At 39.2% G+C, this 138,554-nt stretch overlaps 1 protein-coding gene across 3 annotated transcripts; it reads right to left on the bottom strand.

Moving 5' to 3' along the window:
* Nucleotides 1–19,977: 19,977 nt before the first annotated feature.
* Nucleotides 19,978–61,553, bottom strand: ankrd55.S (ankyrin repeat domain 55 S homeolog). 3 transcript variants are annotated; one of them, XM_018240976.2, is made up of 11 exons: nucleotides 61,065–61,550; nucleotides 48,702–48,821; nucleotides 43,113–43,243; nucleotides 39,703–39,812; nucleotides 34,575–34,635; nucleotides 33,623–33,751; nucleotides 31,214–31,398; nucleotides 29,616–29,783; nucleotides 27,808–28,457; nucleotides 24,889–24,990; nucleotides 19,978–20,534 (listed from the first exon to the last, which is right to left on the bottom strand). In XM_018240976.2, the coding sequence occupies exons 1-11, from the start codon at nucleotides 61,102–61,104 to the stop codon at nucleotides 20,296–20,298; spliced, it is 1,935 nt and encodes a 644-aa protein (XP_018096465.1). In that variant the 5' UTR covers nucleotides 61,105–61,550; the 3' UTR covers nucleotides 19,978–20,295. The 3 variants fall into 3 exon arrangements, with proteins under 3 accessions (XP_018096465.1, XP_018096466.1, XP_041436503.1); XM_018240977.2 differs by having other exon boundaries at nucleotides 27,808–28,454; nucleotides 61,065–61,548; XM_041580569.1 differs by having other exon boundaries at nucleotides 20,340–20,529; nucleotides 61,065–61,553.
* Nucleotides 61,554–138,554: the final 77,001 nt, after the last annotated feature.

Below are 138,554 nucleotides of genomic sequence, written 5' to 3'. Positions count from 1 at the left end.
AGAAACTAAGCTTAGGGGTTGCTGCAAATCCAGCAGAAAATGAGGTTGGTCTGTTATATAAGCTGATGCTACAGGGCTGATTATTAAATTTTGATGCTAATTGCACTGGTTTCTGTGCTGCCATGTATTAATTATCTGTATTAATTACTAATCAGCCTTATATTCTATGTGTACTGTATATTGTGAGTGGGTCCCTAAGCTCCGTAAGTGACAGCAGCACAGAGCATGTGCAGTGAATCAGCAGAAAAGAAGATGGGGAGCTACTGGGGCATCTTTGAAGACATAGAACTTACTGCTAAAGGGCTGTAGTTGTCTTTGGCTGTACAGAAGCACAAAACATTATGTACAACATTTCTAGCAGACTTCTATAGTTAAACTTTAGTTCACCTTTAAAGTAGAAGTAAACCCCCTAGGTACAAAAACCCCCTTCCACTTCCCTCCATCAGCCCCCCTCATCTCTCCCTTCGAGCACAGTCTAGTATGTAAAAGAAATTCCCCTTTTTGAAAACCTGAACTAAAAACGCCATCTTCTGTCCATTACAATACTCTTAGCGGGTTATTTATTAGAGTCCAATTTTCTCCGATCAGTCTTTTAAAGGGTAAATTTTAATAAATAGGCCCCTTATTGTATCTAATACTCCAGCCTGTAGAAGTATCACGCTGCCCCCAGTCCAGCATCACTGGTATAAATGGCTCTGATATGCTGTCACGTCACATCTTGAACAAATGCTGGGCTATGGCATGTGTTGGAATTCTTTTAAAAAATAATGGGGCATTTCTCTTTTATTAGAGATATTGACATAATCCTATCAGTTATATGAACATTTCAGTGTAACTCGTAGTTAAATTACAATAAACAAAATATGTAAAAGAGATGGGGGCAAATGTACTAACCTCCGAAAATTCGCCAGCGACGGCTTCGCTCACAGCGCAACACTTTGCCAGGCGTACAGGACAGGCGGCAGGACATCGCTAATTCACTAAAATCCGAAGTTGTGTCCAGGGTGCCGAATGCTGGCGAAGTTGCACTATCGTTACTGTGCCAATCAAAGTGAAGTTGCGCTAGCGTTGCCTAATTTTGCATACGGAGGGAAGTTAAAGTTCAATGGACGTATATGTTGCAGCAAATACATTACACTACACAAACCCGGGAAACAGTGGCGTAACTCCCGGGGGAGCAGGGGGTGTGATTGGGCCAGGGCCCGCACCCTCTCAGGGCCCCCCGGCAGCTCACGCGCCGCGATTCCCGGGCGGTTCCGGGTGAACGGAGGGGGGCGGGGGGGCCGGCAGCGTGTTCCGCGCCAGGGCCCGTCCCCCTCTAGTTATGTCACTGCCCGGGAAACCTTTATAAAAGTTGTTATATTTCCCTACACATGAGCCCAGTGTATAGTTTATGTGCCATATGTTAGGAAATGTAGGGGGGAAGCCGGGTACCACAAAAAATTTTACGATCTTTTGCACGATTTTCAACTATTTTTCGAGGAACTCCTATCTACTCTATTGCACTTTGCCTGGTCTGAGGTGGCAAAGGCAAGTCGGGCGCAAGAGGTAACGTTCAGTAAAATCTGCATCTTAGTGAATTTGCGTAGTTACATCCATTCACCAGAGCGCAAATTCGCCTGGCGTTAGGGAGCATAGTACCGCTGGAGTCTATCTCCTTTGCTAGTGAACTTACGCCAGCACCCGTTAGTAAATCTGCGAAGTACCAAAGTGACGACACGCTGGCGGATTTTCACCAGCGTTAGTCACTTCGCCCTTTAGTAAATCTGCCCCATGAACTCTGGATGGTAAACCAGACACCTCGTGACAAACACTGGTGCAACCGGCAAATTGTTGCCTTGTGCTAATTAATATTCTTGTGTTCAAGTAGGTGCTAGTGCATTGTATATGTCATGTGACATGTCAACCCAAAAGATAATTTTTTGCCTATTAAAAAAAAACATAATTTTAAGCAACTTTGCATTATACATTCATTACAAATTTTCTATGGTTTTTAAGTTATTTGTATATGTATTTCTATTGAAAGCAGTGTCTGTCCCTTTCTATTCTCTGCCCTGGTGGCTCTGGCTTTTGAAACAATGTAACATAAGACAACGGATTAACAGAACTGTTTTACTGGAGGACACTGGCTTTTGCAATATTGTTTAAAAAGTAACAACCAGGAGTTAAATGGGTCGTTCACCTTCAAACACTTTTTTCAGTTCAGCTGGTTTCAGATTGTTCACCAGAAATAAAGACATTTTCCAAATACTTTCAATTTTCTATTTGTGACCGTTTTTCTAATATTGAAGTGTAAAGTAAAATTTTTCGCCTTCTGACGAAGCTGTGGGAGGGGGGGTCGCTGAGTCTTTACATTTAGTTGATATATTTGTTATATTTGTCCTTGCTGAGCAGAATCACTGAGTGTCATTAAAGGCAGCTGTTAGAATTGATACAATAGTTCCTAATATTCCACCGATACTGCTGAGAAATGTATCAACTAATTGTAGTAACTAAATGTAGCAAATTGTAACAGTTCAGATGTTCCTGGATCACTGATCTGCCAGACTGGAGACACCAGACACACGAACATTAAACTTTAAGCTTACATTTTTTGGAAAACAGTATAAAATAAAAGATGGAAAAAGTCTTTGTTTATGGTGAACAATCTGAAAACAACTCAACTGGAAAAAATGTTTGGAAGATGAACAACCCCTTATAATTGTGTTTTCTTTTAATAGGCAGAATTTTTTTTTTGAGTTGACATGTCCTTTAAATTCATCTTTAAGTTATCTTTTGGGGGCCCATTTACTTAGTTCAAGGGAAGAAATAGAGGGAAAAAAACGTCAAATTTCGAATGTTTTTTTTGGCTACTTCGACCATCGAATGGGCTACTTCGACCTTCAACTACGACTTCGAATCGAACGATTCGAACTAAAAATCGTTCGATAGTCGAAGTACTGTCTCTTTAAGAAAAAACTTCTACCCCCTAGTTTGCCACCTAAAAGCTACCGAGGTCAATGTTAGCCTATGGGGAAGGTCCCCATAGGCTTCCTAAGCATTTTTTGGTCGAACAAAAATCATTCGATCAATGGATTAAAATCGAAGATTTGAAGGATTTAATAGTTCGATTCAACAATTCGATCGTTCAAACGAATAGCACTAAATCCTTCGACTTCAATATTCGAGTCTATTGGCCATAGACATAAAGATCCGCTCGTTTGCTACATTGTTGGCGACATCGCCAAATGAGCCAATCTTTCCCGAATATGCCGCTAATGGGTATGGTTATATCAGGGGTAATCTGAACGTTCGCCCTATGGCGAACGATTAGATTACGATGAGAGCGCAATGGGCTCCGGCGGGATCAGTCGGGACAAAATCAAACCTGTCCGATCGACCAAACGACCGATCTCCGTCAGACTAAAAATGTCGGGACTCTCCACACACGGTCCGAAAATCGTACAAATCCTTGATTCGTATGATAGGATCTTTGCGTCTATGGCCACCTTAAGCAACTTTTTCATTGGTCTTCATCATTTATTTTTTTCATAGTTTTTTTCCATCATTTGCCCTTTTCTTTTGACTCTTTCCAGCTTTCAAACTTTTTTTTTTTAAAGAAAACAAATGCACTGTAAGGCTACAAATTTATTCTTATTACTATTTTTTTTAATTACTCATCTTTCTATTCAGGCCCTCTTCTATTCACATTTCAGTCTCTTACTGAAATCAGTGCATGGTTTCTAGGGTAATTCAGACCATAGCAACCAGATTGTTGAAATTGCAAACTGGAGAGCTGCTGAATAAAAAAGCTAACTCAAAAACCACAAATAATAAAAAATGAAAACCAATTGCAAATTGTCTCAGAATATCACTCTCAGCATTATAAAAACAGTCCCAATGATTCACAAACACATAATTCTGAGTCTTCATAATCACAATATTATAACAATATATAATATTACAAATCTTATTTTGAATGCAACAGATCAAATTATTTTTCAGACTCTGTCTTACACTGAATAGTGGTTTCCTGTTTCACCGAATTTACACTTAGCGCTTGCTTTACTGATATTTTTGTTTTCTAAAAATTATCACACCTATTAGAGGTGAAACACAGGAAAAGCAGCGCACGCTATCTGCTAAGTTAAAATAACTGTGGTATCATATAAGAAAAGCAAGAACAAAGATATTCTAGTAAATATATAATATTCAGTACAGTCTGTAGCAGAAGTTTTCAGTATTACAATGATCACAACTGGATATCTCAGGGAAAGGGCATATTTTAAGCAAATTAATAATCAGCTTTGTATACGTTAATGAATATATTTATTTGAATACTACATCACAATTGCTTAATATGGAAGTAAATCCAAGTGGCCTTAGTAGTAACAGTATCCTTAGTTGTTCATGTTAAACACTATAGCCGACATCATTGCAGTTTCACCAAACACAATGCTGTCAGCTATAGTATTTATGCTCTTTGAATATTGTCCTAGATTCATAAATGATATGTGTAAGATGTGTAATGTGCTATTGCTGATTTTTCTAAACAGCACTGATACTGAAAAAAAAGTGAATCTTTCAGGCAGGAAATGAGTGGAATTCCTAAGAAGGGAGAGAAAATATTAATTTCCTCTGTAAGCTGCTTAGTGAAGTGTTGTGTAGAAGGCATATTTAACAGTACGATTCTCTATTTATTCTGTAAATATATTATCTGTTATTTTGATATATAGGTGGGATCCATTATCCAGAAACCTGTTATCCAGAAAGATCTGAATTACAGAAAGGCCGTCTCCCGTAGACTTCACTATAATCAAATAATCCACATTTTCCAAAAATGATTTCCCTTTTCTGTGTAAATAATATGTAATAATAAAAAAGTACTTTGTACTTGATGCAAACGAAGATATAATTAATCCTTATTGGACTCAAAACCAGTATATCATGTTTATTTAATGATTTCCTAGTAGACTTAGGGGCAAATTTACTTAAGGTCGAATATCGAGGGTTAATTAACTGTCGAAGTTAAATCCTTCGACTTCGAATATCGAAGTCAAAGGATTTAGCATTATTCGTTCGATCGAACGATTAAATCCTTCGAATCGTTCAAATCCATCGATCGAACGATTTATGTTCGACCCAAAAAAGCTAGCAAAGCCTATGGGGACCTTCCCAATAGGCTAACATTGACTTCGGTAGCTTTTAGGTGGCGAACTAGGGGGTCGAAGTTTTTTTTAAAGAGACAGTACTTCGACTATCGAATGGTCGAATAGTCGAACGATTTTTAGTTCGAATCGTTCGATTCGAAGTCAAAGTCGTAAGTCAAAGGTCGAAGTAGCCAATTCGATGGTTGAAGTAGCCAAAAAAAACTTTGAAATTCATAGTATTTTTTATTCTAATCCTTCACTCGAGCTTAGTAAATGTGCCCCCATATGTAAGCTCCTCATTGGTCTTGTAAAACTGATTTCTGACTTGGTCTATGGGTAATGGTTGTATCATCTGTCTTCCTACTTTCGTAGGCTGAATCCTAAAATTGTGGATTTGGTGCACCCCAAATTTGTTTCCCTCATCGGGCTGATAAACTTCTGCTCTTGCACCCAATATTTCCTCCTTTCCTAAACTTAGCCTGAACCATTTTTTTTTTAAAGGAAGCTTTTTATTTGTTTTTATTCGAAATTATACAGTGAATCAGAAAAAAACACCTATGTCATTTCCTCTGTGTAAGGAACTTACCCTGGTGGTCTAGCGGCAGCGGGGTCCACGCCGTGTCCTCGGCGTGGACACCCGCTGTGCTGCATCCTTCCAGTGCCGGCTTCCTTTAGGGCGCGCGCGCAGCGCACGTACATTATTTAAAGGCGCATGCGCGCTGGCGTGTGGCGTCAGCGCGCATTGGCGCGAAATTCAAAAGTATAAAGTGGGGAATTTGGTTTTTAGCAAATTGCCCGTAGTAGGTTCAAATTAGCTTGTTCCTGGGTGCTATTACTTTATTCCTGTTATCTCTGCCGTGTTTGACCCTTGCCTGCCTGATTTACTCGCTGATCTCTCTAATCCTGACCCTGCTTGCCTGTGACTATTCTGACATCTCCAATCCTGACCTCTGCCTGTCCATTGACCATTCTACGTTTTCTCCATCCTGATTTTTGCCTGTCTGTCTTCTCTACTGCTTGGGTTGGCCCGGCCTGCCTGTTCCTGTGGCTTCCTATCTTCCAACATCCTTGTAAGACAGTCGTGCCCCATTGCCTGCCAGAACTTATGCTTTGCACCTTGCTTTGCACCTCTCGTTAAGTCCAGGTGGCATCTGAGTACGCCGAGGGCTCCTCCCGAGGCCAAAGGCAGTCACTTAACTGGTGAAGTCGAGCCGAGACCAGGGTGCTTGGCATCTGTTCTGGTGTAGGGTGCCGACCGTGACAGTACAACGGGCCCATGAGAAAAAAGAAGATGGAAGAAACTCCTGCTATTCCGCAGACTACTGAATTGCTGTACTCAACCCTCCTCCAGCGCCTTGATGAACAAGAGGGAAGACAGAACTTCATTATTCAGGGTCTTCGGTCTCTTTCCGAGAGGTTGGATGCACAGCAATCTGAGACTCCTGAAGGGTCTGTTCCGTCAGCTACTCTGGGTAATAGAGGTTTTTCCCATGACCCAAAAATCCCCTTCCCTGATAAGTTTAGTGGGGATAGAAGTACATTTTTTGTTTTTCAAGAGGCATGTAAGTTATACCTCAGTTTTTTCCCTCACAACTTCCCTACTGGTGAGGATGAAGTAAGGTTCGTTATGACCTTACTACAAGGTGACCCACAAGTCTTGGCACTAAGATTACCTCCCTCTGACCCTGCCCGTCTTTCCCTAAAAGCATTTTTTGCTACCATGGCCATGTTATACGATGACCCGGATCGTGCTAGTTCTGCCGATTCCGCTATTCGTAATCTCCGTCAAGGGAAAAGAGTTATTGAGGAGTATTGTACTGAATTCCGCCGCTGGTCAGTTGAGACGGGGTGGAATGATACAGCTCTTCGTAGTCAATTCCGGGTGGGTCTTTCTAGCTCTGTCAAAAATAGCCTGGTTAATTACCCTCCTTCATCCACTTTGGATGACCTCATGAAGTTAGCCATCCAAATTGATAGGAGGCAAAGGGAGATACGAGCTGAGGGGGTTACTGATTTCCCTACTATATGTAATGACGAGTTACCAACTTCCTCATTTCCTAACCCTCAGGGGGAACCCATGCAATTGGGGGCTACACGCTTGTCTTCTGAGGAAAGGGCCCGTAGGCGATCCCTGGGTCTATGCATGTATTGTGGGGATAAGGGGCATTTCCTTAAAAATTGTCCCAAGAGGCCTGGAAATTCTCAAAACCTTGGTGGAGAAGGGAAGCTCCATTTGGATAGAGAGATTTCCTCTCCCCAATTTGCCTCAAAAAATTTAGTACCTGTTGTTTTATCCTGGCCTGGGGGTTCTGTTACAGTTTCGGCCTTAGTGGATTCAGGGGCTGGGGGAAATTTTTTAGATGCTGCCTTCGCAGAAAGGTATAATATTCCCCTTAATCCCCTCACACCTCCCATGAGGATTTCTGCTATTGATAAAAGCCCACTGGGGTCAGGTTTGGTAACCCAAAAATCCAAAGCATTATCCATGTGTGTGAACAATATGCATTATGAAAAATTAGCTTTTCACATTCTTGACTGTTCCTCGTCCCCGTTAATTTTGGGGTTACCATGGCTACAGGTACACAACCCCCACATTGATTGGGTAACTGGGGAGGTTATTCAGTGGGGTTCCAAGTGCAAAGACTCATGTCTAGCTTCCTCTCTAATGGTTGCGGTTACTTCCCTAGAGGAACTCTCTTCTGTCAAGCATTGTTCTAAGTCTTGTTCTGGGGTACATAATTCCCTATTGGCAGCTGCATCCGCTCAGAAAAGAGCAACCGATAAATCCCATAGGGAAGTATCCAAATTTCAGGTTGGGGACTTGTTTGGGTATCCACAGGGAATATTAAGCTTAAAATTCCAGCTCTTAAGCAGGGGCCCAAAGTTATAGGTCCATACCCTATTGTGGAAATTGTGAACCCAACCTCTGTCCGCCTTGAGTTACCTGAGTTATTTTTATTATCTAAAATTAGTAATGAATGGAGGGCACACCAGAAAAAGTTATTTTTATTATCTAACCTGTTTCATGTTTCTGTGTTAAAATCAGCCATACAGGTCCACCAACAATCAAGTCCTCTTCCAGTGTTGGTGAAAAATCTGGTCAAGTCTGATGCCAGGGTGGACTACCTTAGGAGACATTCCCATCCCAGGTCTCCTGGTAAGGTTGAGGGTCCGGTGGCCCCTCCTAGAGAGGGGGGTACTGTAAGGAACTTACCCTGGTGGTCTAGCGGCAGCGGGGTCCACGCCGCGTCCTCGGCGTGGACACCCGCTGTGCTGCTTTCTTCCTGTGCCGGCTTCCTTTAGGGCACGCGCGCGGCGCGCGTACATTATTTAAAGGCGCATGCGCGCTGGCGTGTGGCGTCAGCGCGCATTGGCGCGAAATTCAAAAGTATAAAGTGGGGAATTTGGATTTTAGCAAATTGCCCTTTGTAGGTTCAAATTAGCTTGTTCCTGGGTGCTATTACTTTATTCCTGATATCTCTGCCGTGTTTGAATCTTGCCTGCCTGATTTACTCGCTGATCTCTCTTATCCTGACCCTGCTAGCCTGTGACTATTCTGACATCTCCAATCCTGACCTCTGCCTGTCCATTGACCATTCTACGTTTTCTCCATCCTGATTTTGGCCTGTCTGTCTTCTCTACTGCTTGGGCTGGCCCGGCCTGCCTGTTCCTGTGGCTTCCTATCTTCCAACATCCTTGTAAAACAGTCGTGCCCCATTGCCTGCCAGAACTTATGCTTTGCACCTCTCGTTAAGTCCAGGTGGCATCTGAGTACGCCGAGGGCTCCTCCCGAGGCCAAAGGCGGTCACTTAACTGGTGAAGTCGAGCCGAGACCAGGGTGCTTGGCATCTGTTCTGGTGTAGGGTGCCGACCGTGACACTCTGGGTGCTCTGTTTTGTGCTTGCTTTCAAATTTTTTTTGGTTTGGCACAGAAAAGAAAGTTATTAATATGTTAAGAGTGCATGTGCTGGTTCTGGGCAAACAGGCGTGAAAAAAGGACAAGAACTCAAATGACATTGGCCATGGCTAAGAAAACCTGCTGTGTTGATGTGGAAAGGCAACATTATTTGAGCTGCACAATGCCGCTTACACATTCTCATCAAATTGCCATTTATTATAATATAAGTATTTTCTCTCTGGTGCACATTGTTCAGATTGCAAAATATTAACCGGAAGTAGGCTTAGCTGATACACTGTGTTAAAATGACCTTTGGTTAAGCAAACAATCCAGACCAAATGAATCCCGTACAGTGGACAGAGATGGCTCCTAGTTAAAAGGACACAGTTATGGAAATTAAATTTTTTTTTCTTTGCATCTTAAAACAAAATGCATTATTTAGTATTGAACAGAAACTTTGCCTACAATGTGTATGCGTTATACTTATGTTTGTGTATAAATTTGTGTTTAAACTAGGCCTCTGAGTCACCGAGCCTCCTTCCTTTCTCTGCTTACCAGAGTTGTAACAGTAAAAAACAGCAGAACCAATGGCTGTAGATATCCTAAATGATAGACAATATCATTATATGTTAGCAAAAACGTGGTTTCATGGAGGGGCATAAAATGTTTTAGTGCAGTGACTTCTAACTATATCATTGTCTGCATTTACATTGTTGAAAACAGTCACAGTAATGGCATGTGGAGCTGTGTTAAGCTGTTTTAAGGTAGCGAAAAAATCCTGATTTAAGGCACCTGACATACTGTGATTGCAATTATTACATCTCTTTTGAGACAATTACATGAAAGGCAACTACTATATATGCTGGCAAGAACTGTTATTTTGCTTGTCAGCAGATTGTTAGTCTATGGGGGATACTGCTTCAGGTGCTGAAAGAGAAGGAAATTACAATCGATGGAAGTGCCAAATGTTAGAGCACCCCCAAGAATTGTAATGGCTTACCTGATACCCCAGGTCTGTGCTCCTGTTAGCAGAAAACTGCACCGGCCTGGGGCACTTGCAAATGAATGATCCTCTCAATCCCTTCTTCTTTCTTCAGAATCCAGCAGCTGAAACATGCGCTGTCGAGCATAAAAGACACTTTTTTTTTGTTAAAGTCCAGCTTTTAATTCTATTGTGCACATGCGCTCGCATGAAGGAATAGGATCACCCGCTCGCTAGTGCCCTGGGCAAGTGCAGTTTTCTTCTAACAGGAGCACCATTCTGAGATATTAGGTAAACCATTATAATCCTTGCCTTTATATTTGCCACCACCCCCATCGATTGGCGCTTTCATTCTCCTTTAAAGTGGCCAAAACAGCCCCATGTTCCGTTACCCTAGGACAGTAATGATAAAACCCTTGTACTATAACCCCAAAGCTCTTATAAAGACAAATCAAATATATATTTTGTACCCTCTTGCTTTCTAGAGGGATCCGACAAGGATGCCCATTATCTCCACTGAATACGTAGGAATCCTTTCTAAAAACATAATTACAATGTTTGTCTATGATACAATACTGTTCTTAGAAACCCCATAGAACTGCCCTAGACCTAATATACCAAAACACTGGCTACTTTGGTCTGGGAATCAATTGGATAAAATCAATAATATTCCCAACTGATACATTTCAGTGTTTTCAGAAGATTATGGTAAAAACAAAACAACCCCACTCTCTCATCTCATTAATATAGCAATGATGAACACAGCACTATATTTTTTCAAGACAACTGCAACTGTGCTGTGAAACAGAGACCTGCAGCAATTCTGAAAGACAGGAAGGGAGTATGCAAAAGTACAAAAAGCAGGTCCCTTTTCACTTTGCACACTGCCCAGGAGGTTGTAAACTACCTTTTGTTTTATTGTTTTTCAAACAGTAAACCATAACTAAGAACTTTTTTTGTTTTTGCTGTTTTGCAAACATTTTAAAAATGTAAGTTTTAAAAAAATGTTTTTGTTTTGTCTCTTGTATGCCTTAGTAAGTCAGAATGATGCATTTGTAACTGACATTTCTCAGCAATATCATTAGACAAATCTGCAGTTTTGTGAGGCATTCATTTGCTAACAGGGATCCCCAACCTTTTGAACCCGTGAGCAACATTCAGAAGTAAAAGGAGTTGGGGAGCAACCCAAGCATAAAAAATGTTCTTGGGGTGCCGAATAAGTGCTGTGATTGGCCATTTAGTAGCCCCTATGTGGATTATCAACCTACACGGAGGCTCTGTTTGGCAGTACATCTGGTTTTTATGCAACCAAAACTTGCCTCTAAGCCTGGAATTCAAAAATAAACACCTGCGTTGAGGCCACTGGGAGCAACATCCAATGAGTTGGAGAGCAATATGTTGCTCAAGAGCTACTGGCTGGGGATCACTGATATGCTAGTACAGGTATGGGACCTATTATGCAGAATGCTCGGGACCTGGGGCTTTCCGGATAATGGGTCTTTCCGTAATTTGGATCTTCATACATTAAGGGGCAGATGCATCAAGGGTCGAATATCGAGGGTTAATTAACCCTCGATATTCGACTGGGAATGAAAATCGAACGATCGAAGGAATAATCGTTTGATCGAACGATTAAATCCTTCGAATCGAACGATTCGAAGGATTTTAATCCAACGATCGAAGGATTATCCTTCGACCAAGAAAACTTAGCCAAGCCTATGGGGACCTTCCCCATAGACTAACATTGGGTTCGGTAGCTTTTAGGTGGCGAACTAGGGGGTCGAAGTTTTTTCTTAAAGAGACAGTACTTCGACTATCGAATGGTCGAATAGTCAAACGATTTTTAGTTTGAATCCTTGATTCGAAGTCGAAGGTCGAAGTAGCCCATTCGTTGGTCGAAGTAGCCCAAAAAACACTTCGAAATTCAAAGTTTTTTTACTTCGAATCCTTCACTCGAAGTTAATGAATTGGCCCCTAAGTCTACTAGAAAATCATGTAAACATTAAATCAACCCAATAGGCTGTGTTTGCTTCCAATAAGGATTAATTATATCTTAGTTGGGATCAAGTACAAGCTACTGTTTTATTATTACAGAGAAAAAGGAAATCATTTTTAAAAATTTGGATTATTTTATTATAACGGATCCCATACCTGTATTATGAATTAAATGCACCTCCTCCAGGGCTTGCTAGATGAACCTGAGTGAATGAATCAGTAACAGGACTGCTCATTCATTTTGTTAAAATGCCTTTGTTTTAATTCAAGACAGTACAGATTGCCAACATGCCACTTGATAAAGAGTACTTGTTGCTGGCATGCACTGCCATGAATTCAAATAAAGGTATTATAAAGCAAGAGTACCATCAACAAATTGAAGTGTTTGTGATTCTCATTCATCCAGGTCACTGGACTTGCTGTGTTTTTTTTCCTGAAGACGTTTCTCCAGTCATACGACTGAATAGTGAATTGTAACCAAGATCTTTCTGGAATAAATACCTGTAATGTTGCTCCTATCAGCATTATCTGTTTATTATAATCAACAAGGATCTCATGAAAGTAAGGTGAAGATTATACAGTATTAGCATGATTGGAGCTATCAGATATTATAAAACTTTCCAGGGAGAGGTGCCAAAACAGCATTGTATGTGGTTTTAAAGAAGCCATATATGTAAAAACGGAAAAAACAAGTTTAAATAGAGGCGGGGTGCTGTTTTGGCACCTCTGCCTGGAAGTTTAATAACTCATTACTCTAATCATGCTCATACAATCAACACCTTATCTTCATGAGATCCTTGCTGATTATGATAAACAGATTATGGTGATTGGAGCAACATTCCAGGTATTTATTCCAGAAAGATCTTTGTTACAAGTCATTCTGAATTGAAAAAACCAGTTGGATGACTGGTGAAACTCCAGTTGATTTGACTAATTACTACAGTATTTTAGAATAATTTAAAATATAATGTACTGTTGCCCTGCACTGGGGAAACTGTGAGTTTGCTCAGAATCCCTACTATAGTTTATATAAATGCTCTGGGGACAGCCATTCAATGGAGAAAAGATTTAAAGCATAATTGTACATATAAACTATATTTACGTCTGATTTAAGCCACCTAGGGTGGTTCCTAATTTTTGCCTCTTGCGTGGTTTCTTCATTCGAATACCTTGGCTTCCTGGCAACAGTTTTTTTCCTTGACAAGTTTAAGATGCCAAACTTCATATTTTTTTGAAAAACCTGCTCAGGGAAAAAAAAACATCAGCAGGAAGCCAAGGTATGCAAGTGAATAAACCACACAGGCCTTTAGGAACTCTTGTGTGGTTTTAAAAGCTGAATGCTCAAGCCAGAAGCGCTGAGCATGCTTAAATCAGCCCCATATCAATGAGTAATTTCTCCATTTGTTTGTATTTCAGGTTCCATAAGCTCTATGGGCCAAATTTACTAAAGGGCGGTGTGGCTAACACTGGAGAAAATTCGCCAGCGTGACGTCATTTCGGCACTTCACCGATTTACTAACGGGTGCTGGCGTAAATTTGAGCTAGAAACAGATAGAGAGGAGATAGACTCTGGCGCAACTTCGCACGATAACGCTAGGTGAATTTTCGCTTTGGCGAAAGAGCGTTACTACGCAAATTGATTTTACTGACCGTTACATCTGTCGCCAGACTTGCCTTCACCACCTCAGACCAGGCGAAGTGCAATAGAGTAGATAGGAGTTCCACAAAAAAAAAGTTTACAATTTTTTTAAGTCCCAAAAAATGCTGGAGTCTTTTCCTTTTTACAGGGTGATAGGCTGAAAAAGATTGAATTTTTTTTTGGGTATCCTCCTTCCCCCCTACATTTGCAAACATATGGCACCTAAACTAAACTGTGGGCACATGTGTAGGGCATTATATCAACTCTATATAATTTTATTAAGGTTCCCTGGCCTTATGTAGTTTAATGTATTTGCTGCAGCATATACGGCCATTGTACTTTAACTGCACGACGGATGCAAATTAGCAGAAGCTAGCGTAACTTCCAACTGCTGAGCGTATTTTCGCTAGCGCGGCTTCGCAAGTGTTCGGTACCCTGTGTGCAGCTTCAGATTTTCGTGAATTAGCGTTGTCCAGGCGAATTTACGCCTGACTAAGTGTTGCGATGTGCGTGAAGCCAGTGATGGCGAATTTTCACCGGTTAGTGAATTTGCCCAAAAGTTTTGTCAAAATGCATGGTTGCTGTGAAGTCTCAGCCAATGCTATGGGCGCATATTCTGGGGCAGTAAGGGGCACAGAATCATGCCATTGGCAGCTACATGCTATGCTCTGTACCTTCCACTGGATTAAAACTTTACAGCTCGCACAGAGCAATGAAGTACTGTACCCCTGCCCTAGTGTGTTGTACCACTAACATTCCCAGCTTTTACATTTGAATTATACACAAACTAGGGGCTCTCTGTTTGTGCCTTCTCTGTGCAGTGGTGCCAAACAAACATTGTGCTGTACCCCCATTTTTCCCTCTTGGCCCATTTTTTTGTCAATGAGTGTTTTATGAGCAATTCTAAACCACACAAATACTGGAAATAGTGGGATAACTGAAATAAATGTCATTATCTGGGAAAGAGTGGTTTTATTAGCACATAATATACCAAAGCTATCTCAAAATCCCCTTTAAATAAAACCCAGCTAATTTTAAATAAAACCCAGCTAATTTTCAGTGGGATAACTGAAATAAATGTCATTATCTGGGAAAGAGTGGTTTTATTAGCACATAATATACCAAAGCTATCTCAAAATCCCCTTTAAATAAAACCCAGCTAATTTTCCAGGAAATCAAATTTCCTGCCTGCATACTGCAAACAAAGTACATGTGACATTTTGACATTGTTATTTCCTGGCATTTAAATGGACGCACATTCATTCTAAAGAAAAATTGTTCCACTGGGAAAAAACTTTATAACAAACTCAAAGTAAAAATGGGACGCAATTTGAAAACTGTTGAGGCCCATGCTGAGCTGGATACAGGTACCTGCATTCTTTACAGGTTTGACTCCACAAATATCACTTTGATAACCTGCAAACCCTGAAGGCACTGGGGAGGATCCACCTATCTGCTCAAACACAGAATCAAAGAATCAGTGCTGGAGTCTAGAAATTACTGTTCAGTAGGGATGTAGCGAACTGCCGATTTGGTGTTCGCGAACGCCGTTCGCGAACACCTGCAAAAAATGCGAACGTTCGCGAACAGTTCGCGAACTTCGAACACCCGCTAAAATCGTTCGATTCGAACGATCGAACGATTTTAATCGTTCGATCGAACGATTTTCATTCGAATCGAACGATCGAAGCATTCGATCGAATGCTTTTCATTCGATCGAATGCTTTTCATTCGATCGAATGCTTACAATCGTTCGAACGAATGGAAATCGTTCGATTTTTAGCGGTCGAAGGAATTCGAATGGTCGAATGGTCGAACGATTTGTATTCGAATTGAACGCGAACTCAAAATGCGAACGTCGCGCGACGTTCGCGAACATTCGGCGGACGCGAACGGTCGAAGTTCGCGGGAACAAGTTCGCCGGCGAACAGTTCGCTACATCCCTACTGTTCAGCAGGGATCAAGTGATAGAAAAAAAAAGAGTACAGAATGTCTTGCCATGAGCCAATTAACAGACAAAGTTCTGTCTTTTGCTTCCACAGTTCTTCCTGTTACAGTTAGAACTGCATCATATCTGGTCAGAATATCCTAAAAGGACAATATTTACTTAAATATATATTCCAGTTTTGTAGGATACTTTAATAGGCCATTTAATGTATTGTAATCCATCTGTTGCTTAAGAGTTTAATTTTGGGGGGTATAGTTGTCCTTTAAGGTAATGTGCATTTAATTTTATTTCATGGCAGAGAATGGGTCGATGGAATAGTTTGCTCAGGACACTCACACTAATCAAACAAAAAATGTGATACAATTATCGCTGGTTTCCTTTCACCAAAAGGCTCAACCAAACAGGTGGTTTAATAAACAATTGCTTCATATTAAATCCATTAATATCCCTGCTGTTATGTACAACCTTTACTGCCTCCAGTAAACACCAGGCACACAATTCCCTATTTCCCAGCAACTGACATATCTGGATATCTGGCAATCTTACTTTCTATGTTGTATCTCATCTGTAATACATTTATCCAACTACAACCTACTCGATAAAGTCTATATTCATAATAATGTTGCAGCAAGAATTATTTAGTGCCAGAAAAACGCTGGACCACTCTCACTTTTCATTTCAGGCAGTTGGTATCAATAATTATATACTGCTCCCTCAGTTCCCAGTTTTCATACAAATTTCCCAGAGAATCCAAAGCTTAAAGGGGAACTATCTCGAAAATGAAAGTTTAATATAAGCTTTGACATACTGAAATAAGAAACTTTCTAAATACAATCAATTAAATATTCTGCATCATTTCTGAAATAATCAAGTTTATATTCACTCTCCCTCTCTCAGCATCTGTTTCTCTTCATTCTGTCTTCATGCAGCAGTTGGGTGTCAGATAGTCATTGACAGTTAGATCCAATATATCTTATAGGGGGCTTCCTTTCCTAGCTGATGTATTAGAGCTCACTCAAATAACTGATTCCAGTACAAACAAGCAAAATAACTGCCTTTTGCACAAATCCTGCATGTAGAGAGACAGGAGAGCTCTAATACATCTTCTTGGCAAAAGAACCCCCTATAAGATATATTGGATCTAACTGTCAGTGACACCCAACTGCTGCATGAAGAGAGAATGAACAGAAACAGATGCTGAGCGAGGGAGAGTGAATATAAACTTGATTATTTCAGAAATGATGCTGAATATTTAATTGACTGTATTTAGAAAGTTTCTTATTTCAGTATGACAATCTGACACCCAACTGCTGCATGAAGACAGAATGACAGAATTTTAACTGATTTTATTTAGACAACTTCTTATTTCAGTATGCTGACGCTAATATAAAATTTTCATTTTCGCGATAGTTCCCCTTTAATATTCATATTAGGATCCCACTGGTAGGCCTCACAGCCACAACGCCAACAAATTTGTGCCGGTACTATCCTCACCCCACTTAAAGGGTCATAGAATGACTGAAATATATCAGATCACAAGTCACATGACTGATGGAACCTGGGAAATTAAGAACATGTCTAGCTCCATGTTGGATTTAAAAATTACATTTAAAAAATCTGTATGCTCTTTTGAAAAAAATGACTTCCAACAGTAAACATTAAGCATAAATAATTATTTATGCTTGCATGACTCTTTGTGATAATAAGACAACGCCTTGTAGCTGTTTTTTAATCATCATATCTTTACCAAGGTTCTTTAATACATAAGTTTTTTTTTTTACTGTGTCTAACATTTTTACATTTCTAAATTATATAAAACCCCAGATTTTAGAAATGATATACATTAAACAACATTGTTCAGTGGAGTAGGCCTGGTTTTTTTGCCATCGCACTTCTGTTCTGGTTTATGCAAAAGAGTGCAATTTTTTGTTACAGGAAAACACATCCAAATGACTTCCTTATTCTATTACAATTGGTTTTATAAGTAAGACGGCAGACACAAAATGTATGTTCTCTGCACCATTCTGTTTGGTCCTTATGTTACAACAAGTCTGCACAGAGGGTTTTGTTCATTGTTTTAGATCTCCCTCTTTATATCCTCTTTCTCTGAAGTTAGTTATCATTTCCAGCATTCTAGTTCTACCTAATGGGCTTTGTTTATTAACTGCTGTCTCTTACATGCCCTTCATTTATCACTTTTCAAACCTGTATTTAAAGTGAATATGCAATATCAACTATGAAGGGGCGATAGCACAAATCCAAAATAAAGTACAGGTATGGGACCTGTTATCCAGAATGCTCGGGACATGGGGTTTTCTGGATAAGGGATATTTCCGTAATTTGGGTCTTCATGCCTTATGTGTACTAGAAATTAGGGATGCACCGAATCCAGGATTTGGTTCGGCATTAGGCCAGGATTCAGCCTTTTTCAGCAGGATTCGGCCGAATCCTTCTGCCTGGCCGAACCGAACCGGGTAGGGAAATCACATGACTTTTTGTCACAAAACAAGGAAGTAAAGAATGTTTTCACCTTTCCACCCCTAATTTGCATATGCTAATTCGGATTCGGATTCGGTATTCGGACGAATCTTTTGCGAAGGATTCGGGGGTTCAGCCAAATCCAAAATAGTGGGATCAAGTACAGGCTACTGTTTTATCATTACAGAGAAAAAGGAAATCATTTTAAAAAATTTGGATTATTTGGATAAAATGGAGTCCATGGGAGACATTACGTAATTCAGAGCTTTCTGGATATCTGGTTTCCGGATAAGGGATCCTATATCTCTATAAGCCCCCAGAGTCTCATACCCTCATGACCTGACTTCTTTTCTATAGACCACCTTATAAGGATTGCCTCATATGTATACAGTATCTAGATGATACCCTACAATTACAATTAGCTGTAGATCCTGTATTTTGAGTGTGTTATAGGTATTACCAGAATGGACACTGTATAATGAAGCTGTATTGTAGTTGATACAGAAACGTTTCTCCTGTACTGTAAATTTTTACTCAGTTTGTTTTATAATTTTTCTTTTTTATAGCTTTCTTTTTTTTGCTTTTTGCTTGTTATTTTCTTTTCTGCTTTGATTTGCTTTCCTTGATTGTATTACATAAACTTATGTTCAATAAAGTTTGTTACAAAAAAAAATTACGCTGATGTATTACAGGTTTATATAAGAATAAGGGGCAGATTTATTAAGGTTCAAATGGTAATTTCGAATTCTTGAGTTGGATTATTGGTTAAAACTCGCAAATTCGAGTTGAAAACAATTCAAACTTGAGATTTATCATACCTCGACCCTGGGAACAAATTGAATTTGACAGTGCGCCACCTAAAACCTGCAGAGTTCATGTAGAAGTCAATAGCAAATATCCAGTGACCCATTTGAAGATGTTAATAGCCTTCCTGACATTAGAGGTTTTTTTGAGAAAAAAAAATCGAATCGAGTTCTGAATTCAATTCAAGTTTTACAGTCGGTAACATTCGTTTGAGTTTTACACGTTTGATTTTTTTATTAAATAAGATGCCATTCGAGTTTCGAGGTAATTCGAGTTCATTCAAAGTAAAAAAAAACTATCACTTGACCTTTGATAAATAGACCCCTAAGGGTCCTAAATCTGCATTGGTCAATATGCATCAGGAACCAGAAGCACTATGAGGGTCGGACTGGTGCATTTCGGGCTCACTGGATTCCGTAACCTGGGGGGTCCTGTGCGAATGTATAAAAACTGGCACATGCACAAGAAATGGAGTGTCTAGCGAAAAATAAATTTAATAGGGGAGTGGGTCTTGGCTGGCGGGGGCCCACCAGGTTTTTTTCCCAGTGTCCCGCCGGCCCAGTCCGACCCTGAGCACTATTATGCCGGCGCAGACATTTGGCTCTGTGGAATCTTTTTGACAAAATCTGCCTACTCCTTTGAGAAGAGTTCTTACATCAAAAATAAGTATTCTGTACCCAGGATCATATTTAAGAACCCAAGAGACCTGGCCCACAGACCCAAAAAGATGTTCAGTATAATATAGATGTACCAATGGTGCACACCTTGCCACTCATCCTTACCCTACAGTCCTATCTTTTTCTCTGTTGTTCCACATAGGCTTTGTTCCTTCCCCCTACCTCCTCCATATGGAACCTTCTCTTCCATCCACTGTTTTTCTCTTATGGGCTTTACTCTTCCAAGTTCCATTCTCGCTCTCAGATTTTATCCATCCATTATGCCCCGATTTATCCTTTCATCCCATAACCCCTCGCTACTGCTCTCACCCATTCTATTTCTGTACCATCATCTTCCTTGTGAATGTGAATTGAAAAAAACAGTTACCAGAGTTTTCCTGTTGATTTTGCAATCTGTAATCTTTTGTTACATTAAATTAGACATAGAAACAGTCTTATAAACGTACTTTTATTTTCAATTGCTATTCTTACGGAAGGTCAAAGTAAAATATTGAATTAAAAAAATTAAAAATCTGATTAGCATTTTATTTTCTTTCCCTGTAAAAGTTTCTTCTGTAATAGAATCCACATATTTTTGGCATGGAAGGTCACAAAATACTAACTTATAAAAATGATAATCTTTAATAGAAAAATCAAAATGATGCTTTCTCTTTCTTGTTCCTGATAGTGAACTGACATATATATTTTTTTATTTCATACAGAAAATAATCTGTCTGGAAAAGCATGTATAGGCAGAAACAGTTAATTAGCCATTAGAATCGGTGGTGTTTTCGGTCGTACTTTGTCCTTTCTGGCTAGGAATAGCAGGGAGCACTCGCGTCGTCCTTAGAGGCTCTCTTCGTAAAACAGGTAGAAATGAATAGGAGTGACTCTGAGTTTTCGAAATAATTAATGGGGATAAATTATTTCCAGTTCTTAATGAGTTTAAAGGCAGAGACATTGACTTCTTCACACCCTGACAGACTTGACCAGGAGGCAACTGGACTAAAAAAAAATATAAAGGTAAAAAAGAAAAAGAGTTACAGCACTTGAATATTGTCATTCTTGTGACATAAAAGAACAAGAATCTAGGACATACAGTAAATAAATACATAACGTGGTATATCATTGACAGTAATTATTATATTCTTTTAGGAATTAAGAGACACTGTGCAATTAACTTCTGACTCTAGTCTCCGGAAAGCTCAGTAGAGACTTCAATTGTCTTTGGAGCTATGAACCTTTGTTAAAGGAGAAGGAAAGGTTAAAACTAAGTAAGCCTTATCAGAAAGGTCCACCTAAATATACCAGTAAACCCTCAAAGTAATGCTGCTCTGAGTCCTCTGTCAAAAGAAACACAGAATTTCTTTCCTTCTATTGTGTACTCATGGGCTTCTGTATCAGACTTCCTGTTTTCACCATAAACCTCCAGGGCACAGGCTTGAGCATGCTCAGTTTGCTCCCCTCCATCCTCCCCTCCCTGCTGTAATCTGATCTCAGAGCTATGAGTGAGCAGGGAGATACTCAAGCAGGAAGGGATGTTACACCAAGCTAATATGGCAGCTGCTATCCTAAACAAACAGAAAGAGCTTTTAGAGCTTTTTACTTAAGTATAGTAAAACATTCTACAGAATAAACTAACACTATTGCAGCTAATCTATTTGCAATGCCTCCGTAGCTTTCCTTCTTCTTTCCTTTCTACTGAGAGTACAGAAATGTTGATATATCACAGAGTACAGAGAATTGTTGGGAATCCTTGCAAATTCCTCAGTTCTATCAATAACAACTCTTACATTGAGGTGGTTATTTACTAAACTTCGAAAGCAAAAATCCTGAAAAATAAGTGATTTTATTTTATAAATAATTTTTAAAAAAAATCACGAATTCTTCTAAATGTTTTAAACCCCGAGGATGGAAAAGTCCTAATCAGAAAATTGGCCATCTCAGACCTGTCGAGGTTGCATATCAGTCAACTGGAGAAGTCCCACTGATTTTTTTGATGTGCATTGGGTTTCGTGCAATACCTCGAAGTTTTCGGGCAAAAAAGCATAAGAAATCTTAGTTTTCGGGTGAAAAACCCCGCAAAGCAAATTTTCGGGAAAATTTAATAATAAATAAGCGTAAAAAACCAGAGCGGATTTGATTGGAGTTTGTAGCAGAAAATGTTGCGATGAAATCGGACTTTGATAAATAACCCCCTGAATGTCCTAAAAAAAACCAAAACACTTTTCCTGAAACCAAAGATAATACCCCAGGAAATGGAATTTTCTGCTCACAAACTGCCAACAAAATACAACTGACTTTCTGACATTGTTATTTCCTACCATTTACCATATAGGAAAAGGCACTCATTCTAGAGCTAAATTGTTCTGCTGGGAAACACATAATGATCTCTTGGCTGATTTGTATTTCACTGAGAAATGTGATGCATGGAATTATTCAGATTTCCAAAAAAAGGAAGATCATTCCCCAAGAGGTTTTTTTTTTCAGAAGGCACAAAACATAAATCTGAATGTTGTTTTTGGGAACTACTTTTTTCCTCATGTTACTACAGTAATAGAAACTGAAAAAGATAAGGAAAGGTAAAGCACATGTGGTAGTGAGTGAGCAGTGTCGGACTGGGATGCCAGGGGACCACCAGAAAACCTTAGACTGAGGGGCCACTTTCTAAAACTAGTACATCTCCTCTCCTCACTCAACCTCTATATTCTCCTAGACTCTTTTTTTCTACATAATATTCTTCCATTTGTTCCCATAATAAATAGGGAATGACCATGAAATAGGCCAAATGGTTAGAAGCAAGAGGCCCACTGAAACCTGGGCCCACCGGGAGTTTTCCTGGTATCCCGGTGGGCCAGTCCAACACTGGTAGTGAGACAAGACACTCATATTGCATTAGGCTTTTTTGGTGCTTTTGAAGTAAAGACATGAAGAGGCGTTGTTTTTTTTAACCTGAACCCTAAAATTTAAAGGGGTTGTTCATCTTTGAATTAACTGTTAATATGGTGTAGAGAGTGATGTCCTGAGACAATTTGTATTTGGTTTTCATTTTTTATTATTGTGTTTATGGAGGTATTTAGCTTGCACTGATATAAACAAGAGACTGGAATATGAATAGGAGAGGGCTGAATAAAAAGATAAGTAATAAATAAGTAGCATTAACAATAAATCTGTAGCTTTTGTTTACTAGATGGGGCCCGTGTCCATGGAAATAGTCAGAAGAAGGTAAACTATAAAAATAAATAATGAAGACCAACTGAAAAGTTGTTTAGAAAAAGCCATTCTATGACATACTAAAACTTAAAGGTGAACCACCCCTTTAAAGTAGAACTAAAGCGTAACTAAAGAAGTAGCTAGAAATGTTGTACATTATGTTTTGGGTTTCTGTACCAGCCCAAGGCAACCACAGCCCTTTAGCAGTAAAGATCTGTGTCTCCAAAGATGCCCCAGTAGCTCCCCATCTTCTTTTCTGCTGATTCACTGCACATGCTCTGTGCTGCTGTCACTTACTGAGCTTAGGGACCCACTCACAATATACAGTACACATAGAATAGAAATGTCACAATATAAGGCTGATTAGTAATTAATACAGATAATTACTACATGACAGCACAGAAACCAGTGCAATTAGCATCAGAATTTAATAACCAGCCCTGTAGCATCAGCTTATATTACAGACCAGCCTCATTTTCTGCTGGATAATTAGTGACGACCCCTAAGCTTAGCTTCTCAACAGCTGCTCAGAGCCCACTGAGCATGTGAGTGTCACAGACACTTTCCAAGATGGTGACCCCCTGTGACAAGTTTGAAGTCCTGGATCATTGCTGCTATTGACAAGATGAAACTTTAGGCTGGTACAATACGTTCAGTAAATAAAATATGTAATTTTTAGCTATATTCATTCATTATACATTCATTATATATTTTAGTGTTTAATTCTCCTTTAACAATAGGGATGGCTTTCTGGTGCCAAGGTATCTATGATTGAGCAGTCACAGATGCAGAATGAATATTAGGAACCCAGAGGAATTGGTGGCACATCATTCATATAAATAGACAATACTATACATTAGCCTCAGTATACCCTGTGTATATTTTGTATTGTTCTAGATTCCAGCCAGTGCCACTTACTACATTTGTTTAATTAAAGTATACCAATTGTTCAACATGAGTGCAATGAGCGTGTCCCCAGTGCTTTTCAGCAAGTGGCAATGCCGCCCCTAATAACCTTCCTCCCTAGGCCCGGGCCTTTGTGGCCTCTCCACAAATCTGGGCCTGCTCACTGCCCATGGTTTCTTAACTTCATTCCGACACAATTTCATAGATACCTTGGCACAAGTGCAGTCCCAGCTGTAAGATTAGGCTTAAAGGAATAGTTCAGTGTGAAAATAAAAACTGTGTAAATAAATAGGCTGTGCAAAATAAAAAATGTTTCTAATATAGTTAGTTAGCCAAAAATGTAATGTATAAAGGCTGGAGTGACTGGATGTATAACTTGTCAGTCAGAATCCAACTTCCTGCTTTTCAGCTCTCTTGGTTTACACTGACTGGTTACCCTGGCTACCAGGCAATAACCAATCGGAGACTTGAGGGGGGGGGCCACATGGATCATTTCTGTTGCTTTTGAATCTGAGCTGAATGCTGAGGATCAATTACAAACTCACTGAACAGAAATGTACCATGTGGCCCCCCTTCAAGTCGCTGACTAACTCAGAGTTATAGAGCTGAAAAGCAGGAAGTTGGATTCTGGCTGTTTTATTAGACATCTGTTCACTCCAGCCTTTATACATTACATTTTTGGCTAACTAACTATATTAGAAACATTTTTTATTTTGCACAGTCTATTTATTTACACAGTTTTTATTTTCACACTGAACTATTCCTTTAAGGTAAAAAAGCTAACATGCATGATTAAAACAATCGGGTTAGAAGTCCTATTCACTGAATTCATGTTAAACAAATGACACTTATTTGTTATGATCATTTTTTCTTCTGCAATTCGACTAAAGGGAACTGCTATAAGAGACAAAGGCTCAATCAGATGTATATAGTATTTCAGTAAATTCTACCTGCTGATTGGTAGCTATAAGTTACTGCACCTGAGCCGACTTAGTACCTTTTATTACATACCCCCCTAGCCTCCATACTGCCCCACTATGGAGGGGACCTACTACTGATTAATACAAATTGGAAATTGCTATTTGATTATTTGAGGGATATTCATACAGTATCCCCTCATATCTTACGGGGATTTTCCAGTCTTGTGTGTCTACGAAGTAGATCAAGTGTGGTCTTCGCGAAGCAATATCTGACTTGTCGTTTTGGAACTGTGAAGAATAACATCATAAACATGACTTACTTTTTTTAACACAGTGATCCGGTATTGGAGCTAAACTATTTCTTGTTAGGCAAAATTCCTTTATTCTTGGCTTTTCCTGGGACATTTGTTTAGAATGATGACCTAACAAAGACACAAACAGACAGAAACATTTAAGTCATAGAGCTGTAGTGTTGCAAAATGTTAAAGCTGTGCTAAGAAATGGCACACCATATGACCTAACCCTCCTATCATTCTTCTGCAGATAAAACGAACATTGTTTTTGTTGTGTTTAGAGTTTCAAAATCATTTTTCCAGTTCTCCCATCATTTCCCATTCTGGCTTAGCTGGACATGTATAAACCAAAGTTTCAGTAGAATGTTTTTACTGCTTTATCCTGGAATTCTGCTCTGACTTTTTTTTTTCTCAGTAGATCTGGTTGTATTGTTTATTTCAATGAAGTAGAAGTGAATAATGGTGTTGACACACGTAGACTTTATCAATTCAGATAATCATGTACCTGGCTTCCTATATTAATGACAACATTTAATTTGATACAATCAGATGAACAAAGAGTCTGTGCACAAGCAGATCTGGTAAGATATGCATCATTTTGATTAATTGAAAACCTGGCTGCATCTCTAGACGGTATATGGTACAATGTTTTCAATCTGGCCCAGAATTTACCTGACTTTAACACATCTGTCTTCAAGAGCAATATCACACGATGAAAAAAAAACTGGCTCCTTGCTTCAAAACTATTTAAGCTTCAATGTAAAAAACATGGCTGACAGACACCGATTACAGTCAAAAGCAAATGCATGGCCTTTGTTGCAAGAAGTAGATGTGTACACAACTTTGCTATGAACCAAGGCAAACTTTTATTGCACAGTATGCTGTTAGCTTTTCCAGGGACGTTCCTCCTTTACCCTCTGAACCTCATACAGTGCACACGCTTCTCCCGGCTTTCTTACTACATACTGTAGGTAAGAAGAAAGATGTCTTCAAGGAGAAGAAACTGCTAAAATTAAGTAAGCTTTATCAGAAAGGTCTATATAAATACACTAGTAAAACCTCAAAGTAATGCTGCTCTGAGTCCTCTGTCAAAAGGACTCAGGACTTCTTTCTTTCTTTCTTTCTTTCTCTCTCTCCCTCCCTCCCTCCTCCTCTCCCTGCTGCAATCTGAACCCAGAGCTATGAGTGAGTAGGGAGAGACTCAAGCAGGAAGTGATGTCACACCAAGCTAATATGGCAGCTGCTATCCTAAACAAACAGAGAGCTTCTAGAGCTGTTTACTCAAGTATGGTAAAGCATTCTGCAGAATAAATATAGTCTTATAGCTTGCCCTATTGCAACTAATCTATTGGTAATAAACTGCTTCGGTAGCTTTCCTTCTCTGGTACATTCTGGGCCAGATTGAAAACGCCTGAATTCCCTAACTGATGCCCAGAGGCTCTACACCAAATACTCACTCTTCCTCAGGACAACAGACTGTACTTGATGACTAACCTCTCTATTGCTCACTCCTAGAGCACATTCACAACCCATTACAATCCACTTACTAGTCCTAAGGATATAGCCCCTCACCTGGTCTGGCCTGGTCTTCAATCATACCTGTTCACCATTCCGAGGAACAGGAGGAGGTGGCAGCTGCTGTGGGCTTCCCTGCAGGGAGTGCGGCGGGCACCCCACCCCACCAATGGACCACCAAGGACCCTTACAATCTCATTATATACAATATATCCTCCATGCTAATATTCCACATACAGTCAAATGTAAAGGTAAAATGGGGGTATGTGAAATCAGGGGTTCCCTGTAAAAATGGTGAAAATGTGGGATAAATAACACTCATTGGAGATAAACAGGTGTTTTTAAGCAAAATGGCCCAAAATCATGATGTCAAATATTGGGGCTTAAAATTCGGGAAATGTTCCCATCACAATGCATTAGATGACAAAGGGACCATTAAAAAATGTAAAATCCCGGAAAAAAACCCGTAAAATAAGGGGATGTAAAATCAAGGTTTGACTGTGCGTCATTACAATTATATAGGGAAAACATGTGAACATTTACAGCGGCACAATTTTGACATTACTGTGTAAATAAATTATGCAACATTGTCGTGAAAATATGCCTGACACAATGAGGAGAATTTTGACACATTTAGATTAGGCGAAAGTTCACACAATGCTCTTGGAAAATTGTAATTCATGTGATTAAGTTTCACAACTGAAACATTTCAGAATGTTCGCGATGAAGTAAATTCACAAAAACTTATCAGGTTCTCCTAGTAGATTGCAGATGTCTTGGCGAATTTACATTTTTGGGAAGTATATTCCAAATTCCAACTGTTGCGTGTATATAAAAGTCCTAGGGGCAAATTTACTAACGTCCGAAAATTCGCCAGCGATGGTTTCGCTCACACCACAACACTTTGCCAGACGTAGGAGAAAACGTTCAGTAAAATCCGCATCTTAGTGAATTCGCAAATTCACCAGGCATGAGGGAGAGAGGTATCTCCTTCGCTAGCGAAATTACGCCGGCAACCGTTAGTAAATCGGCAAAGTACTGAAATGATGTCACGCTGGTGAATTTTCGCCCGCGTTAGTCACTCTGCCCTTAAGTAAATTTGCCCCCTAGTTACCTGTCACTCTCTGCATCAGGCTCATTTATAAACACTGAGCAAATTCGCACTTGAGCAGTAATCCATAGCAACCAATCAGTGATTAGCTTTTTTCAGATAGCTGCAGGTTAAGCACTGAAAGAAATCATCTGATTGGTTGCCATTGGTTACAGCCCAGGAGCAAACTTGCCCACTGTTTATTAATGACCCCCGTTGTCTGATACTAAAATAGTATAATAAACCAATTTTGAGACTATTTTGAAAAATTTACTGTATTTGCTGCAATAAACCAAAGTTAATTTTAAGCACTTTTGCGATCTCTGTTTTTCTTACATTACCTGAAAATGTGTTCTCCATTGAAGGAACTTGGGGGGGCAGCAGTCTTTCCATACGGGTTGGATTCTTGGATAAAACATGATCCATGCGATTGTCCGGACGAGGGGATGTCCATGCTTTATGAGATAATTTTTGGTTAGCAGCTATATTCCAAGGATTGTCTTTGAGGGTTTTGCAACTGTTGTCAAATAAATCATGTTCACTTTTACTTTTCTGAGATCTATGCGCGAAATGAAAAGCATTGTTCTGGGGGTCTTTGGACATCACACTGTTGGTTGTCAAGAAGTTGTGCCCAAGGGTGATGGGCGGGAGGCTCTGCGCTCTTATAGGAGGAAGAACTTTGCAGTTCTCCTTGCTGTCCGGTAATAAGTACTTTTGGGATTCCATTGCTCTTTTTTTGCTATTTAATGAATTTAACCTTTCATCTGGGGGTTCTTTACAATTGGTGTCCAGAATGCAATCAAATGTGGTGATAATGTCATCGACCTCCGAGGTCTCCTCCCTGTGATACCTGAGTTTGTCTTTCTGATGTGCTTTCTGATCTACCTTCTTCTTCTTGCAAGAAAATATTTGATTCAACACAGTGAGGCGTCCTTCCTTTCTCATGGCTTTAGTGCCCGGTGATGCAAATGGCTGAAATGGGTCTGATCTGCTGACAGTGAAAGAGACATTTACTTATTTCCAGTGTGACAATTATCAGTGGAAAAAAGGTCTCGGGTGAAAAAAAAAACAAACAAAAAAAACCCAAGAGTTGAACTTAATACTTCTGATGGCTAACAATATTGAACTAATACAATCAAGCTTCTGGACATCAATGTCACTTCTTTGGCCTGACAAGGATCCAGTTGCCAATATGAGGCCAAATGAGAGCTTATTGGGCCACTACCCTGGTTGATCCAGTAGAACATGGATTTCACAAGTTTCTGGTCATTTATATTTAATTAAATTTTATATTGTGTTATTTCACTAGCTAGACCCCATTGGCACGTGGGTTACAATTAAATGCTGATACATGCCACACTTACTTTCAAGAATAGTGCATTTATCTGCAGGCCGAGAATCTGCCCCGATGCTCCTAAAAATGTTTTGATGCTGATTTCCTAAATCCACTAGGGGGCAGATTTATCAAGGGTTGAATTTCGAAGTGAAAAATACTTCTAAATTCGACCATCGAATTTGAATTAGAATTCGTACGATTTTTAGCATCGTACAATTGTATTCCGATCGTACTTCGAATCGTACGATTCAAACTACATTATCGTACGATCGTATGATTTTCCTTCAAATGCCAAAGGTCCCCATAGGCTAAGATAGTACTTCGGCAGATTTAAGTTGGCGAAGTATTGAAGTCGAAGTTTTTTTTAAAGAGACAGAACTTCGACTATCGAATGGTAGAATATTCAAATGATTTTTACTTCGAATCGAAGTCGAAGTAAATTCGAAGTCGTAGTATCCTATTCAATGGTCGAAGTATCCAAAAAATTACTTCGAAATTCAAATTATATTTACTTTGAAAATTCCCTTTGAACTTAGTAAATCTGCCCCTAGGTGTAGCATTAGCCTTAATCATCACTATGCACTCTTTGCTGCATTGTAGCATTCATCCACCTATCTCTACTTCTTTTCTCGTTCTTCCCCATCACAACTCCCACATCCTCAATTTGTGCTTTTTATATAAATACTACTGTGGAATGTGCAGTTTCATCAATAAATACCCAAGAACAACTCGTAAAGTGCAGGTAAATACTGTGTCAGCAAGAGGATAACTGATTTTCATAGATACGGGAGGGTTATTGTTATTGTGATTCACCTGTTTTCCTGGGAAAGCAGTTTGATGCATGCTGTGTGGCCACAGTACATAGCGTAGGTTAATGGAGTGTTCTCGTTGATGTCGCGGGGGTTAATATCTACACCTAGCTTCAGAAGGGTTTGGACACATTCAGGTTTTCCTGCTGCTGCTGCCCAGTGCAATGGAGTCCTAGGAAATAAGTACAGGCATTAAAGAGAGTTGTGCAAAGGGTAACTAAGAGTTTCTGGGCCCTACAGCAAAACCCTCACTGCCTACTTTTGCCAAAATGTATTTTGCATACTGTGCTTCAGTCAAGTCAATCGCTGGGATTGATGTCTGCATTGTTTCAACTCTAGTTTTTAAAATAGAAAAAGGTTGAAGTAAAATAAAATAGAATTCCAAAGCCATACAGTATACAAAGACTCATTTTCAGTTCTCTGTTTGTTATGGGTACCCTACACCAAAACTGACCCAGCTTAGCTATTAGTCCTCTGTCCTGTAATCATCTTGTAAATCCATCATCTGTTTGTCCTCCTGTGAGCAAGAATGACAGAGAACTGTCAGATGGTGTTTCTGGTATAATAAGTATAGTTTTACATGTTGGTGACTCACTAGAATGAGTGGTGCTGCCAAAGTCCAATTGGTCAATAATGAGTGGAACTGAGAATACCAAAGGTGCCATTATATACCCTATAAATTCCTCCATTCCCTGACCCTCTTCGCTGACAGATATCCCCTTAGAGCAGAGACACATGGTCAGATTCGGGGAGATTAGTTGCCTGGCGACAAATCTTCTCTTCTTCGGGTCGACTAATCTCCCCGAACTGCCTTCCCCTGCTTTCCCGCTGGAGATTTACATTACATACATGACATTTACATGGCAATCGGAGCGCTTTGTTTTCCAGAGTCCCAAACTGCCTTCCCACCGGCTAGAATGTAAATCGTCGACGGGAAGGCAGGGGAAGGCAGTTTGGGGAGATTAGAAGAGGAGATTTGTCCCCGGACGACTAATCTCTTTGAATCTGACCGTGTGTCTCTGCCCTTATAAGGAAAGGCCATCTATGCCCTGCCCATTTCCCACCCAGTACTCCCATTAACACGCCTAGTCCTCCAAATTTACCATGTGATGTCTTTGCCTCACCCTATGTGACATCATGCCGATTCCCTGATCCAAAGGTCAGTATTATTCAACCTAAAAAGGTTGCAACCCTGAATGTCAGATGACAAACAACTTCAACCCCAATAATTTAGGGATGCACCGAATTCCTGTTTCTCGTCAGAATTCAGGAAAATCAAACCCCTTTTTGCAGGATTTAGATTTGGCCAAATCTGTTTGCCTGGCTGAACCAAATTCAAACTTCAGCCTAAAATATTTTTTTTTGATGATGGTTTCCCCATATTTTCTGTAATTTGCATATGCAGTCTTGGATTCGGATTTAACAAATGGTGGATTCAGTTCTGACAAATCTTAATATTGTGCATATGATAAGTATATCTAAAATAATAAGAGCAGGGCTGAGATTGTGAGTCTATGGTTTACAGAAGAGGTCAAGAAGGTAAATAAGATATTTTCCCTGATTGAAGAGCAAGGGTGCCGAAGGTTCAACATAAATTCTTACCGATCATCAACATCAAGAGCTTGCAAATTGCATTCTGGGACACGGGCAAGTTCACAGATAATATCACTGTAGCCGGCAGCAGCTGCTATGTGCATACATGTCTTCCCATTTTCATCATCATAGTTGATTGTTGACTGGCCTTGCTGGTTGTCCAGGATGATAGAACAAAGGATCCTATTTCCACTCTGAAATTATATCAACACAAGGCAGGGGTTGACCAGGGTGCGATTGCATACAAGGAGGAAATCAGGAAACACATACAAAAACATTTCTGGTGACCAACAAAATAATTGTATGGATATTTACCAAACAATAGAAATGCACATTATTTTGCATCCATCATGGGAAAACATGTTTTTTTTCCAAAATGCGTTAGTTAGTAGTGCTGCTTCAGCAGTATTCTGCACTAAATCCGTTTCTCAAAAGAGCGATTGGATTTTTTAATATTCAGTTTTGCAATCTGACATGGGGCTAGACATATTGTCAGTTTCCCAGGTGCCCCCAGTCATGTGACTTGTGCTCTGATAAACTCCAGTCACTCCTTACTGCTGTACTGCAAGTTGGAGTGATATCACCCCCTCCCTCCCCCTCAGCAGCCAAACAACAGAACAGTGGGAAGGTAACCAGATAGCAGCTCCCTAACACAATATAACAGCTGCCTGGTAGATATAAGAACAGCTCTCATTGGTAAAATCCAGGTCCCGCTGAGACACATTCAATTGAATTAAACAGGAGAAACAACAGCCTGCCAGAAAGCAGTTCCATCCTAAAGTGCTGGCTCTTTCTGAAAGCACATGACCAGGCAATTTGACCTGAGATGCACCTACACACCAATATTACAACTAAAAAAATATATACTTCTTGATTGAGGAATAACATTTTACATGGTAGAGTGAATTATTAGCAGTTTAAACGGTGGTGTTTAAAAATAAAAACCATGACAGAATCCCTTTAACTATAAGTCACAGGGTTCTAAGTTAACTAGTCACCGGCAGAGTGCCGCTAACTGAGTGGGTCTGCTTTAGGATATAATAAGATTTTGTCTGTTAATTTCTCTGTAGTATTAACAGACTTTGTAAAATGTTGATATTTCCGGGCCAACATGGGTCGTGTATGGCATAAATATGAACAAAGATGCCACTGAAATCTATTGCAACATTTCTAGCAAATTTGTTGCAAATTTTAAAACCACTTCCCTTAATGCTCTTAGATCTATCAGGAGTTTTTTTTTACTTTGTTGACGAACAAATCCTCCTCAAGTCTTTACAGTCTCTTGGCCTTTGTGACACACTTATGTCATGGGTTTCCTGTAACTTTCAGATCTCTCTTTTATTGTCTCCTGAAATGGAAATTATTCTTCTCCATTACCTCTTTTTTTTTAGTTTCTTTTAAAGCTCTAGGTCCCTTTTATTCTCTTTGCATAATTTCTCTCTTGGCCAACTAATCGATTCACACGGTTTCCATTTCCACCTCTACATAAGTAGTATATGTAGTATATTCTTATTTATATAGTGCTACTTATGTATGCAGCGCTGTACAGCGGAGAAATACATCCATAGAACAAAGAATCAAAGAAAGGAGATCTCTGCCCCCTAGAGCTTACAATCTAAGTGGGTGGGTTATTTATAGACACAAATAATATATAATGTGCTGAAGGTTACAGTGGTTGACACTACATTATAAGTGGCAGAACAAGGCCCGGGTCTGTGTTCAGGCCAAAAAGTCCCAAGTTTAGGGCAGCAGAAGGCTGGGGTGGCAATGCCACAGCTGCACTGGGGACTGGGTGGAATTTTTTGACAGGTATTAAATTCTACAACCCAGTCTACTCACCCAGTCCCCAGTGAAGAAGATCTCAGTGAAGTGGTTGGAGAGGGCTCCAGCATTGATGAATGGGCGTCATGTTGTGGTGTTTGGAAAGTTGTGCAAGCAGCTGAGAGTAAGTGCTGGCTGGGGGGCAGGTAGGGTTCAGGGGGTGACCTAAGGATGCACAGTTATTAAATCTGGCCCAGGGCAGGACTGGGTCACATGCTCTAAGAAGTAGTCTCTGAAGAGATTAATAGATGATTTTTTCCAGAGAAATTCAGGGATGGTATTCCAAATGAAAGTAGCAACAAAACAGAAAGGTTTAAGGTGGAAAACATTCGTAGTAGTGGGGGTGCAACCAAGTGGTTGCTCTGTGGAGAGGACGAGTTGGCCAGAAGGGCTTTGCAGGTTATGAGAATAAGTTATTCTTTATTATATAGGAAGCCATGATAATAATTTAAGCCTGTGCCCTCTTGGTTGAGAGAAGGAGAATTCTTTCAACAGAATTTAACATAGACAATAGTGGGGAGAGATTGGCGTTAGGGAGGCCAGTTAGAAGGTTAGTCTAGAGTAGACAATATAGGATGAGAGCATGTGACAATGTACCTGGACAGCCCAATGGAGAGGCGTTTTGAAATCTTTGTCAACCAGAGTGGGATCGGCTCCTTTTTGCAGTAGAGCTTGCGCATGCTGAGGTCGGTTATGGAACGCGGCCCAGTGAAGCGATGTCATTCCCTGAAATGTGATAAATAATTTACACTTCAACACAATGAAGAATTGTGGCAATGTAATGTACAATGCAAAGATTGCTATAGGTCTAGTCACCTGTAACAGGTAGCATTTACTGTTTACCTGTTTGAAAACATCTGATCGATTGTTATGGGTTGGGCAAACAGTGCATCTTTTATTCCAATACCCCTGAACACACAGGGGCATATTTACTAAGCTCGAGTGAAGGATTCGAATATAAAATACTTCGAATTTCGAAGTATTTTTTTGGGTACTTCGACCATCGAATAGGCTACTTCGACCTTTGACTACGACTTCGAATCGAACGATTCGAACTAAAAATTGTTCGACTATTCGACCATTCGATAATCGAAGTACTGTCTCTTTAAAAAAAACTTTGACTACCTACTTCGCCACTTTAAACCTACCGAGCACCAATGTTAGCCTATGGGGAAGGTCCCCATAAGATTTTTAAGCTTTTTTTGATCAAAGGAAAATCCTTCGATAGATGGATTAAAATCCTTCGAATGCGGTAAATTTTACTTCGATGGTCGAATATCGAGGGTTAATTAGATAGTCGACCCTTAGTAAATGTGCCCCACAATAAGTATACAGAACAGCTGTGGAGTTCACTATTACTACTATTATTATTAACTGTTTAACTGTTAACTGTTATTATTACTGTTTATAGTTGCATCGCTGGGTTGCAAAAACAATTTTAATCTAATCACTTGATTCCCATGTTTAAACAAGCCAAGTATCATTCTAACATGAAAATTGAACCAATTTTTTCACTTTTTATTTTCTTATTTATTAAAGACATACCCACCTCATTGTCCTGATGGTTTATCTCACTCAGAGTCGACTGCTGCAACAAGACCGCTAGGAGTCTGTAAAATGAGACAGGACCTGTTTGCAAGCAAATCTATGCATATAAATGCAATAAAAAACAAACAAACCCAACAGTTTTATAACTGCATAAAATATACATAAAACATCAGTGTTTTTATCATTTAATTATTGTTTTTTATTGAGACGTTGCCCCATCTAGTGGAGATAATAACTCGATACAGGGCGAATCAACTTTCCCTTGCTAATTTATTAGGTATGGCAGGGACTGGGAGTTGAACAGATGGTACAATAGACATGCTACAAAGAATTCTATAACTAATTTACACAATATGGTCCACAAAGCAGTAAGTGTTCTTTATTTATTTTTATCTATCTATCTTACACATGGCAGCACTATATTCACTTACAAATAGCGACGCACTGAATCCAGGATTTGGTACGCGTTTCGGGGAAGGATTCAGCCGAATCCTTCCCGGCCTAACCAAATTTGCATTTGCAAATTAGGGGCGGGAGGGAAATCTCGTGACTTTTTGCCACAAAACAAGGAAGGTATAAAAGTGTTCCCCTTCCCACCCCTAATTTGCATATGCAAATTTGGATTTGGTTCGGTATTTGGCCGAATCTTTCGCGAAGGATACAGGGGTTTCAGCAAAAATCCAAAATATTGGATTCGGTGAAATGTAATTACATTTGCCACACATTTGCACACAAAAAGGAATAAAAATGTGCAAAAGTCACAATGTAATATTGTTCATTAGACTTTATTGCATTGCAAATCTTAATTGTACATTTAAGGTGGCATAAATTTTTGGTGGTGTAATGTTTTGGAGCAAACGTAACAACTTTTTCATTAAGACGTTTTATTACAGACACTGAGCACAATCTATAAAATCCGCAATTTCTTTACTATTTATTTGCATTGCGAGCAATTTTTGCGGTAAAGACCAAAATTACATTGCCCCAATAGAAGGATGAACTTGATGGACATGTGCCTTTTTTTTTAAACCTAACTCACTATATAACTATGTAATGTATTGGATTGTTTTATTGGCAGTATTTATAACATGGTCATTTATTTGCTTGTCGTAGATCAAATATGGATCTTTAATGCGATTGTTATTGGCTGTCTGTCCCCAGAACACTGTACTAAACAGTCACTTTTGTGAACAATTGCTTCAAATTAAATCAAGAACAAGTCCCTGCTGTCATGTACTCCCACACTGCCACCAGTAAACACAAGGCACGCGATTCCATGCCTAACACCTACCTCTCTCCCAGCAACTGACATATCTGGCAATTTACTTTCCACGCTGTGTCTCATCTGTCATACAATTTAGTCTAGCTCTGTTGACTCAGAACGTGCTGAACTGCAGATCTAGCTAAACAGGCATATACACATTTTTTCCAAATTTCAAATGCTCTATAAGAAATAACCCATGCACAGGGTTGCTCTGTTTCCTATGAAATAAAAATAAATTATTTAACAGCCTTTAAATGGTTTATAATGAAAAGGTGTTGTGTGAGTTTTTGCTCAATCCCATTTTGGCACTAGTAGCTGATCACTTGCCCTTGTTGTCAATAGAGGGTTATATGGATGGGGAAGCAGCACCCCTAAAAAACAAGAAGTTGGTTCGAAGTTTGGCACAAAAGATACTAGCCTCTTGTCTTTTATAAAATTTCTCTTTGGATAACATCATTTTTTTTACCAGTGGCCACTACGATACAGGTACAGGACCTAATATTCCGAAAATTCCAAATTATGGGAAGGCTGTCTCCCAGAAAACTCCATTTTATCAAAATAATAATTTTTTTTAACTATAATAATAAAACAGTACCTTGTTCTTGATCCAAACCAAGATATCATCGTATTGGAGACAAACCAGCCTATTGGGTTTATTTAATGCATAAAGGAGAAAGGAAAATGATCTTGCATTTGGGGGTGCCAAATGTTAGGCACCCCCAAGTGATTGTATTTACTTACCTGAAACCCGGGCCGGTGCTCCTATCAGCAGAAAACTACACCTGCCCGGGGTTATACCAGTGAGCACCACGGAGAGATCCTCTTCCGTATTCCTCTTTCTTTGCGTGGCTGCACATGCGCAGTAGAGCGAAAAGCCAAACTTTAACTAAAAAGTCAGCTATTTTGTTCAACTGTGCATGCGTCTTCTTTGAAGAAAGAAGAAGCCGGAAGAGGATCGTTCCGTGGTGCTCACAGGAATTACCCCGGGTTGGTGCAGTTTTCTGCTGATAGGAGCACCGGCCCGGGGGTTATACAGTAGGTAAGTAAATACCTTTACTTTGGGGTGCCTAACATTTGGCACCCCAAGTGCAAGATGATTTTCCTTCTCCTTTAGATAACTTTCTAGTAGACTTAAGGTATAAAGATCCAAACTATGGAACAATCCATCATCCTGAAAAACCCAGGTCCCTAACATTCTGGATAACAGGTCCTGTACCTGTACAGGACATGTGGCAAGTCTAGAATCCCTTAGTTAGGGGAAGGTCTGCTTAGTTAGAATTCAACCAGTGTATTACTAGGACCCCTACTCTTGGGGATTAGTAGGTAAACACAAGTTATTTTATTTCCTTTTCCCTAAAGCAGACACCAGTGGATTGGTCATTGCATGTATTTGAAAACATGATGTTTATATTAAGGGTCCAATCGACCGTTTAAGTTAGGTTGCCTTTATTTCAGTGGGAAAGGGTGCCCTTACAGTACAATATATTCTGGGAATTGTAGACCGTCACAACACAGTTTAGTTCTGTTAGAACAAGCATCAAGTCCAGGCAGCACAGTGAGCCTTCTCCCTTCACTTTATGCTCATTTTTGGGCACATGAACATTCGGGTTGGATCATAATGGGGGCCTAGGGAGACATGCCAAAAGAATAGCACCTTAAAGCACCTACAGCTAATACATTTAAACCACAGTGAACGTGAAATAAAAGCCTTCCAGAATTCTCAGATTCCAAAAACATAATAATCCAGTGGGAGGAGGTAATTAACATGTTTTTTACTTGGGTTTGTTGTGTGTGAATGTTTCATGCAATTAATGAATAATGTGAGTGGTAGTGTTATTCTAAAATGACATTGAATATATCAAGTATTCAAACAGATTTTTACAAGCCAAACAACCTCTATTATGTAGTACACGTTCTTTAAGGAACTGTTCAGTATAAAAATAAAAACTGGGTATATAGATAGTCTGTGCAATAAAAATAAAAAATGTTTCTAATATAGTTAGTTAGCCAAAAATGTAATGTATAAAGGCTGGAGTGACTGGATGTGTAACATAATAGTCAGAACACTACTTCCTGCTTTTCAGGTTTCCACTGGTTTCCACTGATTGGTTACCAGGCAGTAACCAATTAGTGACTTGATGGGGGGACACATGGGTCATAACTGTTTGCTTTTGAAGGATCAATTGCCAACTCACCAAACAGTTATGTCTCATGTGACTCCCCTTAAAGTCGCTGACTAACTCAGAGTTAGAGAGCTGAAAAGCAAGAAGTTTGGTTTTGTTCTGTTATGTTAGACATTCAGTCACTCCAGCCTTTATACGTTACATTTTTGGCTAACTAACTATATTAGAAACATTTTTTATTTTACACAGTCTGCATATTTACCCATTTTTTATTTTTACACTGAACTGTCCCTTTAAAGGGAAACTACTGTATGTATAGGCTCTATATTGTTTTTATATATGTTATGTAAAACACTTCGGCACAGGGAGCATTATTTAGCTGTGTATTTATGTTTATTCATAGATTATTATATTCTGGCGAATAAATTCACCCATCACTAGTGGTGCGCTAACATTAGCCAAGGGTTAGTGCTGAACTGCCTGCTAGCCATAGAATTGTATTATCTGACAATTCATATCTGACAATTCATCTCTTTTTATTGGTAGTGAAAATACAATCTTTCTTGCGACCAATGGTCACAGGAAAGATTGCAATTGTTATGTATATGGCCACTTTAAAGAAATAAGAAACATTCCATATGTGCTTATTTATATTGCTTATTTATATACAGATGGGATTATCCAGAAACCCATTATCTAGAGCAGGGGTAGGGAACCTGCGGCTCTAGAGCCGCATGTGGCTCTTCATCCTGCTTGCTGCGGCTCAGTCTTGCGGCTTTGCCTGTCAGGTCGTATTTACAGCCCTAGCACCTGCTGGTGGCTTCTTGAGTGTGCGACCGCAGTAAGCACACTCAAGAAGCCGCCAGCAGGTGCGAGGGCTGTATAGACGTCCCAGGAGCCACAGCAAGATGATTTCATCATGGTCCTTACTGCGGTCACACACTCAAGACAAGAGAGAGACGATCATCATGGAGATTCAGAAACAGAAGTCACATTAAACAGATGAGAACACTAGCATTTAATAGGGCTATTCAGTGTTTAATTTATTTCAAAGTAGCCCTGCATATACACAATGCACTTCTGTTTGTTGTATTTTGTTGTTGTAACAGTTAAAATTAAAAAAAGGTTAAAAAAGTTTATAAGCTGCGTTATGTTTTGCGGCTCCAGACTATTTTTCTTTAGTGGGAGAGGGGCAAAATGGCTCTTTTGATAGTAAAGGTTGCTGACCCCTGATCTAGAGAGTTATAAAGTAGGGAAATTGTCATCTATTAAACATGAAATTCTTTGTTCTAGGGTCCAAAGCATAACAGATAATAGATCCCATATCTGTATACATAATATGTAATATTGCTTGTCAATCAAGATTAACAAAAAAAACAAAACAATTTTCCTAGTCAAAAGTTATGCCCATTTTAAGGACACGGTTTGCTCTTAGTATTGCAGTGTATGCAGAATGTTTCTCTGTAGTTAAGCATTAAACCTAGTTGCACCCAAATGTTCTCCAGTCCTTCTGAAACTGCAATTTGGGACTGCCCAACCTAGACAATGACAAGTAGAAAGTGCCAACATTTACTGAGATATGAGTTAAAAGATAAGATTTGCACTCCGTCTTCTTGTATATTTTATATAACGGCATTTAGCTTATTTGGGTCAAGGTTGTTCTTGACACCAGCAAAGAAGGCCCAGACATTTTTTCTTTCATGACAAGTTATCAATTCACCAATTTGTAGCAGAGCATATACCTGGCATCAGGCTCGGCAGTGGCTGCATGCAATGGAAGTCGACCATTTTTATCTGGAATATTCTGCTTGGCTCCATTCCTGAGTAGACTTATGCAGCCTTCTAGCCATCCCTGTAAAATATAACATATGACATGAGTCTGCATACTAATAAGCAGAACAAAGCATTTATCCCTTACTGCAACCTTCTGCATGGAGGGGGCCCACCATGTCCCATTGTCCCCATGTGCATGCCACCCCCGGGAACCCCAGCCCGGCCTCTTGCTGAATGCCAGCGATAGAGACAAAATTCTTGCCATGGCCGTCAAAGGCCACCAAAAGCTACATTTTGACATTATGAATATTGCACTGTACCCTGATTACTCACTAGAGGTGCAATAGCCACTCTCTAAATTCAACGAGATTAAAAAGAGGAAAACATAGTATCACCCCTTTTGCTGCTGATGGGAGATGGCTAATATTGTGCAGACAGAGCTACAACACATTGGGAAATTTTACAGCTCCAGGGCTACCAGAGCAACTGTACTTAGACTGTTTACCACTGATCCTCACCCTACATAGGCCAAAAGGTCTTGTTGAATTGGCCCAGATAGGTTTCCCATCAAACTTTATAAAAGGTTTAAAGAAATCATAGACCCATATCTCCTTCAAATGCTGTAAAGTGTCACAGGGGAAGAATGCCTCCCAACTTCCTTATACAAAGCTTCCATAGTGTTACTGCATAAGCCAGGTAAAGATCCCACACATATGGATGCCTCCCTGCTGTCATCTGATATTAAAATATTAGCAAAAATGTTATCATGTAGAATAAACAAGGTCATCCCCACAGTAATATCAGATGATTAAACTGGCTTTATGCCAGGCAAAGCAACTGCCCTTAACATCAGGAGGCTCTACTTGAACCTAGCCACTGAACATGACAGTCTCTGTCAAAGGGTAGTAGCTGCCTAAAATAAAACTAAAGCATTTGATAGGGTTGAATGGCCATATCTGTGGTCAGTCTTAGAAGGCTTTAACTTTGCCCCCCCCTATTGTAAATGGATATGCTAACAAATGGCTCTGGCTCCAAACAGTTCCCACTCAGAAGAGGCACGAGACAGGGCTGCCCCATGTCCCCACTCCTCATAACCCTAATTATGGAGCCATTCCCCCAGCAATCTTCCAACACCCCAACCTCATGGGTAGCGGCTGGGGGTAGAGAGGAACAAATACAGTTGTATGCAGACAACACCCTAGTATATCTGGGAGATCAAGGGCCTTCCTTACAGAGTTTTGACTCCAGATTTGCACACCTCTTGGGACTGGTCACTAGTGCTTTCAAATCTGCACTCTTTAAGGTGGATAAACCACTGACACAGGTGGAATTACCAAACTTACCATTTCCTGTGGTAACCCAGTCCCACCTGGGAGTAGTGGTAAAGCTGCCCATTTTTTAATTATACAGTGTAAATGTGCAGCTAATGATGGCCATAATAGTGACCAAAATTAGAGTGTGGGAATCTCTATTACTAAGCCCTATGGGCAATTATAAAAATGATACTCCTCCCTAAATTGCTTTATGTTCATCTTCAGTCCCCTATACTAATTAAAAAGTCCTTTTTTACTAAGGTAGATGCAGGTGGTCTGGACTGGGTCTCGCCCCCTGTCTGAGTTTAAATACATTAACCAGAGACAAATTTCAGGGGGGGTAGTTGACCTCCACAAACATTTTCCTGTACTACATAGTAGCGCCACCTGGGTTTTTTGGTTGAAGAAGAGACACATCAGCCTCTATACCAGGGATCCCCAACCTTTAGAACCCGTGAGCAACATTCAGAAGTAAAAGGAGTTGGGGAGCAACACTAGCATGAAAAATGTTCTTGGGGTGCCAAATAAATGCTGTGATTGGTCATTTAGTAGCCCCTATGTGGATTGTCAACCAACATTGAGGCTCTGTTTGGCAGTACAACTGGTTTTTATGCAACTAAAACTTGCCTCCAAGCCTGAAATTCAAAAATAAGCTCCTGCTTTGAGGCCACTGGGAGCAACATCCAAGGGGTTGGAGAGCAACATGTTGCTCACGAGCTACTGGTTGGGGATCACTGCTCTATACCAACTACATAGACTACTAGGTGTCACGTCCACCCCCTTCAAATGGTTACTCATTAGGAAACCACAAGGGGCTGTTCCTTATGAGGAAACTTCAGGCGACTTTGGGAAACGAAGTGCTCCGCGTGCCATCCCACTGGCGATTTAGATTCTAGCCGACGGGGAAGGCTTTTCGGAGAGATTAGTCGCCTTAAAAAGAAGCGATTAGATTCTCCCTGAATCTTCACGTGTGTCTCTGCCCTAAGTGTTGGCAGTGGTAGATGTGAATCTGCTTTCTCTTTATCAAAATGGCTGACATGCTGCATTCCTGGATCACACTAGGCTCTTGAAAACAACTTCCTCCAGGGAACAGTAGGAAACAACTCTAAGCATGTTGCACACTGTGTTTTCCCCTTGTATGTTAATTGGACTGTCCCCCTGATGATTGGCTTGAGAATCCCTTCCTTCCTGCTGGTTAAAGCATTAACTAAATCCTTTTTACTGTAATGGAAGTCACAGGGACTACATCACCCAGCAGTCTTATAGATACACACATTAAGGAGGTTACTTATTAAAGTCCAAATGCTAAAAACTTTTTAGTTTTATTTTACTATAAAATCTAAATTTTTAGTGGAAAAACACCAAGGCTGCAAAAAGTCTGAAAATTTTTTGAAAACCTTATGAAAAATCCAGAAAAACCATGAAAATCTGATTTTTTTCCCCACAAAGCAAATTTTTAAGAAAATGTAATAATAAATAAGTGCAAAAAACCGAGCGGATTTGATTGGAGTGTGTAGTAGAAAATATTGAGAAAAATTTGGACTTAACCCTCTAAATCGTGCTTTTGTAATAATAAATACGGTCAAATTGTGGATTCCAGTTTGGTCAGACTTTTTTCTTTTAAACAATCAATTAATCTCGGAGTTCGAGAGGCTCACTTCAGACAGAGGCACTACCCAAGCTCAGTCAAGCCATTCCCTGTACCATCTTGGAACACCAAAGATCACCTTGAAGCAACAGGGGAGAGCTCTACTGTGTGTTTCATTTTCACCAAACAGTCACTATGGGGGGTCAACTATGTTTTATTGGCCTGAACTGATGAAGTGATGATTTAGTAAAAAGCTGATGTATGGTTATATAGGGCTTTAAAAGATACTACTTGATTTTCCAGCAAATGAGAACATATTTTTGTGCACTGAAGACACAAGGGCTAAAAATGATTTTTTTAAACAACAACTCCAAGTCGAAGATGTCGGATATTGTTGTTTATGATTTCTGGATAAACCTCCTTGATGAAGGTGCTGTGAATACCATGTCCATTTGATATATCATAAAACCAACCCTACCAGATACGTTGCTACAGACAGGCTTGTTCTCCCACAGGCATCTTGAGTGTTAATATTTGCTCCCATTTTCAATAATAATTTGACGGTATCAACTTGGCGTCCCGACACTGCATGCATCAAGGGGGTGCAACCTTCAAAAATGGAAATAAGAAAATAATTACAAAGAAGATTTAAGGTAACATTTTTATATAGATATTCAGAAACATCAGTGTTTACATTATATCCGTTTCCTTAGGCTTGTGCCACATTGGGCTGTTCTTTTATGCAGGTAGAAAATCAGATGATTCACTGGAATACTCTCTCGACTATGTCTGAACCTAGAGACACTGCATTGGCCTGGGTGCAGACACACATATGCATTTTGGTTCTGATATTTGCTGCGTATGTCTGCTCCCAGGCCGATGCAGTCTCTGGATCCAGACACAGGACAGGATCCCCACATGGCTCAAAGTATCCCCTTTTTTATGCACATTATGAACATGGCTTGAGCAACAGTAACTTATTCTATATGTTTTCTACACTTATTTTAACAACGATTTTAAAGCCTATTTTCAGCAAGCACCTCCTACTCTGATAACTAGTCTTAAAATATATATGTACCAGAAGTGTAAAAAGAAGTTACATGGCCCTGCAGCAAATACATTTCTTGTGTGCCAAGAAACACTTGAAAGATAAACATTTCTAGCAAACATACACTGGAACTAAACATCAGCCTCCACATCCCAGGGTCCCACCAGCAATCCAAAGATCTTCCTTATTTTTAAACCAATGTCTTAAACTGTGTTTTTTGCAAAAAAATTAAAAAGTGCAATATATAGGCAAAATACATACTAATAATATTACTAATATACAATGTTAGGAGAAATGTATAGACATGTGCTGCAATCATTGGCACAGACTGCCCTTCTCTTTGAGATCACAGGGATATATTCTTGTTTATGGAGAACCTAACAACATTATAATTGCCCTTATTCTTATGTTTATTTATTAATCAAACACAGTTAGCCTAACACGTTAACTCATTTATAACTGAAAGTGACAAAATCCCACAACAGAAAGGCGATGAATAGATATTTTCATAAACTTCTACTTCAAGAAATGTCAATCAGATAATTTGCAGTTTTGAATTTTGTATTTTCTTTTTGCTTTTTCTGTTATTACATCTCAGTTTTACATTATAAAAATGTACATTATAAAACTTACATATATAGTATAATTATATACTGTATATTATACTGATGTTTGTGCTATCAGGGTATGTTTGAAGGGGCAAAGCAATGACATGTTCAGCATATTCTTAGAAGAAAAGATTAATTTGTTAAGTAAATGGTGCAGAGAGGTGTAAAGGATTTTAAACTTGGTCCTATCTCACCAGCTATCCAAAGCATGTGCAAGAAAAGGGGAAAATATACTGAAACAGATTCTCCTTTTCAGTTAATACTAGGGTCATACTAAATCCACTACTTTAGGATTTGGCCGAATACCAAACCGAATCTGAATCCTAATTTGCATATTCAAATTAGGGGAATGAGGGAGGAAAGAGAAGTGTCGCACAGCATGTGTTCAAAACTCATGTGATTTTTAGGATTCAGTTCTGCCAGGCACTTGGCTGAATCCGAATCCTGCTGGAAAAGGCTGAATCCTATCCGAATCCCGAACCAAACCCCTTCCTAACTACAAGTCCAAGATACAACAAGCCATGAAAGACAATGTGAGGCTCATTATACAGAGCTTATCAGTTCTCTTAGACCCTTTAAGAGCCAACTTTTTTTAATTTAGTATAGATAGCAAGTTGCCAGGCATTGCATAGAGTGTAGGGATGCACCGAATCCAGGATTTGGTTCGGGATTCGGCCAGGATTGCGCCAAATCCTTCTGCCCGGGCTGAACTTAATCCAAATTTGCATATGCAAATTAGGGGCGGGAGGGAAATCACTTTTTTGTCATAAAGCAAGGAAGTAAAAAAAGTTTTCCCCTTCCCACCCCTAATTTGCATATACAAATTAAGATTCAGATTTGGTATTCAGCCGAATCTTTCGCGAAGGGTTCGGGGGTTCGGCCGGATTCCGTGTATCCCTAATAGAGTGTAACCCTGTACCGTGGCACTGGTACTTTGTGTTTTACCAAAAATTCTGAATTAATATACGTAGTTAATTTAGCCTAAAAACCCCCCACAGGTTTCTATTAATGTCACTGGCAAATTCATGACACTCCTTTTAAAGTGTTCCACTGAATCATATAATGCTGGTTTGTGTCCTCTATGCAGTGGCTTCAGAAAACAAACCACAGGCACCACTAAAGTGTTTTGCTTTGGGAACGTCTTCAAACACAATAAAAATGAAATGCAGTATAATATGCTTTCCAGCCTGACCTTATACCCCCTATTCCCACTGGTTGCCTCTTTCTTCAGAAATGATCACCAACCCCCTTCTGCCTCTCATATAAAAAGAATATAAAACAGTGGGATGAGATTCTGTATTTCAATTTCTGGTTGTTCCTTCTATATTTCATATTCCTTAATTTTTGCAAGGACTGAAAATGCTTCTAAATATAATGAATATGTTCTTTTTCTCAATTATAGCCTTAGCCTTCTTATTATGCCCTCTGTGCTGGCTTATTCTAAATGAGGCTCTGACACTTTTCCCTATGTATAAATGATTGAAAATGCATTTGATAACATATTCTAGCTATGTGATTGACAGCTGCAATCATCTCTTATTTTTATTTTTTTTCTCAACCACTATCTTATCTTTAAACTTCCACATAAATTCACAATTCACAGACTTCATATGCTTATACAACCCCTCAGGATTTGTCTGTATTTCTTAACCAAGTAAGATATACCAATTCATTTCTCACCCTTCTTGTTTGTCTTCTAAGAATAGTATTAACTCTTTATAATTCTGAAGCATTTACAATTCTTCCTAATTAATTTAGCCTTTTAACCACTTTCATTTCTGTACTCTTATATTATACAAACTATTCTATGAGAACCTTGCTCTTTTTGGCTATAGCTAATGCCTTATATGTTGATTGTCACAAATTTTAAAGGGATACTGTCATGGGATAAAACATTTTTTTCAAAATGAATCAGTTAATAGTGCTGCTCCAGCAGAATTCTGCACTGAAATCCATTTCTCAAAAGAGCAAACAGATTTTTTTATATTCAGATTTAAAATCTGACATGGGGCTAGACATATTGTCAATTTCCCAGCTGCCCCAAGTCATGTGACTTGTGCTCTGATAAACTCCAATCACTCTTTACTGCTGTACTGCAAGTTGGAGTGATATCACCCCACCTTCCCCCCCCCAGCAGCCAAACAAAAGAACAATGGGAAGGTAACCAGATAGCAGCTCCCTAACACAAGAAAACAGCTGCCTGGTAGATCTAAGAACAACACTCAATAGTAAAAACCCATGTCCCACTGAGACACATTCAGTTACATTGAGAAGGAAAAACAGCAGCCTGCCAGAAAGCATTTCTCTCCTAAAGTGCAGGCACAAGTCACATGACCAGGGGCAGCTGGGAAATTGACAATATGTCTAGCCCCATGTCAGATTTCAAAATTGAATATAAAAAAATCTGTTTGCTCTTTTGAGAAATGGATTTCAGTGCAGAATTCTGCTGGAGTAGCACTATTAACTGATGCGTTTTGAAAAAAAACATGTTTTCCGATGACAGGATCCCTTTAAGGGAATGTAAACCTAAAAAATACATTTTAATTAATTATAGAAAATGTCATTCTAAGCAACTTTCCAACTAACTTCAATTGTCTCTTAAAACAGTGTAGCAACAACCAGACTTGCATGCTTCTTCACAGGTCTCATTAGGAAGAAGTGCTACAGAATTCACAGCAAGTTCATTTTTAGGGGAAAAAAAACCCAAGAATTGAATATAGAAAAATATGAATTCAAACAAACAACTGTTTGTCCTTCTACCAGGTTTAGGGAATACGAAAGTATTAACTATAAAACCGTTTATAAGTGTGCGAAGTGTGTGAATTGCGAGTATGTGTATAAGGTTAAAAATGAGATTACAAGAAAGATAACAACTCTATAAAAATAGACAATAATTACAGCTGTCAGTCATCCTAGGTAGTATAGGCTACCAAATGCAACTGTAATCTTGTATTCATAGGAAAAACTGACAGAGCCCTCACTTACAATAGGAGATGACAGAGGGCATATTAAGATGGCTAAGGTTATAATGGAGAAAAAGAAAACAATTCCATATATTTATAAGCTTTTTTAAAGGCACATAATGAGAGTTTTGAAGCAAGCATTAAGCCTTTGAAGGCATGAATGAATGTAAAAAAAAAAAAAAGAGTAAAAATGTGAGTAGTTTATTATAATTAAAATCATTATGTAAAAAATCACAAATTATCATTTATTTTGATATTGTGGTTTTGTTATCTGGACGAGAAAAAAAAAAACTTTTCTCACCCACCTACATTTTATCCTTAATAAAGAAAGGGTTGGTAATGGTAATCCCTTCTGGGGAAAGAGGTAAACAGTTGTGAGGGTGTACACTTTGTACTCAACATTTAGGGGAAGATTTATCAAGGGTCGATTTGAAAGTTAGAATTGGAATTTTCAGATTTTTGGTCAAAACGTCAGATTCGACTAGGGAGTTATCCAAACTCTATTCAATTTTTTTTAAAACATTTTGAATTTGATTTTCAAGATTTATCAAAAAATTTGATTTTATGAATACATTTCGACTAGTCGAATTTTGAGTTTTAAAAAAACTCGACACTTCATAAATGTGCCTCCCCCTGTAACTGAGGGAGCCAATGGGGGTAAAATGTGTGGTGCTTAAGGAGTCATAAAATGTTCTGTTTTTATGATATTTATAATTATATTGGGCTGAAGGCTTTACCTCTCTTTAGCAAAATGTCTTGTAAACGTTGTGCCAGTGTGAGAAACAACTATAGATACTAAGGCAGCTATAACAGATTTTTTTAGGTGACAGTGACTATAAAATATACTAATGTCAAATGTTACACTGGCGCATGAGACAGGAATCCAGAATGAATAGCCATCTTGAGCTCCAATGAAAATGCCATAGCCTAGAACCTTTCTATGAGTCACTCAGGGGCACTGATGTCATGACTCGCTGCTGCAGCTCGTAAGTTACCAAGGGCAGAAAAAAAATCAATTGCGCTCTCTGCACTAGCGATGTGATATCAGAAAGGCTGCCTCAGGCAACAAGGACCCCTGAAAGGCCGCAGGAGTCACTTGGCTATTGCTAATGCTAGGAGGAGTCATTGCCCTTGCTGTGCTGGCACTCCAGTATTGACTTTGCCTACAGCTGGCACAAAAATATAGACTCTACCTTTGTGCTGCTTGTAGCCTTGCTGCTTGTACTGACTGAGATATGGTCACAACTGCATTACTGTTACAAACCTGGAAATGTGTCCTCCTTTTGCTCTTCAAACTTTGCTCTGATTGTTGTGCTCCTTTATTGGACAGACAGTTGGACATCCCAGCTTATGTCATTTCTTTCCTTTTAACTTGAGCCTTGTCCCTTTGACAGGCAGGGCCATTTCTGGAAAATGTATATTCTAAGAAGGTTTCTTTGCGTTCTTACCTTCATTGTCACAGTATTCTAATATTGATGGATCTTCCCGGATGATTGCTGTCAATGTGTTGACATCTCCATTAGCCGCTGCTTGGTAAACCACTGTTAAGTCAATCTCTTCTGAATCACCTTGAAGCACAAAGAACTAAATATATAACAAAACTATAATACAACATAGAGAATTTAAACTGCAGTCTTGACACATTTTTTTTTTATCCATTACACATTGGAAAATAAAAAGATCTGTACAGAATGAGGCGCCAGTTTATGGAAAGTGATAGTAGAAAAGTAGAGAGATTGCTTGGCAGCTAAATTAGGTTAAATATCAAAACGTTTAGCTCAAAACAATTGTATCAAAATATGGGGGTGCTGCCACTGGAAAACATAATGATTAATTTATTCTTAAAAGAAGTAAACAAATATGTTAAAAGGTATTTGCAAAGAAATTCTATGGAGATTTTTTTCAGTCTTCATTTGGATCCCGCACTTTTGTAAATGGAGGTTGTGTGCAAGTAAACAATAAAATGATGCAATATTTGTTGGGTTATGTCTTTGGAAGTGGTTGGAAATGGGGCCAATTTATTAAACCTCGACCTTTAGGGTTAGGCTTTTTGAAGCCAAAATCCTGGAAAAATAGCCTGAGTGGAATCTATTATGTGCCAAATTGTGACAATTCTGAATAATAAAAAATACTCCAGGTAAAACCCTGTCAAAATCATGTAGAAGTCAAAGGCAGATGTCTCTTTTACAATTGGAATATCTTTCTTTTGCAGTTTTATAGGTTTTCAGTAGTGATGGGCGAATTTATTTGCGGCAAATTTGGGCGTATTCGCTTCTGGCGAATCGCTCTTTGCCATAGCGCAACTTCGCCTGGTGTAAGGGTGCGAAGTAGCGCTAGAGTAGGTCCAGTTCGCTAGTGAATTTACGCTAGCGTTAGGCGCTTCATGCTTTAGTGAATTTGCCCCTTAAGTTTCTTACAAATGGTTGGTAGCATAGCAATAAATACTGTGCTAATTTGAAGTTTCAAGTCTGGAAAGGACTAATGTAACAGCAACAAAAACAAAGAGTGTCATGTAGTGTAGGTCACGTTCTCCTCCTCCTGTCACCTGAGTTGGATCCAGGGTTGCCAGCTCACTCTTTTAATTACTGACATTTATAAGATCTGACATTTATGAGACCTATCTGGGATCATTTTGTCACAACTAATTTTTGTATTAGATGTATTAATTAGTGATGGGCGAATTTGCGCCGTTTCGCCAAAAAATTTGTGAAATTTGCGAAATGGCAAAAAATTTGCAAAACTTAGCCGGCGTCTCGTTTTTGATTTTCCTGTGCCATTCATGAAATAATCAAGTTACTCTTCACTCTCCCCCTCTAAACAACCTGTCTCTCTTCATGCAGTAGGTGGAGTCAGTTGCACCCTTAACCCAGGTGCTCACTCTTTAAAAATAACCGGCACTGATGGAAATCCTGTTTCTCAGTGTGCAGGGTGTTTGCCAGAGTTTGGACCAAGGAGGAAGCTCTAGATAACAAAGTCCAGTTCATGGTAACCAAAGGGGTCGAGAATAGACGTAGTCAGGAATTCAGGTAGATGTTCAGAAGGCAGGCAGCTAGGGTCGTTGTCAGGCACAAAGCAGAGGATCAGAAGTCCAGTATTCAGCAATTTAGGAATTATAGTGCACCCAGGAACACTAGCAAGAGTGACCTATAATCAGGCATTGAACCCGTAACCTCGATGTCTATTTATTTTGAATTTTTGCTCCAGACGCAGCGCAATGACATCACGAGTCTGCATGCTGACGCCACAACCCACGTGGCGGCCATGGGCACTGCCATCTTGGATCTGCCACCGAAGTGGGCAGGAGCGCCATCGGGCGCTCCTGACATTGTTATTATGTTACCTTTTGTTTGTGCTGGAGTTGGTTATTTGAGTTAATCTGCTAAGAAAGGGAGCCCCCCTAAAAGATGTATTAGATCTACCTGTCAATCAAAATCTGACCCAGACCTCAGCATGGAGAGTGAGATACTGAAGAGTAACTTGATTATTTTTTTTAATTGATTGTATTTAGAAAGTGTCTTATTTCAGTGGGATGAAGTTAATATAAAATTTTCATTTTCACGATAGATCCCCTTTAATGATCTGAACACACTTGGACACTGGTGGGATGCAATTTATCTATCGTTATCTCTGTCTGTAATTCAATCTAGCTGCCCACATGCACAGGATATAAATTATGCGTTATCTCTGAGCAGAAATTGTGCAACTTTATAGTGAATACTGCCCCCCAAGCATGTGCGTGCTGATTCTGGACTGAATCATAATGGTGCAATCTTGCACATATATTAAAAGAGTGAATTAGATAACATTTGCTAATTACAATAATTCAATAGCAAGCAAAAATAACAAATATAAATTACCCAAAGCCAAGGTTAATTGCACTAGGAGCCTATTAAAGCATAATCATCCTTCCAAGAACAACAAGAGCACAAACAGGTTTAATTAGTGTAGCACGTAGTCCATCATATTAATTATGTCTCTGTTAACAAGATACCTTTGCCCATTAGCACTAAAGGGATTAAAAAATTAAACTCTTTGCATCTAAACCAGGATATAAATAGCTTATATATGTAGTCTCTCGATGCTTTCTAAATATAGATCTGCTTGAGGAAGAGAACGGTACTTTGCTTTATGTCCGAAACTAGGTCAGTTACATGTCGCCAACATCATACATAAAATATCTGTCAGATCTAGTCTGTAAGACAAGGGGCTTAGCAAGAAAATGGCATTGCCTTGAGTACTGCGCAAGGAACACATTTCGAGAGGATCTTTAATAAGTTGACTTAATTATCAAACCTTTATGCCTGAAACTAGACCGATTTTAGAGGCAATTTAGGATCATATTAATGTTCTAGTCTAGAAACAAAAGTCATTTAAAAGGATTATCATTATTTCTAGAAAAACCTGTATAAAAATGTTTTTGTTCTGAAAACACTGAAGATACTCATTTAAATGCTAAAATATGTAGATATGTTTGCGTTTATGTATAAGGTCACATACTTTTCTCCTGTTTCTAGACCATCTTGTAATCATAACACATTGCTTGGAACTTCTGATAATTGATAATAATATCGTTGTCTTGCATTTGCTCATACATTGACCATCTCCTTGTATTTCTGTATACCTTAGCACACTACATTAAGAACAAATTCTGTGCTTTGAAGATGACGAATATTGAAGGCAAAAGGAGCTGCACTCCCAGGGGGTTAAAGGGGTTGTTCACATTTGAGATAACTGTTAGTATGATGTAGAGAGAGTGATATTCTGAGACAATTTGCAATTGGTTTTCATTTTTTATTATTTAAGATTTTTGAGTTATTTAGCTTTTTATGCAGCAGCTCTCTAGTTTGCAGTTTCAGCTATCTGGTTACTAGGGTCCAAATTACCCTAGCAACCATGCATTGATTTGAATAAGAGACTGCAATATGAATAGGAGAGGCCTGAATAGAAAGATGAGTAATAAAAAGTAACGGTAACAATACATTTGTAGTCTTACAGAGCATTTGTTTTTCAGATGGGGTCAGCGATGCCCATTTGAAAGCTGCAAAGAGTCAGAAGAAAAAGGCAAATAACAATAAAACTATAAAAAATAAATAATGAAAGCCAATTGAAAATTTGCTTAGAATTGGCCATTCTATAACATACTTAGGGGCAGATTTATCAAGGGTTGAATTTCGAATTTGAAAAACTTTGAAATTCGAATTTGAAAAACTTCAAAATTCGAATTCAAAAAGACCAACCAAAATTAAATCAAAGGTTTTTTTTTTGGCGGAATAGGTCAGTTTTCGATCGAATAGGTGTGTTTTCAATCGAATTTGAATTGTACGAATCAAAGTTTTTCCCAAAGTCCACCAATTGACTCCAAATAGGTTCTAGGAGGTCCCCCATAGGCTAAAACAGCAATTTGGCAGGTTTAAGATGGTGAATGGTCAAAGTTGAAATTTTAAAGAGACAGTACATGATATTCGAATCAAATTTGTACTATTCCCTAGTCGAAATACACAAAAATTAGCTTGAAATTCTAATTTTTAATTCTAATTTTCACTTCGACCTTTGATAAATCTGCCCCTAAAAGTTACCTTAAAGGTGAACCACCCCTTTAAGCAATTAACAATGTTTATTAAAGTGAGACTGATGTTGATGTTTCGTTGCTCCCACAGCCGTTTTCAAAGCAACAAAGTCAAACACACAGATAAACGCTCCGTAGCGGGAAAAACAGACATGATGTCACTGTGAATGATATGACCACCCCTATATCCATCAAAATCCATATTGCACAAAACTAAAACAAAACAAGAATAAAAATTTAAAAAAAATTAAAAAAAGGGCAGCAGTGTGATCAGTAAGTATCTATCAGAATCTAGAAAAGGTGAAATAAAAAATATTAAAGTAATAATAGAAACAGGAACACATAGAAAAGAGTACAAGGGACACGCTGAACTGCAACTCACATCTCAAATATTGGGTCAAGTGCACAGAGTAGCGTAGAACTAATGCAGTTATTCAAAATCATATATTTGAGACAAACAAAGCCACGTAGGTAGTATGTTAAGGGCATTGAGCCATAGCGAGTGGGCCGCATAATATATTGTTAAACCGTCCAACTGAGATAATAGCTATACAAGTGGTATCCAGAGTACTGTCGTTTCCAGTAGTGATGGGCGCCTGCGTCAATTCAGACGATAAAGTCAATAGGCGTCTGAATAATGTTGACGCGCAACAGTTTGACGTGACTGTTTCGTGAATTTTTACTGAGGTGGCGAAACGCAGGAAATTTGCCTTGCATTCACGCCTGCCGAATTTATTCGCCCATCACTAGTCACAAGTGCTTGTAATATTTATATTGCACATGGTGTTATTACGTATGTAGTATATGTCGTTAACAAATACGGGCTGGTTCACTATCAAGAAGAACACGGTATAAGTGTCATAAAGGTCAGCCTAGCGTTCCAAATATGTGCCCATATTAAGTATAAAATGTTAGTGCACCTTATATAAATCAGTATATGTGACTCTCAATGTGGGCTCCTGTGCTGAGCCAAAACGTTGGATCACCAATAAATCTCCACTTTCATTTGAATTATTGACTTGATGTATTTCCTTGGAGTGCTGTCAATCCCTGCATTTTGTCTACATACTTCTCAGACTAGCACCCAGCTTTCTGCATACTAATGGTTGTGCATTCCATTCTGTTTGATTATATATATATATATATATATATATATATATATATATATATATATATATATATATATATAGTATAAATAGAGTCCCTGAGTGCCTGCACTCAATCCAAAGGATGAAGCCATTCCCCATGTGGGACCGAAACGTCGGATAAGATGTGATTTTTGATTAATAAATCAACACAATTTCACCAAACTACAGAGAGTGCTGATCTTCTTTTCACATATATATATATATATATATATATATATATATATATATATATATATATATATATATATATATATATATATATATATATATATATATATATACACACATACAGGTGAAAACCATGTCCTCAAAGAAAGTAAAAAAGATACAAATTGTTAGTCACTGCTGCGGGGCTTAAAATGTGCCACCATTCCAAAGAGACGTAATCATTTGTTTGAACATTGATTAATGTGCCACAGTATAAAGAAAGAATATATATTATTGTGTGTGGCTATTGCCACGATCGACAATTAAAATACGGAGGAAGGCTTTCCTATACAGATTCGAATACGTATTCAGTTCACAGTTCACAACAAAGCTCTCCCCCTCTAATAATCACCCTCCAATATCAATACCTGCAGTGAATGAGATAATTAGATAAAACTACTGTTTTAGTAAATATAAGGCGATTGAATCAGCTCCCTAATACCTGTATCCATAAAACAGATAATTAGTCCATTACGCTGAAAAGCGGAGGGGAAATGAATTTAGCTTCCAAATTGCCCTGCTAATTAGTCTTCAATGCGCAGCATATACTTGCTTATAATGACTTTCCCTAAATATACTTTTATCAAGGACTGAATGTTTACATGCCACCTGATTATACATTATCCCTGCATCAGCAATTCCCTCAGCATTAAACCCACAACTCTATTTTATTCTTTGATTTTCAGTCTCATTAGAATTACTTTCAACAACAATTCTTTATGAATGTTTTCTCTTTATATAAACAAACGGCAGAATTTCCACTCAGGTGACTTGTCAGGGAACTAGGCTTAATCTTCCGCTCTATTCCATCCATACAAAAAGAACTGTAGCGAATACATCAGGCTGCTTTTTTTTTTTCAACCTTTGTTTTCGATAAACACAGAGAGCAGTTGCTATGTACGTCTGATATCAGATTTATACTGATTTATCTCTTTTTTTCTGGCAGAAAAGCTATTTGCCTAACAGACGCTAAGTGGCAGATTTATCAAGGGTCAAAGTGAATTTGAGGGAATTTTCGAAGTAAAAAAATTCGAAATTCAATGTAATTTTTTGTATACTTCGATCATCGAATAGGATACTACGACTTCGACTTCAAATTCGATTCGAAGTAAAGTAGTTCGAATATTCAACCATTCGATAATCGAAGTACTGTCTCTTTAAAAAACCTTCGACTTCAATACTTCGCCAAATTAAACCTGCCGAAGTGCTATGTTAGCCTATGGGGACCTGCTAGAGCATTTTTTAACGTTTTTCGAAGTCAAAGAAAAAGCATTCAATCGATCGCTGAATTGAACGATTTTAATTCGACAGCAAGATACCCAAATTCGCTGAAAAAAACTTCGACTTCGATATTCGAAGTTGAAGTATTTAAATTCGATGGTTGAATTTTGAAGTATTTTTGACTTCAAAATTCGACCCTTGATAAATCTGCCCCTAAATGTGAACACTTTCCTGATTTGGAAATAGGATAGGATAATTTTTTCATGAAAAATGTACAACACCATAGCCTGGATTATTGTTTATTATTACCTAAGTTATTTTCTAAAGTTCTAAAACCATTGATAGTACTTTTAAATTTCATTTTAAGAGTTTCTTTAAAACCATTTTAAATATCAACCCTTGAAAGGCGTTCTATGTCTGTCCCGGCTTGTTTCTATTAATCTATTCTGTGTCAACAGCTAGGGAAGTGGTCTTAGGGCTGGAAAAAGTCCTACATCTCAAAATAAAAGGTTTAAAATGTGGCATAGGATAAAAGTCCTATTTATAAAGTTGTTCTCCTTACTTCTGATTTTACACTTATCATTTCTTAATTCAGCGGGCAAAATCCATTACAAAGTTTAAAGAGAACGAATGCCTAAAAATGAATATGATTAGAAATTCTGTATTGTTTTACTGAACTCATTGCACCAGCAGGAAAGTTTACAGCCCTTAAAAGTTGTCCACAGTAGCTCTCCATCTTGGATCTTGTTAGGCCATCTTTTGAGTGTCAATGGCACTGCACATGCTCAGTGTGCCTAAATTGATGCTTCAGGGCTGATTATAAAAGAATATACTTGTTCCTGATCTGCTATGTAATGTGAATCTGAATAAATAATTACTCAGCAGCCCAGATCATGTGCAGTGAATCAGCAGAAAAGAAGATGGGAACTAGTGGGGTCATGTTCACCAGGGACACAACTAGGGGTAGGTAGGATAGGCAGATACCTAAAGCACAGTTGTGGAGGTTGGGGGTGTGTGCAAAAAAAAAAAAGATTAAACTATAGTACACTCAACTCCTGTCCACGCAGACTTGCTTTAAGTTCCAGAAAAGGTGATGGGAGTGATCCATGGTAGTGAGAAAGTGAGGCAGGGTTTGGGGTAGGGGGGTGCAGTTGCAGTTTGCTGGTGAGGGTCAAGTCTCAGCCGGGACAATACATAATTGTCTTGGCCGAAAGTATCTATTGGCCTGGCACTGATGTTCACAGGCACAGATCTTCACATCTAAAGAGCTCTAGTTCCTGACTTCCTGACCAACAGACCTCAGTCAGTCAGGATTGGAAACATCATCTCTAGAACCACCACACTGAGCACCGGAGCCCCTCAAGGCTGTGTGCTTAATCCTCTACTGTTCACTCTGCTGACGCATGACTGTGCAGCCACGCACCGCACGAATCACATCATAAAGTTCGCTGATGACACGACCGTGGTGGGTCTCATCAGTAACAATGAAAAGTCACCATACAGAGAGGAGGTGCAGCGGTTAACAGACTGGTGCAGAGCCAAAAACCTGTCTCTCAATGTAGACAAAACAAAGGAGATGGTTGTTGACTTGTATGAAGACTAGTAGTGACCACCTGCCACTGTGGAGATCGTCAAAAGCACCAAATTCCTTGGTGTCCATCTGGCGGAGAACCTCACCTGGTCCCACAGCTACTTAGCCAAGAAAGCCCAACAGCGCCTCTACTTGCGCAAGCTGAGGAAATCCCATCCCCCACCATCCTGGGAACTGCACTGTCATGGAGCGCAAGACCCTACAGAGGATAGTGAAGACAGGAGAGAAGATCATAGGTGTCTCTCTTCCTTCCATCACGGACATTTACACCCCCGCTGCATCTGTAAAGCCACCAGCATTGTGGCTGATCCAACACACCCCTCACACTCACTGCCATCTGGAAAAAGGTACCGAAGCATTAGGGTCCTCACTACCAGACTGTGTAACAGTTTCTTCCCCCAAGCCATAAGGCTCCTGAATACTCAGGGACCGGACAGATCTCTCTCACACACACTCCATCTGACCTTATTGTATAAATAAATAGCCATTGGGTACAATTGTTCTTTATAAGCACATCTGCACTTTATCATGTTCTTTATCATGTTCTTACTACTATCATGTCACAATGATACACCCATCATGTCTGACGTTTAGCATTATTTACTTAACATATTACATGTGCTGAGTGTGCACTGTCTTGTCCTGTCCCTGCACTGTGCTGTCCTGTCTTGCACGAGTTGCATATTTTTGCACTTGTACTTTTTGTCTGTTGTCCGGTACATCTATGTTGTGTTGTGTAGCACCTTGGTCCTAGAGGAACATTGTTTAGTTTCACTGTGTACTGTACAAACGTATATGAATGAAATGACAATAAACTCACTCTTGACTCTTGACTAGTTGCCCATGACACATAAGAAGACCAATTATCCCTTCAAATTATCCTCTTCACATTTACTGCACTGCTGCCTGTGGGGAGGTCTTTGTCTTATCCAACAAACACTTTATACTGTTAAAGTACATAAACATTTAAAATCTAAGCATCTAATGTGGCAGAAAATGTAAAGCTTGAGTAAACACTGTAAAGCTTGAGTAAGAAATAAGATTTTATGATGAACTGCCATCTTGCTTTTCATAATCTACACAGTAGTTAATAATGACATGATGATCAGTTTTGGGAAAGAAGAAAATATATACTTTATATAAAAATGTGTCCTATTAATGTAGACAAACTAAATGACTGAGACCCCTGTTCTGTCAATGTGTGTAAAGTGGGATAGATTTAAAACAATATGTAATATCAACGAGATACGACACATTTCATAAACAAACCTTCAAGGGTATAATATTTCAAACATCATTGCACTGCAAAGTTTATTATAAAGATTTAAGCTCGTTATATTACTAAAATGCATCCGAGGAAGCAGACCAGGGGACAGACTTAGCAAATTCAATAGAACTGAAATACACACTCCATGCAAGCCAAATACCTACTAAAATGTAATATATCACGTCACATGGTTACCCATCAGCCGAATCCACTTTATGCATATATATATATATATATCCCCTCCTATATGCTTTTACTGCAATCTACAATGAGGAAGGTGCTGATTTCCCCGCTATCAATCTGTATTGTCTGTATTTTTGATGAATATCATCACCATTATTTATATACATAGCACCAGCAGGTTGGGAGTTCTACAAAATCATTCAACGGAGTAGAATAGGGCCCTGCGCGCACTCCAGAATGCTTGGAATTCGGGGGTTTTCAGATAAGGTATCTTTCTGTAACTTGGATCTCCATACCTTAAGGCTAATATATAAAAATAATTTATACATAAAATAAACCCAATAGGCTGTTTTTGCTTTCAATAAGGATTAATTATATCTTAGTTGGGAACAAGTGCAAAGTACTGTTTTATTATTCCAGAGACAAAGGAGGTCATTTTTAAAAGTCGGAATTATTTTATTAAAATGGAATATACAGTATGGGAGACAGCCGCCTTCCCATAAATTGGAACTTTCTGGATAATGGGTTTATGAATTGACAGGAAGTTCTTGCTTTTGTAGTTCTACAGTATATTGAACCGGCCTCCCATACATTATAATCTGCACCCACAGTGATAGTGGCATAGTCATCTTAAAAGAACAGTAACATCAACAAATTAAAGTGTTTTAAAGGAAAACAATATAATGTACTGCTGCCCTGCACTGGTAAAACTGGCATGTTTGCTTCAGAAACAACCATAGTTTATATAAACAAGCTTCTGTGTAGCCATGGGGGCAGCCATTCAAGAACAGGATACACAGTAGATTACAGATACATTCTGAAGAATTCCATTGTATTCTACAGAGTTTATCTGTTATTTGCTGCTTATCCTGTGTCTTTTCTCCCTTTTCAGCTTTGAATGGCTGCCCCCATGGCTACACAGCAGCTTGTATATATAAACTATAGAAGAGTTTTAGACGCAAACACACCAGTGTTACCAGTGCAGCACAACAGTACATTATATTTCCATTACTTTAGGATATTTTAATTTTTTCGGTGTTACTGTTCCTTTAATGATTGGGATATTAAGTATCATAGAAACATCTAACACTTCTCCTGGTTAGGAGAAATTGATTCAGTGGGTATTATATTATATATATATATATATATATATATATATATATATATATATATATATATATATATATATATATATATATATATATATATATATATATATATATATATATATATTTGGCCTTTAGACCACAGCAGCCACTCATGTTTTTAACAAACAAATTAAGGATTGCTTTGAACTTTGGAGAATGAGTGCAGCCTTTTCCCTGGATCGGCATGCACACGATTCTTATGATTCTTTCCCCGGTACAACAAAGGTGGGAGTCAATGCAGGTATCTTTTCTCTATCTTGTATATTATATTAAATTGCATTACAAAGCGAAATGTTTTCATCTGAACTCATAAAATCATTGACAAATTCTTGTATATTTTGCTGAGTATAATTGATAAAAAAGAATTCTCCGGGGCCACAAACATATAGCATGTAGGCATTTTGGCTTCTATACCTAAAACAGAGGCAGTATATATATAAGTTTGTTAGTAGGAGTCCATCCCACACCCTGGAGGGGGTTCACCGAATCTCCAATATTGACGGCCAACTGCACAAACTTGATGGAGCCTATGATTAAGTGTCAGACAGACACGAAACGCGTAAGGCTTGTGATGACCATTCAATAACGTATTTTTCATTAACTTTTGGTCTGACCTGGTGTGTTTTCCAGTGTGCCCTACACCCTTCTTTTTTGGTGCTATATGCACCAACTTGATTCCCTGTTTCAGTACATTGCTGCAAAGCATCCAGAGAAGCATTGCACGGCACAAGGCAGCTTTGTTCCGTCTGGATTTCCATAGCAACGGCTACATGTCAGCTTGGTTGCTGTAGTGTTTATTCGGCTAGAAACCACTATGAGCACACAATTTTATCCCCCCACGCGATACAAAACAGGGATAGAAATGATGATACAGTAATACATGTTTCATATCTAAGTAACATATCACCGTGGGGCCATACAGAGTTTGTACACATGAATAGAATTTATATTTGCCTTTAAAAAGAGGGATCCACTGCCTGACGCTATGTTGCTGCTGCTAATTGCCATTGTTTATGATTAAGGAACAAAGGACTTCAGCCATAGTTAATGTAAAATGAGTATCAACCCTCGCAGACCTCAGCAGACAATCCACGACGTGGCACTGGATGGTATTGTGCTCCATTATCACAATATAATGATTAGAGCAGCAGCCTGGCTTAACCTATGCAGCATGTAATACACAGCCAACTGTACAACAATATCCAGCACAAGACATGACATTATTGGTGATAAGGAGAAAATTCATTTATTAAACCAGATTACGGCTAATGTTATTCTAACCCAACCACACGTGCTTGTCATTACTCCAATTATATTAGCTGTCTGCCAGGTGCTAGGTCAAAATACAAGTCAGTCTAGGAATATTCATCATTTTATGGAGGTAAATGAGATAGTAATATAGTGAAAGAATAAGTGGCTTATTGGAAAGACAATAGATCAGAAAACGGTCCATGCACCATGCAGTCCTTGGATGGCTTACCTTTATGCTGATCAAACACAGACGAGTTGCTGAAATCCATGGTAGTCTATCTCATTATTTACAGAAAGACCAGGTAAATGGCATCTGTCTGGCTTCCAGAGAAAGGAGCCGGATATCCTACAGCAAATAATGCCTGTGCCTAGAGCAGTCGCTCAGCTTTTTTTACATGAGGATTCAATATTGGCTAATGGACAGCAGGGATAAATAGGGGCATGGATATTCCCCCAGGTAGGATGCATGGAGAAGGAGGATTCGCCTGCATTTAGTAAGTCCCAGGGATCATTTGTGGATGTCAACCGGAGGCAGAAGCCATTCTGCTGCTGAGTGAATCATTGGCTTTGTCAGAGCTGCAAATAAAGACTGGGCAGCCCTCTCCTACACTAGAAGCAGCAATGCTGCTTTAAGCAAATAGAGATCTCAATGGATGAATGATTATGGGACTCACGGAGCATGTGCAAAGCAGCCTATGCAGTTCTGATACTAATGCACTCAATACAGATATCAAACGCAGTACTACAGGCAGAGATTGAATCAAAGCTGCTATATTTATACCCTGCAATAAACTCCTCCTGTGAAGAATGCCAGCGCATCTACTACACAGCATTTTATTTATTTATTTATTTTTACATTTTCTTAAGGTAATAAGGATGCTTAAAGGAAAACTATACTCCCAAAATGAATACTTAAGCAACAGATAGTTTATATCAAATTGAATGACATATTAAAGAATCTTACCAAACTGGAATATATATTTACATAAATATTGCCCTTTTACATCTCTTGCCTTGAACCACCATTTGTGACTCTATCTGTGCTGCCTCAGAGATCACCTGACCAGAAATACTACAACACTAACTGTAACAGGAAGAAGTGAGGAAGCAAAAGGCAGAACTCTGTCTGTTAATTGGCTCATGTGACCTTACATGTGGTTTGTATGTGTGCACAGTGAATCGTACGATCTCAGGGGGCGGCCCTTATTTTTTAAAATGGCAATTTTCTAGTTATGATTACCCAATGGCACATACTACTAAAAAAGTATATTATTATGACAATGGTTAATTTACATGAAGCAGGGTTTTACACATGAGCTGTTTTACTCAGTATCTTTTAATAGAGACCTACACTGTTTGGGGGGTATAGTTTTCCTTTAAAAACAGATTAAATGCCATCTAAAAATATGTGCAAAGTTTACATACTGTAGGAGCAGATTTACTGAAACTCAAATAGGGGAAATCCTGAAGGATTCCCCACAGTTCAAAACCCTTTTTTTTTTTTTTTAATTGATGTTATTGACTTTCAGTGTTTAACGAGTTGGCACATTTATCAAAGCAGGTGAATGTGATCTAACAGCTCCCTGAGTAATCCCTTCTGCATATTAATGGGGGATATCAATTTGCAGAAGAGGAGTCAGTGGTGGATAAATGGTCGGGTTATATACAAACAGAAATCTCGTCAAACCAACTTTCTCAATCTATTCGTAAGTATAATTTGAACTTTACATCTAAAAATTGGAGAGTTCAACGTTTTAAAATGGTCCATTTGGGCTATGGGACAATGTTCAAAAAGTTTTCAGGTTCAAGCTCTCAATCCGTTTGTCCTAAATGTACTCAATTAAATGTTGACTTGTTTCATTACTCGTGGAGCTGCCCTGAAATCCATAAAGTCTGGCTCGCCCTGGAAAAGTTTCTGAATCACAAACTTAACTTCCACATCAAACTAAACCCAGTTTGGGAATTACTACACCTGAATTACCCTGATTCATCGTTGAAGCCACAACCAAAATCTTTATTCAATAATCTTAACAACGTTATTACATTGTTGACAGCAGCTACAAAGGAATTGTTATTCTTAAACTGGATATCTTTATCTACACCTTCAATAAAGGATATCTTGTCCCTCTTAAATCACTTATGCTGGGAAGAAGTGATAAGGATTAAGACTGCTGATCCTCACCTTAAACAAGATTTCATTAACAAGTGGTCATTATATTGAGACTTTTTTGACTCTACTAACAAACTCCGTTCACTTGTAGTGACGGGCTAATTTGTCCCATTTCGCTTCGCCACAAATTTTTGCGAATTTCCCATGAAATTTGGGAAACTGGTGAAAAATTTGCGAAGCGGCTCTTGCGACAATTCGCTGGCATCACAATTGGTGACTGCGTCGGAACCGTCGCCGGGTCGGAAAAACTTTGATGTCGGCATAGCATTTTCGCCAGCGAATTTTTGCGCCAAATTTGTGAATTTATTCACCGATGGTGAAATGTGCAAATTTGTGCTTGGTGAATAAATTGGCCTATCACTATTCACTTGGACTGCTACATTTATAATTGTAGTTTGTAACTCATTTCAAAATGTTTATTTACATTTGTGATGTGTTTGTAGTCACTTACATGTTCCGGCATATCCTTAATAATATCTTTCTTGTTCAACTTTCAAGATTAGCTGAGCATTGTTAGGTTAATATGTCTTTTTTTTACTTTAGTTTTCTTACTTAGCTCTAATAACAGCTTAGGTGTATTCTCCATCTTCAAATGGATAATTATCATTCTTCTAGGACACTCTCTAAGCTGTATACGTTTGTGTCATAGTCCTTCAATGGACCAATGTTATATCTTGCTTGTTTTTGTAAAACCCAATAAAAGGTTTAAAACAAGAGGAGTCATTTATCATTTATGGTACAGGATACAAAGTGCAAACAACAGGTGCAACCCGCCAAGGACGGAGGGTAAATTTTGTGTTTGAGGAGGCTACTTAACCCATTAATTACCAAGACACTTTGATCTGCTTATGTCCCATATACCCAAGGGTATATCATAGAAGAAAAAGCAATTACTGTGCTGGCTGTTACAGTTAAGCCCATAAATCTTTGGACAGAGACAACTTTTTTTCTAATTCTGGTTCTGTACATTACACAATGAATTTTAAATGAAACAATTCAGATGCAATTGAACTGCAGACTTTCAGCTTTAATTCAGTGGGTTGAACAAAAAGATTGCATAAAAATGTGAGGAACTAAAGCCTTTTCTTAACACAATCACTTCATTTCAGAGGCTCAAAAGTAATTGGACTATTGACTCAAAGGCTACTTCATGGGCAGGTGTGGGCAATTCCTTTGTTATGTCATTATCTAAGAAGCAGATAAAAGCCCTGGAGATGATTTGGGGTGGGGGTTATAAGTGGAAGATTTGCTGTGAACAGACAATATGCAATCAAAGGAGCTCTTCATGCAGGTGAAACAAGCCATCCTTAAACTGCAAAAACAGAAAAAACTCATCTGAGAAATTGCTACAGTAATAGGAGTAGCAAAATCTACAGTTTGGTACATCCTGAGAAAGAAAGAAATCACTGGTGAACTCAGCAACACAAAAGGACCTGAACGTTTTCTGCGGGTAAGGGGTAAAGGCATAGCATCCCCACCAGGTAATAATGTGGCATCAGTGAGTATATAGTACATTATACAACAAAAAGCACTGGATAGAGGTACCACAAGCACAGAGTGGATATAGTGAGAGACATTGTATGAGGCACCACAGACACAACATAAGCAGTGAAAAGTCATGGGTACTGACACTCCAGGGGCATTATACACAATAAAATAGTGTTTAGTGTATAGGGGAGGCGGATTTAAAAAAAACCTAAAAAAAAACCAGAATCACTAGTTAAATTATATGAAAGTTATAGGCAGTGGTAACTGTAATTGTTGCATTTCTTGCACATAGTGGCACCATGTTTTGCTTCAGGGAAAACATACACACTGCAGATAAACAGCAACAGCTACAACACAGACACTTGTTTTTCATGATGGATCCCTTATTCTACTCTCCCATGTTACTCTCCTGTTTCTTTCCTCTCTCACTCATTTATATCCTGCCTCTACTCCTCTTTTTAGTTGAAATTTATTTTCGTTTCTTTTTTTTTGCTTTTCACCATCACCATACATTCCGTTTTTTTATTTACCAGCCCCTTACAACCCCCTACTCAACACGTATGACAGTAAGTATTGGACTGTCTTGCACTCACCAGTGTTGTATGCTGCATTTTGCATCAGATTTTTGATTCATTGCAAGGTTTGCAAAGCAACAGTACCCTAGACAAGTAAATGGCACAAAAGGGCATTATATTAAAGGGATCCTGTCATGGGAAAACATGCTTTTTTCAAAACGCATCAGTTAATAGTGCTACTCCAGCAGAATTCTGCACTGAAATCCATTTCTCAAAAGAGCAAATATTCAATTTTGAAATCTGACATAGGGCTAGACATTTTGTTAATTTCCCAGCTGCCCCCAGTCTTGTGACTTGTGCCTGCACTTTAGGAGAGAAATGCTTTCTGGCAGGCTGCTGTTTTTCCTTCTCAATGTAACTCAATGTGTCTCAGTGGGACATGGGTTTTTACTATTGAGTGTTGTTCTTAGATTTACCAGGCAGCTGTTATCTTGTGTTAGGGAGCTGATATCTGGTTACCTTCCCTTTGTTCTTTTGTTTGGCTGCTGGGGGGGGGGAAGGGAGGGGGTGATATCACTCCAACTTGAAGTACAGCAGTAAAGAGTGATTGAAGTTTATCAGAGCACAAGTCACATGACTTGGGGCAGCTGGGAAATTGACAATATGTCTAGCCCCATGTCAGATTTCAAAATTGAATATAAAAAAATCTGTTTGCTCTTTTGAGAAATGGATTTCAGTGCAGAATTCTGCTGGAGCAGCACTATTAAATGATTCATTTTGGAATTTTTTTTTCCCCATGACAGTATCCCTTTAAGTTCTCTAGCACTTGTGTTTGTGTTATTTGTAAATGGGTCATCACGTGTCTCATAAGAGCCAATGGTTTAATGCACCCTAGGCAGAACCTGTTCTTCACTCCTTCTCTGCAGATCGTCACCAACCACCACCAATCCCTTGTGTACAACCCATCCTCCTGTGTGTTGGCAAATGTCCCCACTTACTGCTAATGCCCCAATCACAACAGGGCTGGAATTTTGGTTAGGCAGGCAGAAGAGGTAAGTGCCTGGCCCAGCAGGGAATTATCTATTAAAATGCAGGTACTTCAGTCGTAGCTGCATTGTACCTTTGAGACTTGAGCTTGAAATGGACAAATGGGCTGAGAAATGTAATAAAACATGAAAACCCTGAAATATTTATTTCAGGGTTATCTTTTGTTGCTTTTATTTTTTTTTTATTAAAAAACACCTAGGGGGTTATTTTTCAAAGACTGGATTTATATACATTTTTTCTGAATTTATTAATACACTTTTTGGAAAAATATGTTTGCGGGAAAAAAAATAGTGAAAAAAAAAGAATCGTACAAATTTTTCGGATTTTCCACCCGATTTTTACAGATTTTTTCCCAAAAAATAACAAAATCTTCAGATTCTTGCATGATACCCAGCGCAGATCAAAAAATCTTTGAAACCTCTCCCATTGAACTATATACAGATCTGGAGAGATCTGGAAACAGTTCAGAGTTGGTTTACTTTTTATCTGGACCTGAAGCAGGTTGTAAAATAAGAGTGGTCCAAACTGTGAGTAGAGAGATGCAATCCATGACAATCGGTAGCAGTTCCATTGGGTTATTTCCAAATGGTGTGCTACCAAAGATGGGAAGGCAAGTTTTTATTTACCATGATTGTTTTGAAATTCTTAAAAATATTTGAGCTAGAATTTCTGGTAAATTTGCCAAAATCATTTTTTAAAGTCTTACAGGATATGTGACGATCTGAATGCAAATGCAAATCACTTTTATTTTAATTGTCACTGTGGAAACCTTTTTTTTTTTACTACAAACTTATTTTCTTACAGACCCTTACTTTAGAAAAATGTTGTTTCCTGGTCTTTAACAGTACTTTATCCATATGCAAATTCTGTGGTTCCATCTTTTGCTGAAATATGGCCACATTCAGTAGTGTATATGGGTATGGTTACATAGTTACATAGTTGCGGTGATCCTCTTTATGGGTAAAAAGCTCCCCTTCTATTTGTCTATAATGTCCTCTAATGTCCCCGCGCAAGCGCCCTTTTTCCAGATAAAACAACCCCAACCGTGACAGTCTATCCTCCTAATTTAAGTCTTCCATCCCTCTAACCAATTTAGTTGCACTTAGTCTCTGCACTCTCTCCAGCTCATTTATATCCCTCTTAAGGACTGGAGTCCAAAACTGCACTGCATACTCCAGATGAGGCCTTACCAGGGACCTATAAAGAGGCATAATTATGTTTTCATCCCTTGAGTTAATGCCCTTTTTTATGCAAGACAGAACTTTATTTGCTTTAGTAGCCACAGAATGACACTGCCCAGAATTAGACAACTTGAAACCCCAAGATCCTTCTCATTTAAGGAAACTCCCAACACACTGCCATTTAGTGTATAATTTGCTTTTATATTATTTTGCCAAAGTGCATAACCTGCATTTATCAACATTGAACCTCATTTTCCAGTTTGCTGCCCAGTTTCCCAGCTGCAGAGTGGCAGCATCCTGCATGGAACCTATAGTTTTGCACAATTTTGTATCATCTTCAAAAATAGAAACAGTACTTTCAATGCCCACCTCCAAACTTCAAACAAGTTGAAAAGCAAGGGACCTAGAATAGAGCCCTGCGATACTCCACTAACAACACTGGTCCAATTAGAAAATGTTCCATTTACCACCACTCTTTGTAGTCTATCTTTTAGCCAGTTCTCTATCCAGGTACAAATACTATGAACGGGATCCTTTTTTGAATAGAGTCACCACATTAGCAATTCGGCAGTCTCTCTGAACCATGCCAGACCTCAATGAATCCTGAAAAATTAAGTAAAGAGGTGTGGCAATCACAGAGCTAAGCTCGCTAAGTACCCTGAGATGAATACCATCTGGCCCCGGACCTTCCATTTTTTTCTGACAGCTGTAAATCCAACAGTAACATTTACAGCAATCTATACCGCCGGCATAAATTGAAAATACAGTGAGTTAATTGTATTGGGCTTTAAGGTTTGCCCTTGCTGAAAAGACAAATACAATTTTCAGTTCATAGATGAAATATGCTCAGCTCACGCTTGATTTCAAGATGTGCAACACTCCCCCCCCACGTCTGAGAGATATATTTGCATTCATTTCAGCGGGGACATGAGAAATTGTGAGAACATGCTTTGCAAGATCAATATTTCTAATCGACAACGAAAATGAGAATTAAAAAGAACATGTGAACCTTTTTACAGTTTTTTGTTAATACTTTGTTGCCCATTTGTCTTTGAATAAAGAATACTGACTTTGCTTCACAAACTGTTATTCTGTTTTCTTACTAGAACTCCGCAGGTTTTCCCAGAAATCCAGTTCAACATCCTCAAACATCATCAGACCCTAGCAACCATATTATTGAAATTGCAAACTAGAGAGCTGCTGAATAAAAAGATAACTCAAAAACACACATGATAAAAATGTAAACCAACTGCAGAATAACACTCTCTACATCACACTGTAGAGTTAACTTAAATAAAAACAACCCTGTTACCATTTCCCACAGACTCCATTTTATCTAAATAATTTTCTTTATAATAATAATAATAATAAAACAGTACCTTGTACTTGATCATAACTAAGATGTAGTTAATCCTTATTGTAGACAAATCAAGCGGCAGAAGCTAAGACTAACCCCAAAAAGTTTTTTAAGTATATTAACAGTAAAAAGATGCGGGTTGAGAGTGTTGCCCCTGGTACCAGTATGGTGGTAACAGATACAGAAAAGGCAAATGTGCTAAACCAGTTCTTTTTTCGGTGTATACAATAGAAGAGTCAGAGTTCCCAGATCCTCCTCATAGCTGCACTGTTGGCTCAGCTCAGTCTAGCCAGTGGCTGACTCAGGATAGGGTTCATAAAGCTTTGCTAAAAATTAATGGGAATAAGGCACCTGGGCCAGATGGAATACACCCACGGCTTAGTTCAGTTTAGGACTGGTCTCTATTTCTGATTTACTCAGACTCTCTTTGATCTGGTTTAGTACTTATGGATTGGAGGAAAACTGATGTCATTACTATTCCAATATTTAAAAAGGTATAACGATCTCAGCCTGGCAATTATAGGCCAGTAAGTTTGACATCGGTGGTGGGCAAATTATTTGAAGGCTTGTTAAGGGATCACATTCAAAATTTTCTCCTAGTGAATGGCATTATGAGCAGCAATCAGCATGGCTTTATGAAGGATAGGTCATGTCAGACAAATTTGATTGCTTTTTATGATGAGGTAAGTAAGATGCTGGACAGTGGGGGGCAGTAGATGTGATCTATTTGGATTTTGCCAAAACGTTTGATACTGTGCCCCACAAACGACTGCTTTCTAAACTAAGGTCTGTTGGGCTTAATGAAGTCGTTTGCACGTGGATAGGAAACTGGCTACAGGATCGGGTACAGAGGGTGGTTGTTAATGGGACATTCTCTACTTTTAGTAAGGTTCTTAGTGGGGTCCCTCAGGGCTCGGTATTGGGTCCACTTTTATTTAACTTGTTCATTAATGACTTAGAGGAGCGTGTTGTAAGTAATGTATCAGTGTTTGCCGATGACACAAAATTATCCAGCCCAATTAATTCCATCCAGGATGTGGCATCCTTGCAACAGAATCTTGACAAACTGGTACTTTGGCCCAAGTCATGCACCTGGGATGTAAAAATATGCAGCCCCCTTATACCCTTAATGGGACTGCACTAGGCAAATCCATTATGGAAAAGGACCTTGGAGTCCTTGTAGATGATAAACTTGGCTGTAGCAAGCAATGCCAGTCAGCAGCTTCAAAGGCAAATAAGACCTTGAGCTGTATTAAAAGGGGCATTGATTTGAGGGAGGAGGGGGTCATTCTTCCACTGTATAGAGCACTTGTAAGGCCCCATCTAGAATATGCCAAACAGTTTTGGTCTCCATCACTCAAACAGGACATTATTGTTTTAGAGAGGGTACAGAGAAGGGCAACTAAGCTGGTAAAAGGTATGGAAAATCTTAACTATGAGGAAAGACTGGCCAAATTGGAGATGTTCAATCTGGAGAAGAGGCGCTTAAGGGGTGATATGATAACTATGTATAAATATATAAGGGGATCATATAATAATCTCTCTAATGATTTATTTACCAGTAGGTCTTTCCAGCTGACACAAGGTCACCCATTCCGATTAGAAGAAAAGAGTTTCCGCCTAAATATTCGGAAGGGGTTTTTTACAGTGAGAGCTGTGAAGATGTGGAATTCTCTCCCTGAATCAGTGGTACAGGCTGATACATTAGATAGCTTTAAGAAGGGGTTGGATGGCTTTTTAGCAAGTGAAGAAATACAGGGTTATGGGAGATAGCTCATAGTCCAAGTTGATACAGGGACTTATCCGATTGGCATCTTGGAGTCAGGAAGGAATTTTTTGCCTTCCTCTGGATTAACTAGCATTTAGTCAGGTTATATATAGACTTAAGGTTGGACTTTTTTAGTACACTTAAGGTATGGTGATCCTAATTACAGAAAGCTGAATTATCTGAACCCCCCCCCCAGGTCCCGAGCGTTCTGGATAACAGATCTCATACCTGTACTTTATTACTAACAAGTCTAAATGTTTTGTTTCAATCATTCATTTATTGTCGTTAGCTATAAAACTTTAGTAGTTAGACATGCTGCTTTAGGGTAAGGACACACTGTGAGATTCAGGGAGATTTAGTCGCCGGGCAACTAAATCTCCCCGAATCTCCAGGTGTTTCATTACCCATAAGGTTTTATATGAAGTGTCTATTGTTTTTGGTGTTACCAGGCACAGGATATTTGTATTTCATGGCTATAGGCAAAGAGCCCAGAACAGCCACAGCAGCAGCATTTATTTATATAGCGCCAGCATATTTTGCAGCGCTGTATGCCACACATTCTCCTAAACTAAACAGAAGATGCTATCACAGCCTTTCTTTGCTGGAGGTAAATCTATTTATTGCATCTCGAGCAATTACCATATGTCAACTGAGCAGCTGCCTCTATGAACCAATCCCCTAGTGTAGCATTGTTCTGAAAATTGGCACAGAATCAGCTTAATCTTATATAAACTCCAATTTGGCTAAATTGAATTTTAAGGATATCTCATTAATTTGTGTTGCGAAATTTTATAGTTTTTAATTCAATATTAAATGAATGCCATATTTCTCTTCTATGCGTGCGCCGATTGCTATTGTGCATTTCCTTACATTATATATACAGTCTCATATAATAGTATAAACTATAACATGATTTATGTTGTTTGATTACCTTTATTTAGTTTGGGGCCCTCTCATATTTATATTATTGATATTTTATTACTTTCATTATTCCAACTGGTGTCCAAAAAATGTTATATGGAATTTATATTAATGTTTAAAAAGCTTTTTATAAAAGAGAATTGCAGATTAATTATATTGCATGATGTGATGGGCGAATTTATTCGGCAGGCGCGAATTCGCGGCAAAAATTCGCCGGCGTCAAAATTTTTTTTTTGAAAAAATGGACGGCGGCGTCAAAAACGGGTGCAGGCGTCAAAAACTGCGCAGTTTCGCGAATTTTTCACCGTTTCGCGAATTTTGCGCAAATTTCGCAAATTTTTCGGTGAAGTGAAACGGTGCAAATTCGCCCATCACTATGCATGATTCAAAGATGTTATTTTCTCTATGCATCTCTCTTTATTCTGCACTCAACAATAAGGCGCATGTACAGCTGCAAATGCAGTTGCGGTCCCTGCAATTTCCCCGCAGTCAGTTGTGTGTAAATCCACTTTTTATTGAGGGCAATTGCGTAAAAATGTCCATCGTCTGTATAGTTATAGAATATAGATTCTTTACATGCAAGTTAGCTGTACCTATTAACTCTGAGTGCAATGGGAACCCTGAAGTTACTGCCTCGTCAGCAGGTGGAGGTAGCTCTTGGTTTCCCCGGCATCAATAAGTAGTGATAAACGAATTTATCCACCAGGCATGGATTTGCTGCGAACTTCCATACTTCGCCACCTGCACATTTTTTAGCGACTGCGGCAAAAACATGCTGCGACAAAAACGTTGCACGTGTAAAAATTGGCGGGTGTAAAAAATAATGTTTATGCCCATTTGACTTTAATTCATTTGGGCAAAAAAGTCGAAGAGACAAAATTGTCGCAGAGACAAAATAAGTCACCATAAGAAAAAACGCCTATTGACTTTAATGAATTTGGAGTGAGAAAAAATTGTCACATGAGTAAAAAGTGTTGCACTTAAAAAAATTTTTCATGCCAATTGTCTTCAATGTGTTTCGCAAATTTTTTGAAGTTCAACAAGTTTTTATGATGACAGATTTGCTCATTCACTATCGATTCAGCATTGCTCAACCAAATGGAAGTCAGAAAGCACTGAACGGTGCCAAGCTCAATGATACAGACGTGCAAAGAATGCGTTTTGATGCAAGTGTCTTTACCGAATGGGGTTTAACGTGCAGGAGCACAACTGGGTCCTTAATGGCCCCTAAAGTCTATAGAATCATGTGAAAAAGTAATTGTTTTATTTAGAAAGAAATATTCTAGGGATAAATATATTGTTCTTTATTCTAAAAACAATATAAGGAAACTGGAATCCAATTAATATTTATTCCAGTTAAAAAGTGTACTGATCTTTATTGTAAAAGCAATGCAAGAAGAATTACAAATCCAGACACATACAGTATGTCCCAGGTAAAATAAGAATTTCTATGATCCCTAGCATGAGATATTGAGGCTGGAGATAGGAAAATATTACAATTGCACCTCAACATTTACTAACCTTTACTAAGTGCAAAGCACAAAAATGCATGTAAATTGCCATGTGTTTTAAAGGGGAACTCCGGCTTCCAAACCAAAATTTAATAAAGAGGCCCACATAACACAGAAACCCATCACAGTTACCTGTTTCTTCAAAAAGTATGAATAAATGCCATTTTCTATGCTGAAATCCAACTGTTTAACAGTTCTTCTCTTTCTGCATCATTTGAAATCCTGGCAGGGAAGGAGGGACTAAAACACTGATGTTACAAATTGTAACAACTTCTCCACAGCTTACAGACAACATGCAGGAACTACATAACCCACAATGCATTGCACTATGATGTTCTGTTCCTTATTGTAATCACATGTGTAGGGGAATTGTGGGGTTTGGAGGATGCAGGCTGAGGACAGATGGCTGTTGATACAAAGTAACAGTAGTAAGCCAGCTCAGCAAAGTAGTCAGACAGATCAGCAGGAGAGCAGGGGGCTAAGTTTAGGGAGCTGTTCCAAACCATTAAAAATCATGAAAAGAATGCAGATTTGTTAACTGATGTATATTTCAAAGTTGCTTGAAATGAGGTATACTTTTCAAAAAGCTTAAGTTATGTATGTTTGTGTGGAGTTCCCCTTTAAGCAGCACTCATATTCTCCATTAGTTGGTGACATTTTCTACCAGGGTTTGGCTGGAGCCTTGGAAGCCCCACAGGGCTGCAATCGAAGGGCCCTCCTGACAGTCCCCAGGAGCCCCCTCCCGACCTCAAGTTCCTGGGCTTGGCACATGCGTGTGAGAGCTCTGCAGCGCAGGTTCAGCTCTTTATGGGCCACCCAGGGGGAGCAGGTTTGGGCCCACGGGGGCCAGAGCCAACCGGGCTGGGCCAAGGGGTAGGCAGGGTAGGCAACTGCCTAGGGTGCAATCACTGGGGGGGGGCACTTTTCATGGGGAAAATTTTTTGTGTTTATTTCTTCATTTTTACAGTTCAGTTCACTTGGCCTTTATAAGAGCATTATAATTTTAAAAAAAATCGCATGTCCCAACCCCCTGTTTTAGCACTTCCCCCCACAATGTAGCATGACTACTAGTTGGTGCCTTCCATTTTGATGCGCTGGTGCGCTGATTTCGCTTCCGCAGTGGGCTGTGGCACAAGAGGTCATTCATTACAAAGGATCGGTTGGGGTTGGGCAGAGGGAGCAGTAACTTGGTGCTGACGAGACCTGTCTGTCCTGATTCCTGCTGGCTGGAGCCCCATGGGGTTTGGGCAGCTGCCTTTTACTATTTTCCTAATCCATCCGTTCCTTACAGTTTGACGCTTGCTATTGCTGGCACAGGTACAGTCTGTACAGGCGTGGGCTGGGCACACAGGTACAGATGGGGGTGTGAGCTGGGCTTGGGGCCTGCTGCAGTACAGTATTAATAAATATGGCTGGGCCTGGGCTCATTGTTGGCTGCTCGCACAGGGACAGATGGGGTGGGGGGTCGCTGATTGGAACCCTTGCCTAGGGTGCCAAACCACCTTGGCCCGGCCCTGCCTCCGGGTTTTTTCCCTGTGTCCCGCCGGCCCAGTCAGACCCTGTTTTCTACTTTTGAGTGTTTAGGGGTGTGAATAGGTTCATTATCAGCGTGCCCGTGTGTGCCAAGTCACTCATGTGGGTAGGCTCAAAACGCAAAGGAAGTCCTTGATGTATTATCTCCTTAAAGCAGTTTTTAATATTGTTCCCTTATATCAGTTTGTTACATACTTGGTACCGTGTGCACCACTACAATAAATTCATGTAAGAAGGCTGAACTGGGGAACTCACCTGGGCTCTCATCAAAATCCCATTTTGTCTTCAAGGCCTAGTACACATGTGAACTTTGGAGAACCTCTCCATGATATTACAAGAGTTTCGGAGCTCAAATAAGGGGCACTAAAAATTATGGAGCATACCTCCCAACATTTTGGAAGTAAAAAGAGGGACAAAAATTTTTTTCGCATGTAGCGCAGTGATTTTTTGACCACGCCCCTTTCTGTGGCCACATCTCCTAATTACCATGTTAATTTTACGAAATTTGCCAGGTTATGAAAGTTTGAAAATATTTCTCCTTATCTAAACTGTTTTTTTGTCTCAAAATTGTTACAAAGTATCTTATCTGCACCTGTTAGCTGTTCTGTGCTCTCTGCTAAAATCCAATTAAGTTAGAAACTTTGTTTCTTTTTCTGGCTGTTCAGTGCAGAGAAAATAAGAACAAATGAGGGACTGCAGGTTGAGCTGTCAAAAGAGGGACTGTCCCTCTCAAAAAGGGACAGTTGGGAGGTATGATGGAGCATCAGATAACAGCAGGCCCTCTCCTTGGCAACAGTGCTAGTCGGAGTATTGACGCTATGTGCAAAACGTATATACAGGCACAAGTACCTCTTTTAATAGTTTAGGCTGTTTTGTACTTTCCATTTGCATTTGTGATTGAGCCCAAAGCTGTAGTATAGAAAAATATCACATGATGGCAGTCTACACTCACTTACATGTTTATTTTATATCATTTAGTATCATTTTAAGAAATGAATATATGAAATAACTTGTGTACAAATCAAACAATCTCATATGTGCAAATTTAGTATGAATTTGCATTGTTTGCCAACCTATTAAGCTATGTAAAGCTTCTTAAATGCAAGTGAATGGAAAGCATACACGCGCAAACCAACTCCAAGCGCGAGGTTTGCGCGTGAGAGCACTAACCCTCCGCCCAGCTGAAAAGATCCACTCTGGTCATGTGGGCTGAAGCAAGCAAGAGGAATTAAAGGCGCATCCACTGGCTCAATGGTAGCCATCCAGTGCCCCGCTCATCCATTTTTGAATTTTTTCATGCTTTTAAATTACACAATAAACGTGGTTTTTACTTCTATACTGGTGCTTATCTACCCTACCATTGAGCCAGTGGATGCACCTTTAATTCCTCTTGCTTAAATGCAATTGAATAATTTACTGCTTTCAAATGGGGGTCACTGACCCCATCTAAAAAAAAAAATGCTCTGTAAGGCTACAAAAGTATTGTCATTGCTACTTTGTATTACTGATCCTTCTATTCAGCCCCTATCCTATTCATATTCCAGTCTCTTATTAAAATCAAAGCATGCTAGGGGAATTTGGAATTTGGATTGCTGAAATTGCAAACTGGAGAGCAGCTGGATAAGAAGCTAAAATCCATAAACCATAAATAATAAAAAAGGAAAACCAATTGCAAATTGTCTCAGAATTTAACTCTCTGCATCATACTAAAAGTTGATTTAAAGGTGAACAACCCCTTTAAGTGCACTGTGACACTTTTAATCAATTAAATTGAATCTCTATGAATTGATCTCTCTCTATGAAAGTCCCTTTTTATATCTATGCATTATATTCTCCCCTGGAAGTTGCCATTCTATGCTGTCATTTTCATTTAAAAATGATACGATCCCATGATACGGTCAGTGTAGATTATAGCAGCCTGATTGAAACATAAAAACATGGCAGTTGTTTGAAACTTCTTTCAGCCGTTCTTCAAAAACTGGAGGAGCATCACATGAGCTTTTTTTTTTTGACCGTCATATCCATGTTGATGCAGTTTTTATGCAATTTGATATGATTAGACATATGAAATATATTCTCTCCTAAACCAAACTTTCCCATAGACAGCTGTCATTGTCACATCAGTGTTTTAATAGACTGTCAAAATGACAGTAATAATACATCACCTACTATTTTGTACAATGAAAATGCTCTGGCCAAGAGCTTCACCCTATAACCTGCGCATGACCATAAGCTTTGAGCGCAATTAAACACATTCGTCAGCAGGTGTCGCCTTTTGTTAACATTTCTCACAGATACAGGGGAAGGTCTTTTTGGAAGTGTTTAGAGATCACAGACCATTATCCAGGCCCGGGCTGGCAATCTGTGGGTTCTGGCAAATGGCAGAGGGGCTGCTATAAGGTCCCATATAAAGTCAGTATTTAATGGGCTCGTGGGGGCTGTTTGGGCCTCTATGTGGGCTGTTTGGGCCACTGTGTACCTGAAATGCCAGGGCCTGTTTTAATTTTCAGTACGGACCTGCCATTATCCATACAATGTAAAAATGGCCAAGCTATTTGTGTACTGTTTTGAGTTCTTATTATTAATATTAAAAATAATGAGAGAAAATGAGACTCAGAGCTTAAAGAGCAATGTCACCTTCGTTATAAAAAACCTTTATAACACGTAAAACATGGCCCTAAAACTCCCAGAAATGTGTTCAAACTTTCATAATCTGCCACATTTGGTAGAATGGATATAGTCATTAGGGGGTGTGGCCATAAAACAGACATGGTCAAAATGTTTTTGCGCTGCTAATGTTTTTGTCCATCTTTGCATTTTTCAAACGTTGGGAGGTATGCTTTTGTGGTGTGACTTTCCATCAAAATAGATTTGAGGCTGCAATGTAAAAATGGAATTTTGGGAGAGGTATTTTTAGAAAAACAATCTGTATTCCTCAGGATTATCTATCTTTTCCTCTGGTTATTCTGTATTTTATCCCTACCACTTTGTCTTGCCCTGCTCCCTATTCAGGCACAGTTTGTTATTTTGTCCTCGATAGCTTTGGTATTACTGCACATATTAGCAATATATATTGCACAGCACTGTGTTACTGGTGTCTGTTTAAAGTACAGTTTGCTCCATAAAATGATTATGTAAGGTCACAGATTAATCATTAATTATAAGAAGTTTGTAGTGTTATGTAATTACCAAGAAACATCAAAGGAGGTTGGCACAAGCCTGGTCCCACAAAGAAGTAGAGCCGAAGTCAGATCATAAAAGGTTTAAGATAATCAGAAAATGGATAGCATACCCAATTAAAGAAAAATACATTTATAACAAAAAAACTTACATTTTATTTACCAGATTTTCAAAAACTAAGAACCAAGGCCTGTCTCGTTTTGTGTCTACCAAGGACAATTAGTCACTTGAGCCTATGACTAAGTGTCCTTGGTAGACAGGCCTTGGTTCTTAATTTTGGAAAATTTGGAAAATAAAATGTAAGTTTTTAACCATTTACCTATAAAATAGAGAAAGGAGGCGCACACCCTCTAAATAAAATACAGGGTGCTGATCCATAGGAGGCTCCCCATAAGGGTCTCCAAAAATAACTAAAGATAATCTGAAAATGGATAGCACACCCAATTAAATAAAAATGAATTTATTACTTAAAAAGACAAAATATTACAAAAAATTCACAAAATAATACTTAGTGAGCCCAGCGCGTTTCAACCTTTTTTGATTTCTTTATCATTTGTGCCCCTAAAGAAGACCCTTAAGGTCGAAACGCATTGGTCTCACTAAGTATTATTTTGTGATATTTTTGTTATATTTTCTCTTTTTTTGTAATAAATTTATTTTTCTTTAATTGGGTGTTCTATCCATTTTCTGATTATCTTTAACCATTTACCATCTGACTTAGACTCTACTGTTTTGTGGGACCAGGCTTGTGCCAGCCTCCTTTGATATTTCTTGGTGTTTGCTCCCTCTGCTGAAGGTCTGGGGCATGTGCATCTTGACCTGGTAAATACCAACTGGCTTTATTCCATCATTTTCTATTATCAGCATCAGTGATCCTGTCATGCTTTGCCATTTTTGATATCAGATGTGGGGCAGTTTGATGATTTTTAAAAATATAGCAGTTTCCCCTTATTGCTTCTGAGCACTAAAAGGAATGTAACACCCTTAACTTTTTAATACAAACATCTTGTAGCCAGTGCCATGATGTCGCTAAGATCTGAAGGCTTGTAATCCTTTTTCAGGCACCAGCTGGGCCCAATGGGGTGAGCCAAGGACAGGAATTTTTAGTGGCTGATCCTTGATAATAACCTGTGGAAACTAGACTGACGGACAGGGGAGAGTTTTATATTTAAAACAAGCCTATTTGATATACCCCCTATTAATAAACCCTAGCTATATTAGTTTTTTTTCCTGTTGAAACACTTTCATTGGCAGGCATGGCCTCCTTATGAAATGTACAGTAAGTATTTATATCCCCGCTGCAGCTCCGTGCCAGATAGTGGTCTCTTGTAAATATAAAAGGAATACTTCTCGGCTCTTGGTTATAGTATAAACCAATGTTGTGAAATACACGGGATGGCACTCGGAGCACTTCATTTTCCAAAGTCGCCGGCTAGAATGTAAATCGCCAGTGGGAAGGCAGTTCGGGAAGATTAGTCGTCCCGAAGAAGCGGAGATTTGTGCCCGGCAACTAATCTCCCGAATCTAAGCGTGTGTCTCTGCCCTAAGAAGTAATTAAGAGAGTGAAACTATCTCCTCACTTGATTTATATAGCCATATCAGATGTCCTGCTGTCAGGGCCTATAGGTCCAATTAGTGGAGAAGTTTGGACCAAGGAGGAAGCACTAGGTACAAAGTACAAATATATGTCCCAAAACCAATCATTCTTTTTATTCCATTTTACATCATATCAGATTAAAATTAGTACATACTGACCCCATATGACCCTCCTTACGCGTTTCATACCCTCCGGTACTTAAACATAGGTGTTTGTGCCAGTAGCTCATTAAAGGACCAGTAACATCAAAATTTTTTTTTAAAAAATTCGTTAGTATACAACGAAAAAAACACACCAAGACGAATTAAACTTTAAATAGCAAAGCCTTTATTAAGAAATAACTTACTGAAATTCCACTTCCGCTCCTCTTCAGAAACGGCGACACGGCGACCATCCATTCTACGGCGTTTGATTTCTCCTCCCTTGCTGTTTCTCCTCCATGACAGCTGTTCTCTGACCCGATCTCCTTCTCTTCTTCATCCTCCGTCCTCCCAGGTGTCCAACAGCAGCAGTAGGAAGGCGATGTGGGTAGCCTCCCCAATGTCTCTACAAAAGGTGCAGTAGGGTAGAGGAGTGCAGACACGAGCGTGCAGCCTGCGGGGGAGCCGAGCTGAACCGGTACTTATACATCCGCTGAGTCCTGCGCCATGGAAACGCTGTGTATCTAGAGCCCAGCAGCAGCGGTATGGGGGTCGCCTTCCTAGGATCTCCATGGACGTGCAGCTTGTGGGGAAGCCGAGGCAGAACCCCTGCCTATACTTCCTGCGCTGCCAACTCCGGCCGGGCAAAAGGGCCAATGCAACTTTAGGAGTCCGACCACAGCTCCTATCTCCGCTTACCGACACCTCCGTTCACGCCCACGGCCGCTTTGAAATTAAATGAGCGACGGCTTCATTATTTGTGACCTCTTCCCCTGACCCGTGTTTGTCCATTTGTGTGTCACGACCCCGTTTTGTTTCACTGATCGCTCTGCCATTCATTCGGGTTGCGGATCTGTAAGGAATAAATGAGCCCAGCCGACCCCAGCGAGTGGTTTATGTGCAGGGGGTCGGGTTAAACAGTCCCCGCTTACAATAACCTTTTTTTAATGATCAATAAACAATTCGTACGATTGTTAAACGGGCAGCAGCTGTCCATGAATGGGATCCGATGGGCGAGATGAATGGCAGAGCGATCAGTGAAACAAAACGGGGTCGTGACACACAAATGGACAAACACGGGTCAGGGGAAGAGGTCACAAATAATGAAGCCATCGCTCATTTAATTTCAAGGAGAAGGAGATCGGGTCAGAGAACAGCTGTCATGGAGGAGAAACAGCAAGGGAGGAGAAATCAAATGCCGTAGAATGGATGGTCGCCGTGTCGCCGTTTCTGAAGAGGAGCGGAAGTGGAATTTCAGTAAGTTATTTCTTAATAAAGGCTTTGCTATTTAAAGTTTAATTCGTCTTGGTGTGTTTTTTTCGTTGTATACTAACGAATTTTTAAAAAATTTTTTTTGATGTTACTGGTCCTTTAATCGCAAAATTTAAAACCAGGGTAGTCCCACCTAATTTTGCTTAAAATCAATCAATTCAAATATCCCTCTTCTTTTAGATCATACTTTACCGGGGTACTATTACTACTCCCTATAAGCTGTATAAAACATAATGGCTTCTATAAAGTTGTTCTTATAGTATCATGTAAAGATTAACCACTCATAATGTTCCACATTTGGGGGCACATTTACTATGAGTCGAATATCAAGGGTTAAAGGACAAGGAAAGTCTAAAATAGAATAAGGCTAGAAATGCTGTATTTTGTATACTAAACATAAACATGAACTTACTGCACCACAAAGCCTAATCAAACAAATGATTTATGCTTTCAAAGTTGGCTACAGGGGGCTGTCATCTTGTAACTTTGTTAAACATCTTTGCCTGACCCTGACCCTGCACATGCTCAGTGTGGTCTGGGCTGCTTAGGGATCATCATAAACAGAGCTGCTTGAATTCTGCATGGCTGGTAAGTAAGGCGGGGGCTCCCCCTGCTGTTCATAAGTATGATTGTTTCCCTGCTCAGCAGTTAGGCACCGTCTGACAATTCCTATCCACAGCAGTAAATGAAGGGAGAATTTCACCCCTACAGTCAGGTTTCTTATAAAAACGGTACACATTTTTTAATTAAAGTATATTGGAGATAGGTTTCTTTTTCATTGAAGAAAGTAAAAATGGGATTTTAATTTTTTGCCTTTCCTTGTCCTTTAATTGACCCTCGATATTCCACCGTCGATATCAAAGTCGAAGGATTTACCGCATTTCCTTTGATCGAACTATCGAAGGAAAAATCGTTCGATGAAACAATAAAATCCTTCAAATCGAATTTTTCGAAGGATTTTAATCCATCGATCAAACGAAATTCCTTCGATCAAAAAAACCTTGGAAAGCCTATGGGGACCTTCCCCATAGGCTAACATTGATGCTCGGTAGGTTTTAGGTGGCGAAGTAGGGGGTCCAAGTTTTTTTTAAAGAGACAGTACTTCGACTATCGAATGGTCAAATAGTCGAACGATTTTTAGTTCGAATAGTTCGATTCGAAGTCGTAGTCGAAGGTCGAAATAGCCAATTCAATAGTCGAAGTAGCCAAAAAAAAACTTTGAAATTCAAAGTTTTTGTCATTCAAATCCTTCATTTGAGCTAAGTAAATGTGCCCCTAAGACTCAATCAATATAGTTCAGTCAAAGAATAGTCAAAATCGTTAAAACCTCAATAGTAATCTTTATAAAATCACTTTCATTCCAAAAGAATCAATGATCCCATATGTAAGTACCATAAATATAAGTATAAATATATGAGTATAAATATTCAGATAATCATATCATAGATAACGATAACCCTATGAAAACTGCACCTCTTAGTGTTTAAATGTAGCATGTAACATCAAACTCATAATTTAAACCTAGCGGTAACCGTGTTTGTAAATAAAAGATCCAGAATACCTCAAAAGGCTCAAAAGGTCACCTCCTCTAACTCCTAACCTCACTCTTTCTTTTCTCCTGGATAGTGGTGAAGATTCAGGCAGAAGGTTCAAGGTCAGGCAGCAATAGGTCATGGTCAGGTACAAGGCAGAAGGTCAAAAGTCCAAGAATCACTAAATGAATAATTATCAAGCACCCAGGAACACCAAGAAGTACAATCTAATTTCGGGCATTGAAGCTGCGTCTTGTTGTTGAATTTTCGCACCGTTCCAGGTGGATCCATCTTGGATACAAAGTGAAGTGCTCCACAATGAAGCACTCCTGGCATCTGCCTTATCTAATTCCTAATACGGGACATACAGTACATGACCTGGGGAATCTACTCATAGAAGATGCACAATTTGAAGACAAGTTCTTCTTGCAATATTTCTCTACCTCCTTGGGCAGCGGAGGACTCCATGAAATTGACAGTTTTTGCTGCTGATATGATCATTATTTTACCCTACTTTTTAACACTGCTACATACAGACATCTAACATGATGATACTGAAGTTTCTAAAAATAAAACAACACACACTTTTATTTACTGCACTTCAAAGTGTTTCCTTCAAAAGATGATATATGAAGAGTAAAAAAAAATGAAAAAGAGAACCAATCCATGAACACTTAGAAAATAAATGGACAGGTATTTTAAATACAGGTAGTGGATTCGTTATCTGGAATCCTGTTATCCAGAAAGCTCCAAATTACAGAATGCCGTCTCCCATAAACTCCATTTTATCCAAATAATCCACATTTTTCAAAATGATTTCCTTTTTCTCTTTAATAATAAAACAGTAGCTTGTACTTAATCCTAACAAAGGTATTATTAATCCTTATTGGAAGCAAAACCAGCCTGTTTGCTTCACTAGGGGGGTGGGGGTATTTATTAAAGTCAGCTTTTTCTGGTCTGACTTTTCAAGGGAAAAAACTAAATGTTTTTGTAAAAAAAAAAAATCAAATTTTTTCAAAGATTTACTAAACCCTGATGGTGTTAAAAGTCCAAATAAAAAAGTACTCCAACTCAGACCTGCCGAGTTCATGTAGATGTAAATGGCAGATGTCCCGTTGACATTTTGAAGATATCCTGATCTGCTCTGGGATTCGTTCAATAATCCGATGATTTTGTGGTTTCGGACGTTAAATCTGAAAAAGTCACAGTTTTAGGAGACAAATAGTGATGGGCAAATTTATTCGTCAGGTGGGAATCCGCGGCGAATAAATTCGCGAAACTGAGATGCCGGCTCCGTTTCGCAAATATTTAGCTGTTTTGCAAATTTCGCCCATCACTAGAGACAAATCTGAAAAATTTGTACAATTTTATTGTCTTTTCCTGTACAAGAAATTTTCATAAAAATGTATTGGTTATTAGGGGAAAAGGTTAGTGTGAATTTGGTTGGAGTGGTTTTCAGAAAATAGTCAGAACATTTTGGATTTTAATAAACAACCCCCTTAATGTTTACATAATTTTCTTTTAGCAAACTTAGGGTATTAAGATCCAAATTACTCTTATCCGGAAAACCCCAGGTCCCAAGCATTCTGGATAACAGGTCCCATATCTGTATTAGTAAACCAAAAAGAGACACAAGTACTAAAACAAATGGGATTAGTCTTTGCTTGTGAAGAAATTGGTTCCTTATTTCTGTTTTTTACTTTTTTTAAATGCTGCAGTGTGTGTTATGCCTGTAGATACTATTATGGTCACAATTATCTTTTAACTGAACAAGGGTAAATTGTAGATTTTTTTTCCACATTTCTGTAAGACCCTGGATCTTATACTTGGGCCCCCAGGTGTTGCTGGATGACAAATGCATTTCTTAATATATAATCAAGGGTTAAAGCAGTCTGGTTGTGATCTAAGTTGTAACATAGAAACATCTGGAGACCCAAGGTTAAACAACAGGTAGAACTATTGAAATATATGGCAGATACTAACCTTTCAGGAATGCTGTGTGTTAGTTTTCATTCATGTTGCCGTATGTCTTTTGACCACAATGAGCATCTGTTGACCTCACAATAAAAAAATGTCTTATGACACCTACAAACTACAGAGACGATATATAATGAGGGATTTACTAGTTCAGACAAAACCATCTACATCATTTCAGCCTTTTAACAAAAAAAAAAGTAGACAGAACGCTGGGTCTTGTAACACATCCCCTGAGGGTGCAGTGCAAAAGCAAAACTGTCAGATGACCACAAAATAACAAAAGTAGAAAGATCAAAGTACAAAAAGGCCGCTGCTCAGAATGGAAACAAAAATCATTGTTATTCTCATGAGAATTCTCATTTCAAACCATGAGAATCTTATTTCACTGATTTATCCATTGTAGAAATTTTGTGTTGCCAAGTCAATGGTGGAATTTACTAAAGGGTGATGTTTCACCTCGGAAGGCTCGGCCACACTTCACGCAACTTCATCAGACATTAATTTGCAGCCCATACACATACATCAAAATGCAAAGTTATGTCTCGGCTAGGGTTGACACCTTTTGCAAAAAAATTTTACGGCTGGTGGGGGGCGGGTACAAAAAGGGGCGTGGTGTGCTGTCAAAGGGGGCGGGATTGTGACATAAAGGGGCGGGGCCATGGCACGGCCAGGACAAAAACCGAAGGACAAGGTAAGTTTACAGGGGATTGGGGGCAGGTCGAGGGGTCTTTTTAAGGGTATTACAAATTTACCGGCAGCTACATTGCCGGTGAATTTGTAATACCGGCCCCGGCCTTGGCAGGTGTTTCACCGGCTAGGCCGGTAAAATACCGGCCGGGTGGCAACCCTAGTCTCGGCAAATGAATGCTGGTGAAGTGTTGCCAGCGAAAATATGTCAGTGCAAGTATTTGTAGACAAACTTTTGCTAGCGTTACTTTCTTCCTAGCAAAGCTTTGTTAACACACTTGTGGACAAATTTACCAAGGGGTGAAGTGACTAACTCGGGTGAAGATTCGCCACTGTGATGTAATTTCAGTACTTTGTCGCTTTACTAGCGGGCGCTGGCATAACTTTGCTAGCGAAGAAGATAGACTCTAGTGGTACTTCGCTCCCTAACGCCTGGCAAAGTTGTGCTCTGGCGAATGGATGTAACTACGCAAATTCACTAAGATGCGGATTTTACTGAACGTTACCTCTTGCACCAGACTAGCCTTCGCCACCTCAGACCAAGCGAAGTGCAATAGAGTAGATAGGAGTTCCTCAAAAAATAGTTGAAAAAAGTTCCAAAAAACTGCTGGCGACTTTTCTTTCTTCAAGGTGATAGGCTGCAAAAGAGCGTACATTTTTTTGGGGGTAACCGGCTTCTCCCCTACATTTCCTAACATATGGCACATAAACTATACAGTGGACTCATGTGTAGGGCAATATAACAACTCTATTTTATTTTATTAAGGTTCCCTGGGCTTGTGTAATGTAATGTATTTGCTGCAACATATACGTCAATTCAACTTTAACTTCCAGCCATATGCAAATTAGCCAACGCTAGTGCAACTTCGCTTCGCTTGGCACAGTAACGCTAGTGCAACTTTGCCAGTGTTCGGCGCCCTTGACGCAACTTTGGATTATAGTGAATTAGCGTTGACCTGGCGAATCTACGCCTGGCAAAGTGTTGCGCTGTGAGCGAAGCCGTCACTGGCGAATTTTCGGAGGTAAGTGAATTTGTCCCTAAAGGTGGCCATAGATGTAACAATTTTGATCTTTCTTGGAAAAGATCTTTCCAAGAAATATCATTTGTTTCAATACACACGTGTAGAGCTGAATCGTCAGATATACAGGTAGATATACGGGAAGAAACAATAGAATTTTACCTGTATCTGACGATTCAACGGTACCCGATAAAAATTTTCTGTCGCGCCCTATTGACGAGCCGACAGGTATCCAAGTCTTCTGCCGATATCGTTAGGCTCTTTTTCCACTATACACGCAACGAATATTATACAAATATCGAATACGTACGCAAATTTGAAAATAGGGTGGGTACATATAGGTCATATATCTTTATTAGTGATGAACATAGTGGAAAATTTGCACTTAAATGAATTTGCGGATTAACAATCATTTGCCTGGTGAAAGGGTTGAGAAACTTCGTTAGCGATGAGCTCATTTGCTAGCGAATTGTCTTCTACATCTCTTAGTAAATTGGCGATGTCCCTGCGAAGTTCCTTTTGTATATGTGTGGCACCGAGCAGCAGTTGTATGTAGGAAGAGTGGCTGTGTTGGCTAATTCAGCTCCTCTTGAATCTCAAATTCCCTTTCACTTTAACAGCAACAGGTGGAGATTATTATTTGGATAGGGCTAATGGATATATATAATGGGGCTCCGCCAAACAGTCTTTCAGATTCAAAGCAAAGTAACATAGTTTGGTTGAAAAAAGACACACATCAATCAACATTTTGACTATATGAAACCTGTCTAACTGCTAGTTGATCCAGAAGAAGCTTACAACCCTCATCTGAAGCTCGACAAGGAATTGTGGACTTCCGGTGATGGCGCCTGAGAGAGCGGGAGGGCAGGAGTGAAGCTCTGCGCTTTATCACTTTTAACAGCTATTAAAAATCGGCATTGGACTTCAAATACTTACCAGAAAAGGTTGGACTGTCCTTGTCATCTGTGGTGAGTCTTCCGAAGGATTTTTGCTGTGGTCTGGTGCGGCTGAGGAGAGTTGCAGTTGCGACTTGCGACCAGTCAGTGATTCGGATGGCGCTTGCAGCACAGTTTCGGAGATGGAGGCCTGAAAACCTGCAAGATTAAAGAGCACTGGATTTTGACAAAAATTTACGTAAATATAAGTTTATACTCATCGCTTTAATAAGAATTGTATAGCCCTATTGAAGACAAAATGGCGGACAGTTCTTTTGAGTGAGCATTTACCTCAGGATAAATTTGTTTGCCAAGCTTCGTGTTTTGCTTGGTTAGGAAAAGCTTGGAAACTTGTGTTATACCATATAACTAAAGAAGTAATACTGCAAAGTAAGTGACATTTTGTGAAACTGATAACATCTGTTGTGGAGACACGGCTATTGGATTAACGCTCGAATACTTTTCTAACAAGGAAATAGTTGGAGATTTACACTGTATAAGAGTCTAACCTCAAGTAATATTTTATTCACATGTGGATTTGGACTTTTCTCGGAACTTGGAGAGGCATTTCAGTTCGGTTCAGTCATTGTTAAATACTTTGCGACGGAGTGTTGGTGGCACAAGATGGCTGACAAGGATGTATAAGATGCATTTACCTCACGATGTCTGTGCTCTATAAACCTCACAATTCTAAGCGGGACTTATAGTTCATGTACTGCTAAAGTTACAAAACCCAGACTGCAGGTTGCTTGAGAATTCATTTGGAGAGAATATTTGTTTACCAGACAACTTTATGACGCAGTTGTTGGTGACACAAGATGGATGATAAGGATTTATAAGATGCATTTACCTCACGATTTCTGTGCTCAATTAACCCTGCAAGTCTGAGCATAACTTATAGTGTTTGCATTGTAGACACTACAAAACTTAAGTTATAAGCGAGCTGTAAATTTATTCTGAGAGACTTTTTGACCTTTGCCCTATAAGTTTGCTGATACTTCTACCTAGCCTGAGAGGTTTCTCTGCCATACATATAAATATCTCGCTCTGAGGTTTCTATACTTTGTTCTATAAGAAACTTACCGAATATTTCAATGAGGAAACATTGAATAGGAGAGTATATAAAAAAAAAAAAAAAAATTAAAAATTAAAAAAAAAAAAATATATAAATAAAAAAAAAAAAAAAAAATGGATACTTCTCCTGCTGCCTCTCTTTTCTCTACAAAAAGTAATGGGAAAACATATGAGCGAAATAAACCGAAATTTCCAAAAAATTCGGAAAATGACAATGGCACTAATAGAAATGTACAACAAAAATCTACTGAACATGCTACTCTAGCAGCTGAGGTTGCAAAACTACTTAATCCGACGATTGAAAATGCTATTCAATCTGCTATTGGCAAAGCACTTGAACTTTTACAGGGGACCGTTCACAATTTATCTGAGGGTCTTACCTCCCAAACTCGTCAGATACAGGAACTACAACATTTGGTCTCGGATATTCATGATGATACGATTTCTACTTCGACAAGATTGGATGACCTTGAGAAGAAAACAAGGGATATGCAATTGAAGATAGATGACCTTGAAAACAGAACAAGAAGAAATAATTTAAGATTTATAGGATTCCCGGAATCTTACAAGATAAATGACATAATTTCATTTATTACTGTAACAATCCCAAAAAAACTAGGGATTGACCAATCTTTACCGAATATAAAATTGGAAAGAGTTCATCGTATTGGCCCATTGAGAGAACAGGTGCCTCTTAGACCAAGAGCAGTTATTGCGAAGTTTTTGGACTATTCTGAAAAAGCCCTATTGCTTCAAGCCTATAAAAAAAATCATACTTTGGAGTTTGATGGTTTTCGAGTGCTTATTTTTCAAGACTACTCAGTTTTGTTATCTCAAAAGCGGAAAGAGTTCAGCACAATCTGCCAGTCTTTATTTAAGATGAACATTAAATTTGCACTTACATATCCAGCCGTATTAAAGATCTTTTTGGCTTCAGAAACTCACACTTTTGAAAATCCTAAAGATGCTTCAAACTTCATATTTCAACTCGAGAAACAACATTTACCTACTTTTAAGGATAAGCCGAAGGATTCAAGCTTTAGTCTTTCGGCTAAAGAAAGAAGACAAGAATTGAAAACTTATTCACGCCAGTCTCAGAAACTTCAAGACAAGACTTCAACTACTAACTTGAGATCTAGATCCAGATCTCCTATTTCGCAGGAACAATTGATTTCTGAATCTGCAATGACTTAAGCTGGCTTGATTTAATTATTTGAAGGTACTATTCTTTATAAGTGAAAAGTGATGCAGACTTTACCCTGTCACTTTTCTTGATAAGAGAGTTTACACTTTCTCTCTCTTTAGGAAAAAAGTGAAGTCACTTAACCTAATGCTTTTACTTTTGGTGCTTTATTTTATTATTTTAGGTTGGTTGTTAGTAACTGATGTAAAGGCACTGAGTTTTGAAAAATTTTCTGTCTTAAGAAATGTTCATATTCAAATTATTACTCTTATTACTATAAGGTATCTGTTTATAAGCCATTTATTCGTAAGTTATAGGTGGTTTGTTAAATTTTTTATCAGGATATTTTATGTTTTTTCTCTACTTTTTTGCCATGTTTTTTTGAGAACATTGACCTGTACTGATTTTTTAATTATTTTTTTAGACCTGACACTTTTACTATTTTATTTTAAGTATTTTGGAACCTTTATTTTACTTCTTAGGATATGTTGCAATGCTTAACATAGTCACATGGAATGTAAATGGGCTCAATTCGTTCATTAAAAGAAAGAGAATTCTAGCTGAGCTAAAAAAAATTAAATCTGATGTGGTCATGCTTCAGGAGACTCATCTTTCAGAGGAAGAATCTCAAAAATTAAAAAAAGGATGGGTGGGCCAAATAGTATACTCTCCTGCAATTAAAAAAAAAGGAGGTGTAGCAATTTTGTTTCATAAATCCTTAAATTTACAAATATTGAATTCAGAAAGTGACACTGACGGTAGATTTGTAATAGCTGAAATACTGTTGCAAAATAAGAATTGGTATATGGGCTCATTGTATGCTCCTAATTCAAGTAAGGAAGAATTTTATTCTCAGATTGCGCAAAAAATAGGATCCTATCCGCAGAATAGGTTTATAATTGGTGGAGATTTCAATGAATCTTATTTATGGCCTCTAGATAAAAGTGGTCCAACCCAAAAACAGCCTTTTAGAAAGTCCAAATTATTGTCCAATTTCGAAAATCAGACGAAGTTAGTAGATCTTTGGCGAATGTTAAACCCAACAGAAAGAGATTTTACTTTTTTCTCTCATCCTCATGGAATAGGGACTCGAATTGACTATTTGTTTTCCTCAATTGATGTACTTAATAAAACTAGATCAGCTCAGATTGGGAATATTAATTTGTCAGATCACGCCCCGGTCTTAATTGAGATTGAATTAGGCCCTTTACCGAAATCTTACATTCCCTGGTCATATCCTATCTTTCTTAAAGACAAGCAAGAGTTTAATGTAAAGTTGAAAGAGAGATGGAATTTATTCCTTCGAGAAAATATGCAATATCAGGATGAGAAAGCTAATTTACCATTATTATGGGATACATGGAAAGCTGTAATCCGGGGTGAGATCACTTCTTATAAAATTCATTTTATGAGAAAAATTAATAAAGAATTCATATTCCATTCTAAAGCTCAGAAAAAGGCTTATTTAAATTTTATTATGCATCCATCTAGACAACATAGTGAGGAGTATAAAGAATCTTTGGATAAACTTAAATATTGGACTAACCTGAGAGATCAATCTTCATTGGCTTATTACAAAGCTAAATTTAGTAATTTGCATAATAAGTCTAACAGATTCTTAGCTAATATGTTTAAAAATAGTAAGAGTTCTCATAAACCAATGTTGATTAGAAACCATTTAGGTCATTTAACTAATCTTCCGAAAGATGTGGTTAATATCTTTAAATGTTATTTTGAATCTATTTATTCCCCTTCACAAACAAATGACATTGAAAGCTTAACTTTTCTTTCGAAGGTCGATTTTCCAAAACTCTCTGAAGAACAGTTAGCTTCGCTTAATCAACCAATTACTACTCAAGAAGTATTATTAACCATTAATTCACTTAAAGATTTTAAAGCAGGAGGGCCTGATGGATTCACTTCTCCCTTTTATAAAAATATGAAAATGGAATTTGCCCCCTTTTTAACTGATTTATATAACGAAATTTATTGTCATGGGAAAATTTTAGATTCTAGTTTGGTCTCCCATATTAAGTTAATTCCAAAAGAAGGTAAAGACCTTTCTCAACCTGCTTCTTTCAGACCTATTTCCTTAATAAATATTGACTTTAAGATATTAACGAAAATAATAGCTGATAGATTTTCTTTATTACTGCCTACTATTATTTCTTCTCAACAAAATGGTTTTGTGAAAAATAGGACTGGGGTTAAAAATATACGTACTTTATTAAATGTCATTTATAAAGCCAAGAAATCTAGGGTTCCATGTTCAATTTTGAGCCTTGATGCCGAAAAGGCCTTTGATAATGTTTCCTGGAAATATCTTTCTGAATGCTGTGACAGATTTGGCTTTAGAGGTCAATTTATTGGACTGCTTCATTCCATATATTCAAATCCTAAAGCGAGAATTGCTGTAGTTGGTGAACTTTCTGAAACATTTGGTTTGTATAGAGGAACTCGCCAGGGTTGCCCTTTGTCCCCACTTTTGTTCAATATTTCTATAACTTTTTCGGGGTACTTTATAAACTCTAGCAAAACAAATATTTTAAACATTGGTAATGTCATTCCAAGACAATTACTTGTTGACCTTCACATTAAATCTCCTTCTGGTACATTGAAATATTTAGGATTGCTGGTCTCTTCTGATCTCTCTAAGTTATATTCATTAAATTATAACCCATTAATTCAAATAATGAATACTCTTTGTAAAAAATGGATGGATAGCCCATTAAATTTAATGGGAAGAATAGCATTATTTAAGATGTTGATCTTTCCAAAAATTGCATTTCCTATATTAAATCTCCCACTATTGTTAAAGCACTCAGATGTGCAGAAGATGGATCGAATTTTAAGTAATTTTATCTGGCATAACAAAAAAGCAAAAATTTCTTTATCTAAACTTAGGAAACCTAAATGCTTAGGGCAGGGATCCCCAACCTTTTGAACCCATGAGCAACATTCAGAAGTAAAAGGAGTTGGGGAGCAACACTAGCATGAAAAATGTTCTTGGGGTGCCAAACAAGGGCTGTGATTGGCCATTTGGTAGCCCCTATGTGGATTGTCAACCTACATTGAGGCTCTATTTGGCAGTACACCTGGTTTTTATACAACCAAAACTTGCTTCCAACCCAGGAATTCAAAAATAAGCAGCTGCTTTGAGGCCACTGGGAGCAACATCCAAGGGGTTGGAGAGCAACATGTTGCTCACGAGCTACTGGTTGGGGATCACTGGCTTAGGGGGACTTAATGTTCCAGATTTTAGAAAGTTTAATGTTGCTGCAAATACTAGATATATTGTTGAATGGTTGTCTGGTAGAGAGAAATTCACAAATCTAGATTTGGAACAATTTTTAGACTCAAAAGAGCATATTATTTCTTCTCTACATAGAGGTTGGTCAGAGCAAAATATTGATATTAAAAGAAACCCAATATATAGAGATACATTCAGCACTTGGAAAATTTTGTGTAAACAGAATAATTTAAATTTTAATGTTTCACCTTTCTTATCTCCTTTTTTTTTGGGAGGTTTTCCTAAAAAGGGAAGAAATATTGTCTCTCATAGGTGGAGAAGATTTGGTATTTTTCAAATTAGTCATATTATTGATCCAGTTTCAGGAGATCCTCTTTCTTGGAACAAAATTAAAGAACAATATGGTCTTTCTGAGAAAGAGAGGTTAAGTTATTTGCAAATTAGACAAGGTTTTCAACTAATTGATCACAAAACAAAGTCACAACTAAATCATCATCAGTTTTATGATTCCGTAGTGCTATTAACTGAAGATCTCAAACTAAATAATATTTCATGGATCTCATCACATCTTCTAAACCCAATTTCTAATGATTTTGATCCACTTGATAATTCCAGTAAAAAATGGTCCGTGTTTTTAGGGATAAACATTTCTTCCAAAGACCTTTTGAGATCGTTTCAAAATTTTAGAAAGAATGTACTTTCTGAGAGCTGGAGAGATCAGCAATTTAGATTCATTTATCTGGGTTATGGACAATTGTTTCAAGAAAATAAAAATTCTCAGAAGGTTTCTTATTGTCCGAAATGCAAAGAGCAAAATGTTGACTTTTATCATTATATGTGGGTATGTCCACTTATCACAACTTTATGGGAGAAAATTTCACGTTATATAAAAGGAGTGGTCACGTTAGATATATTGTTGAAACCCCAATATGCACTGTTAGATCTTAAAGATTCGTTTCAGTTATCACAGAGTGATTCTTCTGGGAAGATTACAGATGAAATACTGTCTTTCTGTTGGCTGGTTATGGCTGCTACTCGAAAGTCTATTTTTCTGTTTTGGATTAAAGATAAACCCCCTTCTTTGAAAGATGTAATTTCATATTTACATAAGCTATGTATGCAAGAAGCTGTTAGATTTAGGATGGATGATTCTATTCAAAGAAATAAAGTTAAAAACAGATGGTCCCTGTATTTTTCATCTTTAGATGTTTCTAAAAAAGATTTTATCCTTAAACTGATGGGACAAGATGATCGCTAATGAATGAATTTGGTAATAGTGTGTTAAAACTATTTGTACTGACTTCCCATGTCTTAATTATCTTTTTAAAAAAAGTACGGGTCTTTTTGTTTTTGTTTTTGTTTTGATTTGTTTCTGGTTATTTCATGGTTCAGATACATGAAAACATCTCTTGAATTTTACTCATATGAATTGTTCTTTTATTCCATAATATGATTGTTCATATATTTAATTCATTGTATTTTCATGAAAATTCAATAAAAAGAATTTTAAAAGAAAAAGAAAGACAAGGAATTGTATCATATATTTATATATAAATACAAATGTATTTAAATTTTTTTAATGGAGCAGCACACTCAACTTGCATGTTTTTTTTTTACTATCGATATACTTTATTATCCTTTATATAGTGTGGACACATCTTTGCAATGCATTGCAGAGATTATACATCATTCCCTACAGCAGTGGTGTTTGCGATCTAAAGTCCCTATTCACAAACACATACACACTATGGTCAATTATTTAAGGAGCCAATTAACCTGCCTATATATTTTTGGTGTGTTTGAGGAAACCCACACAGACACAGAGAGAAAATACAAACAGCTTGCAGCGCTAAAATCAAACCAAGAACTGCAAAGTATAAGTGCTACCCAATAAGCCACTAAATAGTAGTATTAGGGGCTGATTCACTAAGGGTCGAATATTGAGGGTTAATTAACCCTCGATATTCGACTAGGAACTAAAATCCTTCGACTTCGAATATTGAAGTCGAAGGATTTAGCGCAGATAGTACGATCGAACGATCAAAGGATTATTCCTTTGATCGAACGATTAAATCCTTCGAATCAAACGATTCGAAGGATTTAAATCCAACGATTGAAGGAATATCCTTCGATCAAAAAAAGTTAGCCAAGCCTATGGGGACCTTCCCCATAGGCTAACATTGACTTCGGTAGTTTTTAGATGGCGAACTAGGGGGTCGAAGTTTTTTTTAAAGAGACAGTACTTCGACTATCGAATGGTCGAATAGTCGAACGATTTTTACTTCGAATCCTTCGATTTCGAAGTCGTAATCGTAGTCGAAGGTCGAAGTAGCCCATTCGATGGTCGAAGTAGCCCAAAAAATACTTAGAAATTCAAAGTTTTTTTACTTCGAATCCTTCACTCCAGTTAGTGAATCGGCCCCTTAGTCTTTGCTTGTGAAGCGATTTGTTCCTCATTTTCTGTTTTTGTCTTTTTGATTGCTCCCATAATGTATAAATATTCTTTAAAAGAAGAATCTGCCCCTGCAAGCCACCACATTATGCTGACCATGGTTGTGGTGGGTTTTAGGACGTTATGCTGCAGTAATCTGCTTGTATTAAGTATGAGCTGAAAGCAGCCACTATTGGTTTTCTATAATTATAGCTGCAGCAGGAACATTAGTTTGCTAATTATCACAGGCAGATACCATTCAGCGGTGCTAGCACAGGTATTTCCTAGTAGTATACACTATAATGGAACATGATATGATCCAAAAGGTGCTAGAATTTATGGCATCCTCTTTCCGTCTGACAAGACTTTTACCTTTTTAACACTCACCAAACAGTTCTGCAGGTGCCCCAAGTATCCATTTCACTTTACATGACACACAATAGAGAACACATTTCTATTTTTCACTTTCCTATAAAAAAGAATACATATTACTTTAAAATCCATGAGCATCATAACAAGATCCTTGTATAATTAATCATTACACTATTTTCAGACTTGGTGTTTTGCTGCAGTTTACAAACGACCCTCTCCTTCATTAAAAGACTGCTACAGTTAGCTGTTTACTCGAAAATAGATTTATGTCTGTTACCCCTCCTGTTTTCTCAGAGATGGGCTTTTTTGCCTTTCGGGAATGAGTCATAGAAGTGCTGAGCCATTTGCAATAGCTACAAGATAAAAGACCTGAAACATCAAACTTTGAAAGGAAACAGCTGTTTCCCCCCCAGCAAAAGGTCTGCTTTTTGAAGGTATCTACACAGAATAAAGATAAGCCGAGCGATAGCAGAATTCATGTAAAAGAAATGGTAAATGTCAAGTATTTGCTTTGTATGTTCAGTCATTTTCGAGAGAGAAAGAACATGAATACTGGACACAATAATGAATTGCTTTCTTAGTAATGGAATGTCAAATACACGATCAGAACGGTACCTGTAATTTACTGCTGAAACAGTGTGAAGTGTTTATCATATAGAGCTTTTTCCCAGCCTGGAATTGAGGATCTCTGGCTGTGACAAGAGTACAGCAGAGGGTTATTGAAATTGAGAAATTAAGGGTTGGGGCAGACGAGCAGATTCGGGGAGATTTAGTCGCCTGGCGACTAATCGCATCTTCTGCATGGCGACAATCTCCCCGAACTGCCTTCCGTCTACTTGAATGAAGAATCGCCTGCGCTAATACATCGCTTCTATCTTTCTATCTATCTATCTATCATCTATCTATCTATCTATCTATCTATCTATCTTTCTATCCCTATCTTTCTATCCATCAATCATCTGTCCTGTATAAATATGAAAACAACATTATCTACAGCCCAATAGTGTTAACAAGAAATGCTCTATCGTGCTGCCCTTAATAATTAAGTCATACAAGTAATATTATTTACTTTGTTTTAATACTTTTTAAAATCATTAAAATAAATATCTGAGCTCACCTATATTAATAGATGGGAGATTCATAGGCGTGTTTGTGTTGTTCTAGAAAGCCCCTGGGATTTGTTGCTACAGCAAGCCTTGTTTGAGAACCAGCAGGATGATGCATCAGAAAAAGCAGGGAATATACCATCATCGGACAGGACTCCTCACTTCTGAGCAGGTGGCAGAATGAATTCCTCTGTGAGATTATGTCATCTCACTGGGACCCATCTTGGCTCTGATATATTTCATTAGGGAGTAGGGTCTTGGGGTGGCTTTCAGCTTCTGTTAGAAATAAATACATTGTCATAGAGACTGATGTAATGCATATAGTGCAGGTCTTGCCATGCCTTCATGTCATGTGTTTGTTTGAATGGGAATCCTGTAAGAGGTTAACTGTTTCCTATAATACAAAAATGCAGATGAATATAGGAAAGAGCCAACACTTAACTGATGCTGGTGTTTCAATTGCCGTCACTCAGATAAACGGTGAAACATTTTCAAGAAAAACTATAAATGTCCGTTTGTCTTTCACTTAGTTCTGCTAGATACTGCATATAATGACCTGGATACATGTGAATCTTCATAGAAATATTGCTGTTGCTAAGCGTTCCATAGTTATTATTGGCAATTAAGTATCACTTTAAAATGTAAAACAACATTGCCAAAACAGATATTATGTTCTCAGCTCGACAGTAGGGCTGCCCTGCTTGCATGGGACAATGGCTTAGTATAAGGGATTCAAGAGAGTGGAGCTATGGGGAGCTCACTAATTACCTACCTTGCTGCCACCCATTGCAGGGCCCATATGACACCAGCATCAAGCAGTCCCAACACAACTTTACTTTTGTTTATGTTTACTGTATACCGAGGATTCCAGTTACATGGCCAATACTATACACTGAAGGCTTTTCGCTTGCAAATACAATGTAGTACCATACTACTTGACCCAAAAAGCCAATTTTGTTCAAAGAGCCACTAAACTGTCCTCGTCTTTGAACAAAACAGAGATTGGTTGTCCCCGTGCAATGTAGTGGGATAAGGATTGGCTAATCTCAAATAAGAGCTGTGCTAAGGGTAAGAGTAAGAGAAAAAGGAGGACAGAAGTGTGCACTGTCTTGTCCTGTCCCTGCACTGTGCTGACCTGTATTGCAGGAGTTGCATAATTTTGCACTTGCACTTTTTGTCTGTTGTCCGGTACATCTTTGTTGTGTTGTGTAGCACCATGGTCCTAGAGGAACGTTGTTTTCCTGGTCCTTCACATGGCAGTGGCCACTAATGGGTTAACCCCCCCTCGTCATGAGCGGACAGGAAATTACATCAAAATAAAAGACCTCCCTTACCCCTGACTCGTCCTCCTATTTTTTCCTGTCCCTCGTCAGGAAACTCACCCAATCCGGTGGATACTGGGCTCTGTCCACTGATGCTGGGGGACCTGCGTAATGCCTTGTGTGTCCCTGCAGGGCCTGCTCCGGGCCATGGCCTTTTGTTGCCTAACCAGCGCAGTAAGTCGCAATGCTCCGGTTGCCTGGGGAGCGCATGCGCAGTAAGTCGCGGTTCATCCTGAACCGCATAGACGGACCGCATGGGCGGAAGTGACGTCACTATCACGGGAGATTTGAAATCGGCGCATAGGAAGCGGTTCTCTTTGGATTTTCCCCGCTACTCTTTCAGAGAAATAACAGGAGAACAGCTAAAGCCTCCAGTTTGGGACTAAGTCACTGCAGTAAGTGCATCCCTAGGGAATTAATGCTGCTGACACCAGCTAAACAGGTATGAGAATCTAACTTGTTACTCTGTTCCCTAACAGCTATGAGCTCTGGGAGGCGATCTCATTCTACGTCAAGGGGGTGAGTGGACAGTGAAAGCTGAGCCTTGGATGTGTTTCTCCTTTGCTATCATCATACTAATGTTATTGTTGCAGGAGCTCCCCTGGTAAAAGGAGAGAGGAAGAGTTCAGAAGTAAATCCTCTAGGAAGGAATGCCTTTCCTGCAACAATCCTGCTTTGATAAATAAAAAGTTATGTCAGGAATGTCTGGACCAATTAGCAGGACCTTTCACCTCACAAAGATGGAATGGATGAAATCATCTTTTGATCAAACTGTGAATGATATGGTTGAGAAAGTAACTGAAAATGTTATGTCCAAAGTGGTTGCTCTTAAGTGTGACAGGAGACCAACCGCAACCAGTCACAGTGTATCTCTATCAGAATCTCCCATTTCGAGTAATTCAGATTTTTCTCAGGATGAGCAAACAGATGACAGAGAAGAAGTTTCTTTCAATGTGGATTTGGTGGAACCCCTCATTACAGCCATGAGGGAAACCTTAAAGATTGGTTCAGCGAAAACTTCGGAAGCAGAAGATTTGATGTTCAGAACCTCCGCCAGGAAAAATGAAGTTTTTCCTGTGCATCAAGTGATCAAAGATATGATTAAGGAAGAATGGAGTTCACCAGATAAGAAATTCTTTCTAAATAGAAGAATAAAGAAGATGTACCCATTTAAAGATGAGGAAGTAAAAGATTGGGACTCTGCTCCGAAAGTGGATGCTTCCATTACTAGGATAGCTAGGAAGACCACGCTGCCAGTTGATGAAGGGGTGTCACTTCGTGATGCAATGGAAAGAAGGCAGGATACTATTCTGAAGAAGGCCTACTTAGTGGCTGGGGCTTCTTGCAAACCAGCAATAGCCATTACATCTTTGGCTAGAGCTAACAAAATCTGGATCCAAGAACTAGAAGAAGCTCTGAAAGTAAAGACCAGCAGAGATGACATGTTAAAGATGTTAGAAAAAGTTAAAGCAGTAAATGATTTTGTATCTGAAGCCTCTCTTGATGGAGTTATGTTCGCAGCTAAAGGGATGAGTTTAGCGGTTGCTTCCAGACGTTCTCTTTGGCTAAGGCACTGGATGGCTGATACACCTTCAAAACATAATCTTTGTTCTCTTCCTTTTGAAGGTAACCTGCTGTTTGGACAGAGGTTAGATAGTATAATTTCCAAAGCTTCCGCAGGTAAATCTTCCTTTTTACCACAGGACAAAAGAGAGAAGAAACAAACAGGAGGTTTTGGCAATAGAACTCCAAGAGGGTCCTTTAGAGAAGCTAAATCCTACAGACCAGGCAAAGGGTTTTCAAGACAGAATTATTGGAAAGGAAAAAGTCAGTATTTTCAAAGAAACCAAAAAGATGGAAAACCTGATAAGACCAAAAACTTATGAAGGTGCGCGAGTCCAGCAGCACAAGGTTGGGGGAAGACTACTCGACTTTCAAGCTGTTTGGGCTCAAACTATTTCAGACGATTGGGTGATTCAAATTGTGTCTCAAGGCTATTGTCTAGAACTCAAGAGCTTGCCTCCGCCAAATTTTGTATCTTCAAGAAAACCAAAGAATCAGGAAGCAGAAAGGGCTCTGGAATCAATCATCTTCCAATTATTAGAAGGGAAAGTAATTGTACCAGTTCCTCCAAGCGAGATAAGACAAGTGGTTTACTCCCCTTTATTCCTTAGGAAGAAATCTTCAGGCGAATTCAGAGCTATCCTGAATCTGAAAAGGTTAAACAGATATTTACAGATAAGAAAATTTTGTTCAATATCCCAGATGATAAGATCGAACGATCGGATGGTAAAAATAGATCTAAAGGACGCCTATTTACATGTGCCAGTATACCCAGCTCATCAGAGATTCCTCCGATTTTACATCCTGGGAAGACATTACCAGTATGCAGCTCTACCTTTTGGTTTAGCCACTTCGCCAAGAACTTTTACGAAGGTTCTAGCTCCTATACTGGCTCTGATCAGGTCCCTGGGCATCGAAATCTTTGCCTATTTGGACAACATAATGATAAAAGCATTGTGTCTTCAAACCCTAATTCGTCAATCATTGATAGTACAAAATGTTCTACAACAACACGGATGGATTTTGAACCTAGAAAAATCTTCTCTCATTCCTACCCAAAGGCTAAATTATTTGGGTTTAATTCTGGATACAGTAAGCTTCAGAATTTTCCTTACTCCGGAGAAAGCTGTCGAAATCCAAAAATTTGTGACCAGTTTCTCCAAGTTTCCAGCCTCGACAGCACTGACATGCCAACAACTCTTGGGAAAATTAGTGGCAACAAAAGATGCAGTCGATTGAGCCTTACACCATATAAGACCCCTTCAGTCGGAATTTCTGAGACAATGGAACAGAAAACACGAATTCCAAGTCATAGAGATCAGTCAAGAGGTAAGGCAAAACCTTTTGTGGTGGAAGAATCTTCAGAATATTCTGAAGGGAAAGTCTCTGAAGACCCCGGAATGGCTACATCTAACAACAGATGCGAGCAAGATAGGATGGGGAGCCCATACAGGACAGAATTCAGTTTGGGGCAGATGGAAATCCTATCAGATGAGGTATTCATCGAATTGGAAAGAGCTTATGGCAGTCCGTCTAGCTCTTCTGAAATTCAAGAAAGTGATCAGAGGGAAAGCTGTCATGGTCAACTCAGACAATATGACTACGGTGAGATACCTGATGAAACAGGGTGGCACGAGAAGCAGATCCCTAATGCAGAGTGCGCAACTGATTTTCCAGTGGGCAGAAGTTCACCTTACAGATCTGGCAGCTCTTCATGTTCCTGGGAAAATGAATGTCTGGGCAGACTGGCTCAGTCGGAATCCTCACCCAGGAGAATGGGAATTGGATCAGAACACTTTCAATCTTATAGTGGCGGTTCTGGGCCAACCAGTGATCGATCTGATGGCGACTTCAAGAAACAAGAAAGTAACAGTATTCTGTTCCAGATTCAAGAACAAAGGGGCCTTGGTTCAAGACTGTTTCAGAGTCCAGTGGAACTTCAATCTGGCCTATGCATTTCCACCCATTCCTTTGATTCCCAAACTCCTCAGGAAGATCAGGGAGGACAAAGCAGAGGTGATTGATGTTTTACCATGGTGGCCCAGGAGGAATTGGTTTCCTCAGTTATTCAACATGAAGCAAGCTCCTCCATTCAAAATCCCTGCACATTCGAGGATGTTACGGCAGGGTCCACTGTTTCACCTAGCACCAGAAAGTTGGAAGTTGACGGCCTGGCGACTGAAAGGCTGAATATGAGATGTCTAGGTCTTTCAGAAAAGGCGATAGATACATTGCTGGCAGCCAGGAAACCATCAACATCACAAAAATATTACAGAATCTGGGAGACCTATCTCAATTGGTGCACAAAGACCACCTCTCCAGAGAATATTGTTGAATTTCTCCAAGAAGGTTTGGAAAGAGAATTGAGTGTGTCTACACTCAAAGGGCAAGTGTCAGCTCTGTCTGCCCTTTATGGAGAGGCATGGACTTCTAAGCCTTTGATTGTTCGATTTTTTCAGGCTCTGAGACGAATTAGACCAAAACAAAAAGAAAGAATTCCTCCTTGGGATCTGTCTTTGGTCCTTCAGGCCCTAACAAAGGAGCCTTTTGAGCCATTGGAAACGGCCCCTCTAAAATTCGTTACATGGAAAATGGCTTTTTTATTAGCCATAACTTCCGCCAGGAGAGTCGGAGAAATTCAAGCACTTCTGGCCCTAGATAGTCACCTGATTTTCAAAGAGGATTGTGTAATTCTGAGAACTCCTCAAAGCTTTCTAACCAAAGTGGTATCCGAATTCCATATGAATCAGGACATAATACTACTAGCGTTTTTTCCATCTCCAAAAACAGAGGAAGAAGCGGTGTGGCACAAATTAGATGTCATCAGGTGCCTGAAAGTCTACCTGTATAGGGTGAAGGAAGTAAGGAAAGATAAGAATATCTTACTCATTCCATCAGGTATGAAGGCTGGTTGTAAAGCTTCAAAATCTACTGTGGCAAGATGGATTAAAGCCTGTATCTCAGAGGCTTATAAGTCAAGTGCAGTGCAAGTCCCGCCTAACATTAAGGCTCACTCCACTAGAGCTGTCTCAGCGTCTTGGGCCTTCCAAGCCCAAGTTTCAGCAGAAGATTTATGCAAAGCCGCTGTATGGTCTAATTTAAACACGTTCATAAAATTCTACAAATTGGACGTTTGGTCTTCAAGCCAGACAAATTTTGGAAGATCAGTTCTTCAAGCTGTTACTTATAAATAAAATTCTTAGTAGCATTATCCCACCCTCTTAGTGTCTTTACTGCTTGGTAAGATCCCATTAGTGCCCACTGCCATGTGAAGGACCAGGAATGAGGAAAATCTTATCATACTTACCGTGATTTTCTTTTCCTGGACTGTAACATGGCAGTGGGCAAGACTTCCCAACCCTTGAGGGGAGTTTATCTGTACAGTCAAAAATAGGAGGACGAGTCAGGGGTAAGGGAGGTCTTTTATTTTGATGTAATTTCCTGTCCGCTCATGACGAGGGGGGGTTAACCCATTAGTGCCCACTGCCATGTTACAGTCCAGGAAAAGAAAATCACGGTAAGTATGATAAGATTTTCTTCATCGTTTCACTGTGTACTGTACAAACGTATATTGATGAAATGTCAATAAATTTGACTCTTGACTTGACTTGACTCTTGAGAAATGTTCTACAAATGTAGTTATATTACAAAACTCATACTCACTATTATACACCAACACATCCAAAACAACCCATTGCTCGCCCATGTGCCAATAGCTATTTCAACAATTTGGGCAAAATTATTGGTGGGAAGTACAATACCAAAGGCTTCCAAAAAGGAAAGTTCTTCAACGCGCCCTAGGAAATAATGGGTTTTTGTGAGATCTGAGCTGGAGAATCAGTTTCATTCATTAATTTTCTTGAAAAGGATGTGTGTGATTTTTATAAATGTGTGGTTACACCAGGCAGGGTAATTGCAGGTAAAGTTGTTGTACCGTGTTAGCCAGTAAAAATGTTACAGAGTAAACCTTCTGAAATAAAAAATAACAAAGTGGTATAAAGGTGATACCTTTATTGACTAACCAAGATAATCATAGCAAGCTTTCAGAACATTTTAGTTCCTTTTTCCAGCTGATCACAATGAAGCAGTGGTGTTCTCTGGTATGTATACAACAGTCAGCTCATAGGTCAAATGACCAACAAAAAGGAACATCAATCTGTGTGTAAGGTGTCAAAGTCATTTACGAGGGGATCTGCAAGAGACAAGCAGATAAGCTACAAGATAATGTGAGTCAAAGAGGCTGAATATAAATTAGGGCTGAAAAAAAGGAGTATGGAATAAAAGGAATTCCATTAGATCTCTTAGTCCAGATCCACATATGTTTGTATTTCTGACCTGGTGCAGGCCTTTCTTAGTCCAAGTAATTAGCCATAAATCCAAGGCCCAGGTTTAATCCCTTCTCCAAAGAATTGAAAGTTTCCATTAGTTTGTACTCCCACATTTTTCTTTCATTATCTGTTTTAAAATTGCCCTTAAGAACCAAAATTCTTAAATACTTTATGATGAGGGCCATTTAATTGATTTCCTATTGGTGCGTCCAGTCTTTTATTGGTTACAGTGAATCGGTGGTGTGTATTTCTGTTTCTCAGGCTTTGCCTAGTCTCTCCTATATACAGTCCCCCTGTCATGCATTTAGTGCATTGTAGTGATGGGCGAATTCGCTAGCGAAAATTCACCGGCGTCAAAAAAATTTCGGAAAATTACGAACGCCGGGGTCGAAAAAACGGGCACCGGCGTCAAAAAACGGTTGCCGCGTAGAGCGAGACGCCGGCACCATTTCGCTAATTTTTCGAGCAAATTCGCCCATCACTAATTAAGTACACAACATTGGAAGAAGAACAGTTGTAGTGGCCATGGATGCTGTATTCCTCTATGTGTCTGGAATTGGTATTTTGTCTGAAGTCAGGATGTGTGGTCAGGTTTTGCATTGTTTTGTGCCACAGGGGTATGTTCCATTTTTGGTGGGGTGCAATAAGGCACTTCTTGTTATTAGTGTTTTTAAGTTAGGAGGCTGTCTGAATGCTAGGAGTGGTGGGGCTGGGAATATGCTCCTCTCGTCCTTATGAAGTGTACCTTGTAGATCTCTGGCTATTGTTCTGAGGGTCCTTAGTTGTGTATTGTGACCACTAGGGGAACTCGATTTATTTCAGGCTTTTTTTTATACTGTATGAGTTGACTTCTGGGAATCCTGGTGGTTGCATTTATGTACTGATCTCCAATCATGGGATTGTAGCCCCTGTTGACGAAGTCTGCTTAGAGTGTTTTGAGGTGGTGATTCCTTTCAGTTCCTACCCCTGTGGCAAAAACAATGTAAAACCTGCCCACACATCCTGATTTCAGACAAAATACCAATTATGGACACATTAGAGGAGTACAGGATCCATGGATAATGAAAGAAAAGTGTGGGAGTACAAACCAATGGAAACTTTCAATTCTTTGGAGAAGGGACTAAACTTGGGCCTTGGATTTATGGCTAATTATGTGGACTAAGAAAGGCCTGCACCAGGTCAGAAATACAAACATATGTGGATCTGGAATAAGAGATAATATGGAATGCCTTTTATTCCACATTCCATTAATTCAGCCTTAATTTATATTCAGCCTCTTTGACCCACATTATCTTGTACCTTATCTGCTTGTCTCTTGCAGATCCCCTCGTAAATGACTTTAACACCTTACACATAGATTGATATTCCTTTTTGTTGGTCATTTGACCTTTGAGCTGAATGTTGTATATGCAGTATATACTAGAGCTCCACAGCTTCATTGTATTAGCAGGTAAAGTTGCTGTACCGTGTTAGCAGGGGCGCTCCGCCAATGAGGCGAGCTGAGCCGCTCGCCTCAGGCGGCAGCGCCAGACAGGATTCCAGGGGCGGCAAAAAGCCGCTCCTGCACCTTTAAGAGCCGAATTTCCGGTTTTTAAACCGGAAATTCGGCTGCGCTATTGCGAGAGAGCGCAATTTCGCTCTCCGCAATCGTGTTCCTGCCTCCCCTCGCCGACAGGTAAGTCGGTGCGGGGGGCGGCATTGCAGGAGCCGCCTCAGGCGGCTCCTTCCCCAGAAACGGCGCTGCGTGTTAGCTAGTAAAAATGTTACAGGGCAGCCCTTTTGAAATAAAAAAATAACAAAAGTGGTATAAAGGTGATACCTTTATTGGCTAACTAATATAATCATAGCAAGCTTTCAGAACATTTTAGTTCTTTTGTGAGGCAAGTTCAGAAAACGAAGAGCTCCGAGCAGTGTTGGACTGGCCCACAGGGATACCAGGAAAAGTCCCGGTGGGCCAAGGTGTCAATGGGCCCTCATTTGGCCTATTTCATGGCCATTCCCTATTTCTATGAGAACAAAGTGGCTAAATAGATGGAATAATATATTATAGTATGTAAAGAAAAGGAGAATAGATGAGTGAGGAAAGGAAGAATAATAATGCTAAGAGTGGGCCCCTGGTCTAAGATTAATTGGTGGGCCCCTAGTCAAAAGTTTTTTAGTGGACCCCTGGTGTCCCAGTCCGACACTGGCTCTGAGTGCCATTCCGCCTGTGATTTAGATTCTAGCCGACGGGAAGGCTTTTCGAGGAGATCAGTCGCCCGAAGAAGAGGCAACTTGTCGCTCGGCAACGCCCTGAATCTTATTGTGTGCCCTTACCCTTAGGTTGGTCAGAAACGAAGGACACAAAATTAAAGAAAATGCCAACTTAACCACATTCTGAACTCCCCAACATTAGCTCAACAATAACAGCTTCAGATGCTCTATACCATCTTGAGCATTATGGTTCTTTGTCCCAGTGAATCCCTTTTACACCTGCACTTGTTGCATATTTGTGGCACCTGACACCCCCTTGGTAGGTCATATTTGGGAAGGGCAGGATCAGTGTCTCCTGGTGTACAGATTTGGCACACTAATAAACTAACTACAAAGCATGAATCATTCTTTGCATTATGCAGTCTGAATACATGATACAGTATCTCACAGTGGCCTGCAGTGCTTGGAACTCACTCCAGATGGTTTTATTCCCAAATATTTTGTAAAGCAGGATGTGGCTGTTCAATTAAACTTTTATCAAAGGAAAACTAAACCCTAAAAACGAATGAGTCTAAAAATTCCTTATGTTATATATTGAATTTACAGCACCAGCTTGTCAATAGTAGCAATGATCCAGGACTTCAAACTTGTCACAACATCACCAAACTTGTCCACCATCTTGGAAAGTGTCTGCGACACTCAAATTCTCATTGGGCTCTGAGCAGCTGTTGAGAAGCTAAGCTTTGTGGTCGTCGCAAATTATCAGGCAGAAAATGAGGTTGGCCTGTAATATAAGCTGATGCTACAGGGCTGATTATTACATTCTGATGCTAGTTGCACTGGTTTCTGAGCTGCCATGTAGTAACATACATAGTAATTTAGATTGAAAAAAGACACACGTCTATTAAGTTCAACCTTTTAACTCTATTTTAAGCTGCCTAACTGCTAGTTGATCCAACTTGGCCAGTCTTTCCTCATAGATAAGATTGTCCATACTTTTTACTAGCTTAGTTGCACTTCTCCATACCCAAGCATTACTTGGAGTACCAAGTATCTCGAAACCAAGATTCAGGAGAAATTTACTCCAAGTAATGCTATTAAGCAGAGAGGTAAAAGACCTTTTATACTATGACCAAGTTAGGGACCACCGTGTGGGGTTTACCTTGACGTGGTATGGTGGCTTATTCATTTTATGATCATAACTTTGTAACAAAAAAACCCCTGTTTTTTAAAATACATGCACTTGCATACTTAATGAATTACTTAGACAGGGGACCAGGGAATGTGCATTGATTAACTGGCCAGGTCAGTAGCACTTCCATTGTACTTAAACTTATTATAATTTAGCCTTAGGAGTGCACCCACAACCCCCCTTTTTGCCACTGACTCGATTGAGCTCAGCCATCAGTGCAGCTATGAAGTGAGTCTGGGAACTCGGGCTCCTCTATTGTATACACTAAAGAAAATAACTGATTTAGCACATTTGCCTTTTCTGTATCTGTTACAACCATACGGGTACCATTATTTAAAGGAGCAACACACTCAACCCGCATCTTTTCACTATTAATATACTTTTTGGGGTTAGTCTTAGCCTCAGCCGCAATGCGCTGCTCATTTCCTTCCGGAATTGCAGTTTTACAACTTTTACTATAGTGTTTATATTCATTAAATGCAGCTTCTGTCCACACAGACTTGTAGTTTTAAATGCTTTTCTCATCTTTCCTATTAACTTTTTTACTTCTACAATATATATTGCCACATAGGGCGATCCTTAGTGCGTCTACTTTTAGTCCTTAAGGGAATAAATTGAGAACAGTAATAATTTAATATAATTTTAAATGACAACTATTTCTGAAAACATAATACCCCAATCAATGCTCTGATGGGCAGCCCTCAAGGCACTAAACGGGTTTTTGTTGCCCCAGTCTATATTTGTTTTTTGCACCAGACATTAAATGATATAACATTATGGTCACTATTACCGAGGGGTTCAATGACTTTATTATTATTATTATTGTTATTATTATTATTATTATTAACATGTATTTATATAGCACCAACATATTGCATAGCACTGTAAAGTAAATGTGATTATACAACTACATCACATGAATTACATACATAGAATATATGGAGTAACAAACATCACAATCAATACAGGTACAAAAAGTTGAGGAAGGCCCTATGCATAGGCATACAGTCTAAAGGGAAGGGAGTGATACACAAGGTGTGGGAGTGGGCAAGATCGAATTAAGTGGGTGAGAAATGTGGTATTGTATGTGGTGTTGCGTTTGGTAGTTAAGCAGAGTGAGGGTAGGCTTCTCGAAAGAAGTGCATTTTCAGAGATTTCTTGAAAGCAGAAAGGTTGGGAGAAAGTCGGACAGACCGTGGGAGAGCATTCCAGAGGAGGGGTGCAGCCCTTGCAAAGTCTTGAATGCGAGCATGTGAGGAGGTTATGAGAGAAGAGTTGAGTAGTAGGTCAGTAGAGGAGAGTAGTAAGCGATTGGGTGAGTATATAGAGATGAGTTCAGAGATGTAGGGTGGGGCAGAGTTATGAGTTATGAAAGTCAGTGTCATTAATTTGAATTTGATTCTGAAAGGTAATAGAAGCCAGTGCAGGGATTGACAGAATGGCGAGGCAGAGGAGGAGCGGTTGCTGAGGTGTATGAGCCTCGCAGCAGTGTTCATTATGGACTGGACATAGAGGTGACAGTCTCTGGAGGGGGAGGCCAATTAAAAGAGAGTTACAGTAGTCTAGACGCGATATGATGAGAGAGTGAATAAGAATTTTGGCAGCGTCTTGGGTGATAAATGATCGTATTTTGGATATGTTCCTTAGGTGGAAGTGACATGATTTAACAAGTGACTGGATATGAGGAGTGAATGACAGGGCAGAATCTAGAATAACCCCAAGGCACCGGGCCTGGGGAGAGGGGGTGATAGTGGAATTGTTAACTATGATGGATACTTTGGGGATGCTACTGGTGTTAGTTGGAGGAAAGAGAACCATTTCAGTTTTAGAGAGGGTTTGATTTAAGGTAGCATTGCGACATCCAGGTAGAGATAGCGGACAGGCAGGAGGAGACGCGAGTTAGGAGTTCTGGGTTGAGATCAGGAGATGAGAGATAGATCTGAGTATCGTCAGCATAGAGGTAGTAGTGGAAACCATACGAATTTATTAATTTGCCAAGGGAGGAAGTATAGAGGGAGAATAGTAATGGTCCCAGGACAGAGTCTTGAGGAACTCCAACAGAAAGAGGTAGGGGAGAAGATGATACTCCATTGTAGGAGACACTGAAGGAACGATTGGTGATGTAAGAAGAGAACCAGGACAGGGCTGTGTCACGAAGGCCAAGTGACTGGATGGACTGGAGGAGGAGAGGGTGATCTACAGTGTCAAATGCGGCTGAGAGATCAAGCAGTATTAGTAGTGAGAAATGATTGTTGGCTTTAGCGGTTAAAAGGTCATTAGTTAGTCGAGTCAGGGCAGTTTCCGTGTTGTGGCTTAAAACCAGATTGTAGGGGGTCCAGCAGGTTATTGTCAGAGAGGAATGAGGTTAGTCGGTTGTAGACTAGGCGCTCAAGTAGTATAGAGATGAAAGGTAGCAGAGAGATAGGTCGGAGGTTGTCAAGATTGGAGGGATCAAGAGAGGGTTTTTTCAGAATGGGGGTGACAAGAGCATGTTTTAGTTGAGAAGGAAACAGTCCAGTTGAGAGCGAAAGATTAAATAGATGAGTTAAGGCTTTGATTAGACAAGGATTGGTGTTGTGGAGAAGTTTTGAGGGAATTGGATCAAGCGGGAAGGTGGTAAGGTGAGAAGAGGCCAGAAGCTTTGAGACTTCCTCATCAGTGACAGGGGTGAAGGAGCACAGGAGAGACTGGGGAGTGTGGAGGGAGGGTGGTGGAAGTCTAGGGGGGTTGAGTAGTGTAATGTCCCTTCTGATAGTGTCAATTTTGTTTTTGAAGTGCTCAGCAATATCTTGAGCAGAGACAGATGTGCATGGAGGGGGTGGAGAAGGGGAAAGGAGAGTGTTAAAGGTGGAGAAAAGTTGTGCTGGTTTTTTAGAAAGGGAGTTAATGAGTGAAGTAAAGTATGTTTGTTTGGCTTGGAAGAGGCTGGTGTTAAAGGAGCGCAGGGCAGATTTGTAGCTCCAAAAGTCTGATTCTGAACGGGATTTGCGCCAGCGACGCTCAAGTGCACGTGAATGTCTTTGGAGTGCTTTTGTATGAGCAGTATGCCAAGGTTGAAGTGGTTTGGGTCTAGAACGTTTAGTTTTTATAGGAGCAAGCTCATTTAGGGCAGTGGTGAGAGTACTATAGTAGACAGAGGTAGCCACATTAGGACATGAGATGGCTGAGATATTAGAGTGAAGAGAGTCAAAGGAAGAAGAGAGATGTGACACGTCTACAGCTTGCAAGTCACGGTAAGTACGTGTTTGGGGAATAGCAGGGGGTGAGGAGGGAGTTAGTGAGAGTTAAAATGTGAGCATATTGTGATCAGAGAGGGGAAATGGTGAGTTAGTAAAATTGGTGGTTGAACAGAGTCTGGTAAATATGAGATCCAGAGCATTACCATTGGAGTGAGAGGGGGAGTCTGAGCACAAAGATAAGCCTAGGGAGGAGGTTAGTGAAAGAAGTTTAGAGACAGAAGAGTTGTTGATGTTGTTAACGGGTATATTAAAGTCACCTAATATGATGGATGGGATGTTAGATGAAAGAAAGTAAGGAAGCCAGGCAGCAAAGTTGTCCAGAAATTGTGCAGTTGGTCCTTGTGGTCGATATATAACAGCAATGCAGAGTGAAACAGGAGAAAAGAGCCTAATGCAGTGAGCCTCAAACGAGGAGAATGATAAAGAGGGAACAGGTGGAAGAACTTTAAAAGTACATTTGCTATAAGTTCTGGGTTATTAGAGATCACTAGATCCAGAATAGCATTTTTTCTGGTAGGCTCCTCAACAACCTCATTCAACCACGTTTCAGCCACACCAATCACATCATATTTTCCCTCCAGCACCTCCAGCTCTCCCGTTTTACCAGTCAGACTCCTTGCATTTGCAAACATACATACAGTACATACTGATGGGGAGCTACTGGCAGATATCGGGCAGATATCAATCGGGCATGTTTGTTTTGTTTTTTTTGATCCAGGGCTGCATCGGCTCTTGACATACTTGATAAAGGCCCCAATGAGGGCCGAAACGTTGGATACACGAGTGACAACTCAATAAATTGATTGAAAAATAATTGGAGGCAACTTCAAGTGCGACTTCAGAAAACGAAGAGCTCCGAGTGCCATCCCGCCATCGATTTAGATTCTAGCCGGCATGAAGGCATTGTGGGGAGATTAGTCGTCCGTAGAGGTGATTCGTTGCCGGGCGACTGAATCTCCCTGAATCTCCACGTGTGTCTCTGCCCTTACTGTTCTAAAACACATGCATAATAGATGCAGCAGTATCTGCAAGTTAATCATAAATTTGGAGGCCCCACGTTGTATCACATCATTGTAATCCTGGGTCCAACCTGCATAATGGTATAATTTAGGGTGTGGAACATTGGATTCATTTAATTCAAGTACCAAAAAATGAAGTGCTAGTATTTTAATATATATGTTTTAACAAACTTCACTTGAATTGCATAGGGCAACACCTCCCACACCATCGCTTTTCAGATTGAAAATTCCTAGACACAAAAGGCTCAGCCCACGGGACTTCTGCAGACAAACAATCAGCCTGCAGTGCTCCACTGGGCACAAACCCCTTGGCAAGAAGCCCTTCAATATCATTAAAGTGTTTATAAAAAAATGTTAATTTTTGGCCAACTTTTTTTTTTTCAAGGCCAGGCATCCACCCCCATGTCTACAATGGAATGTGTTAATAATTTGCTTTGTGAAGATGAAAGGCTCTTTGATAGGAGAAGCATAAACAGATTTACTCTGCTCAGAAGTTTGGGTCTCACAATAGAAGCATAGTTTCTGTGTGATTCTGTACAGTAACAGGGATAACGGAAATCACCATACTGTACATGTGAAGATCTAGTTCCTCCCAAACCAGCAGTAAGTTAGAGGTCACATATGGGACTTTAATTAATTAAAGTCAATGGATGTCCGAATAATTTTTATGTGTGACAAGAATTTATTCGCCCATCACTAATTACTAGCAAAAAAAAATCTGAAAACCTTTAAAAGTCTGAATGGCTAAAAAAAAGGTCCTATAGGATCAGTGCAGCAAATGTCTAAGACCTCAACTGGTTTTAATTGGCAAAGTTTTGTACTAGAGTTTTTCTTGGTTTTAACACTTAATAAATCACAAATGTGTAGAGTTTTAGAGGAAGTAAAAAAAAACTAGTTTTAAAAAAATCCAAATCGGAATTTTAGTGAATTGGCCCCTAATGATGAGCAGAAGAAATAGAGGGAAAATATGGTGTTTATATTTTATCTCCAATATGTTTAGAAGGCATGTCTTATTATTTGTCCAGAACATTCCATAGCTACATTTTCATATTAGCACATGTGGTATGATTGGGGGAGACCATATACCATAGCCATTATGTTGACAACTAGTAGGGGTAATTTAAATAATGTTACCTATTCTAGCAACTCACTGCAACCACTAAGCAGGTAGCATTTTGAAATCTTTTTGGTTACATAGTTACATAGTTACATACATCGGGTTGAAAAAAGACAAAGTCCCCCTACGTTGCTTCAAATGAAAGTTCTTTTCTTCTAGTCTAAAGGGGAGGCCTCTGGTACAGTGATCCACTTTATGGGTAAAAAGGTCCCCTGCTATTTGTCTATAATGTCCTCTAATGTACTTGTAAAGTGTAATCATGTCCCTTTGCAAGCGCCTTTTTTCCAGAGAAAACAACCCCAACCTTGACAGTCTACCCTCATAATTTAAGTCTTCCGTCCCTCTAACCAATTTAGTTGCACTTAGTCTCTGCACTCTCTCCAGCTCATTTATATCCCTCTTAAGGACTAGAGTCCAAAACTGCACTGCATACTCCAGATCAGGGGTGCTTCACCAATGAGGCAAGTTGAGGCTGTCGCTTCAGGCGGCAGTGCCCCACTAGGCGGCGGAGGGGCCAGGATCGCCCCTGCTCCAGATGAGGCCTCACCAGGGACCTATAAAGAGGCATAATTATGTTTTCATCCCTTGAGTTAATGCCCTTTTTTATGCAAGACAGAACTTTATTTGCTTTAGTAGCCACAGAATGACACTGCCCAGAATTAGACTCATTATCTACAAAAACCCCTAGATCCTTCTCATTTAAGGAAACTCCCACACTGCCCTTTAGTGTATAACTTGCATTTATATTATTTTTGCCAAAGTGCATAACCTGCATTTATCAACATTGAACCTCATTTTCCAATTTGCTGCCAGTTTCCCACATTAGACAAATCACTCTGCAAAGTGGCAGCATCCTGCATGGAACCTATAGTTCTGCACAATTTAGTATCATCTGCAAAAATAGAAACAATACTTTCAATGCCCACCTCCAGGTAATTAATAGACAAGTTGAAAAGCAAGGGACCTAGTACAGAGCCCTCCACTAACAACACTGGTCCAATTAGAAAATGTTCCATTTACCACCACTTTTTGTAGTCTATCTTTTAGCCAGTTCTCTATCCAGGTACAAATACTATGTTCCACTCCAACATTCCTTAATTTAACCAGTAACCTTTTGTGTGGCACTGTATCAAATGCTTTAGCAAAGTCTAAGTAAATCACATCCACTGCCATCCCAGAATCAAGGTCCCTGCTTACCTTCTCATAAAAAGAAATTAAGTTAGTCTGGCAAGATCTATTACGCATAAAACCATGCTGGCACAAACTCATATTATGATTATAAATTATGATTTGCTATAAAGTTTAGTATCTTATCCTTTATTAAGCCTTCGAAAAGCTTTCATACCACTGACGTCAGACTAACTGGCCTATAGTTTTGAGGCTGAGAACGGGATTCTTTTTTGAACAGCAGCACCACATTAGCAATTCACAAGTCTCTCGGCACTATGCCAGACCTCAATGAATCCTGAAAAATTAAGTAAAGAGGTTTGGTAATCACAGAGCTAAGCTCGCTAAGTACCCTGGGATGAATACCATCTGGCCCCGGACCTGGTTGCTGTAGGTTACTAGACCTGGTGCAAACTGCACCCCCTAGCAATTTTATTACAGTCTAAGAAAAACTCAAACCAACAATTAAACTCTTACAATTATACTCAGAGAGCAAAGAGGCTGCACTTAAAAATATATGAAAGAAATGAGTTCAATAAATGCAGAAATTCCATTTAAAACATTATTTAATGTTTCTTAGCACTGTGTGACGTATTATATCTTTTTGAAACCACAATTAAACTAATTTTCTCTAAAACCTAACATGCCATGAAAGTTATGCAAAGATCCAAATATAAAATTAGGAATGGAAAAAAAAAATTAGCGATGATTCTAAAACCTCTAAAATTGGAGCTTTTTGGACAATTACTAGTAGGGATGCACCGAATCCACTTTTTTTGGATTCGGCCAAATCCTTCGTGAAAGATTCGGCCGAATACCGAACCAAATCTGAATCCTCATTTTACATATGCAAATTAGGGGTGGGAAAGGGAAACATTTTTTACTTTGTTTTGTGACAAAAAGTCAAGCAATTTCCCTCCCCATCCCTAATTTACATAGGAAAATTAAAGTTCGGATTCGGTTCGGCCGGGCAGAAGGAAAAAAACTATCAAATTGGAACAGAACTGCTCCTGTTGACTTCTATAAAAATCTATCCAATTGGATCAGAACAGCTCCCATTGACTTCTATAAAAATCTATCCCATTGGATCAGAACAGCTCCCATTGACTTCTATAAAAATCTATCCAATTGGATCAGAACAGCTCCCATTGACTTCTATAAAAATCTATCCAATTGGATCAGAACAGCTCCCATTGACTTCTATAAAAATCTATCCAATTGGATCAGAACAGCTCCCACTGACTTCTATAAAAATCTATCCAATTGGATCAGAACAGCTCCCATTGACTTCTATAAAAATCTATCCAATTGGATCAGAACAGCTCCCATTGACTTCTATAAAAATCTATCCCATTGGATCAGAACAGCTCCCATTGACTTCTATAAAAAATCTATCCAATTGGATCAGAACAGCTCCCATTGACTTCTATAAAAATCTATCCAATTGGATCAGAACAGCTCCCATTGACTTCTATAAAAATCTATCCAATTGGATCAGAACAGCTCCTGTTGACTTCTATAGGTCCGTGACTGCTTTTACCTGCCGAAGTTTTGTATTCGAGTTTTTCGTGCTTAGGGGCAGATTTATCAAGGGTTGAATTTCGAGGAGATGGGCGTTTTTTGATGGGAAAAAAAAGACCAACCGAACTGTATTTAAAAAATTTTATTTTTTAACTTCGAGTGAATAGGCTATATAAGATCGAATTCGATTCGAAGTATTAAAAAAAAATGTACTCCAAATAGGTTCTATAAACCGCAATTCGTCAGGTTTTAGATGGCTAATAGTCTTAGACAAATTTTTAAAGAGACAGTAAATGATAAAGTTTCATATTCGAATTTTCGATTTTTTTTTCAAATTCAAATCAAATTTAGACTATTCCCTAGTCAAAGTAGACAAAAATAGCTCGAAATTAGATTTTTTTTTTTTACTTCGAATTTTCAATTCGACCCTTGATAAATCTGCCCCTTAATGAATCTAATTTTTTTTTTAGAGGTTTTAGAGTATGATTGTGCCAAGGGACTTCAGTTAGTTAGATCTTCCTTGGATCTATGAATGAATGGATATCTGTCATACACAGAAATCACTTGAAGAGTCTTGTTCTCACTTACAAAGTATTCAGCAATGTTGCACTGCCAAACATCTCTCAAATTACCAAGAAACCTCCCACAGATGAAACCTTTAGTCTGCAGATGACTCTTTTCTCTCCTCTTCCTTGATCAGTGATTGGCTGATCACCACATCAATCGGGGAGAGTCCTGCCCAGGGTTTCCTAATTTGGAAAACTGGGTAGGCATTTTTGACCCAGAAAGCCCTTCTGAAAATCGGACTGAGAAAGGAAATATCTTATAATGCCTCAAAGGGAGGGGGGTCAGCAGGTAACAGGAGCGTAAATACAGAGGAAGCAGACCCTGTGGCTGCAGGGGGGTCAGTAGGTATAGGGGCCTTATGAGACCATCATTAATGAGCAATTTCAATATATACTGATAAAGCTGGACAACCTCTGGATATGTTGGGGGCCCTAAAATGAATTTGCTGTGGGGCCCAGGAACATCGGTAGTTATCCCACTGGCAGGTAAAGTGGATTAGGAATTAGAAACTGAGGATGAAAACCAAATAATCAACAGTAGATTCACTGGGGGTCCTTCCCACCATGGAAAAGCACAATTTTTCTGTATGTTTGATTGGAGAACAATGGCCATGGCAATGTCAGTCATAATAGTAAAACCAGATCATTGTGCTTCACTAGAGAAATAAATGCACCATAACTTTTATTTTTTCCACTGTTTCCTGTCTGCTAATATATTTAAATTCATGTAATCGGACAATAACTGCCATTGATTTCTGAAGTCCGCATAGTCAGACTGTAAGGGGCCGCAGCGTGGTAATGTGCTTGTAGCCAGTATCTCACATAGGTTGTATACAACCAGAAAATGATTCATTTCTTTTTTACTGCTGTAATAAAGTTACCTTCTTGCCCAAATATGGCTTTCATTTCCTCAATATTTTAAAATCACAGCTTTATGGCAAAGCAGAACAGTTACCACTATATTAACGGCAATCTCCTCTGCGGGAGTTAAATCACTGTGGCTCCTAGCAACTCCTGTTGAGGTAAGGGCAGCATGAGCCTAAAAACAAATACCTGTATATGGATTTGCTTTAGCAATCATTTTACAAAAGAATTGGTCCTATTCATATACAAGTAGAGACAATTGCACCCATTGGGTGGCAGCGATAGAGGCATTTTTCTCTCCCAATCACCTTCTTTGACATTCTAAATATGCTATGGTAAGTAGGGCAAAATTATTAAACTCCAACAAACTGCATTAAGTTCTTATTGACCCTAGAGAAATCTTTAAAGATCTCTGTCAGCGTAAACACACTTTTTAAAAAATAATATTCAATCAGTGTTGCATTCACATATGGGAGTATATGAAGCCCTTGAGCCTGTTGTGCTCAAGATAAAACTAAGACCTTAGGCCTTGTGCATATAGAAGTCCAGCACACACCTACTGTATAAGGTTGAAAATAGGAGGCATACAAGTAAAGCCCATATAACCAATTAGAAACCAAAATAAGCTCAAGCAATCAATGGAGAAGACTCCTTTTAACCATGTGACCATCTACATCAGGGGTAAATATTTTTTACCCATGAGCCAGACTCAAGTATAAAATAATGTTGGAGAGCAACACAAGCATGCAAAAAGTTTCCAGGGCTTCCAAATAAGGGCTGTGATTGGATATTGGTAGCCCCTATGTGGACTTTCAGCCAACAGGAGGCTCTGTTTTGCAAGCATGTTTTTATGCAACTAAAGCTTGCCTTTAAACAAGAAATTCAAAAAGAAGCACCTGCTTGGAGGCCACTGGGATCAACATCCAAGGGGTTGAAGAGCAACATGTTGCTCACAAGCTACTGGTTATGGATCACTGATCTACATGTTCTTAAACCATAAATTTACTACAATCTTAAGATTTAGAGGCATAAATTCAAACTTTGGAGTAAGGGGGTAAACCTTGGACAGTACTCAAATGGAGAGACCAGAAAGGTTAGGGTTATGAGGGTCAAAAGGAAAACTGACCTGGGATTTCAAGTACACAGAGGCCTAAACAGCCCCCACAGACCCAATAAATAGTCACTGTCTATATGGCATCTTACAGCAGCCCCTCTGGCATTTGCCAGAATCCACAGATTATCAGTCCAGGTCTGCACTTGATTGCTAAGAAAACTTGATTGTGGGGAAAACATGATGATTTGCCCAGCTTGGTAAATGAGCTCTGTAGAGTCTAGATCAGGGGTCAGCAACCTTTGCTATCAAAAGAGCCATTTTGCCCCCTTTTCCACTAAAGAAAAATAGTCTGGAGCTGCAAAACATGACACAGCTTATAAACTTTTAAAAATGTTAACCTTTTTTAATTTTCACTGTTGCAACAACAGAATACAACAAACAGAAGTGCAGTGTGCATGTGTAGGCCTACTTTGAAATAAATTTAAAGCTGAATAGCCCTATTAAATGCTAGTGTTCTCATCTGTTTAAAGGTGAGGGTTATAGATGTCATTAAAATATGCGTCACATCCACATCTATAGCCCTCGCACCTGCTGCAGCTGGACTCTGGAGGCTTCTCTCTTGTCTTGAGTGTGTGACCGCGATAAGGACTATGATGAATCATCTTACTGTGGCTTGGTCTTGCCTTTCACTCCTGGGACGTCTATACAGCCCTCGCACCTGCTGGCGGCTTTCTGAGTGTGCGCGGTAAGCTAACCTTTAGGGAAAGGCCAGAGGCATCGTTTTTACGTTGCGTTTTTAAAAAAGCTCAGTCAAACGTAAATACACATAAACTGCCACGGGATGCCAGTATTGGCATATTTCAGCAGAAATGCCAATACGTCAAGAAACTACCAATAGACTCTATGGGATCTGCATGTTTGAAACCACACTTTACGTAAATATGCAGCGTATTTTAAATATGGCGTCCAAATTCTCATGAGATAAGTGACGCATATACGTTTTTACTGCATATTAGGCCAGTGACGTAATTACGTTGCATATTAACAATCATTCTTGCTACATTTTGCATGCAAATAGCTTTTCTACTTGGCTTAAATTCTTCCGAGATGTCTTCCTCCAAAGCCAGTGGAATTATGGGGAACAAGAACAATGAGAAGCATGTTGGGAAAAGAAACCTACATGCTGAAAAACACATGTTGACGGTCACGTGTGGTTTCAGTGGTGTATCTACACCTGACGGAACTTTTTTAAAAATGCAAAGTAAAAAAACCCACGTCTGGCCTTGCCCTTATCCTACCGCGGTCGCACACTCAGGAAGTCGCCAGCAGATGCAAGAGCTGTATAGCCGACATGACAGGCAAAGCCGCAAGACGGAGCAGCAGCAAGCAGGATGAAGAGCCGCATTAGGCTCCGGAGCCGCAGATTGCCTACCCCTGGTCTAGATAGGCACACAGCACCAACATTTTTCCTCTGTAGAAAGGGAAAAAACACAAAGAACAAGTGGAAATCCATTGGGATTCAAGGACATTTTCACCTGAAGCAACACAAATGGTCAACAGTGGAGGGACTGCCAGAAAAGAGACAGGACCACAACTGCACTTAAGAATTTTTAGGATAGTCCATTTTGGCATAAAGACAGTGTGGACAGGCCCATTAAGCAACCAATGAGAGCTCATACACTTGCATAAGAACTTCAAAAAGTGTGTTTATACAATAAGAGTGGAATGTAATCTTTTGGCGTTTAATATCTTTGCCGTATATACCATACTATATTTAGAATGTCAAAAAAGGTGATTGGGAGAGAAAAATGCCTCAATCACTGAAACCCAAACAGACAATAGGATAGTGTTTGTATATTAATAAGACAAAAATGTGCCTCAACTGATAATGTGCTGATATAAAATATGAACAAATCCGGTTATACTTGCTTAGAATGGTAAGCACGCTGGTAATCAGAGCGGAATAACATAATGTACATCCTATCTAATCCCCTAGACAGTAATTGTTTTTTATTTCTAAACTTTCCTGTCAGCTGTGTTAACATATCCAATGCTGTTCTTAGGAGATAATTATGGAAAATATTTAGAAAGAGCCCAGGCCATTGTGATTTTACTTTGGAAAGCTCCCCACTGAATGGTTTATGATTTGGCAAATTAAGTTTGGGTAATGCTGAAATTGCATCTACTATTACCACTAAATACTCACTCGTTGCTGAAAAAATGTAATTTAAATGTAATATTACAAATTTCAGTAAATCCAAACACATGGCACCATGCTGACCATGGAGACTTTCGATTGGCTCTGTTTCAAGAGGAATAAACTTGGGTCTTTGGGACTTCTAGCAAAAAAAATTCTTGCCCCATCATCACCCATGTACTCTGACCGAGTCATGTCTCCCCAATGTGTGCTCGTGCATCTCATAGTTTCAATAAATATGCTTTCTAGATCATTACAATGCCTTGTTTTCCCCATGTCCTCACCGGGTCTGCTCCCTTTTCTACCTGCATTTCTTGCATTAACCTGTGCTGCCAGAAATAAGAAGAAGCTGAGCTATGGCTCCTTGCTAGAACAGAGCATACAGGTCACGGATTGGTAGACTCTGTATGCATAAAAAGTGGACATATAGGTAGTGCAGTCTGCACAACAAAAGTGGACAGGGTACAGAGGCCATTAGAAGTCTATGTGAAATATCTTTTTAAATAAAAGAATCGTTTATGGGTGATCCCTAGTTTTGAACTGTGAACTGACTGTGTCCACCCTTGATAGCTAACCATACGGAAAAGTAAGCTTTACTATCAGAACTAGCCAGAAGGATAATAAACAAGTTCTAGTGATGGGTGAATCTGACCCATTTCGTTTCTGAGAAAATTCACAAAACGGCAAAAATTCACCAAAATGCATTGAAGTCTATGGGCAACAATTTTTGTCGTGCAACAAATTTTGAACGCTCAACACATTTTTTCACCCATTAGAGTCTAAGTGGGGAATGTAATTAAAAGTCGCAGGCGGTATTGGGAATGTTTAGCACTGCTCACGATGTAAAATCTGTTGCTGGCGAATATTACATTGCGCATTTTCGCTAAGCAAAGGTTTAGCATTAACGCCTGCTCTGGAGCTTTGTTAAATATTCTGTTGTAAAAAAAGTTTTGCGATTGCGAAACTTTATTACATCCACTGCGAATGTTCGCAAAAAAAAAACTAGCGAAACATTTATATTCCCCCTTATGGGTATCATTTCTGCCCTGAAAATTGACACACAATTTTGCTCATCACTATAAACAGTTTGCCACTGATCTTTTTTTATGATGTTAACAGTCTAATGCCACATTTAAATTATTATAGTTTTAACTGCATAAGATTCTTGTCTGATCCCACTGAACTATATTTGTTTCAGAACAAGTTTTCAGTGGTATACAGTGGTGATAGCAAAGTAAAGCCCGTCCTCCTTTTGTACAAGTAACAGTGGCTTGTGAGCGACTGACCCCTTGGATGTTGCTCACAGTGGCATCAAAGCAGGTGCTTATTTTGGAATTCCTGTGTTGGAGGCAAGTTTTAGTTGCATAAAAATCAGGTCTATTGCCAAACAGAGCCTCTTGTAGGCTGCCAGTAGTGATGGGCGAATTTATCCTGTTTCGCTTTGCTGAAAATTCGGGAACATCCCGCCAAATAGCGAAAATTTTCATCAATTTCGACACCCACGACAATTGTTATACGTGCACCTATTTTGGCCAAATGCATTAAAGTCAAAGTAAATTTGATGCGCAACAATATGTATGCGTGCGACTATTCTGAAGCGCAGACAAATTTTTTTTTGACACCGGCGAATTCCCGCTGCAGTTTTGCGAAATTATCCGCAGCGGTGAAACGTGGAAATTCGCTGCAAATTTGTGCCTGCCGATTTTTTCACCCATCACTAGCGGCCAGTCTACATAACGGCCACCAATAGCCAATCACAGCCTTTATTTGGCACCCAAGGAACTTTTTGCATTCTTGTGTTGCTCTCCAACTTTTCTTTACATTTTTACATTTACAGTAAATGTGGCTCATGGGTAATAAAAGTTTGAAGACCCCTGGAATAGATTGCACTCTCTTTACTGTTTCAGAACAGCATTTTTCAGTGTTGTAAATTAGGCATAAGTTAAAGGGGAAGGAAACCTAGTCGGCGCAAACCCCCCACCCCCCCTCCCGTTTGTTGCCCACCCTCCCTCCTCCCCCCTGGCCTACCCGTCCCGCTGGGCAAATGCCCCTAACTTTTTACTTACCCTTCTGCGCAGGTCCAGTCCAGGGAGTTCACAGACGACATCTTCTTCCACGCGATCTTCTTCCTGCTATGAACGGCGCATGCGCAGTAGGATCATTTCGCCGGTGCGATCTACTGCGCATGCGCGTGACTTTTGGCGCATGCGCAGTAGATCCGTACCAGCGAAATGATCCTGCTTCGCATGTGCCAAAACGCCGTTCATAGCAGGAAGAAGATTGCATGGAAGAAGATGTCGTCGGTGAACTCCCTGGACTGGACCTTCGCAGAAGGGTAAGTAACAAGTTAGGGGCATTTGCCCAGCGGGACGGGTAGGTCAGGGGGGAGGAAGGAGGGTGGGAAACAAACGGGAGGGGGGGTGGGGGGTTTGCGCCGACTAGTTTCCTTCCCCTTTAAGTCAGTGGAGCCATCAACCATGGAATCAGGCTGCCCTTGCCTATTCTAGAAGGGCTTACATTTATTGCTGTATTGGTGGCTTATCAGTGATTCAGAGAAATACTGATCATGCATGTACATGATAAAAAATAGTCACATCATACAATATACTCCCATTGTGTATCCTTCAGTGATGGGTGAATTTGGGGCGTTTCGATTCGCCGAAAAATTTGCGAAACGGCCCTGGCATCTCGTTTTTGACGCAAATTTGCTGGCGAAAATGCTACAGCGTTCAAAAAAAACAGATGCTGGCGTCCATTTTTTTTTGACGCCGGTGAATTTTCACGGCAGTTTCGCGAATCGCTGGAATTCGCAGCGAATTTGCGCCTGGCGAATAAATTCGCCCATCACTAGTATCCTTTACATTTTTAATGCCAACTACCTCGCTGGTAAGCACCAGGTGACCTATACTGCTGTAGCTTAATGCTGTGCAGACTTTGCCTCCAATGTTTTAATGAAATGAATTTTGCAGAAACAGAAAATATAAAAGAATCAAGAAACTACATTGTATAAAAAAGGAGAAAAAAAAGTTCAAGTTAAACTACTGCTTTCTGTACTTTCTGATTTTAATAGGGCATTTGTAACCCTGACTAACATTAATTTGCTAATAAAGCCCCCTTTCATTTAATGCAGTAGTCCCAGCACAATGGGGTGCTTGAGAGCTAGTGGCTGGCTCACTACTTCGCATTAAGGAAAATAGCATCCTTGACCCCTGCTTTAGGCTCTTTATTCCAGCAGGCTATTTATATTTGCATTTAATTAAAAAAATGCCAGTCTTGAATATTCGTCTTCAACAATTCCACAGAATTGTTTGCAGGTCAGAAAATCAACTAAGGCAGTTCATTATAATGGAGAAAAATATTGGATTATTGCTCTAAAATCTCTTGAAAATTATGCATACCTAGGACCCTTTTCATTAAGTATTCAGCAGGGTTTTCTTTCTGAATTTTGTGTAGCGATGTTAGTGCAATGTTGTAGCCACGGTTTTGGTGAAAAATAATGAAAATTCTTTGTATATTGCCAACCTCTGTTGTGTGACTTCTTATCTCTCTACTAGCATAGGATCCATTATCCGGAAACTTGTTATCCAGAAAGCTCTGAATTGCGGGAAGGTTGCCTTCCATAGATTCAATTTTAATGGAATAATTAAAAAATGTTAAAGCGTATTTCCTTTATCCTCTGTAATAACAAAACAGTGCCTTGTACTTGATCCCTACAAAGATATAACTAATCTTTACTGTTGAGGAAACAATACTATTGGGTTTATTTAATGTTTAAATGATTTTTAGCAGACGCAAGGGCTGAAGTTCCAAATTATGGAAAGATCCCTTATCCAGAAAACCCCAGCACCCAAGCTTTCTGGATAAGAGGTCCCATACCTAGACTTCCAACCATTGCTTGTCCAGGCATGGCTCCTCTTGTCACAGTGTGAAAATAAATTAATAGGAACCCCAGAAAACAGTGAACATTTTCAAACAATGTTGAAAAGCTAACCTATACCTAGAATTTTAAGGCAAAACAGAGAGGTTTCAGATGGGGTCTTCACCATGCTCTAAAAGAGTAAGTTAGGCAAAAAAATAATGTTTCTGCTTTTGTTTATCTCTTAATACACAAGGGGCCACCAAAATATGTTTCAATATCCTGGATAAGACTGTACATTTTTGTTCCATACCTGTTATTTCTTCACAGAGGCTATCTTAATTTATGTCTAATATTTAATATTACAAGATGCATGTAGTTGAAGCATTAAGGGCTCTTACTCATGAGCGTTTTTACCTGCACTCCCCTGCGTTCCGTTTTTCGGCGTTCAGCCGCAGGGGAGCGCAGGAATAGACGCATTTCATTTTTTCAAATGGGGCTGTACTCACATAGGTGCATGTAGGCGCCGAACGCAGGTTGAGACGCAACATGCTGCAGTTTTCCTGCGTTCAGCGCCTACATGCAGGACCGCCATCAGAAATCGCAGGGCCCCATACGTCAAAATTTCCTGGGCCCCCTGGGCTGCACACACCACAAGCCCCACCTACAGGTCCACCCTTCCCACCCCACAGGTCCGCCCCCCACCACACAGTAAAAAAACAAAATAAATATTGGTGGCTCGGGTTCCCACATGTTAATAAAAAATAAAAAGATATTGGTGGTCAGGACCCCCCATAAAAAAAACATTTGTGGGCAGGGCCCCCCCATTAAAAAATATTGGTGGCTAGGACCCCACATGAGAAAAAAAAATTGGTGGCCAGGGCCCCTTAAATGTCCATGCCTTCCCGAAGTCAGCAGCTCTCAGAAAGATGGGGGGCCCGGCTAATCAAGTAAGTGTGGCGTGGCAGGGCCCCCTTACCCACGGGGCCCCCTACAACTCTCCCCCCTGTCCCCCCCTGATGGCTGCCCTGCCTACATGCGCCTGTGTGAGTACAGCCCCATTTGAAAAAATGAAATGCGTCTATTCCTGCGCTCCCCTGTGGCTGAACGCCGAAAAACGGAACGCAGGGGAGCACAGGTAAAAACGCTCATGAGTAAGAGCCCTTAGAATGCCATGCCTCTGGATACTGCCTTTGATTTTATGTAATATAATACATCCCAGTCATTAGGAGGATAGGGCGCCTTAAACAACTTTCAGCAGGATTTAATTGTCCGATTGGCAGATTAAGGCATTTTGTTGTTATATTAGCCCAAACGAGCAGGTGCTTTCAACCAAGAAACAAAAACCTCCGTTGTTTCTCAAAGTATATTTATGAATACTTGCAGAAAGCTATCAATGCTCTGAACACAAGGCATGCTGATTAGAAAAAAGAAATGTATAGAGTGTGATTATAGTTAAAAGGTCAAATGGTTTTTGTTGCTCACTACTCTCCAGTATTGAGTAAACGGGTGTATTAGTTATAATTGTAATAAAAACTTTGGATATATTCTGGTACTTAACACAAGGTCTGGCACAAGATCCTGTAGATTCACCAGTTTTGGTGCTCGGCCCATTTGGTTTTGCAAGCTAGCAACACAGGTTCATGGGTTTAGGTAACAGAAATTGAAAAAAATGCTTTCCCAAATGGTACAAAACCAAAATGCCGATTGTGTGATCTGTGTTGGGTTGCATTGTTTCAGAGAACAGAAAGCTGTTATTTTGGATTACAGAATTACTTATGTTGTGAATTAGCAAAAAAATCCCCTTATGAACTGAATATGAGGACATTCATCTTGGATTTTGATGAATGTGATGGTGCTATTATAAAGGCATAGAGCTGAGCTTTTCAGGAAAAAGGAAAAGGTTCCTTTTTGTTACATACTACTATACATACACTCCACTGTTATGTACAACTCCCTGTAACTTAAAGGAGAACTAAAGCCCAACTAAAGAAGTAGCTTGAAATGTTGTACATGATGTTTTGTGCTTCTGTACCAGCCCAAGGCAACCACAGCCCTTTAGCAGTAAAGATCTGTGTCTCCAAAGATGCCCCAGTAGCTCCCCATCTTCTTTTCTGCTGATTCACTGCACATGCTCTGTGCTGCTGTCACTTACTGAGCTTAGGGACCCACTCACAATATACAGTACACATAGAATAGAAATGTCACAATATAAGGCTGATTAGTAATTAATACAGATAATTACTACATGGCAGCACAGAAACCAGTGCAATTAGCATCAGAATTTAATAATCAGCCCTGTAGCATCAGTTTATATTATAGACCAACCTCATTTTCTGCTGGATAATTAGTGACGAGCCCTAAGCTTAGCTTCTCAACAGCTGCTCAGAGCCCACTGAGCATGTGAGTGTTGCAGACACTTTCCAAGATGGTGAAGCTTGATAAGATGAAACTTTACTGGTATAGTAAGTTTAGTATATAAAATATGACATTTTTAACCATATTCATTTTTAGGGTTTAGTTCTACTTTAAGGTGGTTCAGAAATTTAACAAGCCTTACCGTTATAATGGTCTGAATCCTTTCTCTCTACATACATTAAACTTTGGGGGTAAGGGGGAGTAGCAATTTAGACAGATGATAGCTATCAGTGCTGTACAGGTATGGGACCTACTATCCAGAATGCTCAGGCCCTTGGGTTTTCCGGATAATGGATATTTCCGTAATTTGGATCTTGAACCTAAAGTCTATTCGAAAATCAGGTAAAAGTTAAATAAGCCCAATAGGCTGGTTTTGCTTCCAATAAGGATTAATTATATCTTAGTTTGGATCAAGTACAAGGTACTGTTTTATTATTACAGAGACAAAGGAAATCATTTTTTAAAATTTGGATTATTTGGATAAAATGGAGTCTATGGGAGACAGCTTTTCCATTATTTGGAGCTTTCTGAATAAAGGGTTTCCAGATAACAGATCCCATACCTGTATTAAGTTTTAGGTTTGTAAAAAGTCAAGAACTGATATGTTTAGCTTCCATTTTATATCACCAACAATACATTCAATGCATTCATTTGATCAGCTAGCTGAGCCATTCACTATGCCCAACTACTTTTTATTTTTCGTGTTCTTATAATTTGTTGTTAAACCAGCTTTTTCCACACAGCTTACCATTTTGTTTACAGTCCCACTCTAATTTTTGGCTTATTAGGAATATACGCTACCTTGTCAATGAACTATTTCTCAGTGTTACTCCTGGTAGGTATAGGAGGTTGCCTCTTGCTATAGCACAGGGATTACTAACTGAGACCTTGGGAATAGCACAGCCCTCCATAAGATATTATCAATCCCAGCATGCCTCAGGGTTTTATTGAGTTCTTTTAGGATAAATGAGAACCGGTGGCCATTAATGAGTATATTAGACATTTCCCTATTTCCTCCTACTGTGAAAGTAACTAATCCTCTTGGGTTGCTAAAACAAACAGACGCTATTTGAAGCCACTTTTCCAGTTACTGTGGAGCTGTCCTCTGTTGCACCTGCTGAGTGAGCAAACTAGATGCTAAGTTATATTTTGATCTCTGGGCAGACACTAAAAAAGAACAGGCTACTTGGAGAACGTTGCTGGAACTGGATACGACTGCAGATACAGGCCAAGCAAACACACCCAAGAAGAATGATTAATATATTGCTCACATGGAGATTTTTCACAGAAATAAATGCCTTAGACCATGTCGGAGAACTGTAACTGGGTATCACTACATATTTCCTAACATTAAGTAATTTATATTTGCTAGTAGGAGTTTTTTTCCTCTTCTAAACCCACAATAATCCATTAAATGGCATGTAAAACATACTGATTTGTTCTTATTCTATAGTGTGACGACTGCCTCCAGCTCCCCTGCACAGCCTGAGAAAGGAAGCAGAATGGATAGGTCTGACTAGTAGGGATTTTTAATAAATCAACCCGAATACTACTACTTTGAAAAAAATCCAAAATGCGGTATCAGAAGGGTTAACGGGATTCTCAAGTTGATTTTCAGGCACAGGTCAGTTCAGGCAGCAAACAGTGATGTCAGGATCAGGCAATAGGTCAAAAACCAGACTAACAGTCCAAGAAAGTAATTTAGAGCACACCCAGGAAGTTGCAAGCAAAGTCCTACATTCATGCAATGAACCCATGCATAATATTCATGGCATGTATTTATTTCGATTTTATTTAAGTTGCTCAGGTGGTATTCATGTGTTGAATATGAATTGTGACCTTAGTTTTTGCTGACTTTTTTAACGACCACGTTCTGGAACTTTTATTGGTGATGGTACCTTGTGGACGCACAGGGGAAAACCTGTGGGTTCCAGTGTTCATCGATGCCCTTTTGGGGCCCGGGCTTTCTGCTGCAGAAACCAAACAGGCAGTGTGTAACAAGTCCGTAAGCAAGGTACTGGTAAGGATTAAGAGTAGGCGTAGTCGGAGTCAGGCGAAGAGTTCAAGGCAGGCGGCAGAAATCGTAGTTGGGGGTCAGGCAGTAGTAAAAACCAGGAATTCAAAAGTCAGAATAATACGTTTAGGCAGGAACAGATAAGCTGGAACCATCTTGGGCATCAGCATAATGGTAGACTGGCCTTTTAAGCAGTCTTTGGCGCCAAACATTCGAATGTGACGCATCCTGATGATGTCAAGACACCTGCGACTTGACGCAAGCATCAAAATGCTCGGCGCCGAATGCCAGCGTCACTTGTGGATGAATCAGACAACGAGATGCGTGCCGGGAGGTAATGAGCCGTGTAGATCTCCCGGCGCGTCCTACACTTTTAGTAATATTTTTATTTATTTTTGTAGCACAGGAAAGGTTTTGCTCAGCGTCAGGGATCAGGGTAGTTAGTTGAGTAACCTGTGGCTACGAGCAAGGGTTATCCATCATAGTTAACAATTCCACTATCACCCCCTCTCCCCAGGCCCGGTGCCTTGGGGTTATCCTAGATTCTGCCCTGTCATTCACTCCTTATATCCAGTCACTTATTAAATCATGTCACTTCCACCTAAGGAACATATCCAAAATACGATCATTTATCACCCAAGATGCTGCCAAAATTCTTATTCACTCTCTCATTATCGTGTCTAGATTACTGTAACTCTCTTTTAATTGGCCTCCCCCTCCAGAGACTGTCACCTCTCCAGTCCATAATGAACACTGCTGCGAGGCTCATACACCTCAGCAACCGCTCCTCCTCTGCCTCGCCATTCTGTCAATCCCTGCACTGGCTTCCGTTACCTTTCAGAATCAAATTCAAATTAATGACACCGACTTTCAAAGCACTTCATAACTCTGCCCCACCCTACATCTCTGAACTCATCTCTATATACTCACCCAACCGCTTACTACGCTCCTCTACTGACCTGCTACTCAACTCTTCTCTCATTACCTCCTCACATGCTCGCATTCAAGACTTTGCAAGGGCTGCACCCCTCCTCTGGAACTCTCTCCCACGGTCTGTCCGACTTTCTCCCAACCTTTCTGCTTTCAAGAAATCTCTGAAAACGCACTTCTTTCGAGAAGCCTACCCTCACTCTGCTTAACTACCAAAAGCAACACCACATACAATACCACATTTCTCACCCACTTAATTTGATCTTGCCCACTCCCACACCTTGTGTATTACTCCCTTCCCTTTAGACTGTATGCCTATGCATAGGACCTTCCTCACCTTTTTGTACCTGTATTGATTGTGATGTATGTAACTCCATATGTTCTATGTATATAATTCATGTGATTTAGTTGTATAATCACATTTACTTTACAGTGCTACGCAATATGTTGGCGCTATATAAATACATGTTAATAATAATATAGCTACAGCGATGCAAAATATGTTGGCGCTATATAAATACATGTTAATAATAAACAGTAATAATAGCTCGATATTGCCATCCCGTCTGTAGTTCTTAAGTGCTCTGTGCCTTGTACGTATTTAACGTTTTCCCATTCCAATTAGATGTATTTGCCTCTTTACTACCTAAAGGCAATAGGTTTTAACTAATCACACTGTACTACCACCATATGGTATCTGTACTCTTCTCTGAAACCATCATATGTTGCATTAACATAAGCTACAAAATATTAATAAATTCTTCACTGAGACCAAGGCAATCAAAATACTCTGCTACTCACCAAAATATATTTCCTTATTGATGCCATAAGGACAATTTAGATCAAAAATCCACCTCACTCCTCTTTTCAGGAGGAATTTATTAAATAACTATATCTATTTTGTGGTCACACCCTCATTGCACCCCTGTCTAATGGTTTTAAAAAATAGTGGTGAGCACAACTTTCCCTTGTTTGTTATACATATCTTATTATGCAATCTAGCTAAGCTAGACTACATTAATATTCCTCAGGAAAGCAAGTTCTGTTATGGCAGTTACAAGCAAATTCCTTAAGAGCTGAAATTAGCAATTTAAGACTAAAAAATGAGCAGTATATTTTCAAATTCCAATTCTTTATACCTTATATGGTCAGAAGGAGGGATTGGCTTTATACAGTATTTCTAGACAAAAGTAATTTACACTGAAATGCATAATGTGCTACAGGCTTTGTTCAGAAGAATGTGTAATTTACATGGCAGCAATAACAAATGCACTAATCACAGAACTAAATGACAATTTTGTGAGTAAAATAACAGCATTATTATCTATTATTATCTATTATCTGCTATTGGCTTCCTCATCTTGTGCAAAAGAGGGGAGTGAGAAGAAGAAGTCAAGTCTGCCAAACCCTTCATTTATATTCTATAAGTTACTAGTTGACTATAATAAGAATGACTGAGGCTCCTTTGTTATAAACAATAACATTTCAAACTAAAATTGTTTATTACGGTTGTCAGCATGTGTAATAGTGTACCGTTTTGTCACTGTATGTAATGATATTATCCCTGCAAGTTTTCTATAGCCCCATGACAAATATTTATCTTGACCCTTTATTGGAGTAACGTGGATATTGCTATGGAAATCCCTGAATGATCCATAGAAAAATCATAACCTGTGTTTCATTAATGAGTGATGAGAGATGTAAAACCAACCAGTCACCTCCATTCCCAACTCCTGCTCAGCCCCCAGCCACTTACTGACTTCATTATCAGTTAGGCAGCAATTAACAGGCACGTGACATTGCCCGACTGGATCACGGCCCACCGGAAGTGCCGGTCCAGGCCAGCCAGGTGCCCTAGGCAACCTGGTCGGCCGATGCACCGAATAGGCGCACTCTTGCGCGAATAACCACTAGTTCCCCCTAGTTTTGCATCCTAGGCACGTGTCTATTCTGCCTGCCCATAGTTCTGGCCCTGCCCACTGGGATTTTTCCCTGCATGCCGGTGGGCCAATTCAACGTTGATTAACTTAAAAGAGATCTAAATCCTTAAAATGAATATGGCTAAAAATGCCATATTTTATATACTGAACTTATTGCACCAGCCTAAAGTTTCAGCTTGTCAATAGCAGCAATGATCCAGGACTTCAAACTTGTCACAGGGGGTCACCATCTTGTAAAGTGTCTGTGACACTCACATGCTCAGTGGGCTCTGAGCAGCTGTTGAGAAGCTAAGCTTAGGGCTCGTCACTAATTATCCAGCAGAAAATGAGGTTGGTGTGTAATATATGCGGATGCTACAAGGCTGATTATCAAATGCTGATGCTAATTGCACTGATTTGTGTGCTGCGATGTAGTAATTATCTGTATTAATTACTAATCAGCCTTATAATGCAACATTTATGGGGGCAAATTCACTAAGCAGCGAAAATGTGCTAGCGACGCCTTCGCCAGGCGAATTTTCTAAAAATCCGAAGTTGCGCTCAGGCATGCGAACGGTAGCGAATTTGCGCAAGCGTTAATTCGTCAAGCAAAGCGAAGTTGCGCTAGCGATGCCTAATTTGCATACGGCGCCAAGTTAAAGTTGAATGGATGTATATGTAGCAGCAAATACATTACACAACACAAGCCCAGGGAAAGCTTCATAAAATAAAATAGAATTGTTATTTTGCCCTATACATGAGCCCAGTGTATAGTTTATGTGCCATATGTTAGGAAATGTAGGGGGGAAGGAGGGTACCCCCAAAAAAAATCTACGATCTTTTTCAGCCTATCACCCTTAAAAAAGGAAAAAACGCCAGCGTTTTTTGGGACTTAGAAAAAATGTAAACTATTTTTGAAGCAATCCCTATCTACTCTATTGCACTTCGCCTGGTCTAAGGTGGCGAAGGCAAGTCTGGCGCAAGAGGTAACGTTCAGTAAAATGCGCAAGTTAGTGAATTAGCGTAGTTAATTCCCATTCGCCATAGTGCAACTTCGGATGGCGTAAGGGTGCGAAGTAGCGATAAAGTAGGTCTACTTCGCTAGCGAATTTACGCCATCGCCCGTTACGAAGTTACGAAATGACGTCACGCTGGCGAATTTGCGCCAGCGTTAGTCACTTCGCCCTTTAGTAAATCTGCCCCATAGTCTATGTGTACTGTATATTGTGAGTGGGTCCCTAAGCTCAGTAAGTGACAGCAGCACAGAGCATGTGCAGTGAATCAGCAGAAAAGAAGATGGGGAGCTACTGGGGCATCTTTGGAGACACAGATCTTTACTGCTAAAGGGCTGTGGTTGCCTTAGGCTGGTACAGAAGTTTAAAACATAATGTACAACATTTCTAGTTACTGTACTTCTTTAGTTAAGCTTTACTTCTTCTTTAATATGGCAGAAAAGATAGATGACAAGTTCAGTAGAGAAGAGACAGAGCATTAACTACCTCCTCCTTGTCCCTCATTTGCCCTGCAGACCCTTCCAGTCTGCAATCACAACAGTTAGATCCAACACAAGCCATGCCCTGTAGATGAGGACAACAAAGTTTTTTTTCTTGGGGACCGCACTGATTCTTGAAATTCATCAAATGTGAATTTTCCGGTCTTAAAGATATTACTGTCAGGTTTTGACAGCAGCAACAGAATTTTGCTTCCATGAATTAAAACCAAATGTCATTCCAAATTTTTTTAATCCTCTAAGAGCTCAGTGCAGCGAGCCACTAATCTCTTTTGTAGGAACAAAGGCATCTGAGTGTGAGATGTAGAAACAGTCTCTGCTCTTGTTATTTACAGGTTGTGTGGATTACAGGGGGCTGAGAGTGTGCAATTTACAGTGGCAGAAATACATCTGTAATTATTCCTTAAGAAGCAAAAGGAAGAATATTAAACTACAGCATAAGTTCCAGACAAGGAACCTGTTGTTCTCCAGCTATAACTGAAAGATGAGTCAATTTAATGTTTTGGTGACGGCTAGCAAAGATATTCAGAGATATACACCAAATCCTGGACAGTATATGTATATATGCTGTATCTAGTAGCTACCTGAGAGTTCCTTATAGAAAAAGCCACCACATATTATATTGGGTAGACTTGATTTATTTAATGTTTCAAAATATTCCTTTTCTTCATTAAAATAGGCCATTGCATGAAACCCTGCGCACATAAAAAAATCATTGGGACTTCTCCCATTGACTTATATGCAACCTTGACAGGTCTGAGATGCCAGATTTTCAGATTCTGACTTTTCCATTCTCAGGGTTTGATAAATTCAGAAATTTTTTTCGTGATTTTTGCATTCGGAGTTTAGTAAATAACCCTTAAGAGTCCAAAGACCTGATGGTATCCCTGATAATACAGCTCTGCCTTTGCAGCACTCGGGAGGCACATAGGCATCCTCACTCACTCCCTCTCTCTGTCCCTACCTGTATATATTATTTAATTGGTGTCCCAAAGACTCCACCTAAGATGAATGGAAACTCCATCCTCATGGTCTTTGCAAATGCTATAAGCACATTAAATGACAGTCTTACGCTTAAAGCCATATTTAAGATTTTCCACTTGCACGGCCTCCATTATTTTGAAACTTCCCAACGCATATTTCATGATCAAAATTTCCATTAAAGACCCCTTACCCTTTAGCAAAAGATAAGTACAACAATATTCTACTGCTAACTACATTACTGTATGTAATGTCTAGCTTAGGACAAATGTTTATTGTCAAGTTGGGTCTGCTCTAATTAAAGGGATACTGTCATGGGAAAAAACATGTTTTCAAAATGAATCAATTAATAGTGCTGCTCCAGCAGAATTCTGCACTGAAATCTCAAAAGAGCAAACAGATTTTTTTATATTCAATTTTGAAATCTGACATGAGGCTAGACATTGTCAATTTCCCAGCTGCCCCAAGTCATGTGACTTGTGCTCTGATAAACTTCAATCACTCTTTACTGCTGTACTGCAAGTTGGAGTGATATCACCCCCTCCCTTTCCCCCCCCAGCAGCCAAACAAGAGAACAATGGGAAGGTAACCAGATATCAGCTCCCTAACACAAGATAACAGCTGCCTGGTAGATCTAAGAACAGCACTCAATAGTAAAAACCCATGTCTCACTGAGACACATTCAGTTACATTGAGAAGGAAAATCAGCAGCCTGCCAGAAAGCATTTCTCTCCTAAAGTGCAGGCACAAGTCACATGACCAGGGGCAGCTGGGAAATTGACAATATGTCTAGCCCCATGTCAGATTTCAAAATTGAATATAAAAAAAACTGTTTGCTCTTTTTAGAAATGGATTTCAGTGCAGAATTTTGCTGGAGCAGCACTATTAACTGGTGCGTTTTGAAAAAAAACATGTTTTCCGATGACAGGATCCCTTTAAGGAAATACCTAAATTAAAATAGCTTTGCTTTAAAGTGGCTAAAACCAGAAAGTGTTGGTGGGTAAGGCTTATTATTACAGTAGGCTTTGCTTGTAATTATGGGAGTGGCTTATTTTTTTATCACGCCGAGCACAGTACACATAGCATCCCTCTGTTTTTTTCACTCCCAATTTAAACACTGCTTCTTCCTTTACCATTATCCCCCTTTCCATGTTAACCAATTTCTAGTTGCTTTCACTCATTTCAATAATTCTCTTGATCCTAGAGGTTAATGATTCAGTTTAAAAACGGATATGTAAATGTAGTTTTAATTCAATGGATTAGAAAGAGATTTCATTCATGACACACTCTTGCTGCAGAAAACCTTTAAATAAAAGCCAGCTGATTGGAATTGCATGTCTCCTCAGGGTATGGAAATAGAAACACAAGGAGAATCCCTTTTTCTCCAAAGAAGGGAATACAGTTCCCAAGTCTTAACATTCAAGCTTAAACAAAAACAAACCAGATGTCGCTGTAAAAATATTTATTATTATGTACATCTTAATCTTTCCCCAGCATTTTCATTCAGTGGTCTGTAATGGCAGGAAATGTGGAGCACATGTTACTTAAAAGCGGAGGAGAAAATATTTGGGCTGTATTTCTATTTTGGGTTTTGCTTTATATTTATCATAAAATGTGCTTGGAAGGGCAATGCTTATTATAGAGGCATAATGATCTCCTGTTTATATTAGCAACTGGCAGGCACAATCAAACAGAACATTAGCATATAGCAAAAACTACAATCGCCTCATTATTGTTACATTAAAGCTGTTGGTAATAGAAGGCCCAGTTTATTGTTTGCCTAATTAGATATTTCCTGTTTTGCATCCAACTCATTTAATGTTCACCTATACTGTATTACCATTGTCCATCTGTACTGTATTTGCCCTGACAATATACAGGCAACAGATGATGTGAGAAGGGCCCTATAGGTTTTGTTTTTGATATTTCTGGTACTTGTTTAAGTAAAGGGCTGCTGGTTCATAACCAAAGTATATAAGTTCCCAATCTACACGTGGGGTCGTGGTGCAGACCTACAGCTCAAGGTGGAGAACCATGGAAGAAGCAGCAGACACTAGTGATGGGCGAATTTCTCCCGCTTCGCCGCAAAGTTCCCCAAAAAATCTTGAAATTCAAACGGTTTCACGAAAAATCGTGCAAATAGTACATTTTCCCACAAGAATCGTGAAATTAGAAGGATTTCACTCAAAAATCGTGAAATTTTAAGGTTTTCACTCAAAAATCATGAAATTTTAAGGATTTCACTCAAAAATCTTGAAATTTTAAGGATTTCACTCAAAAATCGTGAAATTTTAAGGTTTTCACCAAAAAATCGTGAAAATCTAACATTTTCCCGAAAAAAATAGTGAAAAACGGAAATTGCCGCTGGCGAATTTTCACGGGAGATTCGCAAATTTATTTGCTGGCGGCGAAACATGGAAATTCGCTGCTAATTTGTGCCGGGCGAATTTATACGCCCATCACTAGCAGGCACTCACAGATCCCACGAACAGGCAAAGTAAAAGAATTTAATCTTTTATTTTAGGCAAGAGGTGAATAAACACACAGCCTTACGCATTCCCAGCACTTTTTTTTGCAACACCCAGGAAAATTTTTCAAGCTTGCATAGCTTCCCAACTCATTTTTTGGGGAACCCTGGCTTAGGGTAAAAGTTATTCAAGTTACAGGAAAACTCAGATCAGAGCTTAAGAAGCATTTTAATACAAACCAGAGCCTTTAAACCATTAGGAAGGCAAAACTTTAATTCTCTGCTGTTTTGTATCTTTTTATTGCTGTGAACTGCTCTTGTTGGCATGAGAACTGACTTACCTCTCATTCCACATCATGGACAGTTTACTGCTAGTATGGTTATAGGCCAAGTATGCAATTGTAAGCGCCTTCACCTTTGTACTTTATAGTGCATTCCTATTTTACTCATAAAGAGCTTTTTACAGTCTAGACATCATAAAATATCGATGCAGATGCACCATGTAGTTTCAAGGCTGAAGAGGCGACCCCTAAAATATATTATAAAATATGTTGTGTTTTTTATGTGTAAAGGTTGGAAGCAGAAAGAAATTGATTTAAAGGTAAACCCTCAAAACAAATGAGATGTAAAATTGTTGAGTGTTCTTCTAGGCTAGTGATCCCCAACCAGTGGCTCATGGACACTATGTTCCTCACCAACCCCTTTGTATCTTGCTCCCAGTGGCCTCAAAGCAGATGCTTATTTGGAGGCAAGTTTTGGTTGCATAAAAACCAGGTGTACTGCCAAACAGAAGCTCCTTTAGACTTACAGTCTACATATGGGCTACAAAAATAGCCAATCACAGCTCTCATCTGACACCCCAGGTGTGTCGCTCCCCAACTCTTTTTATAGTTGAATGTGGCTTAAGAGTAAAAAAAAGTTTTGGACCCCTGTTCTAGGCACTTTTTGCAATTATTTTATTTCTAGTTTTCAAGAAATAAGCATTTTTTTTACACTGCGGATACTATAATGTAAATAATAACTCCATCTACTGGTCAGTTCTGCTGGAAAAAAATTCAGAAGAAAAAAAGTCTTCTGGCATTGTTCTGCTTACAAAAGAGCAACGAAATAGCAGATAATCCTTCTTAACTCTTTTCTAAGCAGAACATCAGAAGATTTTCTCTTCTACAGGTATGGGACCTGTTATCCAGAATGCTCGGGACCTGGGGTTTTCTGGATAACGGATCTTTCTGTAATTTGGGTCTTCATGCCTTAAGTCTACTAGAAATTAATTTAAACATTAAATAAACCCAATAGGCTGGTTTTGCTTCCAATAAGGATTAATTATATCTTAGTTGGGATCAAGTACAAGCTACTGTTTTATTATTACAGAGAAAAAGGAAATAATTTTTAAAAATTTAGATTATTTGGATAAAATGGAGTCTATGGGAGACAGCCATTCCTTAATTCGGAGCTTTCTGGATATCGGGTTTCCGGATAAGGGATCCTATACCTGTACTTCCAAAATTTTCTCCCAACTGTCAGACTGGTTGGGAAAACTGTCCAGCAGAAGGCAATGTTATGTCATTACTAATTTATTAAAATCTAGAAAAAAAAACATTATACATTGCAAAAGTGCTCTGAAGAGCACTCTGGGCAATTTCACTTTAATTTGCTTTGAGTGTTCACATTTCCTTTAAGATTCACAGTACGTATATGTTTGGTTTCTGGTGAGTGATAGACATAACACATACCGCCTAACATTTTTTAAATAAAAAGAGGGACAAAAAAAGTTGCTACGCGTACCAGGTTAATTTTACCGAATTTTGCAGGTTGTGAAAGTTTAAACATATTTCTGTGTTTTTTTTTCCAGTTATTACAGTTTTGCTAATGAAGGTGAATTGCCCTTTAAACTGTGAGTCTTTTTCCCAAGGGACCTACTTATCTAAATTGTTACAATTACTTATTTGCTTATCTTAAAATTGTTATCTTAGCTACACCTGGTGGCTGTTCTGGGCTCTCTGCCAAAAGCCAATTAAGTTAGAAACATTGTATCTTTTTCTGGCTGTTCAGTGCAGAGAAAGTAGGGACTTCTTAGTACAAACGCGGGACTGCGGATTGAGCTGTCCAAAGCGGGACTGTCCCGCTGAAAATGGGACAGTTGGGAGGTATGATAACATGTGGGTGGAGAAGCTGGAGCAAACTGATTGTTATACCTGATTCATAGCAACAACTAGCAGCATCATGGGAATTGTTTCTTTATAGATATATAGCAGTATTATTTTGCTCTTGAATTATGCCTCTACCTGAAGCACATCAGCCTGGCTCTATTCTGTTATATAAATAAGCGATAATGATGTTGGTTAACTTTGTATTATAGGATGCTACTATCTAAAATGAATTCCATTAATTTCTTGATTTTCCAAGATTTTCTCCTCTCTGGCAAATTACTAAAGTGAGAGACTGTGGTAGCGACAGAGAAGCATTTATAGAGGCAGCCATATCATGGAAATAGCTTCAATATCCAACAATTCTAGCCTTTACTATGTCCATACTATCTAGCATCCATAATACAGTTCATGCATATTAAACATTTTTTAAACATGATTTTTTTATTACATTATTTGTACTAAAGTACTCACTTAGTTAAACACTTATCTCTTTTTTTTATACTGCACGACGCAGGAACAATGGTAAGTGAATCCCTCCCAAGTGAACACAGTTGGAAGAGTTTCTGAGCAACACTTCCTGGCGGTTTGGTATGTACCAAGTGTTGATGTCCAATGTTCGACATGTTAGTACATATTTAGCTAGCAAAGGTTACACCATACAAGCCCTGTCTTCAGAGTAGTGGAAGTCACTTGTGCGGAAAAAATTAGAAGTTAAATAAATTTCTCATGTGCTGAATAAATTAGAATGTCAAACAGTCTACTATTGGTCCAGGCCGGGGGGGGGGGGCATTCCAACTCAGATATTTGCTCATGAACCCTGGTTACTGTGACTACATGTACCTTGGAAGAGTGACTGTCGTTGGTTCTCATAAAGGCTCTTTTGAAA

The sequence above is a fragment of the Xenopus laevis genome, chromosome 1S, assembly GCF_017654675.1.
Source record: "Xenopus laevis strain J_2021 chromosome 1S, Xenopus_laevis_v10.1, whole genome shotgun sequence".
Taxonomy (NCBI): Eukaryota; Metazoa; Chordata; class Amphibia; order Anura; family Pipidae; genus Xenopus; species Xenopus laevis.
The sequence above is the reverse complement of the archived record's forward strand: the minus strand, read 5'-3'. Positions and strand labels throughout refer to the sequence as shown.

Bases quoted from the DNA above. Each gene is read 5' to 3' on its own strand.
- ankrd55.S (XM_018240976.2), bottom strand. From the start codon at position 61,104: ATGGATTTCAGCAACTCGTCTGTGTTTGATCAGCATAAAG. The intron at 31,399-33,622 runs GTACATTGTCAC...ATATAATTTCAG, and splicing joins CTCTCCATTGGGCTGTCCAG to AGTGGAAATAGGATCCTTTG. The intron at 28,458-29,615 runs GTGAATCACAAT...TTTCACTGTCAG, and splicing joins CTGCTTTCCCAGGAAAACAG to CAGATCAGACCCATTTCAGC.